The sequence below is a fragment of the Mixophyes fleayi genome, chromosome 8 (genome assembly GCF_038048845.1).
Source record: "Mixophyes fleayi isolate aMixFle1 chromosome 8, aMixFle1.hap1, whole genome shotgun sequence".
NCBI lineage: Eukaryota > Metazoa > Chordata > Amphibia > Anura > Limnodynastidae > Mixophyes > Mixophyes fleayi.
Window position 1 is genome coordinate 44,909,571 of NC_134409.1, and position 144,179 is coordinate 45,053,749.

Sequence of the window (144,179 nt, forward strand, 5' to 3'; positions counted from 1 at the left end):
ATAACCTGCAGCCCGCTGACCATTGTAGCATCTCCTAGTGCTCTCTCCTGCTGTGTGCAGAACATCTCCTCCATTCCAGTTGCAATAACCTGCAGCCCGCAGACCATTACAGCACCTCCTAGTTCTCTCTCCTGCTGTCCACAGAACACCTCCACCAGTCCAGTGATAATAGCCTGCAGTCCGTAGACCATCGCAGCACCTTCTAGTTCTCTCTCCTGATGTCCGCAGAACATCTCCACCATTCCAATGGTAATAACCTGCAGCCCGCAGACCATTGCAGCACCTCCTAGTCCTCTCTCCTGCTGTCCCCAAACATCTCCACCATTCCAGTGATAATAGCCTGCGGTCCGCAGACCATCGCTTCACCTTTCAGCTCTCTGTCCTACAGACCGCAGACCATCTTCCCTGTGTAGCTGAACCTCCATTGATTCTGCCATACTCTCTCAAAGGCCGTGACCTGCGTAGCGTAAGCCGGTAAAAACCATACCCTTTTGCGGGGGTCCCTGGAGAAGACCAGCCGCTGTGTTAGACTCCGCGCCTCTGGTGAGTAACAGCTATTGGCAGGATCAGGGTTTGAGATTACTAGTTACCCGTGACACCTTGCTGAGAAGGTGAGATTAGGCATGGCAGGAAAGTTTCTACTCTGCTTGCCTTATTTTGGTGAGGACTTTAAAGCCCTAATGGAGAAAGGTCATCTGCCTATATGTGTGGTCTTTTCCTGGTTTGTGGAGCACAAAAATTCTGCATTACCCCCTTGAGATGCTAACCCTATGGGACAGAACAGCTAACGCTGTTATCACTAGATTGATTTAGCTTTTCTGCAAGCACCTCCAATGGGTGGAGGAAATGTATCTTACGAAATATCCACAACGTAATGCGTCAATAAAATGATTAACGGTTGATATTCTTTAACTTAGATCACCTCTCTTTCCCCTCTTAACATAAACCTAAAATAACTGACAGCAAACTTGAATTTGTGGCAAAATTCAAGGAGTTTGTTTTGGCAAATCATATGGTGGAGGTGAAAACATCAGGCAGTGCGGCAAGGCCCACCGGATATGCCAACGTGGGTCAACTTCCTGTTTAGATATCAACATCGTGGGTATCAGCTTTTACCCAAATGCACATATCTGCCTTACAATTATTCTGAACAATACAGATCCCACAACTCCTCTGGGCTGAAAGAATCGCAACCACAAACCGACCCACAAGGTGGTACTTGCACCGAAACTATAGCCGATTCTTTGAAGGAAAATGACTGGACTAAGTTTTCTGTCCGTGCCTAGTTCCTCAAGGATCTATGCCCACCACCATACCTAAAGCTACACTTACTAAACTCCTCTATAATCCACCCCATAAAAAATAAACAATTTAGACCCCCATCATTAAAGGAACCCCACCCAACCCATAAATGCGAGCACAATGGCATTTAAATCAAGGATGTTCAACCAGTCAACCACCAAAAGAGTGTGGGAGAAGGTGGCACCCAAATCCTGTCCACCTGAAGTAACTGCTCACTACACTTTTCTAACCATGCCTAACGGGAAAAGACCTCCATATACCCCCAGAGACCTACATCGGACCGGCAGAGGATCAAGTCAGGTCATAAGGAAAGTATCCATGCCAGGTTGGATCCAAACAGAGAGGTATCATGGTATGTCAGAGCCGAGAAGCCCCCACACAGCACCAGATTAGAGTGGCACAAAGTGGAGAACAGTAGGACATGGCCCAAATGGAGACAGCAAGGAAAATCAGGCAGGCAAAGGAAGAGAAAAGGGGAAGAGAAAGTAAAGAAGAACACATTGTAGCACCAACAGTCAATCAGGCCCACTTGTAGAGTAAAAAATCCCTCTTCTTCTAAAATCAACAAGCAACCAAAGCCCTGGCAGCAAGGAAATAACATAAACTCAGGATAGCAGAGAAGCTGAACATATACATCAAGCAATCGACTACCACCAGTCCAACTGTTGGCTGTAGTGAAATGCAGGGCCACCTACAGCTGCAGACGTGTCCGCACCAATCCAAAAATAAATGCATTCCACACAATGCATCAGCCATATCCAGTAAGCCCAGTGTTCACTGAAAAGCAATCGTAAACAGATATGTCCTAAGGGCGTGATGGGGAGGACCCATCACAATGCACAAACCATGCTAGTGAACATAGTGACCATTTGCCCCTGGCCTGGCAGATCAGGCAGGGGAGCGCATAACTTGCAGACTATGGGGGATAGCCGTTGCGCAACAATTAAACGCATAGCAAACATGACAGAGGACGGAGCTAACCTAAAATAAAAATCCCATCAATTCACTTGGCCAGTAGGCATCAAAATTAATGTACCAAATCGATGCTAAACATTACACAGTTAAACGCATCAGACGCCACCCCTGCAAGCCACTAGCAGGTCCCTCAGTGCAGTGGGCTAAATTGTGCCCCCTGATCAGGGAGCATTAGGCGCCCAGTTACCTAGCAAAACCTGGAAGCTAAAATCAAAATAACAAGCACAACCAGCGAGTGCAGCAAGCTAGTCTTCAGGGGAAAAGATGCACTCTGCTCAGTAAAGGCTCGCACCATGCCCAGGGTAAGACACAGAAAAAGTCCTGCCCGCAATGCAACCCAGGTGCCCCCATGTCAACCATCACACAATGGGGATAAAGGCCCAGCAGGACAATATTGTAATTCCACCTGAACTAACCCACCAGGCCCCAGTTGGCGCTATCAACTGCCGGCAAAATAGGTCCTAGCATGACTGCTCCCACTGCTTCCATACAACCAAAACAGAGTACCATAGAAGGAGAAACCTCACTATGCCGGAGGAGTTTAGAACTGAAAATTGACCTGTTGTTAGACTAAGCTGCCAACTACAAAACCAGTTACTTGCGTAGTTATCCGGGTGCTCTCCTAGGAGTATCTGGGGAAAACTTAATGAGGAAGAAAGTATAACCGCCGAAAGAGGCTCTCCATGGTTCAGTATTTTAATACCCTATAACAGGATTAGCTCATGAATCTACTGTAAGCCCAAGTCAAGGGCTATTAACTATAAAAAGAGAAAAAGGTGGGCAAATTATAAAATAAGAAAGGCAGAGTGTCTCAGGGATAGTTATTGTGACCAGCCTCGGACTGACCTGCCAGGGAGCCGGGCTATCCACCAGTAGGTCCCGCCGCATTGAAGCTCTGCCCCCTCTGTTGTTAGAGCGGAGATTCAATGCGGCTTACTCCCGACGGTGACACTTCGGTTAAACACACTACCGGGCAAGTGCAGAGAGCCGCGTCTGGGCTCTCTGCACTTGCGCAGCAGTGTGTTTTCAGTTTGAGCAGGGGAATGAAGAGACGGTGACGCCCAGCCATGGAGGAGGAGTTCCTGTTATCCAGCCGCCCAAAGGAGCAAGAAGGAAGGACGCCGGAGCTTTGCACAAGAAAGTGCGCACCCAGCCAGCCTGAGGGATATGGGGAGAGGCATGAAGGGGCCATGTCAGCATGGCAGGGTGTGAAGGGGGACCAGGTCAGCATAGCAGAGTGTGAAGTGGGGCTAGATCAGCATGGCAGAATGTGAAGGGGGGCCAGGTCAGCATGGCAAAATGTGAAGGGGGGCCAGGTCAGCATGGCAGAGTGTGAAGGGTGGCCAGGTCAGCATGGCAGAGTGTGATGGGGGGCCAGGTCAGCATGGCACAGGGTGATGAAGGGGGGGAGCAAAAACAGTATGGCACAGGGTGATGAAGGGGGGCCAGGAGAAGGGGGGAGCAAAAGCAGCATGGTTGGCGCAGTGTGATTATAAGGAGGTACAGCATGGTGATTAAGGCGCACTGTAATGTGTGTGTGTGATGGCACAGCGGGTTTGTGGCACTGCAATGTGTGTGTGGCTGTTGGTGGCTAAATAATGGGTGCTATTTTCTTTGTAGGGTGAAAGTGGGCCAATTTAATTTTATAATGGGGACTAATAATTTAAGATGGGGAGTTTAGGGGGCTATTAATTGAATGTGGGGCTGAGTTTGAGGAGCATGAGGTCTATTTATTAAATGTGAATATGAATTATTTAATGGCAGTGACGGTTGCGGGAAATAGGTATATTTATTATATGAAAATGTGATTAATTTATTGCAGGGGCTGTCTGGAGGAGGGGAAATAGGTTTATTAAATGGGAATACTTTAATGTTGGGGCTGGAGGAAGGGCAAATGTCAAGCAATACCCAGTCTCAAACCAAGGGTTAGAGTCTGGCTCTCTGCTCGCAACCTTCCATGAAATTTTCCCCTTGCTACATTGGTCCTTTTCCCATAGAGCGAGTCATCAACCCAGTAGTTTGCAAACTCAGATTTCCTCCATATCTATGAATCCCAAATTCCTTCCACATATCCTTGTTGAAACCTTTGGTCCTAAATAGATTTCATTCTGCACTCCCTAAGACTCCTAAAATCTTAACGAGGAGTCAAGTATGAGGTGGAAAGGATACTCAATTCACGGATTCGTCATGGTCATCTTCAGTACCTTATTGATTGGAGGGGTTACAGCCCAGAAGAATGAGCCTGGATTAAAGCCACTGATGTACGACTCGCATATGCTCCACGCTTGGTCCGTATCTTCCATGCAAAATACCCTTTGAAGCACAAGAAGTGTCCAGGGTCCACACTCAAAAGGGGGGTACTGTCACACACCAGGCTCTCAGGTTCTGTCACTTACCTCTTTGCTGCCTTGCCAAGTTGTCGATGCAATCCTAAGGCTCTGCTGGTTTCAGACCTCTCTGTAAGATGCTGTCCAGTCTGCCTCCACTCCAGAGATCCCTCCAAAACAGAGTATGGGTGTGGCCATCTTGGATTCGGTCACATGGTTCCTCTCAGCCAATCAGGTAATAACAGCCTCCATTACAGATTCCCTCCAAAACCAGTCCATGGGAACTGCCATCTTGGATATAGTCACCTGATCCATCTCAGCAACTCAGAGTGCTGTTTCTGCCCAGCTGATTGCAGTCTCCAATCAGGAATCAACAACAACTATAAAAGGACTTCTTGGAGCCTTTACCTGTTCAACGTTGTATTTCAGACGCCAACCTGGTTCCCAGCAGTTTGCAGTCTTGCTATCTATTTCGCTACAGTCTTGCCATTTATCCAGCTCTGATAGTGCAGTCTGCATTCTGGCTCCAGTCTGATTCCAGCAATCTGGTTCCATCCACTCTGGTTCCATTCTGGTTACAGCAATCAACTTCCAGCATTCCGGTCACAGTATTCCGGTTCCATTCCAGTTACAGCAATCCTCTTCCAGCATTCCGGTTCTATTCCGGTTACAGCAATCCTCTTCCAGTATTCTGGTTACAGCTTTACAGTCTCAGCATTCCGGTTCCAGCAATCCTGTTTCAGCATTCCAATTCCAGTCCGGTCCAGCAATCCAGTTCCTGTTTGCTCTCCCCTGCTAGTGTAATCACCATCTGCACCAGTCCATTAACTACATGCAGAGAAACATTATCAGGCCACTCAACTTTGTCAATGTAGTCACCAGTCTAGCTCCAGAGACACAACCCAATCTGGGTACAGACAGATCCTCAGGCATGACATCTGCTTTGCTCTGCTCTGCTTCTGCAAGTGCAGGGTGCTCACTCCTTTAGACAATTTTCTTGAACAAGGGTGCTTAGGTCTTTGTTAGAGGTCTCAGTTGTACTGTTGCTGTCCTGACAGTATGGGCCTGATTAGGCAGATTACTCTATATAGAAGGAGCCTGTTCTGTCTTCCTCAAAGTGCTAATGCTGCAGGAGTTGTGATTACAATCATGAGTCACCACGTGGAGGCCCTGCTATCAGTTTGAGTGTGATCCATGGATAAGGGGAGGTGGAGAATTGCCGTGATGTTTGGGGGCTCCAAGTGCTGTTCTGAAGATCTGTCTATCTTCTCAGCAGGTTTGGTAGGTACAGACAATTGAAGGTTGTAGATTTTATTGAAGCACTTGGGAGCACAAAGAAGATGTAGCCATTAGCTGGTTCTGACTACCAGATGTCCCTACTGGTGTCTTTTTAATGCATCCATAATCAAATGTATGATGGAAGACAGATATAAATTGCCAATATAGTAGTGAGCAAATTTATTGCTCTACCTGGTGAGCAGATCGGTGAGGATTCTGCTGTTCCTATAGATTACAATCTTGTTGCAATTTTTAGACTACTTGCATTCTTAAATTGTTACAACAGATATTGGTTTGTAAGCTAGATATTGAAATGAGTTAACAGAACTAAAAATTCATCCCGCTTGACTGATTAGTCCCTGTGGCCTTTTGACCATCTTCTGACTCTTGCTACTGTGTTTGGCTCCAAACCCTGGCTACTAAACATTTGGGCTCTGATTCAAATCGGAACACAACTTTCACGCAAGTTGCAGTTTAAGAAATCTCAAGATGTGCTTCAATTTGGATCTGGGTGTAAGTACATTTGCCTTCACAGTACTGGCCTTATTTTAACTGACAGAACAGAGAGCATATTTGTAATATAAGGTTACATCAGAGCGCATACAAAAAATAATTATATTTATCATTAATAAAAATGTGGACAATTAAAAAAACTATATATATTTTTTTTTTTTTTTAGAATTTCCTTTTTTACATTAAATACATATGTGTTCTTAATGTGTACTGTACATACAATGCGTTTTATGGTCTATCACACATGCATACAAATGTTCTGTGCTACCTAGTGGTACACAAAGGTGTACTTTTTCAAACAAAGACTAGATCTGTCAGTCATCACTATCGACACTTACACCTGCCCTGTAGCTGGTATAAATAAACGGGTGAAACAAGCATACTTAAGAGAAACCCAGGACTTGATTTTGCCACACCTGTGCTGGTCCCTTTCCACCCCTGTCCCATAAATCGTAGGCAATTGTGTCATTTGCATTCGGACATGAATTGCATGCAACTAAGCTCATTGGCATAAGGTTGATTTCTATGCATGTACAGCAAAATACGGCACATAAATGGACTAGTGTTCCCTATTTACACTTTGCCTACACTTGTGAGTTCCGTCAACCTCTATTACAAGTGGCAAGGCAACAGTTCTGATATTTGATGATCCCATTCGAGTGGTTTTACAGGACCTGGGTGGATTCTAGATTTTATCCTCCACTATCCATCTGGCTTAAGAGTACCTAGTGACTAAGAGGGACTGACCTGTACCATTAGTGCATTCAATGGTACTTTGTTGTTTGCCTCCTGCCCTCCTCAAGGTGTAGGTAGTATCTCACAAGTAGATGGGTATATGGGAAAAAAAATATATATCAATAATTTATTTATCTAACACCACAATAAACTGGAATTAAACAGTTTAATCATACTGGGCTCAGATATAATAAACAGGAGAAATACACATTTTAGAGAAACTTTACATGTGTCCTGGTACTTTTAATGACTGTCCACTGTGAAGGTCTAATTTACTTCAGTCTTACTGCCAATATAACAGTTTTCAACCTATATCAACTCACTTTTGAGTAGCACACATCAGTGCAAGAACCTGCAGGCCAGCATGTATCGTGCATGCTTCTGGATCAGTCAGTTTGCATAGTCTTTCCTTGTTTACAGACAAATAGGGACCCTAATCCCTACCCAGCAAGCACACATTTCCTTTGGTTTTTATATCCTCCCCAATTCCCATGTTTTTGCTGTCTGGGTATGAGTCAGTGGTGGGCTGGGTCTAAAAATATTGGTTGCCAGGAGACAAAGGGGGCCCACCCATAACTATAAAGCTATCATTTCATTTTTATAAGAAATAAATAAAAAAATTTAAAAATACGTAAGTGGGAAAAAAGGTACAATTAATTATTTTGTAAAATGTATATTTTTTAGTAATTACAGTATACATATATTGTACATATTACTGGCAGTATACAGTAGATACTAAATGTAAATACAGAGTGTTACAAGTTAATTTTTTTTTACTACATTTTAAATAAATGGTGGATATTTTTAACTAGTTTGCTTATACTGAACATTTTACACAATAACAGGTAGCTCAAAAGCTTATTTTATGCAATCCACTATATTAAGAGAAATCGTTTGAATTCACTAAATGATTGTGCGAATCTGTCAATAATTACTTCTGCATCCAATTCATCTAAGAATTCATTTTCAATTGATAGCAACATGTATGATTCCAAGTTCTCCTCAGACAGTGAATTTCTAAGTCTTGTCTTTATGATCTTTATCTTTGAAAATGTCCTTTCACATTGGATTTGAGTAACTGATAGTCAGGCGCGGGCTGGGAGAGGGTAGCCCGGGGGGCAGACAGGCGGCCGCATCACATGACAGGGGATGCGGCCGCGTCATTGGTGATGCGGCCGCCTGTGCGCTGACGCGGTCGCATCTGATGTCATCAGATGCGGCCGCGGGGGGAAATTATGTATTTTGCATGGGGGGGGGCGGCCGGCCTACCCCCCGGCCCTAATAGCCGTCTGACCCAGAGGCGCCCCTGCTGATAGTGTGCAGATGACTTTATAAAGTTCATACAGGATATCATTTGCCTTGTCATGAAGTCGGTTGGATGCCAGAATTTTTATTACACATGACGGGCATGTGCTACAAATTTTACACTTGTTGCAACTGGAATCCAAATTCTTACCATCATTAAGCAATAGCTTTAATACATCAAAGTTCAAAACAATAGAAAACAATTCCAATATTACTTGATCTTCGCTTATTTGTAGAGACGGCTTAATAATACCTTACAATGCTTCATCTTCATCTTTTGCATACAGATGACACTGTGACAGAACTCCATAAAGATTTTATTTGTAATTTGATTCAATTTATATTAACCCACAATTATTTTAAGTTTTTAGATCAATTTTATCTCCAAATCTGTGGAACTGCGATGGAGACCATCTTTGACCCTAGCTTCGCAAATCTTTTCATGGGAAGCTGGGAGGAACAATATATCTATCACTGTGAGAAATATTCTGAAAACATCACACTGTATAAAAGATACATAGATGACATAATCATGGTCTGGGAAGATGATGTTGAATCTTTAAAAGAGTTTCTACGTTATATAGAGATCAATGAATATAATTTACATAGGTCTTATTTACAGCACTGACTCTCTTTACCACTCTGTGCGCCAAGGGGACCACTCACTACTATACCAACATTTGTTAAATAACCAAACATTTTTCTGCTATTGAGAAAATATAAATGGTAGTTAGTTCTAGAGCAAATGAATATCAGCAGTTGTTTATGATGATGATAAGCACAAAGTCAACACTCAGAATATAGACAATGATGTCATTGTGATTACTGATTGTTACAGAAATACAGGCCAGATTTCACACTGTCAGAAAATATGTGTATGACCTGCAGTGATGTTTCCCTCCAATCTAAGCCATACTTGCCAACTTTGGTGAGCTGGGATCTAGGAGATCAGGGGGGATATGTGTGGGGCTGCGGCCCTGAGAATTGCATCATTTGGCCCCTTCCCCTAAACGACATGACCCCAGTTGTCCTCTTATATTTCCCAAACCACTCCTTTCCTCCCCCAATTTTTGAATGTTCAAGCACAGGTTTTCTTCAGTGCCCTATGCCTCCATTGTCCAACCCGTTATCCCTACCCCTCACCTTTATATATTTACTGGTCTGACTGCACGTTTTCCTTTGCTCTTTTACCCCATATCTGGTTTCTCATCCCCCCCCCCCACATCCCAAATGAAAGTTAATGCAGCAATAGGAGACTTTTTTTTGTGAGAGGTGGTCATGTGTTGAGGCATCATATGATTGATTTTCAGTATTCTCATTCATATTGACCCAACGGTGTTATATCTTACAGTTGAGGGCTTAGATTTATTTACAGAACAGTTGTATCGAGGTTAGTAGTGTATTAAGAGAAAGAGGATGAAGCAGTTGCAGGTGGGAAACCATGGCAGTCAGTGGTCATTAGTGGAAGAAAAAAAAACAAAAAAAAAAAAAGGGGCATTTATGGAGCACTCCTTCGAAATGTGAATGTGGTTGTGAAACCACCCTTGCAGGGCATCCAGCGCTGAGCCATCGTGAGGATTCTGCACTACCTGGTAGCACCAAACACTTGAGGGTTTGTCTGGAGCTGAGTCTTTATTTGTGCTTTCTGGCCCACCATTTCAGAGATAATTAATACTGACCCCTTTCACCAAATAGTTTACTGGTCTTCATTTTATTATTTGAGCTAAGGTTGTGGGTGTGGAGTCATATGCAGAGGAGATCATAAACGGCCAGGCAGCCTATATTTCAAAATTCTGATGCTAATTGGATCTAGATTAATTTATATCATTAACATACAGAAATTAATAGATAAATGGGAAAAGTGGTTTGAAGTACAAAAGGCTGTAAGTTAATCAGTAAAAATACTACAGTTTTCTGGGCTTGCTACATTTATAAATAAATGAAACAGTCCATTTTGTCACAGAGAAGGTTATTTATTTGTCTTAGCAACTCTATATATACTAAAAAAAACAACAACAGAGTTTAGCAATGCATGCAATGAGTAATATAGGAGATTTGCATTTCTTAAGTAACCCAATAGATAAACCCTCAAAAAGGTACTCAGATACCTACAGAACCTTCCGCTGGTATATATGTGGCACCAATGTGACCATGTGACCCTGTGACATGATTGTTTATTGTATTCCCCCCCCATTAATCTAGACTTGACCAGTATATTAACATCTTTGGACGGTCTTTCCCAGCTGTCAGCTCCATGTTTCTTACTTGTGCATGGCCTAATCATGCCATATAAATAATAGATTTGGCAGACCAGGGTGGCCCCTTTCTCCAGTTTGGAGTTTCAATGTTTCCTTTATATCTTGGTTCAGCAATTCCAGATAAAACTAAGGAATATTTCCATCCTAATGATTTCCCAGATTTATTTAATGCAACAATATGTGCTAGCCACAAGGCAGTTATATGAGGCTCTTTGATCTCTATTTCATCTTGAAGAACCGAACATAAATTGGCAAACATTGATAAGCTTACAGCACTGCAGAATCAGTGGCGCTATATAAATAAATGGTGATGATGACGATAAGCTACAGCAGGAGCTGCAGAACCTTTAGAATCAACATAAACAATCAATCTGAAAATAGTCTGACTGGAGGCTCTAAATATTGTATTCCCTGACCATATTCACGACAGCCCTTTTACGCTAACTAAAAAAAAAACAGCACAATGTTTGCAAGGAAATTGTTGCATCATTTCTAAAGGGGACATATGCTTATGATATCTGGGACCAATCTAGCTGTTTGACAATGAACCTCTCTGCAATATTGGATTTACTCCACACGTTTGTAAACCCATATATTATGTCTCTAGACACTTCCCTCAAAAGAACAATGAATCTCGCACTTGAAACGATCTATCAGAGGGTCTTCCATAATTGAAAAATCCCCTATGGAACAGATAATGGTCAGCATTCTTTAAGGATGGCTATTCATAATTTTGTTTAACCACACATTGCAATGATCCTGAAACTTGCCTCTGATCCAGCTCATCCTCCCCCCCCCCCTTCCTCCCACTGCCCTCACATAGAAAAATAACATCACCCATTGTTCAATTGGAAAGGTTGGATATTAAAGGAAACTTTGTTAAATCAAGCTACATTATTTATATATATATATCATACTTGCCTACTTTCAGGCAGGGAAGTCCGGGAGATCCCAGACAGGGGGCGTGACTAGAGGGCGGGAGGAGGCGGGGCGAGGTCAATCGTGTCATTTTGCCCTATCCCCTCGCAACAGAAACGGCGTTTTGTCGTGGGGGCAGGGCCAAAATCGCACGATTCTTTTGGCCAGGGAATTGCAGGATACTTAACCGCTCTCCCGAGAGAAGGACCCGGATTTCGGGAGTATCCCGGACATTTCCGGGAGAGTTGGCAAGTATGATATGATATCTCTCTCTTTCTATATCTATCTCTATTTATTTATATATTTACCAAAAGGTCTATCAAGACACATGATGTTTGCACTTGATTGAACCTTTGGCAAAAGCTATCCATGAACATCATTTGTTTCAGGCCATTTTAAAAAAAAACATTTTAATTCCATGCACAAAACCAATAAACTTTACTTACCCTTTTAAAGTACTAAATATTTTTGCAGTGTTTGGGTCTTACCATATTCCACATAGATTTTTGCCCTCACCGTAAAATCCATTTCTCTGAATGCATTTGGGGGACACTGCTTGCCATGGGGTGTAGAGGGAGCTGTGTTGGGAGTAAAGCGCTAAAAACACGAACTGCTGGTCTCGCCTGCACCCTCCCCTCTATGACCCCTGTACGGAGGTACTGCAGTTTTTACCTAACAAAGCCCTAAGGATAGGACTAAAGTAACACTCAAACAAGAACCATGCAACCAAGACTATCAGAAAATAAGGATGGGAGCACAGCGTCCCCCAAATGGATTCAGAAAAATGGATATTACAATGAGTACAAAAATACAAAACCTTTCTGGTGTCTTTGGAAACAAAGATGTTGAACCTGTAGAATCTGGTGAATGTGTGGACTGAAGACCAGGTAGCTGCCTGATGCAACTGTTTGACCGACGCTCCATTCCGCTCCACCCAGGAGGGGGCGGTACAAATCTTCTACAGCTTGCAGTAGTCTTGTCAGAAACTGGAGATCCCTCTAAGAGATAAGCCTGATGGTTGCCTTAATCTACCTGGTAACAGTCTGTGGTGTTGCCGGCCCTCTTTTCTTGTGTGCGTTGTATAGGACAAGGAGACAAATCAGTTTTATGGAGAGACACCTCAAGGCCCTAACCACATCCAATAGCAGGCGAGAGTTTTGACCTCCGGATTGCAAATCCCAGACTAACGCAGGGATAACAGTACCCTGGTTGATATAAAATGTTATCACCACCTTGGACTGCAAAAAAAGCCCTGGTGCACAGAACAGCTCTGTCAGGGTAAAAAAACAAGAAAGGGCGAAATATAGGGCAGCCAATTCACACAATTGACTTTCAGGTAAGAAATCTTAAATCAACAGGATCCAGGGATTTGAAAGGTGACTTATGTATTGCAAAAACAACCAAGTTCAGGTGCCACGGTGCTACAGGCAGAAAAAAAGGTGGTTGCACATAAAGAACCCCCTGAAGAAATGTCTGGGCCTCAGGCAAAAGTGCCAGTCGTCTTTGGGAAAAAGATGTACAAAGCCAAGAACTGAACCTTGAGTGAGGCCAATGTCAGTCCCCTGTCCAGACCATCTTGTAGAAAGGACAAGAAACGAGCCAGTCGGAAAGAGGTGGGATCACCACGCCTTTCACACCAGTCTATGTAGGTCTTCTAGACCTGGTGATAATTTTTGGAAGACACCGATATCCTGGCCCAAATAATTGTCTGTTTGACCATCTCTAATAGAACCTTTTTATAGGGAATCATGGCCTCAACCGCCAGGTTGTCAAACTGGCTGTGGTGGAAAAACAGACAATGGCTTATAACAGGCCTGTCCAACTTGCAGCCCTCCAGATGTTATGAAACTACAAGCCCCAGCATGCTTTGCCGGTAGACAACCAGTTGATAGCTGGAAGGCCATGCTGGGACTTGTAGTTTCACAACACCTGGAGGGCTGCAGGTTGGACAGGCCTGGCTTAGAAGATAGAACTACCTCTCAGTCTATCGACATGCTGAGATCGGCGTACTACTACCTTCTCGGGCAGTCCGGTGCCAGAAGACTTTCCTTCTTGGCCTTTTTCAGCACTTGAGGGAACATGGGAATCGGAAGAAAAAGATATACTAGCTGCTATCGCCAAGGAATTGTCATGGGATCCACTAGAGTTGCACGTGGATCTCTGGTTCTGGCACAAAGCCGAGCCACTTTGTGATTCAGCCAAGAGGCCATCATGTCGACCTCCAGCTGTCTCCACCTTTCCACAATCATGTCGAATACCTACGGATGGAGGGACCATTCCCCGGGATGAAAGTCATGGCGACCCAAGAAGTCTGATTCCCAAATGTCCACCCCTGGGATGAAAAGAGCAGAGATTGACTGGACTTGATGTTCCACTCAGTGCATGATCCTGTCGGCCTCCTTCATAGCTTGGGGACTTCTGGTTTCCCATTGCTGATTTATATATGACACAGCCGTGGTTTTGTTGTTCAGGATTCAAATGGGCTTGTTCCGGAGATGAAATTGAGCCTGCACTGGAGCATTGTAAATTGCTTGTAGCTCAAAGATGTTGATGAGTAAATCTGCCTCCTTCTGGGACCAAAGTCCCTGAAGATGGAGGTTCAGCGACACCACATCCCATCCCTACAAGCTGGCACCTTTGTTTACCATCATCCAGTCCCACACTGAGAAGGGACACCCTGAATGAGATTCCCCGCATTCAGCCACCACGAGACCCTGATGATTCGTTGGTAAGATGGAAAAACTGCGCCATCAATTGAGAATTGGACCTTGACCACCTGGCGAGGATCTCATTCTGGAAAGTCCAGGAGTGGAAGCGAGCAAACTGCACCACTTTGAAACTAGACACCATCCTCTCCATTAGTTTCATGCATTGGTGGATGGAAATGTGCCGAGACACAAGGCCGTCACCCGTTTGCGGTAAAAACAGTGACACCTGGTGTCGAATAGGAGACCCAGAAAAAACATGCGCTGTGCAGGGACAAGACTTGACATTTTCTGATTTATGTCCCACCCGTGCGACTGCAACGGTTTCGCTGTCAATCGCAAGTGGGACTGAAAAAGACGGGCAGATGACCTTTGATAAAAGGTCATCTAGGTATGGTATTACAGTAACCCCTTTTGTTTGTAAGAGCACAGCCATGACTGTCATCACCTTTGTAAATATCATTGGAGCTGTGACCAAAGGGTAGATCTCTTGCCGGTCCGTTGGAAACGGGGAGGGGAGGGTGCTGCAGACTCCCTCCTGTGCGACTACAGCTCTGTGCCCACGGTCTATTGACTGATCCTAAGTAGGGAACCTAAAGCCCTAATGGCACAGAGAGGAGAAATGTAGCCTCTGCTGCTCGTTACTAGGAGAGGACTGCCGGCAAATGGTACAGGTAAGCGAGACCAGCTTCTTCTTACCTTCGCAGGGACCCAGAGTAAATAGCGCTGACAGGCTATTCACCCCTCTGGGTCTTAGGTCTGTAACTAAAGGAAAATGAAAATCAAAAAGTGAAAATCGTAACACTAATACAAGTATAGGCAAGAGCCTTTTACCAACATGACCCATCTCCTAGGCACTTAAGAAAAACTGAGGCTACAGGAGAGGAGGGGCATAGTAGTGGAGGGAAAAACAAGCCTAAGTGCCTAAACTCCTAGTCCCGCCTTCTATACCCCAATGTCTCGCAGTGTCCCCCAATGGTAGGAAAGATAAATATTTACTTCATAGTACATTGACACAAAAGGTGGTAAATGGGTGAAAATCTGAGCACAGTGACACAAGTGAGGAAATGTACTCGAGAGAATAATAGAGTACACAGTAACAGCAATCATGGCAAAACAGCATAAAAGCAGTGTCACAATACCCTCAAAAGACTAGTGAGGGAATGGCAGGCTTCTCTGACAGAAAACCAGCCAAGGAGGGAGGTGTTAACATCTGAAGAAGCACTTCCTCCTCTATTTCCAACCCCAACAAAGGCGGCTCCTTGCTCTGTAATAGTCCTTAGTGGGAGCGGTTAGCACCACAGTCCCCTACCAGGCCATCTTCCGCCAGCTACCTAACTCTCCACCATCTGCTGTCCTCTCAAGTCGGCTTCTCTGCTTGTAGAATCACCATCTGGTAGCCGGAGGAGAATGCAGCTAGCCCTGTCTCAGCTGCACTGGGGGAGGCTGGGGCTGCATGTTGTGGCTCTAGGCATGGTACAATGCTGTCCTGGTGCCGCTGCTGAGCCCCTGGCTGCTGTACTGCAGCCCACCAAGTGACCCTTTTTCAGAAGCCCATCGTTTGAAAGGGGGCGGTGACATGAAAGTGAGGTTGGCGCCATCCCTGCTCTCGTCCATGGTGTGCTCACAGAGAACACCGCCATTAAAAATAAGAAAAAGTTAAAGAAACAATAAAAAGTGCCCTACTCCATGGGCACCAATTAAAAAATTGTAAGACCTCCATACAGGGAGCAGGTCATACAAGTTGCGAGTGATTTTAATGCCTTTCTCCCAGCACAACGCCCTCTATACCCCATGGGAAGCTGTGTCTCACAAATGGCTATTAAAGAGAAAAGCCAATGTTTGCTTCTAATGGCACCACATATATTTGTAGGTTAAATTTGCCTATATGTATTAATCTTTGGAATTATTAGAATGATCCAGAAGTGTGAGTTCATGGTTAGACAGGGTGACCACTACAGAACACTCCTTGACATGATTTAGAAAAAAATAAATGAAAACAAATAGGGATTTGATGCATCATGCTGGGATGGGGTAAAAGGTGAGTGGCATTTTCTTAAATGTGACAGATACATCATCATTTATTTATACAGTGCCAGCAATTCCACAGCTCTGTCAAGAGAATATTTGTCATTCACGTTCGTTCCTGCCCCCTTGGAGCTTAGTCGAAATTCCCTAACACACACACACAGTAGTGTTAATTTTGTCAGCAGCCAGTTAACCTACCAGTATGTTGTTGGGAGTGTGGGAGGAAGCCGGAGCATTCACAGGAAACACACGCAAACCACGGGAAAAACATGCAAACTCCACACAGACAAGGCCATGTTCAGGAATCATGTTCAGATACACTATTACCTGTACACACTGTTTATTACAGCCATTCCTTAACCTTGATGTTACTTAAGCCTTTGAATTATGATGTTCTATTGGTGGAAAAGTCATGGGTATTTAACAGACTCTGATCTATGGAATGGTTCTAATGTCCCCCAATGTCACTTGCAGCAATTGAGTCCCATTGCAAGCCTAAGTAATGCATAGATTTCCATGTTACGCTCTTATTTACCATTTATGAATGTCTGGGAAAATGTCTCCAGATACATTGTGATTGAAGAAACCTTCTACAAAGCTCTCAAAAGATGATACTTGAGCCCTGTTGGGTTAATAAATTCTACCAACCCACTGTGATTTAGTAGGCGCTTGTGTTAGGAGACCTGCAACATATCTGGTGAATTTTTGGAAAAAAAACAGAGGCTCTTACATAAAATAAACTTGGTATTTCAATTACCTCATAGACAGCCAATACCACCTTAGCTACCCAATAAACCCACAAGAAACGTGATCAAATCTGAATCTTACTATTCCCAAAAACCAATGACAATATGAGAAGATTGTTTCTATAATTAAAGACAAGAAGCTGTTGTATATGGGATCTTTAGCGACACATAACTAGTTTGTCTCCTTAATCTAATAGCTCCTATCTGCCCCATGGGTTGGAGTAAAAAACATTTACTCTTGTATTTTGCTTTAGGGAAGTGTTGCCATGTTTTCCTCTTTAATCCTGTGTGTACTGCATTTCTCCCCTATTTTATTCTGACAAATTGTACTACTGTAGTCCACAACCTTGTAATTGATTGTTTTATTCCTACAAACGATAGGTACATAAAGATTAGTGTTTGCGTGTACGTGCGCTTATTACAAATTTTTTTTTACTAACCAAATTTTTGCTATTATGTGTATTAACAGACATCTAAATATATGGTGGAGCATGTAAATACCAGATCCAGACCATCATGATCATGTCATTAGAATTTTTATCCCGTCACAGAGGACTTATAATGATATATGGGAGAAAGTGCCATGCAATGTAGATGAAAGGTTGGTGGCGTACAAAATATTGCACAGGTCATGATGTAGGACTTACGTCAATGGCCGGGACGAAAAAGAGAAGTTCAAAACAGACATCATTTATTTAGAGAATACTTTATTAGTTCCTGTAATCAAACCCGGATAGTGTAAATAAAGACCTTACATAGTTTCATACAATGCATTTCTCTTTTTCTCTTAACAGAACAGGGCTAAGGTTGGCTGTCAATTCTGTACAATGCCAAAAAGATGAGTGGAAGTCATATGTTGCCCCCATTTATTTGCAAAAAGATGACATCACAGCTAAAAAGAAAAAAAAAAGTAAATATATATATATTTATATTTAAAAAACAAACAAAAAATACAACTAAACTGCAGCTTTTTCTCTGTCTGCGCCTATTCTGTACAGCAAGTCAAGTGAAGATATGAAAAACATCTGGGTAGTTATTTTAAATGTAAATGTGGCTTTTATTTAACGTACGAATTAGAACAGGCATTTCAATACTAAATGGAATATCACCTGTGCCAGGATAAGTCAGACTCCACTTTTTTGTATTTTAGAAACCTACTGCCGATAAAGTTGTTTGATGGAATTACAAGCTTTAATGATTGACCCACAAATATTTTCTTATAGTGCTCCATGTATCTGCATCCATTACAACCTACCTAAGCAGATCTCTTTTACCATCTCCACAGTGCCCCCTCTTTGTTAGATGTTTCAATAATTCTCAGAAATTTTAGGGGAAAAAAAAAAAAAAGTCACCCTTTATTGGACAAAACAGGTGTTTAAGTTTAATGACAACAGCCCTACCACAACAAAGCTGCATTTACAAGATATCTTCAGATTGTAAAGGTACAGTATAGTGATGTGAAGGTGTTGAAATATTTTAAGACAGCAGCAACATTGGCATAGTTTAAATTGTTTACAAATAAAACAAAAAACAAAATAAAAATGCAGGTAGGAAGGGAAACAAACTCAAGCAGCAGCTAGGTCACTGTCTATGAAACTACATAGTGGACCATACGTCTGTATGTTTGTTGGTTTGTTTAAACTGAGAATGCCTTATAAAAAAAAAAAAACAAAAAAAAAAAAAAAAACAGTATGAGCTCAATTGCTTAATGCCTTCATTTCACGTGCAACCTGTAACACTTATGCTCCTTCTTGAGTCTGGTCCGTGTGATTCTGTACATTAATTGCTTGAGAACATCTTGAGAGAATGAATGTCTAGTAATCTAGGGCCCAACACACACACACACACACTGGAAAGCCATATACAGGGAGACCAAACACAGCGGGTGAGACGAAGCCAACAGTGTAACCCTAAACAAGACCATAAAGCGTGTTTGGGTATACATATATCAACATGTTGCACTTGAACTCACCCTGCTTTAGCATGGCTATGACAATAATAACCTTGCAGGGTAGTGTTTCTAATTAACCATTCAGAGTAAAGCCTTCCCAGGTGGTACACAGTCCCTTACACAGAAATCTGAAAGCCTGCATTTAGGCTGCACTCTCTAAACAGTCACAGACAAACAGAGTAAAAACTAGAAGATTCCAAAGAACTCTAAACAAAAATGTCCTTTGCCTTTCACACCTTGAAATGCTGAAAGGATAGCCACAGCAGACACTGTGCCGTTCACATAATAGCTAACTAAACTCTGCTATTCCAATTTCCTACTTTTAGATCAGCTGTTGCGTCTTTCAGTAAACATAAAAAACCTCATTATCAATACACCTCAGTGTAGTGCTTAGAACAGAACCTTCCCCGGGTGTCTCTAGGATTTGGTGTCTTCAGTTTTGATGGCTTGAGGTTTAATTGGTCCAGTTCTGATGGGTTTAGTGGAGGTCGGCACTGAAGCCAATGAAGCTGGGTTCTCTTCTATCTTCTCTTGAGACACCATGGAAGGATCCAACATGGCATCTGAAGGCTTTGGAGGGCCCGGTGTGGTTTTTTGAGGTTTGGGCATCACAGGTTTGCTCTGCTGATGTTGTTGCTGCTGCTCGAAGAAGCGGTGTGTTGACTGTAAAACCTCTGCTCTCTGTTTTGCCTTAAAGGAAAAAAAAAGAAAGAAAAAACCGTGTTCCATAAATGAAGATGTGCCAAGTTGTGCACACATTTGCCTTTGTTTCATTATACATCATACTGCAACTCTGGAAATGAAAATATGATTTTGCCATTTTTAAATATTGTATTTATTTTTCTTTAAAAATTAAACTGTCTTATATACATTATAAGTGGCATTTTATTATGCTGCGCACTAATTACCGGGACACCTAAATAGAACTGAACATTTATAATTAAACATGTTGCATTTACTATGTAATAAATCTGTTTAGTTTCTGCTGTGTTTTAATAACTGTACGTTTCAATTAGGATTTCATTTAGTCTGTACAATGAAAGAAAACGTGTACCTGTCATGCAGTTCTAAAAAAAAAAAAAAATCTAAGTATGCATGAATAATAAAATGGCACTTACACTCAACTGCTTATACCAAAGATGTGCCCTATTTATCACTAGGGTTTAGTTTTGTTCGATCTTCTCTCTATAAATGTTCAGTAAAACAAACAATTTATTATGCATACAGAACCTTACTTTTACTGCATGATTGCATTTTTCATTACAAGTTGCAGATGCTGTTTACTTAAGGTATTTTGCTCCATTGACATCAACAGAACCATGCCACCTACCAGGCAAGAATGCCAAATTGCTGTGCCAATTTTTTGGCAACTACTGATGATTGAATAAAACATTGCATATGGTTAACACTTGAATATAGGGATCATTTAATGCAAGTAAGCCATACTGACCTTCAGATCTTGCTCTGCCTTTATAGCAGCATTAACTCGCACCCCAGAAGGAGGCATAGGAGGGGCACGTGAGACATGATGAAGTCGCGGATGGTTCATTAAGCCTGTTGGCATCTGTGGGGGCAGTTGACTGGTCATTGGTAACGGTGGGCGTTGGACTGAAGGCTGGAAGGTATTTGGGTGTGGTCCTCTGACCAATGGGGAAACCAGATTAGGCTGTGAAAGTATCTGATGGAAAGAAAAAAAAATGTTTAATTTTTTTTAAAAAAAATTATGCATTTCCGTCTCCTACCTTGACCTTTCTATGATGCCCATCAAACAATTACAAAAGGAATAGTCTTAACTAAGTGATTTAACAACAATGTTTCATAAGCATTTTACAATGCCATACCAATTTTATAATTGTTTTTTTTCTAGATTTCTAAACGTCTTACAAATAATATTTTAAGGGAGAACAAGCAAAACAGAAGTTCTCCAAAACAAAAAAAAAAACCTTTAACCCTTGCTAGCCGACCGTGAGGGTTCCACCTCTGGGTTGCCCTTTACCACTAGTGTATATTTGGGTATAGATAACTGCAGCTGTTCATTGTTACTGGATTACATTACTTCTGCACAAATCCACATACATTTTGCAGACATTCTCTCCATTTGGGAATGTACCAAATTTCCAGTTTGCTTACAGACTTTTTTCCCAAGAACCAAGTGTCAATGTAGATACATTGTCTTGTGTTCAGACAATTTAGAACAGGGGTCAGGGAACTTTTTTACCTTTTACCCCCAAATATATTTAAATACGCCAATGTTACCCCCTTGATTTGAAAGGAAGGAAATTATATATTATTAATTATTGGAATTCAACATTTTATTGAATCTGTTCAAAATTTCTTTGAAAGCTTCAACTTCAAAACTTCAGGTTTTGGAGAAATTATGTTGTTTCATTTTTGATATGAGAGCATCAATATTGGGGCATTTTGATGTCAGAGCAATTTGGATACAGTCTTCAGCGTCCAATCGATTTCTCTGCTTTGTTTTTATGTTCGTTAGAGTGGAAAATCCTTGTTCGCAAAGGTAGGTTGTTGCAAAAGGCAGCAACTTTTTGACTGCCTCCTCATGTGCAATTTTGAATGTCTTTGCAGCTGTTGACATCCAAAAATATGACAGATCTGCTTTGTTTTCAAATGCAATACGTGCTTCATTATTGCATCGAAGCTCAAGAAGTGCCTCTGCCAACCCTTGAAGCTCTTCTGGTACAACAGCAATTTCACATTTAAAGGGGTCTACAATCCAACTCACAGCATGTGAATCGGCAGCATTGCCCCCAGGAATTTCATTTTTACCCCATTTGGGGTAATTTACCCCTGTTCCCTGACCACTGATTTAGAAGGATAAAAATTTCAACTCCTCCCCATCCTCTCATTTAAACATCTAGCCAATAAGTACCTTAATCTTATGATCACCTCACAAAATGGCCAGAACGTGTAATTATGTTAGTTAGGACAGGAATGAATATAACACTAGTTGTCCTAATATAAAGAGAGGGAAATGCAGCCATACACACACACACACAGCCCCAGAAGGCATACTTGCCAACTCTCCCAGAAGAAAAAAAAAAAAAAAAAAAAGAACCAAGATCAGGTCCCACGGTGCTACAGGCGGAATGTCCGGGAGACTCCCGGAATGTCTGGGAGAGCAGGCAAGTATCCCGCATACTGCAACATACTTGTCAAAATAACGCCATTTTGACCATCCCCCCGCGACAAAATAATGGTTTGTCTCAGGGATGGGGCCAAAATGGCCACACCGCGCCCCCTCCGCCATCCAACCACACTGCCTGCCCGGGATCTCACAGAATTCCCTTTTCAAAGGTTGGCAAGTATGCCCAGAAGGTACACAGGAACAAGATTTATTCTTTAATCTTACATTTTAGAACCATTACCTGAGGAGGGAACTGCGGCGAAGGAAAGGGAGGTTGACCCATTCTTACATTGGCTGCTGTTGATGTAAACTGATGCTTCTGGTAAATCAAGCTGTTCATTTTACTTGATTGGCTATTGGGGCTGGTTGAATTGGCCCTAGAGGTACAAAAACAAACAAAAAAAACCACACACATAAATCAGTCTGCAGATTAAACGTGAAGCACAGATTTGCACCTATTACCTGAAGTTACATAACAGGTAGGTGGAATTAAGCCATAAAATCTATCCAGTTCATGGCAGATTTAATAATATCTATGTTTAACTAAATGCCCATTACTTGATGTGTTTTGGCCACTAGGGGGTAGATTCAGGAGAATTAAAGTGGACCTGTCATATTAATTTTTTTAATAAGTATTCCCTTTCATATGTAAAGTAAATAACAGCATTAAAAAAAAATCAGTATAGCCAGATCCAGAACAGAAAGACATCAGCTTATTCAATCTTGGCAATTTCTCTCCATAACCATTAAAAACTAGACCGCAGTGTTGCTACCAATGACTTTATATCTGTTGTCATAAGGTAGAAAAAGCAGTGTACATGCTCTAATAACTACACCAAACATGGTCTGACTTACCTAATTATGGAGTATGTCAGCCAGTGCAATATTGAAGACACAAGTGCTAGTTCAATGGTTATTAGCAAATCAGTGCATACACTGCTAACCGTGAATAGACGCGAGACCCATATGATTTCAGCACACAGTGGGAGACAGCCCCCCAGACAATTACTCTAAGGTCATAAATATCTGCTTATTAACATAGAGCTTGCAGGATGAATTGAAGCATAAAGAAATGCTTGAATGATTAAAGAAATGTAGTGGTGACAGGTTATTTTTAACCTTAAATTGTGGTTCAATAGCAGCTTCTGAAGGCAATGGCATCAAATACTATGACTAGTAAATATCCTTTATGCATTTGTTCCATATTCTTAACAGTAATGCCCTAAAATACTCAACTTCCGCCCGCCCACCACTTATGCCACCTACATTGAAGTATGTGGAATTATTTTATTTTACCAAAATCAATCAATAACTTAGGCTGCAGTGTTAATAGGTGGTGTTTTGTCTTCGAGACAAAAAATACCCAAGATGTTGTTTTATTGCACTGTGTGACCAAGTTCTAACAAACTTATCACAGATAGTAATTTTCAGTAATAGTTTCTAAGCACTCAATTTTTTTTTTTTTAACAAGGTTAAAAACTTTATTTAACTGACACTTTAGTTTTAAACTAACTCTGAAGGTTGTATGCAGCAGAAGTGTATACTTACCGGAAAGGACTCGAAGTAGGTGTGGTGCTTCTCCCACCTACTGGTGGTGTACCAGGCTTTATGTGGTCCAATCCACTGCCATAAGGCTTAAGGTCAATATCAGTCATCTAGACAGAGAGACATCACATAATATGACTTTATTCACATGCATAAAAAAAATACAATTTATGATTTCCCAGCATGACAATACATTGCATCAAGAGTATTACAATGCTTGTACACATAACCGTAAGTGGTTATATCAGGTTCTAACTGCTGTGACTTTAGATTTCTTGGGTCATTTTAAACAGGTTCTTGGTTGCAAAACTATGCTTTAACAGGTTGGGAAAAGAGGATTTATGAAAGAGAAATATGCGTTAATTTTTTTTATAAGGCACAAGGTCTTCTGTGGTGCAATTAGAAATGATAATCTCTAGGGCAGATACCACAGGAAGTGTATAGAAGCTTTTGCAATACAAACGCTTTATAAAGAAGAAAAACAAGGTTTGTGTAGTGAAGTAAGCGGGATTTGTTAGAGTAAAGTCAGATGAAGTCAGTGTTAAATGAGAGCAGATAAAAAAAAAAAACAACACAATGAACTGAAATGCCCAAAGCACACAATAGAACAAAAAACAAATAAAGTAATGAAAGGGGATACAGGTACTATGGAATAAAGCTGCTCATCCTGACTGCTAAACACTAGAGTTAAATAATAGACTCTTCTCCATATGCAATGCCACCAATATTTTACATTATACTTTACAAAAAGTCAAAATCAAGCCTTTTAGGGAATTCCCACCAAATATAGTCAAATAAAATAATTACAATTGTCACCTTGCCAGGCGCAGTGATCATTCCATGCTGATTGCCTGAAGGGATCAGGCCCCGATAAGCCTGGTTCACTTGGCCTGCCCTAGAGAGATTCTGGTGTTGAGCTTGAGGTGCCAAAGTTTGAGATAAAGCAATTAGGGGCTGCCCCCCAGTAGAACCAAAGTTGGGCAAGGACAGCTGTGATCCTTGTAAAGGTAACGTCATCTGGAAATACAAGGTTAAAACAACCTCAACAACACACAACCACCATTCAAGAAAAAACCCAAAACCAAAAACAATGAATGTCTATATTATAAACTGACTGTAGGAAATGTGAAATTTACAATAGTTAACAGATAAGCTTAGGGGCAGAATTATAAACACACATATACATATACAATATCTTTGAATATTGTGTCCTCCAGTAGAACATGGCATAAAATGTGAACTATGCTTACAGTTTTCAATTAAATATTCCATGGCAGCCAATGAAATGGGTAGGTTCCATTTCCAATTTAGGTGGAGACAGGTTTCACAGATTGCTGCGAGGATCAAATTCACATACTCCATGCGAAAATATCTAGTGTGAACAAACTTCTTGAGCCTTCTAAGCATCATCACTGAATTGATACAAATGTTCCACTCTCTAAGTTAGACTGACAATTTTCCACGTGTCCATTTCTTAGATGTTCTCTCATAACCTGATGTACAGGTAAAACTCTACCCTTTTTATTCCGAACTTTAAAAAGGGATTTGAGTCTCTATAGCAGTTGATTTCTTATCCATACCCATAGATTTGTATGTGTTTAAGTTAAATCTCCATTGTCTTAAACAAACATTTCAGGTGTATCTGTAAGCTCTTTGAGTGTTACTATAGGAATCTACTAAATTCCATGAGGAAATTACATTCTAATAAAGAGTATTTTTTTTTATTTTATTTTTTTAAATACATGCTTGTCCTAGACCTTGCTCTCATTAACCATTGTATAGCACACAGGTCCTTCCTTAGTCACAAAAGATTCTCTCATCCAGGATATAAGCTCACTAAACAGCTCAGATGGTTGAGAACTGCATGTTGTACAAAAGACCCGTTCAGACTTAATTGTTAAAAGGTTATCACAGACTAAGCTGTAGTAGCTTGCTGTCCTCCTTCCTCCTTCCACGGGCTCTACAAGAGTATTGGAGTGAGAGGACATTATTAACTATATGCATCTTGGCACCCTGTGACCGGTGACATGACGCACTCACAGACCACTAGAGTGGGAAATCTGTGCCATAATTTAATCTCCTACACTAAATTTGCTCCTGTAGGTACCAGACTGATATTGAACTCCCTAGGTAGCCTGCCCAGTCCTAGTCTTACACCATCGGATGGTGCATCACTGGAAGCCAAGAGAAGTTAAGCCACTGCACTACAGAAAACAAAACACTACCTGGCCTACCCATCACTACAGGCAGGAAAAGACATAGGGGAAGAGAAGGGCTGCCTTATATACCCTTCTGAGAGCATTTTGTAACCTTACAGAAATGGAATTTGCTGAATCAATTTATAGGTTCACAGCAGGTGTGGGTGGGGTTATCCAGAAACGAAAAAATAAAGAAAAAAATAGTTAATTGTGCTGATGGATGTTGCTTTATTTTTTCAGCATTTTCTAACCTGTCTACTTAAACTGGAGATTCTGCCCATCGTATTGGCTGTCAGAGTATTGAAGAGGAAAACGTAATTTACCCCTTTACTTTAATAAATATACAATCCATTACAAATTTTCACAGTGCAAAGGAATAATTCATAAATAATGAAGAATTGAAAGGTATAAAATGCTTCCTTTACCATTGTGTTACCATATATACTAGATGTTAATTTTGAAAAACAGCATTCATTAGTGAAGTGAAAAAGAATGTTCAGCGCTCCCTATTAAAAATATCAGTGGGTAAGCAGCCACCTGGGAGTAGGGGGATATAGGGATAGCTCGGCCCTATTGGAATATAAAATTGGTATAACTCCCTGGCGCTTGATCAGAGGGGATAGCGGGTAATTGACCCTTGACAATTACCCGCTATCCCCTCTGATCAAGCGCCAGGGAGTTATACCAATTTTATATTCATTAGTGAAGTGCATGCTTCAATTAGTGGAGGATAGACACTTCTAGAAAAACAGATTACCTTTAAATACGGTTTGTGAACATTTGTACAAGGGCATTACAATATACAAGTTCATCATATATGAAAGTTTCTGCAAAATAAAAAACGAAAAACAAGAAAGAATGTGCACTAAGCAGATTGCCAAGTCATGCCTATAATCACCTGCTGGAGAGCTGTAGGTGACTGAGCAGTGTTGTAAAAGCTCGTTTGACTGGGTTGCTGTCCAGAATAAAGATTTGAAGGTTGACCCAATCCCTGCCGTGTCTGTAAGGGGAAAGACTGAGAATGAGTTATACCTTCTAAAATTACGATTAACCTGTGGCTATAGTACATCAGTCTTCAAACATTCAACCATATTACAACAAATTTCTTACCTGCAGAATATGTGTATCGATCAGTTGTGATGCCCCCAAACCAGACTGGCCGAGTTGGTGTTCATATAATATAGGAATAGGCTGTGTATTGGTTGTCTGTTGATATGCCAGACTAGATTGAGCTTTAGCTAGCTCTTGGTGTTGTACGCCTGGGAAATTATGTAAGGCTGCTCCAGACAAAACAACTGGAGAAGGCTGAGACAAGCTGCTCTGTAGATATGCTTGCTGGGACCTGTAAAAAGATTAAAACGCAAAAAGAGAGGATTGGTATATAGTGATAAAACACGCAAAAGATCTGTCATGTAAATGGCCTCCTTGGTAGTAAACACTCAAAGAACATAGATGCCTTTATGAATAAAGGAAGTAGGGCGGAACTTTAAAAATCTCACTAATCTTACTTTTTGCAGCTAAGTTGTTTCTCTATCACTTCATATAAGGAGCAGAAAAAGACTTCTACTACTACTGATAAGACTCAAAAAGGAAGAAATCTGTTCATGATGCAAGTTTACTTTTGTTAAAACTGTAGTGTTTCTTTGAAATGGGAAGCTCTTTTAATGAAACTGGTCGTCTCTTTCCGACATATATTAAAATTGTAAACAAGACTTAGTCACATTTTTATTCTTGGTCTTAGACTCATTGTTAAGAAAGTTTCATAATGTTATTGCACCCAACGTTTCAATCAGTGGCATTAATTTAAAAATAGAAATCGCAAAGTGAGCCATATTACAATGGGTTTCTCGAAGTAAAACAGTATTTACTTACCTGTAAGGTTGCAGAGAAGATGTAAACAATTCTTGGGCTTGGGATACAGCAGGAGCAGGTGCTAAACCAAGTTGTGCCTGATGTTGCCCTTGCAGAGGAGCATAGATGGGGATAGGGATCTTTGGGGGAAAAAAAAATAAAAATGAAGTGGAGTGTGGATTACGCTCGACCATATTAACACTGTATACTGAGCGGGTTCATTTCTCGTAACACAATAGGGACAAGAGGCACAAGGGGAAGAGTTTTATGGACTAGAGAACAATTACTTTTAACATTTAAAAACTGAAGAAATCAACTTAGACACTTGATGCCTGCCACACATGTGCAACAATCACAGAGACAGACAGGACAATAAAAATTAAAAGGACACTAAACATTTATGTAACACTGACCTATATAAATCAAGCCACTAATTTTAAGTTACTGTAGTCAGAAACAAGGATTAATGATCAATTTAAACTAGTAATAGAGAAAGAAAGGTGAACCAGACAAATAAGCAATGTATTATAACTGACCTGGGAGAGACCTGGTTGGAACCCTTGCTGTTGGGTTAGGGTTGGGGGTGCTAATCGTGCATGCTGTGTATTAAATAAGTGACTCGTATCCATATAGAATGCAGGAATCTGTGCTGTCGGCCCTGAGCCACAGGAAATAAACATTTTAGAAGCTGCTAGAAATAAGAAAAACATAGGCAGCTTTCAAGTCGATTCCTCAAAAGAAAAACCACATGTCATTGTTGTATCTTAAACTAAATTTATTTTTCCTAAAAGCACATTATTAAATATTTGTCACTAATATAGTACTACTTATCATAAGTGTTACATTTTTTTCCTAGGCAGAAACAAAAATACACTGATATTTGTTCCAAAATGCAACATCTATTTTTAATCGTACTTTCAGTTGTAAAGCTATATTGTTCAGAAAGGATGAAATGTTGTGTGTTAAAGTCAGATCATACCTCCTGCGGACTGGGAAACGTAGACCTGTGGACTTTGCTGCTGGGTCATCAGTGAGGGCATGCAGCTGAGCTGAGAGAAATGACTAGCAGAGGGCATGCTGTTGCTGCTCTGAAGCTGCTGTGGCTTCACTTTACAGATATTGGGAGGATCTGAAGTTGTTGTAGTTTTTGTACTGAGTGAGGAGGTGGTGTATGTTCCAGCACCTAGACAGGCAGAGAATACACATGTTAGAGAGATCAAATTTATGCACTGCATATACTTCACTAAACAGTGTAAAAACACACCTTAGTGACAATTTACAATTACCTGATAAAGAAGTTGTTGGTGTTACCGAAGCCACTGGGATGGGAGGCATAGATGCACTGGAGAAAGAGTTATACGGCACACTGTTTGGAGGAGGGGGACCTGCGCTATTCCCATTAGCAGATACACCAATTCCGCTGCTGGTATTAGAGGGAGCTCCTACTGCTGATGTACTGGTGGGAGGGGTCGCAGAGGTGATCGGAGATCCTTTATCGGCGACACTTGGAGAGTTTTCCCATGCCTTGCGAGCAGACTCCATCTAGTGTAAAGTAAAGTTTCTCAATTAATAAGCATAACTTACTCCCCATAAGCTTAACCAAATGAAGGGGGCTTCATTTTTAGACTATTCAATAGTGTTTTGGTAAATGACCACAACAATACTATTTATATAAAAAATTTCATAGTTAAATCTAATCTTACTGTTAAAGCAATCAGCACATTGTATTGTTTAAATTAAAACTAAATTATAACAACAATATCAAACTGCTATGACTGATTTTTAAACTTCTGTTAAATCCTTTTCCCTGGGACTGGAATGCTGGAGTAGAGACAGAGAGCTGGATTTTGGACACTTTAAATTTAGTTTTAAAAGTCTAACTCCTTCCTCTTTATACCCCTGTAGTCTGCAGGGAACTTCTGTCAAGGAGAGGCGTCTTCCACATCCAAGTGATAAATCCTGGCCAAAACTGGATTTCTAGCCTTAAGCATGGTCTGAACCATGGCGTCAAAGACCGTAAAGTTCCAAGAAACATTGTTTCAACAGCTAAACAGTTAAAGTCAGCTGAACCAAGTCCCTGAATTAACAAGATGTCATATCTGTGCACCACGACCTTCCCGGTCATACCAGAGTTACCAGAATGTTACAGATACCTCCTATGGAGATGCAGATGGCCACATGCAAAAAAATTAATTAAAAAAAACCCAAAAATAAAACCAACGAACCTTGAAGCTCCCTGCATCTACGGCGTAGAGGAAGGAAGTGATTTTTAGAGCAAGATTTAAAGTGCACAAACCCACTGTTTTAGTGTAACCCAGAGGATGAAAGAGAAAAGGGGGAAGGAGAAAAGAAAAGAAAAAAAAAAAAAGAAGAGAAGTCTGGACCCACTAAATATGGTCTAGTAAATCCTATGTCCTAGTGACTGTGTACATTCACTACAACACTGCACTCCAAATAAAAGCTACCATAGATGCCAATGAAATGTTGCCTCTGGTGGCCAAATTATGATAGATGGTGGGATGCTAGCTTAGGATAATGTTGGTATTAATGTTTTTTCGAATATTTGAGAAACTCTGTAGGACATGGGATTACTTTTTTTGTGTGTGCAAAATACAAAACTTAATCCCAGCTAGAGAGTCATGTGGAGAAATTCAATTCCCTGCGTTGCTCTTTAGGGTGCGCATCATTACCATTAGTATGGTAATTTTAACAGATTCTGCTCGGGGCTCAGGGAGCTGCAAGCAAAAAATCAGCGTTGAAATTATTATACTAACGGTATTGATGCGCACCCCTCGTTGTTCTAAAGAGCCACGTGGGGAAATGAATCTCCCCCCACATTGCTCATACTAAGATGTACGCCCAAGAGCTGATTTGGGGCACTGCGTATAAAAATCAATTTGTTCCTACCTTTGCAGGACTTCAAAGTAGATATATGCTCTACCACCACTGGTTCAATACTATAAATGTAGTACATACCTTAAGAGTGAGGTCAACAGTAGCAGGAGATACTGGAGTGAGGCCTGAACCCTGTTGGAGAGTCTCCCTCCGAGAAAGAGGAAGCGTGTGTGGAAGGGGTACCTGAAATACAGGTTACATACATTATGCATGTGACTATTTTCCTGCTGGAAAATGAGAAGTTATAAACATGCTTAACAGTAGTAAACGCACAATTGCAATTTTCATGATTAATTGTCGAAATTGTTTGGAGGAACAGAGGCCCATTTGAGGAATTAAAATCTAGTAGTTAAAAATAAATAAATAAATAAAGGAGACGCTTACATTAGGTACCAAAGTAGACTCCATTTTAGAGCTGCCTGATGATACAGTGTTTGGAAGGGCGTTGGATGGGCTGGTGTAATCCGTAACTGACTCCTTTGGAGATACACAAAATAAAATAAATATTTTACATTAATCAGATTATCATATATTAACAGCAATGACAGTCTACTCAATGAAGGAGGGGCAGATGTATATTTCTGCAAACAAATTATCATGTGTTCAGTACCTTAGTGCTGGTTCCAAACTCTGGTGCTGACACAGACAGTATACTGGTGATTTCAGTGGTCACTTCTGTTATAACTTTACTTTCTTTTGAAGGAACCGGTTCTGGCGTCCGAACTGTAGTCGGGATTTGTTTTTCCTGGGTCTCTGGTTCAGACTGCTGTTGCACCTCTTTCACTTTACGGTTCTTAAGTGATCGTTCCTTGCCGATGGGTCCTGGCTTATATTCTTTACTCTGAATTACATTAAGATCCTGGATCTGGAAAATTAACAAATCCTCACATTTATTACCAACATAGAAAACCAAACAATTAAAGTTAACAACTGAACAAAATTAACCCACTACTTAGACAACAATGTAGTTGATTAGTTTTACAAAAACAAAACACTAAATAAGTGAGCAGTTACGCTCTCCAACCCAGTTATCACACTGTCTTAGCAATGAAACCCATCAATGAAAACATTAGTAACAGTTTCAATTTCTGTTCTTCCAAAGAGTCTTATCAAATATAGACTTTCAAACAATTTTGCACATGTATGCTGCACTGCTGCAGAAAGGGGGTATGGCACAAACATCAGAAAAAGAAATGCAGCTTTAGAGGCAATTCCAAGTATCCATACAAATGGCATAAACATACCATAAGACATAACAATTCACCAAAGACCAGTTTGTCTTTTAGGCTTACCAGTGTCTAAAGGAATATTTATATTTAACAATATAGTATACAAACTACATTGAGTAAGCTGATTGATGCCGTCGTTGGAATTGTCTATTACCATACTAATTTAAGTCAATCAGATAAGACCCTTGCTAGAGTTTCCACAGACTCTGAATTTCTTTGACAAACAAAATCTGGTATTAAAAATTTGTATTTAAAAAACATATCAAACGAAGCATACCTACTTATTTAATTACAATGGACATAGGCTTTATTCTTAAAGAAATGCAGTACGACTGCAATCTTCTGTAAATAGTCTATAAAACTGCAATGTCGCTAATGCTTCAAAATAAATTTGAAAAGGACCAACAAACAACTGTGGTCTTTCATACTGTAACTGGTAATATTGTGCCACCTTGTGGCTGCCTCAAATATATATGACTCAACACAGCCTTAAAGAAATGAAAGCCCAGAATTCAGATTGTAATCACTGACATCCAACAAATAAACCATATTCAACCATATGTAGTTCCGAAACTTTTTGCAGAAGAGACCGAGAAAAACAATTTTCCCTGTAAGAAACTTTAAATCTACAGACTCCAAAGGTTCAAATTTATGATGTTGTAAAGCTGTCAGGACCAAATTCAAGTCCCAAAGAGCTATCTGGGGAATGTATGAAGGCAGCGCATGCAGCGCTCCCTGCAAAAGTACCAGTCTACTTTTAAAGGAAGTTGGCTGTTCTGACAGGACAGAGATCTGCAACTTTAAAAGTGAAGTCTCAAGCTCCTGTGAAGACCCTCCGTTACAATAATAAAAGCTGGGTAATTCAAAAGAAAGAGGAAGAAAAACATTTCGTCCAGCACCAACATAAGAGGATTTTTGTACGCACTGTAAAATCCATTTCTCTTAATCCATTTGGGGGACACTGCTTACCATAGGGTATAGAGGGCACTGTGCTTGGAGTAAGGCACTAAAAATAAATCCTCCTCACAAAAAAAAGAAAACTAAAAAACAATTCGAATAAACATACAACCTAATATCAAACACGTATGGTCCGGACCATCACAAACGCATCCATAGTTGGTCTGATACTTAACAAACTTTGCCTTTATTGATCCTTGAGGAAGCCCACACCGGCGAAACACGTAGGATCCTACCACCATTTTTATCCACATTTATGCAGACATTCTTACTAGAATATATTGCGACTAATAAACAGTGATACACTGTTTGTTGCTAAGTATCAGACCAACGCGCACGCACACACCTGACGAACCAAGTAGCGCATGGAAAGACCTGCGAGAGGAGAGGGCTGGGCACAAGTGCTTTGCAGTTTACAATCAATCTGAAAAACTGAATGAACGGAGGTAAGGACTCCGGTTAGACTTTATTCCTCCGCATTATATCATTCTGTGTATACTCTTTCGGAATACCCCTGCCCTTATCTGGTGCTTGATTTTCCAGACTATCTAGCATTTGTTTATATGTTGCCATCATTTGTAAACTTTGTATCTGGGGCCAAAGTGGTCCAGGACTTGTGCAGAAGCGCAGATTTCCCACTTTGTTGTTTAACAGTTTGTCTGGCTTGCTCCCTCCTCTCTATGGGCCCTGTACGGAGGTTGTTCAGTTTTTTATACTGACAAAGCCCTAAGGATAGGGCAAGAGTTGCAATCAAATAAGAACCATGCAACCAAAAACAACAGAACATAATGGTGGGAGTGCAGTGTCCCCCAAATGGATTCAGAGAAATGGATTTTACTGTGAGTATAAAAATCTTTTTTTTATTTATTCCATGCTTACCATGAAGACATTCCAAAGCTTCCCGTAGTGATGGGTACGTTCAAATACTGCTGCTTGCAAAACCTAACAGTGTAAATTGGCGTGTTTGGAAAGACGTTGAACCTGTAAAATCAGGTGAAGGTTTGGACGGAAGACCAGGTTGCTATCAGACAACAGTTCAACTGAAGTTCCATTCCACGGATGGTAGCCTTGATCCACCTTACATCCAACAAGAGAAGAGAGTCTACTCTTCCTGATGTCAAGTCCTGGCCAAAGGCATGGATAACAATATCCTGATTGAGATTAAATTTGGGCAACACCTTGGGCTGGAAACAAGCCCTGGTGCACAGAACAGGCCCGTCAAAGTGAAACACAAGACCCCTGTGGAGGCGACCCTGTGAAAAGGACAAGACAAAAGGAAGAGGTGGGAGCATGTCACTTTTCACACCAGCCTATGCAAGTCCTCCAGACTCTGTGATAATTTTTGGAAGAGGCCGGTTTCATGACCCGGTAATGGTCTGGTTGATCTTTTCAGATAGACCCTTTTTACAGAGAATCACAGCCTTAACTGCCAAGCCGTCAAAGCCAGATGTGCTAGGTCCTGGTGGAAAAATGGGCCCTGGCTCAGAGGATCATCAAGTCATCATGGCAATTCTGCCGTTATGCTTAGAAAATTGGCATACCATGATCTTCTCGGCCAGTCTGGTGCCACCAGAGTTACTGGGAGCCTCTCCCTCTTGGCCTTCCTCAGCACCCAAGATAACATGGGGATAGAAAGGAAAAGATATACTAGCTGGTACCGCCAGGGGGCAGTCATGTCATCCACTAGAGATGCCTGCAGATCCCTGGTTCTGACACAATACCAAGTTACTTCATGGCTCAGCCAAGAGGTCATCAAGTCGACCTCCGGCTGTCCCTACTTCTTCACAAGTTGGTGGAACGCCTCTGGATGGAAAAACTATTCCCTGGGATGAATAGCAAGACTCAAGATGTCTGCTTCCCAATTGTCCACCCCTGGATAAAAACAGCAGAGATCACCAGGACAGGATGTTCCACCCAACGCATGATCTTGGTCGCTTCCAAAATAGCTAGGGGACTGCTGGCCTTCTCAGAGCGATTTATATACGCCATAGTCGTATTGGATTTGGATGGGCCAGTTCCACAAGAGGAACTGAGCCTGCACCAGAAAACTGCTTGCAGTAACTTTGCTTCCTCCCAGGACCAAAGCCTCTTAAGACAGAGACTGTCACGGCACCCTATCCCTGCAGGCTGGCATCCATGGTCATGATGATCTAGTCCCACACATCCATGGTCATGATGATCTAGTCCCACACAGAGAAGAGACACCCCTGATTGAGATTTCTCGCCTTCAATTACCTGTCCATGCCTCCTGTGGTGGCTGATGAGTTTCATAAAATGTACCGCCAACTGAAGATTGGATCTCAAACACAAGGCAAGGATCTCGTTTTGGAATGTTCGGGAATGGAAGCGAGCAAACTGCATCGCTTTGAAACAAGACACCATCCTCCCTGTAAGTTTCATGCGATGGAGGATGGAGACCTGTCTGAGAGATAAGGCCCTCACCCGTTTCTGAATGGCCAGAATCTTTTCCTCTGGTAGAATCACACTGACACCTGGTGTCGGAGAGACCCAGGAAAACCATGCACTAGGCCGGGACAAGACTGGACTTTTTCTGATATATGACCCATCCCTGCGATTCTAACATTTCCACTGGCAATTGCGTCAGGGGAATAGGGGCAGAGTATGCCTTTATCAAAATGTTGTCTAGGTAATCATGGAACAGATGGACTCCATCCTGACTCTGACCACCCTCTAGTGCAAGTTGAGGGACTTCAGGTTCAGAATGCGTCGGAAGGACAAATTTGGTTTTTGCACAAGAAATAGGTTTTGAGTAGTACCATAAACCTTGTTGCTCCTTCGGGACCGGGGCAATCAGCCCTGACGACAACAGGAACCAAATGGAAAAGGGAAGACCCTTGGTGAGACTGTTGACTCTTAGATGAAAGAGAGTAATGATCCTGTGGAGGAGCATGATGAGCTGGCTGAATAAGCAGGGGTCTGACCCTTTCCATTTCACATTTGGAACTCCCCTGTGAAGGTGGCGACGATTTTCCCCAGGACCTTCACTCATAATATAATTGACTCCCTCTTGAGAGAAAAGAGACCTTAATAAACTCCTTGCCCTACAGAGACTATCCTCCAGAAAGAACAATTGTTGGGCAGGTAAAAGATTTATTTTCTGGTAGTTTATTATCCACCCATGGGACACTAGTGTCTGGGATGTCACCGGCATCTGTGATTGGAGGCGGGACAAAGATATCCCCTTGATTAGCAGGTTGACCAGGTAAGTAACAACAGTCACCCCCTTAGATCTTAGAAGCACAGCCATAACCTTTGTAAATACCCTCTGTGACATTACCAGGCCAAAGGGTCTAGCCCAAGATGGATAATGGTAAGATTTGAGAGTGAACCCGATTGGGCACAGATTGTCTTCCCAGATCGAGACATGAAAGTATGCATCTTTGATGTCCATGGAAGCTAAAAACTTGTGTTGCTTAGGCAGTTTATGACAAACATTAAAGACTCAATCTAGAACCTGTCCGCCCAAAGCTGGGTGTTCAGGATTTCATGTTCAAGATGGTCCGATACATTCATCTGCATTAATTCATGCTACTATAGGCAGCTCTGTGAAGAAGCACCCATACTCCTTTCCTTGGGCACTTACTTAAAAGTGTGGCTCCTGAGGGGAGGGGATATAGAGGGGAGGGGGGGGGGGGCCTTTTGAATTTGTGCAGAAATAATTCCTGGAATAGTCTCCATTCTCTAAGGTTGTTGTGTCCCCCAAATGGATGTTGAAAGTATTCCAGGTAAACACATTATTGTATAATATCCCCAAACTACAAGCACTGCAGAAGTCTGGAAACCAGCTAAAATGGTCACTCCTTTGACAATCCATAACATTTTCTTGTTGCTGGAGAATTGTGTATCAGAAGTAAAGAATGGAGCATCTGACCAGTGTTCTCAGATCAGAGCATAGTGAGGTGTCAGGACCATTGGTACTCAAAATCCTCCTGTGACAAATACCTCCTTTATAAGTACAAACAATTTGGTTTGAGACAATTAGCTGATCCATTGTGTAGGCAGTTAAGCTGTAAAAAGCCACAACACATTAAATTTAGGTGTTGTGCTAAAGACTTCAATTGGCAGAGCTCTTTACTGCCTAATACAATCAATTTATCCAGCCTTGACCTAAGTTAAAGGACGAAATGTATCCTATGTACAACTGTACCCAATCAATCATGGCAAAAGAGAGAAAATACATTTCTGCACGTCTGTTATGGCCATTCCACGTTACAGCAGAGTTCAGAAGTTAATATAGAGGTGCTTTCAAATTAAAATATTTTTACCCATGTAAAAACATTTCACCCTACACATTTTATCCATTTGTGCCATTAATTGAGTCTTGAAACATAATTAAGACATCAAAAAACAAGTGGCTAGTTTTATATTTACATGCCCATCATCGTCAGACCTAAACATTATTGTAAATATAATTTTTTGACAAGATTGTTTTGCCCTACTTACAGAAAAAGAGAAAGAAAAGATTTTGCTTAAGGCAAAGAACACTAATAAAATTACCTTTTGGGTCTTAATTGGGCCAGCTCGTGGCTGCTTTTGTCTCTGCTCTTTTGGTTCAGGAAGGGACTCTGATGTCTTCTCGGATAGAGATGGAGAACCTTCATTGTCACTGCTGCTGGACGCTGGGGCCCCAAACTGAATAGCTTCCCTTGTCAAGTCTAAAGCAACATCTTGACCATTTTTAGCCATCTAAACCAGAAAGATATTCTTGAATGACAGCAAAGTATAGTAAATCTATGTAAAATGTAACTAGGAGACAATGCAGCGTAGCAAATTCTGAATAGTACCTCGGAACTGCTTGCTGGCACAAATCCTGTGAGAGGTTTATTCCAGGCGCTGGAAGATGGTGGCTGAGGAGGATTTATAGGACCCACTGATAGGGGAGGAAAAGAACCAAAAAAACCAAGAGGAATGGTTATTTAAACAGATTATTTAAACAGATCACATCTCAAATACATTCAGACAAAATGAGAATCTATTCCATTCTCCAGCTGTACAAGATGATGATGATATTAATAATAATAATAATATTATTTATTATTATTATTATTATGTATAGGCTTCCCACTTCCACCTCCATTTGATCATTATACAAACACTGTGTACTTACATTTCTTAGACAGGTCATTCAGGACACTTGGAGCGGACATCTTGTTTTCCCACAGTTCAGTTCCCAGAGAGTTGGGTGACTGAGATGGAGGCTGGGCTTTTACAGGCCCAGGGAACTCAGAGCCGTTTGTGGATGGCTGTGATTGAACAGGTGCTGGAGGATGACTTGAAGGTATTGTTCCAGGTACCGTCTGGGTCATACCCTGTTGAGCAGCTAACCCAGAAGACTGGGCCTGTAATGCTGCCGCTTGCTGCTGCTGTTTCTTCACAAATCGGGGTGGAAGTTTGGAATTTTGACCTCGTCCTTTCTCACCAGAACCTTTTTTGTTCCACACCTAAACATTTAACAAGAAAAAAAATTAATAAATATTAACATAATGTGATACAAAAATTTCTTTCATCCTATCTGAGGGGACACTGCTACCATGGGTTGTGGAGGGGAGCGTGGGAGTTGGCACTTAACTAGTTAACTTGTTTAATGTATGCATGCTGACAGACCCCTCCCCTTTACAATACACTGTAGCTCCCTAGTTTAGACTTAGTGCCCAATGGAGTTGGGATTACTTTTTTGTGCTAGTAGTTTTTTTCAATTTTCCCTTTATTTTTTTAGGGTACTATTTTTATTTTATATTGGATCTGAGGAGTGTGTTCTACACACTCCTATGGGGCAGCGGCACTACTCTGTCTGGTCAGAGCCGAACGGCTCTCACCGACAGAGCTGGCAGTGTTTTTAACAGCGTGACAGGCAGCTTAATCAAGCCGCTGTCACACTGACAGCCTCCCGAAAACCGGCGCTTCCTTTACAGGCATAGAGTGCCAGTACTTGGAGCGGAAGAATCCTCTAAATATCAGGGCATTGACGATCTAGTTGTAGCAGTAAGGCAAGCATTGGACCTTACGGATTTGGATGAACCAAAATCTTCGGATCAGGGTTTTTAAAAAATAAATAAAAATGAGAAGACGCACTATCCGTTTTCCACAGTTAGTAGAATTAAGAGACATAGCAGAAGCAGCCTGGAAACAACCAGAACGGAAGTTTACGATTCCAAGGAGATTCCTTACCCTGTACCAGCTACAGGAAGAGGACCTGGCCCGCAGGAAACAGATACCAAAGGTTGACACTCCGGTAGCTCGCCACACTACGCTTCCGGTGCTGGGTACAGCAGCCCTGCAAGACGCCATGGACCGCAAGGTCGAGGCTCAGTTAAAATCAATCTTTGTTGCGGCAGGTACCTCTTTCAGACCCATGTTTTCATCGGTGTGGGTTGCCAGAGCGATGGAAGCATGGGCAAATCAGTTGGCCGAGGGACTGCAGGATTCAGAATTGCTTCCCCTTGAGTTGCATCTAAAAGGAAGCATCTGGATACTTCTATGAGGCGGCCTAAAATGCAGCCTATTTCCTCCTCTATATAGGTTTCCGCGGTGACAGCGAAAAGGACCCTATGGCTGAGGTCCTGGGACGCGGATACAAAATCTAAAAAAAAAACAAAAACCACTTGAAACGTTACCTTATTCAGGCACAAGTTTGCTTGGCCCTGAATTGGACAATATGATTTGCCAGGCCAGTGAACATTTCTAAGTCTAAGCCTCCTCGATTTGGCTCCAGTCACTGATCCGGAGATGGGGTCTCCCGTACCTGGACCTCATGACGTCAAAGCACAACAGGAAGGTCCCAAGTTTCTGCGCAAGGGCAAGGGATCCCCTGACAGTAGCCGTAGACATCATGACAATGCCCTGGGACTTCCGGTTGGGATATCCGTTTCCCCTATACCCATGATTCACCTTGTTCTCAGACGAGTAAGGCAGACATCATTTCGACCAAGGGCCATTCCGACATCAGGACTTGCCTCGGCTAACTTTAACGGCATTGCTGTTGAAGCCAGCCTTTGATGGTCTAGAGAATTCTCTCCTAGAGTCGTGAACACGTTGTTACGAGCTCGTAAGCCAGTTTTGACTTGTATCTACCACCGCATCTGGGGCACTTATATCAGATGGTGTGAGAATCGGCCTTGTCATACATCGTCCTTTCGACTTTCCCGGTTCCTGGCATTCTTATTCTTCCAGGATGGCCTGGATGCAGGTCTCAGGTTGGGCTCCTTAAATAGTGCAAATATCAGCCCGTTTCTACAAGGAGTCTTGCATATCCAGCCACCTTATGCCCCGCCTACGGCACCATGGGATCTCAACCTTGTGCTCGATATGCTTAAGGGGCCTCCCTTTGAAACATTACATTCAGCAAATCTAAGGTTCTTAGGGGCATATTCAATTAGCTTTTGGATTCGCGGTAACGCGCGTTGCCGCGAAAAGTGCGCGTTCTTGCGGGTATTACGGCACCGCATTAACGCGGATTTTCGTTCGCAACCCTATGGGCTGCGAACGAAAATCCACGTTATTGCGGTACCGTGTATTACGTTTCGCGGCTGTTCCGGCGCGTTACCGCGAATCCAAAAGCTAATTGAATATGCCCCACAATGTGGAAAGTAGTGTTCCTTCTGGCAATTGCATCGTCTCGCAGTGTCAGAGTTAGGAGCCCTTTCTTGTCGTGAGCCATATTTGTTTTTTCACGAGATCAGAGCGGTTCTACGGACTATTCCTTCTTTCGTTTCGGCTTTTCACATGAACCAAGAAGATTGTAGTTCCAGTGTTTCAGGTGGTGGCATCGGCTTTCGACCACAATTCCATGGAGAATTTAGATGTTGTCAGGGCTCTACGAACTTATGTAAGGAGGACCTCCCACATTCACACCGATTCTTTATTTATCCTTTTTGATTCACATAAAAAAAAAAAAAAAAAAAAAAGGAGAATGGCCAGCATAGAAGCAATCCATTGCAAGATGGATTACTGCAAACATTAGACAGGCATACATCAGTGCTAACCGGCCTGTGCCATGTCGACTTACTGCCCATTCCACCCGTTCGGTGGGGGCGTCTTGGGCAGCAAGAAATGGGGCCTCAGCGGACCAACTTTGCAAAGTAGCCACCTAGTCCTCGGTCCATACTTTTACAAAATTTTATCAATTCAATGTCTGTCTTCAGACACCAATTTTGGCTGTAGTGCTCTACGTGCTGGGCTTTCAGAGCAGTCCCACCCTTAGGGAGGCTGCTTTAGAAAGTCCCCATGGTAGCAGTGTCCCCCAGATAGGATGAAAGAGAAAAGAGGATTTTTTTTATACTTACGATAAATCCGTTTCTCTAATTCCATCTGGGGGACACTACGCTCTCCCTCTGCTCTTCTGCTGTATGTTCTTTGGTTGTTTGACCTATCTTCCTTGGGGCTTTATAATTAAACTGAGAAGCTACAGGGGATTGTACAGGGGACGTCTGTCAGCATGCATACATTAAACAAGTTAACTAGTTAAGTGCCAACTCCCACTCTTCCCTCCACAACCCATGGTAGCAGGGTCCCCCAGATGGAATCAGAGAAACGGGTATATTGTAAGTATAAAAAAATCCTCTTATTCACAACAGTGCATAGCATGAAGACTAATCATACAACAGGTTGTATTATTGATAAAGTGCCCGAGAAATTGAACTTATATACTGGTGTTCAGCTATGAGGATGCTTTACATTATACCTGTACCGTTTGCTCTTCTTTCTTTCGACGCTCTTCATCCTGTAATCGCTTCTGCTGCTTTTTAGAGACTACTTCTGTGAAACCATCATTGAGGTTTGACTGAGAGTCTTCTAATGTTGTTACTTCGGGATGATCATCTATAATCACAACACCTAAAGTGGAAAATAAACGTTTAGTTATTGAAGCATCTATAAAGAAAAAAAGAGTAGTAATATAGGATTTAAACATTTCAGTACTACAGGAGGCGCACAAAGATATGTATTTCAACACAAAATACAGCTGAAAGAGGTCTTTGGGCGACAACTCTGCCTGTACAGTAACCAATACACACCGGGTCGGACTGGGCCATCTCCCAGTAAGCCCCGACCCGGACCGCTCCCCTCTTCGTTGGTGGGGGTAGCAGGTAACTTTAAAAAAAAACAAAAAAAAAAACCTCATGTGACCGCGGCGCTCCTCGACTCCTCTCTGCTCCATTCGCACTGGACGTCACGCCCGACGTTCAGTGAGGAGCGGCGCAGAGAGGAGTCGGCAAGAAGAGAGAAGAAACAAGCCAATAGAAAAGGGAAAAGGCAGCACGACAGCGTGTGAGAAGGGGGTACAAGGCAGCATGGCAGAGTGTGAAGAGGGAACAAGGCAGCATGGCACATTATGATAAAGGGGGGCCAGGAGAAGGGGAGAGCAAGAGCATCATGGAGGGCGCAGCCTCATCATAAGGAGGCACAGCATGGTGATGAAGGGCACAGTAATGTGTGTGATGGCACAGCGGGCTTGTGGCAATGTAATGTGTGTGGTAGGTGGTGGCTAACTAATGGGTGCTATTTTGTTTGTGGGGTGAATGGTGGCCAAATTTAATTTTAAAGTGGGCACTATTAATTTAAGATGGGGTGGTTTGGGCACTATTTATTGAATGTGGGGCTGAGTTTGAGGAGCATGAGGTCTATTTATTAAACGTTAATATAAATTATTTAATGGCAACGACGGTTGCGGGAAATAGGTATATTTATTATACGTAAATACTATTAATTTATTGCTGGGGCTGTCTGAAGGGAGAGAAATAGGTTTATATATTAAATGGAAATACTATTACTTTAATGTTGGTGCTGGAGGAAGGCCTAAGTATTAATTGTGGGTCCTATTGATTTAACGCCGGGGCTGGTTGGAGAAAAAAAAATGGGCAATTTTGAAAATTCCAAATAGGGCCCCCAACGTTCCAGGATCCAGACAAGCCGCAACTAAAGAAACCAGCAGCCACAGGTGGTAAAAGTGACAAGAACAGGTAGGACAGTCTGTCAAATGTCTAGTGGGACAATCCCGATTTTTGGCGACTATTCTGCCCAAACTAAGGGGCAGGTCAAGACTGTATTCTTTATATACACACTGCATTCTTTATATACTACACTATAGTGCAGGCCTGTCCAACCTGCGGCCCTCCAGGTGTTGTGAAACTACAAGTCCCAGCATGCCCTTCCAGCTATCGACTGGTTGTCTACCGGCAAAGCATGCTGGGGCTTGTAGTTTCACAACACCTGGTGGGCCGCAGGTTGGACAGGCCTGCTATAGTGCTTGCTGTCCTTCGTGGGCTGACCACCCCCCCCCCCTCTAGTGTCTGGTCTCGCCTGTTTGATGGCTGGCCACACCACCTCTGGTGGGCCTCTAGCCTTGCAGTCCCCCGGTGGGCCCTTCATGCCCCAATCCGACACTGAATACACATACAATGAAGCTACACCAAAAAATAAAAATATCTGTTCCACATGGCCCACCACTTAGAACATAGATTATATGAACATAAATAATTTTCACAACTGAATGAAATGGCACAAATAAAGATACAGGCACTTTTATATGCAATTTAATGCATGTACAAATTGCATATTATTTGGGTATATAAAATCGAACAAGGAAAAGAAGTAGGTTTTAAGTAATGTAGCCAAAAGTAACATACTTGCATAGTTGTTCAGATCAAACTGTGACAAGGCATCCACCTTCTCTTTGGGCTTCTTTACCATCAGTTTAGGTTCTTCTTTCTTCTTGCCTAAAGAATTATTGACCCCTTTTGGTGGTGCAGAGGTACATCCGTCTTCAGAGTGAGGGCGATAAGGGTGGTAGTGGTGATGGTGAGCATTGCTGCCGCCTCCAGATGAATCTGCTGCATTCATCCCTGGAGTCAGGTCATCTATTGGCCTAGTGGTTCCATATTTAAAAACATATCAACCACACAGAAAAAAATCAAAAACTTTTTTTCTGTAAATTTGTATAGAATCTATAACTAAATGCATAGCTTCAACAGGGGTAGTACCTATTAACAGTACTGACTACCCCGACACAGAACAGAACGAATGAGGACTACACAGACCTGTGAAAAACCTACTTACCGGAATGCAGATGACTTCACATCACGACTCCGTTTTGGCGGCTGCCGAAAATGACGTCATGGGCAAACGCGACTTGGCTTAAAGCGGCGATGGACGGACTCGCCTGTCATTTATGTAATGTAAGTACTCTTTTAGGGGTTAGGGGTGTTAGGGATATTAATAATACTATCCCCAACACCCCTAAAAAAGTACTTACATTGCATAAATGACAGGCGGGTCCGTCCATCACCGCTTTAAGCCAAGTCGCGTTTGCTCATGACGTCATTTTCGGCAGCCGCCAAAACAGGGAGTCGTGATGTGAAGTCATCTGCATTCCGGTAAGTAGGTTTTTCACAGGTCGGTGTAGTCTTCATTCGGAGTCCTCATGTCGTTCTGTTCTGTGTCGGGGTAGTCAGTATCGTGAAACTTACCAACACCGGCTTCAACATGGTATAAAACACCTAACATATACTATAAAACAATGGTGGTTAATGCCCATCATAGCCAATAAGAACATGAGTTTGTAGCATTTGTCTTACCCTCTTTTTCCCCTCTGCAATGAAGTGCCACTTCGTCTTTCAGCCCTGGGTCCAGAGTAGTGTCTGCTTGGTTTGGGAGCTCCAGTATTTCCACGGCGATTTTGACGATCCATACCAGGTCTCTGACTAGAGAAACTTCTTTTGGCACTCTCTCTTTTGGGTGGTGACTGAGCTAAACCATCAGTTGCTTTGCTGGTGGCAGTCGATTGGATATTAGCTGATGTGGCTGCTTTTCTCTCATCCCTTTCCCTTCGCTCATTAAAGTCGCTACTTTCAGAGGCTGTTTCCCATTCCTCGTTGGCCTGGTCAGATGAGTTATGATTCGACAAATCTGGGGTTTTGTTACCTGAAAAATCTGAAGGGAGTTCATGAACATTGTTTGAAGCGGTCGCTACTTGACTAGAAGATCCGGGAACTTCTACAGGTTTGCCAGCATCTTCTCTCTCTCTCTCTTTTAAACGTCTGAACCTTGGAGGCTTATCCTGTCTGGGTGGTCGGGTAGGCCTTTGCCGCCTTGGTCTGTCCCTTGAAGGATCAAATTTGTGCTCAAATTTAATAGGTGGTCTCTTATCCCCTGAGGGTAATGAGTGCTCCCGATGCCTGTATTCCCCTTCATCCATTCGTGGAGGTGGTGGCAGTCTTGAATCGTGCTGCCTAGGAATCCACTGATTGTCCCTATAATTAGGTCTTCGTGGTGGAGGGGGACGTGTTGGTCGAATGCCCGGCTCCCTACCCCCACGTCGAAAACTTCCAGCTCCTCTGCCTCTACGGGAAGGTTCACCTTTTGGCAAGAAGCCAGGCTTTGTTCGGGAGTCCTCTTCCCTAGAGAAGTGTCTTTCCGTCACTCTCATCTCCGATCTTGAGGTTCCAGCTTCAGACTTCAAGGTCGAAACGGATTTGGGGGCCCTTTTGACTTCAGTACGCTCATCTCTACGAGGTTTACTTTTACTGGAAGTCTCCTTATCTGACAGAGGGGTGTCACTTGCACTTTCACGACCTTCACTATCAGAATCCGTTTCAGAACCACGTTGTCTGCGTCTCTTTGGCATGACCTCAAAATCGGAGCTCTCACTACGTGTTTCACTTTCATCCCTGCGCCTAATGGCCCCAGGGGGAAGTTGCTCAGAACGGGGTTTTGTGTCCCTGTAATGTGGGTAGTCCCGGCTTTGGCCTCTGCTTCCCCGTCCCCTACCTCCATAGGAACCCCTGTAGCTTCTTCCTCTGGAGTAATATTCACCCCGCCCTCGACCTCTATAGCCCTGATCGGGAAACCAGTCTCTGTCTCTAGCTTCCTTCCTGTTGTAAGCCCTTGGTGGCAGAACAGGTTCTCTTCGATGTGGTACTGTAGAAGGTGGGGGCTGTGAAACTAATGGAGGCTTTGAATCTAGTTTGGGCTTATCAGAGGGAAGGTCCTTGCTATCCTTACTAACCACTCTAACAATCTTTTCCTCCTTAATTGATTGACTGGCTGGAGTTGGCTGAGCAACAGGTTTGGGTACTGGATCAGAAGAAGTCTTTTCTAATAACTTTTCTGAATGCAAAATATTAGAATTTGACACTTTAGGGAGAACAGCAGATTCAGGGGATGACTTCTCTTGCTCTGCTTTATTGCCTATTGGAAGTGGACTGGGCGTTTGTTGAGCTGGTAGCAGTTTACGGTCAACTTTATCTTGTTTCACAGGTTTCTCATGACCAAGCTTCTCCTCTTCCTTTTCTTTCCTTAGTTCACGCTCCTCTTTCATGTCACGAAGTATGGGTTTTTTAATAGGGCCAGATCTTCTTACTGGTCTGTCTATGCAATCCTCCCTATTTCTAGATCCGGGTCTGGGGCCCCATCTTGTTTCAGATTTGGGTTTGAAAGGCTTTTCTATTTTTGTTATCTCGGGTGCCTTTGAACTTTGAAAACTCTCTTTTCTGTGTTTTTCCTCTACAATTTCTTTTGCAAGCTCAGGTGGCCTTATGGAAACTTTGGAGTTCATCTGTACAGTTTCCACCCTCCTCTCTTCCTGTTTCAGTGTATGTGCAGACTCACTGGATAAACTTCTGGTCAAAACAGGTTGGATATCAATGTGCTTGGCTTCTTCCACAGAGGCTTGTTTCTCTGATTGATCAATTCCTGTGTCCTTTTCTCCAGCTTGAGGTAGCTGAACAGGTTCTGGATGTCTCATAGAAGCACTGTGAAGATCCGGCTCTCGTGGTCTTGAGAAGAAATCAGATTTGTGCTGGGGTTCAAATGGATTATGGTCTATTGGATAGGTTTCAGATATTACATCATGATCCACAGATGTTTCAGTCCTAATTAAAAAAACATTAAACATTTATACTGAAATGGTTTATATAATAAGAAAGAACATAGAAGTTAACAGATTTACAGAACGACATAAAACAAATTAACCCCTTCATAGCTGGAGGGTCAGTTTTAGGTTTGGAGGAGTGTCCATTTTGTTAAGAATTACCTTATTGCTTACTACAATAATTTTTATATTGTTTTTCAACAGACTATTGAAACAAAACAAGTTAATTGTGTGGAACTACAGCTTAAGTGAACAATGTATTCTGAACCGCTCATTACATTTTGTCATATTTGGTATGGACTTTGACTGCTGCAAATTGCAAAAAGATATCAGAAATGTAATCCGATTGCTTTTCTGGTCACTGCAATATTAATAGGAGTAGTTTCTTTAACATTTGAATCAAAATCAGTGATCGGGTTGTAAATGCAAGCTGTATATTTTGAGGTTCACAAGTTTGTTTTTTAATGTGATTTCATTATTCTTATTTTTAACTTTGGGAAATCCTGGTTTGCTTGAGGACATCTTTTTCCCCCAGCAATAAAGCATTCAGTGTAAACTAGATATAAGAGCTGCTTCTATTAGGACACCTATTTCCTGGCTTTAAAAAGAGCAGTGTAGGGTAAAAGGGTCACAAGTGAGCAAGTGTTTGCAATAAAATATCTGATGTAACGTTCCTTGTCAGAGTAACATTTTTGCCAACACTATACAATGCACAACATCAGCCTTTGGCACAAAATTTTACCTGTACTCCTCGGGCTCTTCTGGTTCTTTTGCAGAGGAAGAAACCTGTGTGGTGTCTTGGTGTGGGTAAGGTTCAGCTCCCCACATCATACGAGGCTCAGAAATTGGAACACCATGGTCTCTCACAGATCGAGCCATGTGTTCATATGGTTCAGGTGCAGTTGTTGAAGCTTCCATTTGTTCCCGTCTCATTAGAGGCTTGGGTGGTATCATTCCTGTGCAAAGAAATTCCATATTGATTTATTTTGTACTAAATACGTAGAGTGCGTTCCAGTTACGTACTTAAGACAATGTGAAAATGAGTGACTAAAGATTTGAAGGCTGTGGGAGTCCAGGTTATAAACACTATCTGATAACCCATCGCATTATTAGCATTTACCCTACCCACACCAACGCATCCTTAAATAGTCTCAGTATGTACTCTGACTCACACTGCTTCCTCGTTTCGCCTGTGCCCTCTCCCAATTAAAATGTAAGCTCCCGCATCAGCATGACCCCCGCTGCCCTTTTCAGGTCTGCATTTATTTTGTCCACCTTATGACCATTTTATGTATGTCCTATTTTTCTCAATGTCCAGTGCTGCGGCGCCTTACAACGATAATAGTAATAAGGATACAATTCACAGAATACAAACAGTAACGCATATCATACCAGGATGCATCGGTGGCATATCCATGGCAGGCCTTCCAGACATCATTCTAGGATCCATGTAAGGTTGCATCATTAGCCAGCGAGGGTCGAAGGCCATGGAAGCCAAATGCTGAGGGTGTGGTCCTAAGGGCTGGTAAAGTGGCCTGTGCTGGGGTGGAGGCACAGGACTGCTTGAAGGTTGTGACTGAGCTGGCTGAGAGAGTACACCTTGCTGCTGTTGCTGCCACTGCTGTTGTTTCATCTGCTCCTAAAAATAGACAAGTTAATTGATAAACATCCATTATTGCTGCTTTTTGATACTGATTGCTAAATAGTCTACATATGTTAAACATGCACATAAATGTACCTGCTGTCTTTGAAACCTTGGAGGCAATGATTTCTGGAATTGCTTGGAGTATCCAGAAGAAACTGGAGGACGCGGTTGTGTTCCAGTTTCAGATTCGCTCTCAAGTTGTACTATAGGCGCTGGTGCCGGGGAGGGGGCAGGTGGAAGTGTAGTTACAGGGGAGCGGACTGAAGGTGGTTCAAGAACTGGTGTTGGCAGCTGGACAGGTACTGCTGGAGGAGAGCTCTCTCTGTCACTTGAGATGCTATCCTTCCTGGCAAATGGTGCTTCTTCTACCACTATGAAAAAAAGAAAAAAGAGAGTAAAGAAATATAACATGGGAAACCAATATAACAATGGTAATCTATTTAGGAGATCCACCCCAGTGCTGTTTAGATTAATAGTGATAATAGGAAAAGTGATAGGGCCTGCGCTCGGCTCTATATATCGATTTCCCAGCAGTTTCCCAAAAAACTATTTGGAAAGTGGGAGAAGCAGCAGTTCGATATACTTAGAGAGAATCTTAATGATAAATAGCAGATAAGAAATTCGAAATAAATGACTAATGGTAAAAAAGTTTAAAATGTTAAGACATGTTTGGCCATTAAAAAGAACACATTGTTTTTTTTTGTACAATGCTAAAAAATTACTAACCTACAGGTAATGTTGATTAGACGATTGCTTAATATAAATGGAATATACAGACTGATTTATTTTCTGTACTTCTTTTTAAATCCCATTATCGGAGACTGCAGGGCAGAGGTGCCCAAGTTCGGTCCTCAAGAGCTATCAACATTTCATGTTTTCTGGACTTCCTTAATGATGCACAGGTGAGTTAATCTATTTGTGGAAACAGGTGGAATAATTGCGGAGCCGACCAGGCAGAAATTTTGAAAACATGACCTGGTAGCAACTTGAGGACTAGGTTTGTTTCAGCCCCTAGGAGACAGAGTACTGGAGAAAAACAAACAAACATAAAAAATAAAAAAAAACTCATCCTCCAACCTCATTCCCATGTCCCTCCACAGTTTACAACAAGCCCAGCATGGAGACCAAAAAAAAAAAAAGTAAGAGTAAGTGGATGGGTTGGAGTGTCACCTTTGCCCCAAGACATACTAACAAGAAACATTAACTACTACGGTTGATTGTGATGTCAGCAAAGAGATGACGGATAATCCCGATATAGAATAGGTCTGCAGGATTGTGGGAGCAGGAAATAGCCCACTTAAAAGGACAAACAGAGTGTGAAATTAAAAACTCTTCCCTTCTGGACAGAGAGCTGTAGGCGCCATACCACTTAGCAGCAGGAAAGTGGAATCACAATGATAGCAAAACTGACAAAAACTCCTTAACCAAATCCTGAACACCTTGGTTCCTTACCGACTCGTTCCAATCACCCAACTGGGTAGAGTCTGAATCCTCAATCACTTCCCCCTCTTACTTCACTACACTTACTTCAGAAGACCCCTCTGAATCTGACCAAAAAAAAAAAAAAAAAAAAAAAAAAAAAAAAGAGTATTTTTGTCGCTTGGTTTTAGGTGTCACAATACTTGGAGGGTCTAACAACCTATTCAAGCGGTCCAATCTCTTTCCCAGGTAAGCTGGCTCCGCCTGGGCCGACCGAGGGGTAATAGAAGCAGTCCAAGACATATCCCCTTCAGTAATCTGTGAAACAGCCGTCACATTGTTTGCTGAGGTAGATGGGGGAAGACCCCATAGGGACCCCTACCACTATAACCGCGGTCTCAGTCTGTCTGTTAATAAGCTTGGCTAACATAGATGCAGACTGTGCCAGCTAGGAAACCCATGCAGGCTCCTCCACTGTCACTGCAGAAACCCCCACTTCACACTGCGCACACACAGCCCCCTGGTCCTGCTGACTCACGGGAAGTTTGGCAGCACATTTAGAGCAAGCATAAATCTTTACTTTAGTACTTTTACCCTTATCAGACAGAATGACAATTTTTTTAAACAAACACACAGTCACCACACAGAGAGAAAGACTTGTATTACTTGCTTGTACCTGGCCAATGCCCACAAACAGTAAAAGAACTACTTTATGTGTCCCAATTATGAAACTGTGATGTCTGACTACTCGCTTAGAGAGTTTTATCAAAGAAATCTAAGTGTTTAAACTGAGAACAACAATTTCCTATAAAAAGAATATGCGGAATGTTTCAAACAATAAACCCCCTTAGCTGAAGGATGGTCAATTGCAGAGGGGGAGGGAGTCAGCCATAGCAGAATATAAAATTCAACAGACTGTCCCCAGTCTCTGTCAAGATACACTGTGCACTGCAGAGTACTGACGCGAATCCTTCTCGCTCTGGAAGGTAAAGTGTTGGGGGAGCCTATCAAGAGGCCTCACCCCCACACAGTCAGACAGTAATCTCCCTTCAGGTCTCCATCCGATGTACATAGTATCTCTTTCTCAGTGCTCTTATCGGATCTGCTCCTTCCAACCTATCCTTCTGACTGCGGAGATACAAGCCCCCCTCTTTTGCCAGTGGCAGCGCGGACCTGATGGGAGGAAACTGTTACAACCTGTAATCCTGCGGCTGTCAGAGCATTAAGGGATGGGCACAACCCAAACTAACAAGGAATTTCAGACTCATTGAAGTCACAGTATGTGTGCGTGTGTGAAAAACGTTGGAGGTTATTGCCCACACCTGCCAGGACTAGTCAGACTGGTGGTCAGTGGTCCAACACACACTTCTGGCTGTAGTGCGCACATAGTGTCTTTTGTAATAGGAGAAAAATAATAGGACTCCAAGAGCCGGATGGCAAGTAAAAACAGTCGGGTGGAGCACCTGGGAAAAAGGTGCTGGGGAGATCACTGGGTAATATTTTGGTTATACAAACTTATTTGTAATATAATGGACTCTTTAGTGGCATGGTTTGTACAAATCGTGGCTATATAAAAGCACTACGTCCATAAATTCACGATTGAGTTTAGAGAAACATCAACTTATTTCTGAAACAAAAACAAATGGCCATGCTTATAAAATTTACATAGTGAACTTCATTTGCAATAGATATACCCACCAGATGTTACTGTGAGACCTTTGTTTTTAAAGGTTTAAAGAAATATGCAAGATAGGAACAATATTCCCTTGAAAAACACATAAGTAAGCATATCTGCTTGCCTTAAAAGAATAGGTCAACCTCCTTTGACTTTAAAACATCTGTGGCAAATACACTCTTGAGTAAACTACCTAATGATTACCATAAGTTTACAATGTCCCCTCTTTTTACTTGTGAAAGCTGCATGGCTAGTCAATCCCAAGGGAAAAGATACCTTAACTAGGAAAGTTGCTAATTTGCAAAGCAGACCAGCCTTATGCTCATCTCAGACACTAGTCACAAAAGGGAGACTAAAAAAAACAAAAAAACAAAAAAACATTACACTCTGCAAGATACTAAGTCAAACACATTTAGATACCTGCATGTATCAATTACAAAATCAGAGGGAAAGCAACCTTCTACAGATAAGAGCAAAAGTATTAGTGTCTGAAGAACTTCTCATTCATTTCTACAGAAAAAGGCAAACAAACAAAAAAACCACAAGACAGACAGAAGACAATACCTAAATCTGAATCCCTGTCTTCCACAACACCCGTGCTTTCATTCTCATCTGGAAGTTCTATTTCTGGCTGAGAGAGTACTTCTACTTTTCCTTCCTGCTGCTCAGGAGACTCTGGCCTCTCTGGTTCTTTTTCTTTCACAGGCTGTTCAACCTCAGGGACCTTCTCTTCTTGCAGAGGAGGTTCTTGAGGAGGGTCTTCTATTACAGTCTTCTCCTCATTTGTCTTATCTGCTGTTGGCTTTTCAGAAGAGGCAGGTAATACTGTAGGAGCAAACTTCTCATTCAAACGCTTTAACTTTTCCGCACATGCAGCTTTCCTCTGTTCTTCCATTCGCCTTTCTTCTTCTTCACGTCTTTTGCGGGCTCGTTCCACAGCAGCAGAGACCTCTGCCTGTTGTCTACGCCTTTGCTTCCACATCTCATCCTCACTGGGACGTGATTGCAAAGGTGCCGGTCTAGTTGGGGCCCCTGGGTGGCCTTGAGAAGGGTGCTGAAAATATATAAAACCAAATATTAGGTTCAGATGTGATTTCTTTGTTTATTGTATTAAATATATTTTTCCTTTACAAAACAATAAGTTTGTTCTTTAAATCTACCATTGCATTTTATATATGTCAACATTGGACTATAATTTACACTTTATAGGTAGGCAGATGCACTTATACAAGTCAAAAATTGGGCTCTGCAGCTAGATTTATGTCGCTACCAACATAATAAAAACTACATAATACCCTTCTGTGATATGTTAATCTACTTCAATAAAAACCTTTCATTTAATTATTTATTTATTTTTAAAAGTTAAACAGCAGTACACGTTGATACACTATAAAACTCAACATAAATACAAAACAAAAAGTTTGCGAATCCAAAACGGACGAGTATGACTTACATAACCTAAAAGCTTGTAAAAAAAATAAATAAATAAAAAACACACACCATAAACCCATTTTTCCCCCATACGATTGCTCTAATGAAGTTATACAGATACATTTTAATGCCGATTTAACTTTTATGTGCCTTCCTTGCAAGAACTGCTGCCTTGTCACTAGTGCCTTGAAAACCGCTCTGAGTTTCAGCACACCAATCAGGAGCTTGGACTCTGGAAGAGTCCAAGAACTCTGGAGCACAGCCTCCCATTCCCAAAGACCGACATCCATAATCACCAATGTCCAGTCTCAGTGCAGCTCCACAGTCACCAGCAGGGGGAGCAATAAACACACCTCTGGAGACACTCTGAAAGTATGTCAAGTCAAAAGATGGAAAGATAGGGATACTGGTTTCACTTCAAAATCAACTTTATTTTGAATGCTCCCAAATGGAGCTGTGCAAATTGCATTGCCTTGAAATAGAAACCATATTTCACAGGACCTTCATATACAGGTGATCCGACACCTGTCCACCTAAATTTTTGCCAGTCACCACTCTCTGTACTCCAGTGTTCCAATGTCCCCCGTTAGGATACATGAGAAATCATACTAAAAATCAAGAGTAATTTTTTGCCACGATAGAAAACCCAAGTCTGCAGATGGACTACTATTTTCCACATTTACAAGCTCCCATGTGTTCAGGCTCATAGGAGCGAAAGGTGAAAAGTTCCAAGGGTTTAGACAAACCATCTCACCACACAAAGCTTTCTACAAAAAAAGAAGAAGACCTTAGGATTATTAGAGTGCAGCTTCTCTCTTTTTCACAGTACATTTTCCTCCCCACTTACCTGCTTTAAGCCAGCATTAAGTGCTCTAGAATGGCAACAAATCAGTCATATATAAAATATATGGGGGGTAGAGAAGAGGTAAGAGCACTATCCAGTAGACTGATTGGTGTATTGGGCACAGTACTTATTGGATCCTCATTGAGCAAAACAGTTTGTTAACTTTGTCTAATTTTAAAAAAAATTAGACAATGTTTAGAAAAACAGACATTTGGCAAATTTGGAATGTTCCTTTAAATTTTAAGTGCCTGACCATACCGCTCATTAATGGTAATCTTAAAAATAGAATGGCAATAATGACTGTTTGAAGAATATTTAATCAGAAATATTTATTAAAAGTAAACGAATATTTTACAGATCATCTCACCACAATCACTAACTGGGTTCACTAAAATAAGTTTAAAAATCATACCTGTTGAGGAGCATTCTTTGTTTGCAATAGAGAAGGGATAGTTTTATCAAGTGATAAAAGGGGTGGAGGCATCTGGCGTCTCTCCTATTACAATGCAGAAATAGAATAAAAATTTAAAATCATGATTAAATGGTCACACAATATAAATCAGAGTCTGGAATTTTGAAAGAGTCTGTGGGCACGATAAGAAATGCTTGTAACGGAGGTTGGGATATCTATCAAGTTAAGCACATTCCAATACAACAGAACAAAATGTCAAACCAATGACTAGATGCCAATAGCAGCCACTTAGCAGAAAAAAAAACTGTAAAAAGGACAAAACTTGAACTAAATAAATAAAAAAAAAAAAAAAAACGACAAGAAAAGATTTTTATACTTATAATAAATCCGTTTCTCCGATTCCATCTGGGGGATACTGCTACCATGGGGTTGGGAGAGTGGAGGTGGAGTTGGCATTTAAGAGGTTAGCTTTGTTAATGTATAAATGCTGACAAACCCCGCCCCTCTGCAACCCCCTGTAGCCTCGTCAGTCCAAGCATAAAGCCCCAAGGAATGGGAGACAGCCCACCAGAGATCACACAGCAGAAGGAATCAGAGAAACAGATTTATCCTACGTATAAAAATCCTCTTTTCTTTTTCATCCTATCTGGGGGACACTGCTACCATGGGGACTTTCTAAAGCAGCCCCCTTAAGGGAGGGACCTGTCTGACAGCCCGGTACGTAGAGTACGACTGCCAAACGCAGAGTTTGCTGGCGCAAATACGTTCAATTGATAACATTTGGTAAACGTATGGACCGATGACCACGTGGTTGCTCTGCACAACTGGTCAGCTGAGGCCCCATTTCCTGCAGCCCAGGATACCCCCACTGAACGGGTAGAATGGGCTACAATACGATCTGGCACAGGTCTGTTAGCCCTGACATAAGCCTGTTTAATAGTAGAAGTTAGCCACCTAGCAATCGATTGCTTAAAGGCTGGTCCATCCTCGTTTTGAGAAATGAAACAAAACAAATAAAGAATCTGTGCAGCAAATCATGTATGTCCTCTTGACATAAATTCTTAGAGTCCTGACCACATCCAGAACGGTGGTAATTGGTATCCCGATGCTGGGGATACAGACACCCAATACCACTACAAAAGGCGCTGCATTGTGACAATTAATGTCACAATGCAGCGCCGGCATCCAGCCTCTTCAGATTTTACAGCAGTCGTAGAGCAGTGCCTCCGGGGATGTCCTGCGTCGGGGAGAAGGTAAGTATGTTTTAATAAGTTCGTTCAATACCCGCTTCAGTCTTCTTTTGTAGTGGTATTGGGTGTCGGCATCCCCAATATCGGGAAACCGTACCCAACCTATCCAGAGACTCCTTGGAACCTGTCCTTGAAGACTGTGGGCCACTCTTAAAAACCGGAACCACTATTTCTTGGTTCACATGAAAGCTGGACACCACCTTTGGCATGAAAGCGGGAACTGTTCTGAGAACCACCGCATCATTGTGAAAGGTAAGATATGGTTCACGACATGAGAGTGCACACAATTCTGAAACTTTACGAACTGATGCAATAGCTAGTAGAAATACGACCTTCATAGTCAAGAACATTAATTCTGTGGTGTGTTCGAATGGAGGCCCTTGAAGCATATTTAGCACCATATTAAGATCCAAGGGGTACGTTGGAGGAACATAAGGAGGCTGGATATGTAGGACTCCATGCAAAAAGGTCCCTACATCTGGCATGTCTGCCAGTCGCAGGAGGAAATATACCGAAAGGGCAGAGATCGGTACTTTCAAAGAGCCTAGATGAAGGCCTGCCTCCAAGCCATCCTGGAGAAAAGCCATAACCCTTGGAAGACGAAAAGGCAGCCATGTGGCATGTTTGGTTTTCACACCATCTGATGTAGGTTTTCCAGATGCAGTGGTAAATATGTGCCGAAACTGGTTTTCTAGCCCCCAGGAGGGTGTTCACTACTTGTGGAGAGAACCCTCTGGACCTCCACAGGCTGGCCTCAACATCCATGCCGTTAAATTGAGCCGAGGCAATTCCCGATGTGTGAATGGTCCTTGCGGAAAGTCTTCTAGATGAGGTAATTTCAAACCCTGACCTACCGCTAGCACCAGAATTTCTGCGTACCAAACTTGCCTTGGCACAGCGGGAGTCACTAGAATGACTGGGCACCCCTTGTTTAACTCGAAGAACTTTGGGAATCATAGGGATGGGAGGAAACGGGTATCACAACCTTAAGTCCCCTGGCCTCGTCATTCCGTCAATGAGACCAAAGGGTCTCTTGCTCAAGAGCAAAACTGAGGCACCTTTCTGTTGTGACGTGATGCCATTAAGTCCGGCATCCCCCAAAGTAGGACCAGATACTGAAAGACCTCCGGATGGAGCAACCATTCTCCCGGCAATATTGCATGTCAGCTGAGAAAGTCTGCCTCCCAGTTTTGGATTCCTGGGATAAAGATTGCTGTTATAGCCGAGACGTGGCACTCTGCCCAGGTCAATATCTGAGCAGTCACCCTCATTGCCCTAAAGCTCCTGGTGCCCCCGTCTGTTGACATAAGACACTGCCGTCACATTGTCGGGCTGCAGACAGACTGGATGTCCGTGAAGAATTGTCTGGGCGCTCTGTAACGTCATTAGCATGGCGTTTAGCTCCAGAATGTTGATGGGGAGTAAAGCATCCCAAAAGGTCCAGTGAACCTGCAGCCGTAACTGAAGAACCACAGCCCCCCAAATCCTGTCAGACTGGCGTCTGTGGTTACTAAGATCCAGGACCATGGGGCAAAGGACCTCTCCCCACTGTCAGATTGTCCACCATTTGAGGGAAGCCTTTGCCTCTGGAGACAATTGTACCAGCCGTCTCTCCAACTTCAGATGGGATCCGGACCATTTTTTTTTTAAAAAAGGTCCCATTGTAAGCAGCGCGAGTGCAGCCGAGCATAAGGAATGGTCTCAAAAGTCGATACCATCTTTCCTAACAGATGCAGGCACAAATGGACCGATGGTCTGCTGCAGGTCATAACCCGAACAGTCAGGTTCCTCAGTGATTGAGATTTGTCTTCAGACGATCCCTCCAATCAGAGAGGTTCAGAAGGGGGTTAGTAGATCGGTGTCTCTTATTTTTTTGGTAAGGGCGCATCCAAGCCCATCAAGTCCTAACTAGGGAAGCCTGTTCTCCTGTAGGAGGTTCTTGTGAGGCAAGGACAGATGGAGCTCCAGCTTGTCCTAATTCAGTGGACTCTGCGGTTCCCGTAGTCCCGCCTATCACTAGGGGGTCAATAGCTACTTAGGTAGAGGGGAAAACTGCCGTAACCACTGGAAACACTGTTGGTTTAGATAGCAGCTTAATAAATGTCTCAACCCCGTGTCAGGGCATTAGCCCGTGCTGGCATTTCCACCAGTAGCGGTGCACTAGCCTACATGGCTAGGGTACCCCTGCTGCAGTCAGCACAAAGCGCCCCCGGGTTCTGTAGTCCCATTGGTAACTTATAGCTGTTCCAAGTATAAAGATAATATTTTGCCCGAGGTGCCTTTCCCTTATCAGATATTTTTTTTTTTAAAGGTAATAGTATAACAGTAACAGAATGAAATACAGGCAATCAGTCACAAGCAAACAGAAAGATACTAACTAATCTATGACAGAGTCAAAAGTTAGCATCTCTTGCAAAGGCTATGTGTTATGCAATTAGTATTCTATATTAAAAAAATGCTATTGCAACAACAACTTTATTTCAATATACCTCTATCTATAATATAGAGATATAATAAAAGTGGTACTTAGCCTTCCAATCAGGCTAAGATTCTTATAGAGCAGGAGAGGTCTGTCAGCAATTCAGTGTCCCAGAGAATGTCTGCAGCTCTTTCCCGGGCAGTGTTTGGCACCCTTGGAAGAGCCCACTTGCTTCAGACTGCAGGGGGTGGAACTCTCTTCTTCGTATCCTCCAACTGCAATTTTTCCTGCTGCTCACAAAGTGATCTGTCACATCTATATTTTGCAGCAGTCGCTGATAGAAAATTCCTGGTGGCCGTTTTTTCAGGAGAAACAAGTGCTTCCCTCCTTTTCTGAGGAGGGGACTTGGTGTGTTCCAATATGGTGTCTGTATAGTTAACAGAGCACACTGCTACAAAATTGAGCTAAATATTAGAAAAAATTAATATGTCTTCCTGTAACCTAAAGTAAGCCCAACTCCCTTGGGCACTTAATAAAGACTGAAGAGGCTACAGGGGGTTGCAGAGGGGAGAGGTTTGTCAGCATTGATGCATTAAGTTAACCTGTTAAATGCCAACGCCACCTGCATTCTCACAATCCATGGTAGCAGTGCCCCCCAGATAGGATGAAAGTGAAAATAAAATTAGAAATTACACCCCTATCAAAGTACAGCTGGCAGATGAAAAGTAGAGCACATCAGAAGCTGCATTGTGGTTCTGGAAGGATAGAGCGGCAGGAGCTTCACATGGGGAAGTGTGTGGTTTGGGGAACTAAGTGGGGTTTGATCTGCCTGAAATGACCTTTGATTGAATGGCGATCCAGGGATTGATGTGGGAAAGTGCAAGTATTGCATTCTTGGGTTGTAGTGCAGGAGCAATATTTTTCCTCCTATATCCGACTTTGCACACTGTGGTCAGTGTTAGACATTATCTCACTCCTTCTCAAAGCATGTCTCTTCTGATTTGCTCTAACTTTTTATCTACATTCTGAGAGATATTTGCATATCTCACTTGTTCAAAATCCTATATGATAACCAGGTGCACAGAGAGCCATCTGTGGATGATCTGTTCTGACATAACCAGTAAGGTATTTCAGACAATAAAAGAAGGGCAGCATAATGTGGTTCCTGCTTGTCTGCAACATGTCCCTCCCCCTTATTCAGTTTAGCTCCATTTTAAACACAAGACAGAATAAAATGAGAGATAGCATTTGAAACATTTATACTGCTAAGAACCAAATATATATTGACATTTTGGATAAATATTGGTCTGTTATAGGGTACATGATCACCGCATAAATAGAAAAAAAAAAAAGAATAAAGAACAAACCCAACCTGTGAGTCAAGAGGTGGACCTTTACCAAGAAGAGACTTTTGTACCGATGTTACGTTTGGTGCTTGGGAAGTAGTGGTGTTTGGCCGTTCTTCCGGTTCCTTGCAAACCTCTGAATTTTCATTCGGTTTTACTTGGATTTGCTCATTTTTTGAGATCCGATCGTCCCTATGTAGATGAAAGGATAGTATAACATTTTAACATTTAGACATTAAAGATCTCAATAGGAATTTCTCACATTTATATTTCTGTTCAGGAATGTACCAAAAATACTTCCAATGCAATATTATATATAAAACATTCAATGTATTGTTAAGTAAAGTACTATATTACAGGGTAGCGATAATGGCATAAAATCATACTAACCCCATTTCTAAATTTGCCTTTTATTTCCATAATTGAAGTTTTGTGATATGAACGTATACATCGATCAGCCACAACATTAAAACCAGACAAGTGAAGTGAATAACATTAATTATCTCATTACAATGGCACCTGTCAATGGGTGGGATATACTGGGCATCAAGTGGACAGTCCGTTCTTGAAGTTGATGTGTTGGAAGCAGGAAAAAAATAATAAGCGTAAGGATCTGGAGAAACTTTGACAAGGGTCAAATTGTCTGGCTATGATAGAAAGGTGTCAGAACACATAATGCATCGCAGTTTGCTACGTATGGGTCTCCGTAGCTGCAGATGGGTCAGAGTGCCCAATGGGCATGTGAGCATGGAAAAAGGTGGCCTGGTCTGATGGATCAAGTTTTCTTTTACATTATGTGGATGGTTGGGTGAGAGAGTTGCTTACCTGGGGAAGAGATGGCACGAGGATGCACTAAGGAAAGGCAAGCCGGCGGAGGCAATGTGATGCTCTGGGCATTTGAGAAACCTTGGGTTCTGCAATTCATGCGGATGTTACTTTGACTCGATCAAGACCCAGAGGAGTGAATAAGACTGCAGCTCTGTTCACTCTAGGTCCTGACGCAGGCAAGATGCATCCTAGTCTCCCTTTCCTGGCACCTCTGCTGGCAGTCTCCCCTAAAAATTGCTTGTCTGCCTTTGGCAGCAGCTACAAGGGGCACATTATTATTTTATCGGCCCTATGTACGGCCTCATGCCCATTTTTTTTATAGGGGGTCGGGAGTGAAGCTCTATCAGCCTCTCCTCCCTGCCCGCCAGTTTATCTCCGCCCCTAGACACGAGCAGCGGGGGAACGTAAACAACAATCACGCTCATTAGGAGGCGATTCCGTTGTAAACAGGAGTACACGCAGCCTGCGCAATTATTCTTCTTGCGTGGGGACTCTAAAAACTACAGCCATAGATGGTGCTGGTGATGCACGCTGACTGCCAAACAAAGGCATCAGCGTTCCATGGAGGCAGCCATATTGAGGGAGGTCTGTAGGAAGGACGGTTTCTCTACTTCCTGCCACGGAAGTTGCCATCTTTCATTGCTGGAACACAGAGATCTCGTGCTGCATGCTGCTCCTCTGCTGGTATCGTTGCACTCTTATTGTAATTTTTTTTTTTTTTACAAACAATTGTATTACTTTACTAGACTGTTTACACAATCAGGACTATTGTTCATTGTCTTGGGATTGATGTATTTACAAGGATTTACCTGGTATCGAGACCTGGTAACATACGTTTCCTTTGTAGTCAGACTCTAGTTCTCAGACTTTTCTAAACGTTAAGAATACAGTTTTTACGGTGTATATTCCATTTAATTTGTATAAATTTTAAATATGTCCGAGAAGGGGACTTCCAAAAACAAAGGATCCTCTGCTATGTCTGCACTGCATTATACCTGTGCCAAATGTAATGCTAAATTATCTGTTGGACAGCCTAAATATTGTTTTCAAGGCAACGGTATTTTCCGATGGCAGTGGCCTCTATAAGCAGGATAATGCTCCCTGCCACACTGCAAAAATTGTTTAGGAATGGTTTGAGGAACATGACAAAGTTCAAGGTGTTGCCTTCAAATTCTCCAGATCTTAATCTGATCGAGCATCTGTGGGATGTGCTGGAAAAACAAGTCTGAGCCATAGGGAATCCATATCGCAGGTTAAAGGACTTCAAGAATCTGCTGCTAACATCTTGGTGTCAAATACAACAGGACACCTTCAGAAGTCCTGAGAAGACCATGTCTCAAAGTTTTACAGCTGTTTTGGCTGCAGGAGGGGGACCTACAGAATATTATGGTGGTGGCTTTAATGTTGTGGCTGATCTGTAAGTTTTCCATGCACAAAAGAGCTTACAATCTAAGAGGTGTGGGGTACACTTTATGCATAAGTTATAAGTGTTCATGGACACAGCACAGTGCAAGGTCCAGGTAACATACAGTTGATATAATTTATAGGTCCTGTATAAACTTCACCAGAGTAAGAAAATTAGAGGTGAATCCAAGATGGACAAAACTGACTTAGAGACAACATTTCAGTGCCATTTTCTGTCATGCTACGTTTTAGGTCTGCACAAAAGCATGGCCACTATTCAATCCCCATAAGACCAACACAACAAGCTTTAGTAATTTGTTCTTAGCAACATTTAGGTTTACAATCTACCTTATGAATGATTAAGGTTCTCACTGGTAAAACAGATAAAAGTACTGGAATAAGTAGAACCATGTTCTATGTGAGCAGACACTCCTAATATTCGATCTTGCTGTCATATGACCAAAAAAAACCAACGAAACAAAAAAAGCTATGGGAAGCAATATGCAGCTTCAAAAATATGCATTCCTACCGCAGAAGAAGTTCACAAATGCATTGCAACTGTTTAAACAACAATTGAATTAGTATAAACAAGAGTGTTGTGGAACAATTACATAAAGCATGAGAAACAGAGGAAAATCTCAGTTTCCAAGAACAGGGAAGGAGGGAGAAAGTCCTTGAGAGTTTCCACATTACAAGCTAACTTAACAATTCATTAAAACTGCAAGTATGGGCAGGTGGGGGAGGAAAGCAGAGATTTACTAGAAAGGCTTTCATTTTTAATTATATTCATTTTGTTAACTTATGAACCTGGTAGACATTTATTTCAAGTGTAGGTAGTATGTGCCTTTTCATAAAAAGATACCCTGTAATACTGTCTAGTTACAAAGTAGAATATTAAAAGCTTTGGAATGGAAAGGTGTGAGTAAAGTACTGCAAGAAAAAGAAAAAAAAACACTATTCAGGACAGAAAGAAAATTAAACTAAAGATTCAGCACTTATGTTCATAATCTGAAGTAACAAAATACTGGGAAAACACTGTTAAATAGTAAAACAAATATTTGAATTATAAAAAAAAAAAAGTAGAGAGAGGAAATATACAAATTAAAATCCATTGAAAAAATACAAGATACATAAACCTACATAACCTCTTCATATATAGATTATAAAGCTTCACAGGTGGTACACCATGGGTTTCGAATTAGATGCTACATATAAAAAGGAGTTATGGTAGATTACCAGCTTTCCATCTTCTCTTTCTTAGGTGAATGCTCGTCATCATCGCTGAAGTTTAACTGCTCAGTGTAATCTACTTCACTTTGTTCACCTACAAGAGGGGAAAAGAATATATAAATAAAAATTTCTTTTGTGCAGCAGTCCAAACAAGCAGCTAAATACTCTTCCAATAAGGATCCATGTGCAGATCAGGCGTTCCAATCCCAAATTACAAAAGCAGGCTGGGCACACAAGAGAACAGCACTAAGGGGGCTCAAAGGCAACAACATTTAGAAACAGGGTCAAGTGCCAGACCAACAAAGCGAATGAGAAGGGTGGCCAAATGCCTGCTTCTATTAAACATCTAGAGAGCAGGTAGACTAATTGGAATGGAGCACACAAGCGCATCAATGAAAAACAGAAATTTCTTATTACTTGTTATATATGGTTATATTGACATTTTTATTTGTAAAATTTGAAAAGTGGAGATGTTGCCTATAGCAACCAGATTCTAGCTAGCATTTTGTAGAATGTACTAAAGAAATGATAGCTAGAATCTGATTGGTTTTTCAAACCCGCCAGAAAACGCTCCGCTTGATACATTTACCCCCTGGTCTTCACCTCTAACACCTGTGAATTAATGGACTGATCTACTCTACATGTGGGTGGTATTTAATATGGTTAGTAATTTCCTTGTAATATATTGTCTTGACAAAAGGGGAACCACGGGCACTCCTGAAATTAAGATTTTATTTTTTTTATTAGAAATCCAGTGCACCAAGTCAACATTTCTTGCAACAATGTCACCTTAAAATGAATTGGGAAACAAAACTGGATTTATATACTTACATAACATCCTTTTCTATTAATCCATTTGGGGGGGGGGGGGGGGGCACCAGGGACAGTGGGGCAGAGTGTAGGGGGACAGAACTTTTACACTTGACCCTAGCTCCTCACCCTCAATACCCCTTTTTAGTTAGGCCTCAGTTTATGTTAAACAATGCCCCACAGAAAAGAAGATAGAGAAACGACAGAAAAAGGGGAAAAACCAATATCCTCCTGGGGGTGGACTGATCGGAACGCCTTCTTTCTTCACCTTCTTTAAGACCCTCGGGAGCATGGCTACTGGAGGCAACAGGTAAACCAGGTGGAACCGCAGTGAATAGACATGGCGTCTACCAAGAAAGTCAGAGGATCTCTTGCACTGGAGCAGAAGAGCTCGACTTAGTGGTTCAACAGAGACACCATCATGTCGACGTCTGGTTGACCCCATCTGCTCACCAACTTGTGAAACTTCCGGGTGAAGAGACCCTTCACGGGATGACCGGGTGTGCCGATTTAATTCAACTTAATTTTAATCACGATTTTTATTTTTTATTTTAAATCATTGATTTAAATACCCATTAAAAAAATCCAAGGTTTTAACAAGCTTTTAATGGTAATTGACATACTGTGCAATATGGACCATAGTTCTCTGACCTTTGATTAGCTGTTCTACTAATAAAAGGTCTGTAGGGCTAGTGCTTGCTGACCTTATTTAATTATGACTCATGTTATACAAAGAGGCACAGGTAACAGATAAGTCCAGACAAGAAACAGATAATTCCAGAATCCAGAGAGAAAGACCAAACACTACACCAGTATTTCAAGTTCAGAGAGAAAGGACAGTTGAAAAAAAGTAACTTATCACTGTTACAAATTGCAAAAGTCATGGCCGGCAGAAAGAAAGATCCTGTATGGATTTATTTTACTAAAGAGAAAACTGAATCGGGAAAAGGAGTTAAAGCCCAATGTAAAAAACTGTGGTTAAAAAAACGATGGGGTTGGTTGCCAGAATGAAAAAAAAAAAAAAAAAACACTTCCAAAACATTCACTCTGGGCCATGGGGCCCAAGATGAAGAAGTAGAACTAGTCCATCATGGAAAACAACAAAGCTGTAAAGCTTGTGTTTCATTTTAAGGCATTCAATAAACCTAATGTGTAGGCTCATTCAGATTTACAAATCAGACAAGGCAATTTCCAACTATTGTAACTTAACATCACTGCTGTTTCTTTCCTTTTGCAGTTTGTGTTATGATTAGTGTGTAGTAAGCTGTGCCATGTCATGATTGGCGACACTGTCAAGTCATTTAAATTGAATATATTAATAGATCTTTGCATTAATGTTTTTACTTGATCGTTTCTTTAAAAATCCCCCAAAAATCAGATTTAAAAAAATAAAATAAAAAAAAATCATAATTTTTCCACATTCTGCCGGATGAAGAGTCTACCTGCTCAGAAAGTCTACCTCCCAATTTTCTAACTGTGGGATGAAAACCGCCATGGTGGCCCAAACATGAATTTCATCCCACTGAAAGATCGTGTCTCTCGCATGGCTAATGGACCTCTGGCACTGCCCTGGTGATTTAAGTATGCCACCGCAGTGGAGTTGTCCGACTATCTTCACCGCCCTGCAGCAAACATTCCACACCAATTAGCGCACGGAACATTGCTCGCAGTCCCAACACATTGGAAGAATCAAAACTGTGAATCAGTGTTCAAAGTCCCTAAAACCGGGCGTGAAGACAGAGCACCCCAACCCTGAAGGCTGACATCTGCTGTCACCAAAGTTAAATCCCAGATCGAGAAGGGCAACCCCTACAGAGATTGCCCTGCAGCAGTCACCAAAGAAGCGACTGACGCATCAGAGTAAAGAAAAGGTAATTTGAGATTCAGAACCTGCCAGAATGAGCAGTAGGGCTTTGAAACAAGAAACAGGTTGGAATAAAATCCCAAATTTGAGATTCTGGAACTTGAATAACCACCACGAAAGGAACTCTGTTTTGACGGCCAACAAACCATCTGAAAGCCGTTCAGGCAAGCACTCCACAGCCTTGTTCACTCAAGCAGATGCCAGATGCCAAGGAGGTCCTTAAAGAGGTACCGCTTGACACAAAAATGGACCATAAGGTTGAGGGTGTGCTTAAGAGTGGCCATTGGAAGCGCTTCCCATTTAGAAATAATCTCAGGGGGAAAAGGATAACAAGACAGGATGCAGCAGACAGGACACCTGGAACTTCAGATACAGCGATGACCGGGCCTCACCAAACAAATCCTCCGACTGGGAGGAAGAGGGAAAAGAAAAGGAACTTTTCAACCAACATGCAAACAAAGGAGGCTCTGCAGTCTCAGGGACTGCCATCCCCAAAATGTATAGAAACCAGCGCACAGCCTATATCAAACCCTCCCAGTCTGAGGGAACTCAACAACCATTTCGCCCTCCTCCTGGGAAGAAGAGTCAGCACTCATTTCCCGGCTGGTGTGCCACCACCTGCCTCAGCTTATGTAAGGACATTAGCGCAGTGGATTTAAACATCCTCTCTAAAGAGGAGGAAACCGAAATCAAACCCTGTACTAAAGCAGCTAGAACTCTGACCCAGGCCAGTTCCTCTGAGACTACAACCACAGGTCCAGCAGAACCCTCTCCCAGTGAAACATGAATGGGATCCGTCAGACTCCCCACAGAAACAGGGGAAACCTGGGAAGGTCTGCCCACTGGTTGGGAATGGACCAACCGGGCAATCTCAGCCACAGATCACCTAATGACCTTGTTCAGGGCTGTCAGGTTCTCTAAACCAAAACCCCTTGGCTCACACGGCATTCAGTTCAGACTCGCAGGCTGCAAAAAAAGTGTCTGGGCTTGTCCAGAAGGTAATTTAGCTTTGTATCCAGTACAGGTAAACTTAGTCATAGAAGCCACCCCAATAAACTGAGGCCTAAATGGAAAGCAGTAAAGAAGAGGATGAGCTAGGGTCAAGTGTAAAAAGTGCCCAAACGCCTAACCCCCTACACTATACCCCAATGGATACAGGAGAAAGAGGATTTTTATACTTATGATAAATCCTTTTCTCTGAGCCCACTGGAAACCTTGGGGAAAAAGGAATGAGGGCCCTTTAAATTTCTGCACTGGTCTGGATCAAAGCGAGCTTTAGAGGGTTTACTTTTTGATGGGGTTACTCCGTTTGGATCAGAGTTAGAAAAGGTCATTCAAGTGGCCACATAGCAGTGCTTTACCTATGGATTCCAACAGACCACTTCAGGGACGTTTTGGCCTTTTCGTTGCCCGGGGCCAAGGTACTCCACCCAGAGGCTAATCCTCTGTCCCCAGGGGAGCATATAGCAGAGGTAGGGGCGCTGTTGGACGAGGAACCTCGAGACCGGGTGACAAGACCGCTGCGTGACAGTCTTTTCCCAGGGGTTTCTGTGGTCGGGGCACATCTTAATTTGCAGACCCAGTAGTGGACATATACCCCAATGTCTCACAGTGTCCCCCAATTGGATGATAGAGAAAAGAACTTCCTCTCAAAATAAGAAACTATTAATACAAGTTATGCAAAATACAAACACATTATGCTTCAAATCACTAGTGGCAATTGTGTAAACATTAAAATTCTCAGTTAATGAAGTTGTAACTAAGGGACTATAAGAATTAAATTGTGCAGTAAAGTAGGCCAAAGAGGAGAATCAAAGCTCACATAGCATTTGTTGATCCCTATAGAGAGAAGTGTGCAGTGCGCTTGGACCATTTGTCAAAGCTATTGAAAGTATCTGTTCCATCATCCACCCCCAAAAAAATTTGTGCACACTACACCATTGTGTTACGGAGATCAATGATCTTTATGTGCTTTTCTGGCAACCTGTCAAAAAGATACCGGGGAAATCACAATGCGACCATATCGATAGTTATATCCAGTTTTGTGAGGCGGCACGAAATGGCCCGAAATGTGCTGTTTGTACATGACGCATAAGCAAATTGCTTACAGATCAATGCCAAATGCCTGTAACCCCCTCAGTGGACAGGTCTAGGCTATCTTTGGAACTGAGATTTACTGGGTACCTGGAGAAAAGGAAGTAGAAAGCAAAAAAATATTCACCTGCCCAGCCTTCGTCTGTTTCAGTGTCCAGGATATCCAGCTCTTTGAGTTCGTTCGCACTAATGATGGAGGGGCGTTCGACACCTTCAGCAGCCCATGCCTGTGGTGGTCTTCTGGGAAGTCTAAGTGTAACATAAAATCATTAAGACAGTACATTATTTAAATGTCGCCAAGAGAAACATTTTATATCTATAAAAGCAGACAGGTGGTTCACATGCAGAACAAATATGTACGATAGGCCAACCCCTTTTGATATCTTATTAGAATGGGATGCCAATTGATATTTATTTTTACATTAAAAATAACAATGTTTCTATGAATTGTTACCTGTTCTCTGCTGGTGTAGGATAACGTGTTGGCCCCTGCATTGGGGGGAATGGAAGTCGTGGATAAGAAGGGAACATCTGAGGACACAGAACAAAAACAAGACATATAAAAACCATGAAAGGGTAAATGAGAGAGATATATATATATATATATAGCATTTGAGGTCTGGACACCAATCAGACCAATACAGCAGACATGTCTGGTTGAGGTCACAATTCCCCCTAGAAATACACACATTCTGCTCTAACCATATCACAATCTTCTGCCAACTTTTGTAATAAAAATACACTGCACTGTGCCCGCCTTGGATCGCAACTAAAGCCAAAAAGACTACTCCAAACTAAAATACATTGATGAGCAGCAGAGTTTATTGGACAGATTCATTTCAATGGATGGATACTATAGAATTCATTTAGTATATATACCTGCACACACTGCCAGTTATCAACCAAGCACATTTTTTACCAGTCTTAATTTGCATTTAATGGGTTTCAAATCACATGCTGATCACTATTGACAGGCAATTGGGATCCCCATGCTTTGATTTATAGCCAATTTGGTGTAGAATGGCGAAACTGCCCATCATAACCTCTGTATGCATCCTTCACTAGCTTTGCTGCAAGCCAGTTTATTGTTCTTTAATGACTACTTATCCCTCCTTAAAATGTTATGTTCATATTGGGTTATATAGACACCAATGTACTTTATATGGAGAATCACATGTCTTCTGCCGTAATATTTATACGACAAGCCAATTTTCACTACGTAAGAGACTACAATGCTGGTTACAAAAATATTCTCAGTATGGCTCTTACATTTGCCATACAACCTATACAGTTATTCCGTCACAGATGAACAATCTGCTTGGCACATATATGATACATATTTCAAACAAAAGCATGCAGGTTTGCGGGTGGGGTTTTCATGCCGCTTACGTTTCCAGCAAATTGAGGCATCATGCCTCTGTATTGAGGAGGCAGGCCAGGTTGCTGTCCATTCAATTTGAGTTGAGTGGTTGCGCCAAGACCAGCTCGTTTATCCCCAATCTTGCTCTGGTCTGTAGCACCAGGGAGAGCGGGACTAGAAGCTCCATCCTCTCCAAGTGAAGCAGCGTTTTCTTGGTCAGAAGGTGCAAGCGGTGTGCCAAGGTTTCTTCCTCCACCTTCCCGCCAACTAGCCACATCAGCTATGTAAGAATGATAACAAAAATTAGAGCTCCAGATATTTTCAAATAAACACATTTCCAAATTGCAAAGCAAAATATCCTACTTCGAAGACAAACAAAGGTCTATTCGCCCAAACAAATAAATCAATGAGGCATGTATATATTTATAGAATACATTTTTCAGAATTTGTGAGCATTTTTGAACACTGGTGTATAAGAAAACATGCTGTGACCCAATGCAAACAGACTCTAGCTATCATTTTTTAATTTTTAAGTACAGTCTAGAAAGGAAAAGCAAGAGTTTGATTGGCTATGGTCGGTACTCTTTTCCTGTGTACTGTTTCCTAAACACCCGGTACAAAATATCAAACTTGTAATAAGGCTAGGGAAACACATGGGGATTTTCAGTGGTTACGAGAGAAATGGATATGTAATAAGTCAAAACAAGAATATATTTTTGAACAAAAAACAAAATCAGCAAGTGTCGAAATCCAAGACCCAAGTTTCATGCTCCTTGTGCCACCTCAGTTTGTTTTCCTTTCTTATACCAAGGAATACACTGAGTGCAAACACTATTATTTTGCACTCAACCTCTGGGAATAGCCCTTCCTTATTTAATTTTTTAAACATTGCATATTACAGCATCTAAATATGCATTACTTTGTGGGCGTAAACTAGGTCCAGGTCCATAATTATCATCCGTAGCATCTTTCTCTTTTACTTTTTCCTGGTCCCCAGCTGCCTGCAGACTGGGGAATTCTTGTTGGAAATAGCGGTTCACCTGAACACCTGGAAAGAAAATACAATCCATGTTAACAATCTATACACCTGTCTATTTTCAGAGAATTGCACAAGCAAGCAATTCATAATACAATAAATTAAGTTAGCAAACTGCACAAACAAGTTAAATGGACTAAAACAGGAGACTATATAGGGTACTCAAAGGCCTCTCTGCTGCCATAGGGTGACCAAAAACCTCCAGCAGTTCCAATATAGGATATTGTACTGCTTTTATTAATGGAATTAACAAATATGTTTCGTCATTCCACAGAAGAACATTTTGGGCAGTGCATCACAAATCCATATATTTAGAAAATTATCCAACTATGAATGGTGCTTCTTTCCAACTAGTGTATTGTAAGCAAAGAGTATATATTTACTGGCATCTCTCTTATGGAAGAGGAACTTGTACAACATCTCACTGTATTGATGTTCAGTTGCTGCTCAGCTATCTTCACTGCTACATCCTTCCTGCACATCACCGCTCTATACTTTCCTTACTGGTGTCCGGAAGATGTGACTGGCAGGAGTGGATCTAGAAATATTCTGAACTAATACAATAACACAGGAATTTTCCACTAACTGTAAATAAATCAACTCTCTTGCCTCCCATTTTAGAAGATTAAAATTCGACTCCCATTATTCAAAAAGAAAAAGGTAGGACCTCACAATTTTGGGAAATGAGATCCTTTTTACAGGGTGGAAAACTGTATTTTCAAACTAAACTTTCTGTTATATGGCCCAAGTGAGCAAAACCTAATGGAAATCATTTGCTACTTACAAAGAGGATACAAAAAGGCATTTGGCAGAAGATTACATTTAAATGGTCAATTTTGAATGCCAAAATGTAAATTAAACCTTATTTCCAAAGTATTTCATCATAAAAATGGTATTCTTAACCACAAAAAGCGAGACGAAACCAAAAGGGGGAGAAAATAAAATAAAAATTATTTTACACCACTTCTGCAAATATCCCTTATTGCCCCCAAATATATCAAATAATGGACAAGTGCTAAGAGTGCGACTGCTTTAAACTGGTCTCAGACATGATGTTGAAAACCCGTCTTACCATCTCCTTGCCCACCTGGCTTGGTACTGGCCCATGATTTGGCAACAGCAGGAACCTCTGGTGTAGGGGGAACGACTGGCTTTGGAGGTGGAGGTGGCGGCACTTCTGGTGTTCTAGAGAAAAACAAAAAACAATCCTTTACTAATCTACTAAAACATACTATATTATCAATTTTCAAAGATTAGAGGGTTGAAAGTAAACCAAGTTTTAAACAACCAACAAATGTTTGCGATACTGTAAGCACTTGTTGTATAACTATGTTACTACTATTCCAACTTACTTTTCCTCTTCACACTGATCTGATTTGGATGCCCAGCCTGTTCCATCTTTGGGCACAATGTTGACATTGGGGTCATTGCCTTTATTTTCTGCTTTTAGACTGGGCAAATTTGCAGGTGGGGGCATCCGTCTTGACACAGCAACTTTACCCAGGCTTTGAAGTCCATGGCGTGCAGCAACTTTAAAAATAAAGCATAAACGCAGAAAGACATATGAACTGAAGGTTTTAAAAGGCAAGTATGCTAGTTTTAAAATGGGACTTACGAATATGGAAAACCCTCATTTACGTAGTAGTACAAATTCACTCCATCATCATCAACATTTATTTATATAGCGCCAGCAGATTTTGTAGCGCTTTACAATTGAGAACAAACAGTAATAATACAAACAGAGAGGTAAGAGGGCCCTGCTCGCAAGCTTACAATCTACGGGACAATGGTTTCATAAACAAGGGTATGTGCTACATCATGTTGAATATCTGTCCAGCTAGAATGCAAAGATTATACAGTAGTTAGTGGGCTCTATGCTCAGTCACACAACTATGTTGGTCAAAGGGTTGTTGTCTTGTGTCAGCTGTGTAGCAGGTGGTAATAGGGTAACCTAGGGAGATTAAGAGGGGTAAAGGAATATTATAAGCGTGTCTGAAGAGGTGGGTTTTTAGAGAACGCTTGAAGGTTTGAAGACTAGAGGAAAGTCTTGTGGTGCTAGGGGGGAGTGAATTCCATAAAGTGGGTGCAGCCTGACAAAAGTCCTGTAACCGAGAATGGGAGGAAGTGATGAGAGTGGAAGAGAGGCGCAGATCTTGTGCAGAGCGAAAGAGTTGGGAGATATTTTGAGACAAGTGAGGAGATGTAGGTCAGTGCAATTTTGTTGATGGCCTTGTATGCGAGTAGAAGAATTTTATATTGGATTTGTGGAAAAACAGGAGTAGAGACTGACAGAGTGAATCAGCAGATGAAAAACGATTTGCAAGGAAAATCAATCTATCTGCTGCATACAAAATAGATTGTAGGGGCTTGAGTCTGATTTAGGGAAGACCAGTAAAAAGGGAATTACAATAGTTGATGCGGGAGATGGAGTGCATGAATTAAAGTTTTTGCAGTGACTTATGTGAGATTATATATATATATATATATATATATATATATATATATATATATATATATATATATATATATATATATATATATATATATATATATATATATATACACACACACACACACACACATATTCTGGAAATGTTTTTTAGATGTATGCAGCATGATGTATATACAGAGTTGATGTGGGGGAAAAAGAATAGTTGCGAGTCAAGAATTACACCTAGGCAGAGAGTTTGCGGGGTGGAATTTATGGTCATGTCAACAGAAATAGAAATGTCAGGCAGGGAGCTTCTATTGTTGGGTGGGAATGAGACATGTGATTTTGCTAAGCTGACGCCATCTTGTTGTCTTATAGTCATTTTGTTCTGTTATAGCTTAAATGCAATTAGATGAACCTGTTTTGTAGGAGTAATTCATTATTTGCAAGGCTAAGCTTATAACCTTGGACATACCAGACAGGAGATAAGCCAGCACCCCCTTTTCCCCTGGGGAGTTCTAGTGTGGATTATGAGAGAATATACTAACATCTGTGTGAAGGGAACATGAGTGGTTAAAACCTTTTGGGGCGTAGTTTTCTGTAATACGTGATTTTTGCTATATAGATAGGAACTTGTAACTAATAAAGCAGAGTTTATTGTACACTCAAACCATGCAGTGTATTTAATTCTCTCCAGCTGATGAGCTCATAACTGATAAACTGACACTTACAGGTGAACAATCTGATTTAGATTCGACAGGAATATTATTAATTCTGTTTTTGAAAGATTCAGTTTGAGTTGGCGAGAGGACATCCAAGATGAAATGGCAGAAAGACAGTCAGTGACGCGAGACAACACATATGGTGCAAGATCAGGAGAGGATATATAAATTTGTTTATCATCCACATAGAGATGATACTGAAATCCAAAGGAGCTTATTAGTTTTCCAAGAGAAGTGGCGTAGATAGAGAATAGCAGAGGACCTAGGACTGAGCCATGTGGTGCTCCAACTGATAAAGGAAGCTGAGTGGAGGTTGTTCCAGAGAAATGAACACTGAAAAAGCAATTAGAGGTGTAGGATGAGAACCAGGATAGGACAGTGCCTTGAAAACCTAGGGATTGTAGCCTCTGTATGAGGAAAGAGTGGTCAACAATGTTGAATGCAGCAGAGAGATCCAGGAGAATTAGAAGAGAATAATAAACTTTAGTTTTAGCTTTGATCAGATCATTCACGACCTTGGTCAGCGCTGTCTCCGTGGAGTATTGAGAGCGAAAGCCTGATTGAAGAGGATCCAATAGGTTGTTTTCAGAAAGGAAACGTGCGAGGAGAGTGTAGGCAATTCTCCCGAGAAGTTTGGAGGGACATGGGAGCTGAGAGATGGGGCGGTAATTTGAGAGAGTTTGGGTAAGAATTTAGCTTTTTTAGAATAAGAGTAATCACTGCATGCTTGAATAGTGATGGAAAGATACCAGTAGAGAGAGAGAGATAGATTACAGATGTTCGTTAGAGGTGGAATGAGCACACAAGACAAAGACCAACCAATTTGTGAGGGTATGTGATCAACAGGACAGGAGGTAGAGTAGGAAGATCAAGAGAGAGTAGAAACTTCCTCTTCATTTGTGAGATCAAATGAAGAGTGAGTGTCAGAGGATGTTGGGAAGAAATTGAGCCTATTGATAAGATCAGACTCAAAATCGTATCATCTCCCTCGACTAACAATCTTGTCCTTGAAATAGGAAGCAAGATCCTGGGCATTGATGAAAGTTGGAGGGCTTGGGGTGGGAGGATTGAGAAGAGATTTAAATGTGTTAAAAAGGTGTTTGGGGTTAGAAGCCTGAGCATAGATGAGAGATTGGAAGTAGGCTTGTTTAGCAGTGTCTAGAGCATTTCGATAGGAGTGGTCGATAGCAGTATATGCGCTGAAATCATTAGAGGTACAAGATTTACGCCAATGATGTTCAACTTTACGAGAGTGTTTTTGTAGATTTCGTGTTACTTTAATGTGCCATGGTTGACAACGAAGTCTATGCAGAGTATGAAGAGTCGCTGCAGCCACTTGATCAAGGGCAGTTTCTAGGGAATGGTGATAATGAGGAACTGCCATATCAGGGGGAGGGGGGAGATTGTAGAAATTGGGAAGAGAAGGTGTTGGAGAGATGTAGAAAACTGTTGAAAATCAATAGAGTTAATATTCCTGCAGGTGTAAGGAGGCTTGGATGAGTTTGACAGCAGGAAGGTTAAAGAACTAGGAGTGAACGAGTAACTAATAACGTGAAGATCAGTCCCCTTAAACCATTAATAAACTATTCAATGATACCTTATCACTAAAGTCCATACACCATTCAAACCGATACACTTTGGGGGGGCCACACAGCCAGCTCTTTAATCTTCAAATGAGCAACACATTAGCCTTAATATAAGTAATAAGTTAATACAATGCATTTAAAGAAAGAAAGACGCCTATCTATCTATAATAACGCCTGACAATAAAGCAGGAAGGAGCTTGGGGCTGCAAGCAAAGGCTCGGAGGGACGTATGTTGCACATCACTACCCTAAATGCAATGCTTATAGGACACGGGAATTCATAGCTGCAGAGTAAGTATCAGCAAGTGTGTTCAATTACTTTCAGAAGGAGATTATATTGTTCCTTTATAAAGAGACCTCACAGTGAGTATTATTCAGTTCTAAGAGTCATATTAACGTCTTAATGGTTGGGGGGTATGAGCTTGCCAAATGAGAATAACTTATTTGTTAGGGTATCAAAATTATATACAGATTTTATTTGTGACAAAATAATAAATAATTTTAGACTTATACTGAATACATTAAGATGAAGAGTAAAATACAAACCCACAAAATACTAATCACTATACAAATTTTTAAGCGATTTGTGCACCCCCTTTCTTCCGTTGGATACCAAATATATGTAATTTTCATTATCTTCGGAAAAGTTAAAAAGGTGCCAGAATTAAGATTTGTTTTTATTTTTATTTTATTAGTGTATATTCTAGCGAGTATTAACACACCTTGGGGACACTACAATTAGGTTATTATTTTTATACCACTTTTATTTTTGTTTGTTCTAACTGAAGCAGTGATAACAACTCCAGCTACTGCTGAAACCAAAACCATAACCAAAAAAATGCAAACAGACAGGAACCTAACAAAACTAATCTTGGTAGTTTAGACACAAATTGTCCTCCTCCTTGCAAGGGTCTTAGTAGCCATGTAATCACTAAAGAAAGAACCACACTACTTATGTACAATTCAGCCATGACCCATTAATATCAGTTCTTGGCCATACCTCTGTGGTCATTGACAAGAGTCCTTTAAGAGGCTTGTGATTTATTTTGAAAAACAAAACAAAAAAATATATAAAAAGACCACTTGGGAGTACTCGCTCCACAACAGTGGAGAGCACGGTGGGCAGCATAGTGGCTTAGTGGTTAGCACTTCTACCTCACAGCACTGGGGTCATGAGTTCAATTATAGACCATGGCCTTATCTTTGTGGAGTTTGTATGTTCTTCCCGTGTTTGCGTGGGTTTCCTCCGGGTGCTCTGGTTTTCTCCCACACTCCAAAAACATACTAGCAAGTTAATTGGCTGCTATCAAATTGACCTTGGTCTCTCTTTTTCGCTCTGTGTATGTTGGGGACATTAGTTTGTAAGCTCCAATGGGCCAGGGACTGAATGAGTTCTGTACAGCGCTGCGGAAATAGTGGCGCTATAATTAACTGGTGATGATGATAACAGTGCGCTCCTTACTGATCTGAGCATATTGGAGAGGGCCAGACAGCGGAAAAACCAGCACAACTCTTCAAGTCATTTTCATTTGGGTACGTATGAATTTCATGAAAACGCACTAAAAATAAGACTGCTAAAACATGATGACTTTGAAATTGTATAGTGGGGGGGGGGGGGGGGGGGACGAAAAACCATGCACTTTCACAGAAAAGGGTGGTAAAGCATGGAATCATTTCCAAGCAGATACGGAGTATTAATAATGGATGTTTAAAAAAATAACACATTGACCCCAGTATAAATTAAAAATAAATAAATAAAAATAAATAAAAATCTATCAACTCAAAATGAGAGTATATAAAAATAAAAAGAAAACCATCAGTGAAACAGACATTACAAAGGCTCTACTAAATAGACCAATTGGTTCTTTTAAATGCAGAAAGGTCTACTCTCACACATTATTGAATGTTAACCCATCCTTTACAAAGCAGATGGACCGGTGTCTCTAAAGGGTGAAATAGCCAAAGTACACAAGCCATTTGCTGAAAATTAACTTCTAAAACTGGAAAAATATTAAACTGCATAACAGAACAGGCATCATTTAGAGACAGAGAGAGAACTTGTGTTGTGTTCCATATCAATGACTTCCCATGAGTGATGCTTGCACCTCTGAGTATCTGGCAAAGCTTAGCAACACGCCACAAGTGAGCAGCTGGATTCTCTTTGTTTTAAACAAGAAGTGTTTCTTAAGATATGTGTCCACATATAGTTTTCATAAACATCCGAATATCAAGTATTACTTGATTAAAAAGTAACAAAAAACAAAATGGCTAGAAACAATACCTTGTTACAGGGAATGCTACACATGAAATACATGATTTGAAAATAATGTAGCTCCAACTAGTTAATACATTTTGCTGTGGATGCTATAAGACTATTCTTGTTTTGCAAATATCAATTGTACAGTGAAGGATATTTACAAGCATGTAAAGGTACAACTTGGATGTGGGAACTTCATTTAATATAGCGGCACATTTCTACACCAATTGGATACTAGATACTCATTTCTGCTGGGCTACCCTGCTTCATCCTCTACATCTTAGTGTATGGACTCTCCCTCGCCACATTCCTCCTCTCAATATAGATAGGACAGAGTGATAACTGCTACTTACCAGTAGTTTTCTGAGTTTCTAGCGATTTTCCCTTGTATGTGTTAAATAGGCTGAGAGTTGCATACTTTTTCCCATCCTTTGCTTTTGTGCTCTGGCCTGACTTCTCCGACATGTCGAAGGAAATTCATCGAGTCTGGTACAATCTCTGCCTCACTTTTGGGCCCAGTTCTCTCCTGATATCCAGAAACAAAGATGATCATACATTACATTTAGAAACCAACACTTTTGAAATACAGTAACCATACGGACAGGTTCATGACACAAGATATGTGAAGGAAGCATATGATTCACAGTAAAGGCCTGGTCATTATGCCTAAACTAAAAAAAAAGTCAGCAACACAATTTAACATGGAACCTAACCAGGTCACATATAAGCAAGAGCGTCAATGTTGTTGAAGAACATGCTCATGAAACAAAGCTGCCATAAAAATAAAGAATCCTTGTTTTCCCATGAGCGTCAGAAAGAAACACACTACAGAGAGCAAGGACAAAAGTTGTACCTTGTTACCTAACTTTTAAATACCATGTTAGCTGTGCCCGTTGAAGCTTTTACACAGACTTTGTGACCAATTCTATTTTGGATTTAGCAGTCAATATATCATGCTCCGGTATAAAAAGCCCACATGGTACAACATTTGGTAAAAACTGAACCACCAAAATCTCAAATATGCACGACCAGGTTTATAGGCAAGTACTAGTGTGAACTGCACAAAAAGAGGGGATATAAAAAAATAAAAAAATCAGATGTCTTAATATCACACCCTTCTCTCAAAAGGATAACGTCACCCAAAACTTAAAAGTTTTGGCGGGACGTAGATGAGAACATAAGAACACTAATTTTAATTGCAGTGGATGTGGCCAAGCGCGTTTTAAAAGCCCATCAACTATTAAACTTCCCATACACGCAAATTAAAAGGTCCACAAGGAAGGGGCCTGGACACCTGCTTGACCTGTTTTAAGCAAGGAAAGGGCAAAGGAGTGTGGCACAGAAGTGTAACAGCCATCAAAGACCCCAGCAAACAGCGCATTAACAGTAAGTAAATTTCTGTGTTGTATCACTGAACTCCACTTAAAGAACTCCACTCAAAATTAAAAAAAGAAAAGTTTTAACATTTGACTTTAATCAATTTCAAAACCTACTAGCCGATTTACAGAGCATGGAATGGCTTGAAAGAAAAGAAAAATGGATTTAGGTGGTACATATTTACTGCAAGGTAGTCGATTTATATACAAATGGAGACTTTGTGAATGCTGCATATCTGGCAAACCAAATCGAACCATATCAAGTAGGTGCTTACAGCATACAAAAGTGTTCATGGACAAAATAAAGGAAGGATATAGCATATGCTGAATTCTTAGTGTGTCTAGAGTTCAGCCTGAATACTACCATGTACTATCAATGTGTTGGTAAACCTGCATTCACAAAGCATTAAACATGTTAAAGAATGGGCATAGCATGGGTACATAAAATGCACCGGCATGCTCTCCCCATTTCATTTCTTGACAGGTTAATGTAGGAGAGAGATATGCATTGAGAATTAACTTCAATAAAGACATAGGTGCAATCATTAGTCTTGGTAAGACAGGCACGTGCATCTTATTAGAGTCTCCCCCAAAGAAATCAATTATCTCTATACGAGCATCCATCGCTCCTCCATTCACACATCACGTGTGCGAGCATAGCCTAAATCATAATGTAACATAACTGCCCTGTGTGGTACATCCCATTTTATACTTACAAAAGCGGAACTACCATCGTACAAATTATGTACTATGTAACTAAAACCCTAGGAAACAAAGGCGGCATAGAGAAAATTAGAAACCGACAAAAAACACAAATGGACAGCCAAATAACCTTAAAATGAAGTGGTCATGTTAGGGATAATTAGTTGTTCAAATAATGTAGAGATAAAGTAATAATACAAAAAAGAAGATTTTTACTCACCACAAAATCGATTTCTCTTACTCCATTGGGAGACACATTGGGGTATAGTAGGTGGGATTAGGAGACTAGGCACTTATCAACTTGTTTGATCTTCATATTCCTCCCCTAATATGCCCCACCTCTCCTGTAGAAACCTCAGTTTTGACAAACCAAGCATATGAGGAAGGGGAGCCTTATAGTGGAAAACATACACCACAAAATTCCCCCAATTGAGGAAGAGAAATCGATTTTACTGTGAGTAAAAATATTCTTTTCTCTTTCCTACCAATAGGGGACACTGCGAGACATTTGGGACATACCAAAGCCGGCCCGAAGGGACTGACTCTTCTCCAGATTTTGTTTGGATAACCACCATGCCAGGGAGAGGCGAGTGGGTTTCAAGAGGCGGATGATCTGCGTGTCTAAATGCTCCTGGAAACCCGACTATTTGCGAAGAATCTCGTGTTGAAGAGGGCAAGAGTGGAATTGTGCGAAAGGCACTGCCTCGAACACAGATACCATCGTTCCCAGGAGTTTCATACAGCTAATGCGAGATACCTCTCTCTGCACAAGGAGGGGCTTGGTTTTGCGCAAGAGAGAGAGAGGACCTTGTTTTATGGTAAATATACTCTATGGGTCACTGTGTCTAACATGAGACCCAGGATGCGCATTCGCTGTACCAGAATGAGAGAGGATTTGGGTAAATTCAGAATTCACCCATGAGCTTCCAGAAACTGCATTGTAATCTGGATATAATGAGTTAAGAGCAATGCCGATGGTGCCTTCAGAAGGAGATCGTCCAGATAGGGAACTATTGTGTCTTCCTTCTGTTGCAGCATCCCCGCCATGATTTTGGTGAACACTCGGGGAGCGGTCACTAGACTGAAGGGTAGGGCCCTGAACTGAAAGTGGGAGTTTCCTACCACAAAGTGGAGAAGACAATGGTGTCTTCTCCATATAGGAACATGCAGGTAGGCATCTTTGATGTCTATGGAGGATAGGAACTCTCCTTGCTCCATTCCAGCGATGACAGTCCAAAGGGACTCTATTCAAAACTTTTGAGTTTTTACTTGCTTATTCAGAGACTGCAGATTTAAAGTTGGACGTAATGATCCGTCCTGTTTTGGCACCAGGAAAAGACTGGAATAAGACCCCTGACCTCTTTCCTGCAATGGGACGGGAAAAATAACCCCATCTGTCAGCAAATTCTGGATTGCCTCCTGAAGTGCCTTGCGCCTGAGGGGACATAGGGGGACTGATGTGGTGAAGAACCTTCGTAGCAGGAATAGGACCAGGTCCATGACATAACCCCGGGATACAATTTCTTGTGTCCAAACGTCCGTGGTGGATGTCCACCACTGACCCTGGAAAGAAAGAAGGCGTGCCCCCACCACAGAATCCCCTGGGAAAAGACTGTAAAGCTGCTAGCTCATCATCCAGTCTTTAGGTTCCTCGCCTAACAGCGCCCCTATCTCTCTCATACGCTCCCCTAGGGGCAGAGAACTGGCCTCTCGACAAGGTATCCCGGCCTGGTGCGAAAGAACCGAAAAGTCCTTGTCGCGGTCTATTGGAACCCATGGGAAGAACGTTGCTCTTTACTCCTGTGGCCACCTGAATGACCTTTTCTAACGCTAACCCAAACAAAGTAACCCCATCAAATGTCAAGGCCTCTAGAGCTTGCTTTGAATCAGTGTCCGCTGGCCAAGAACGTAGCCATAAGGTAGGACGAGCTGCTATAATAAGAACCGAGAATCTAGAATTAATGGAAACAGCATCCATGGCTGCCTGGCCCACATAATCAGAAGTCTCCTGGATATTCTCGGCCAAAGAGAGAAGTTCCGCACCTGAAACGTTATCTTAAATGTCTCTAACTAACTGTTCAGCCCATTTTTTAATAGCCTTGTTAGCCTACGCCATTGCCATAGTGGGTCTAAACTGCATCACGCAATATAAGCTGAGCGGAGGGCCTGATCGCACTTTTTATCCGTGGGGCCCCTCAGCGACACCCGCTACTGAGTGGGAATCGCCGAAGAGGAGGACAAATGCGCTACAGGAGTGTGTACTCTAGGGGAGACCTCCCATTTAACGGAGTCCTCTGCTGGGAGAGGGTGCAGCGTCTTGAATCATTTCTATATATCACAATTAGAATACAACAAAACCAGTAGAGGAGAGGCAAAGCAGAGGAACAGCTTGATGATCTCCACGTTTCAGAATCCAAAGATAGGCGCCTCCGCGCCAGGAAGTATAGGAAGGAAAGGGGCCTACCTTCCGACAGACCTCCCTAAATATGGCTGCCTCCATGAAATGCCAGCACGCTTAGAATAATGTGCCCAGGTAGCGTGTGGAGCTTTATAGTAAACGGATTGCCTCCTGAGGAGAGCGATTGTTACTTTATCCCCCCTGCTTTTCGTAGTCTAGGGGAGGGGCGACTTGCTAGTCCCTCCTTCACAAATAAGAATCTCTGCCTGCGGTCGAGTGACCGTTCCTAAATGGGGAACCTAAAGCCTCCGCTGCACATTTCGAAGGGAGGACTGCCAGCAACAAGGCACAAGTAAGTGAGCCAAGCTGCTGCTAACCTTCGCAGGGACCCAGAGTGAATAGAACCGTCAGGCTATTCAACCGTCTGGGTCTTATAATAATACGTTACAAGAAAAACGTGATAATCTAATACCAACACCAGTATAGGCAGACGTCTATAACAACGTGACCTATCTCCTAGGCACTTTAAAAAAAACTGAGGAGAGGAGGGGTATAGTAAGGGAGGAATATGAAGATCAAACAAGTTGATAAGTGCCTAGACTCCTAGTCCCACCTACTATACCCCAATGTCTCGCAGTGCCCCCCAATGGTAGGAAAGAGAAATGTCTCTTTACTATGCTCTATTTGCTAGGAAGAGCACAGAGTCATCCTGCATTCTGCTCTAGTTTCACAGCATCTTAAAGGTAACTTTCATCTTCATTAATTATAATTTAGCGAATTCAGTCAACTGTTTACAAATACCTGCTAGGATTAACAGGAAAAAAAATTAAACCTGCCTAATATGTACAGTGGGAGATATATTTATATTCTGTCCCTGTGGATAGGTCTTTAGCCAGGAATGTTTCCAGGGAAACCACTATGTATACAAATTATAACCTGCAGTAAAGAAAGAAAAGTACCAAATTACAACAGTATTATATGCTAAAATCAGACCAAAATAAAATGCTTTAAAAGTACATGTCCCCACAAAGGGAACAGTTTTTACATATTTCTCGAACATACACTATGAAAGGGGGGATGAGAGCACTAATAAAAATGGTTGCACCACCATGCCACCCATTAATCTTTTACATACAATGAATTGTATATATCAAGCATTCTTGTCACATCCAGGGGGCGGGCATCAATGTGGTCATCAACCTTGCTAACTTTAATTTTACATATCTGGACGTATGGCCAGAAGCTTTTGCCCCGAGCAGTTATTTTGGCTTGCGTACATGCACCTTTACATGTGCCCATCAGCAATATAGATCAGTAGTAAATTAGTGTATACTAGCAAATGCATTAATGCTCGCACAGCTTACAGTAAAAAGCTGCATTAAGAAACCCAGTGCATTCACTTGGATATATATTTATGTATAACCACTCTCTCATAAGGCAAATACATCATGGTGAACAAGCACTATGTATCTACCGTCGTAGTACAATCAAATTTGCTAATCAAATTTTAAGTATGAAAAATTAGTAACTGTAAAACAATGAGCAGAATTTGTTCAACTCCCAGAAGAGAACTGTAATTTAATATTTATTCTATGGTAAGATGTGCTTGGTGCATATTATAGATTATATGTCATTTACTCCTACAATGCCCTACCCTATTAGAAAGTGTGTACAAAATATTAAATCAACTTATTAGTTGGAAAGAAAGGGAAAAAAAAGTTTGCGAAAATAACCTCTTTAAATGGCATGGTGATCCATGTTTTGGAGTACAACTCATAGGTTAAGAATCTTCAGGACTAAACTGAAGGGAACAAGAGGACTCCTGTACCTAGGAAACTGTGGGCAAATAGATATCACATTTAGTTTGGCTACTCTGGTGTTCAGTAAAGCAGAGTACACACTACAGAAAATTACGGCTGGTGCTATTTCTGTAACGATTTTACCAACAAATCAAGGTCCCGTTGAGCATGCAGATTTAGGTGTACACACCTACACGACTTATCTTCAGATCTGTGCTCATCATCTCCCATAACCATCTGCTAAAAAATAAATAAATGTGACTTTGCACACTCTATAGAGCTCGGCCAGCAGTGTAGGCCAAGAGGGCATATACACTTCCACATTTGCCCATTGGTAGTCATTTTTAGTCAGTTTAGAAAATCAAACAATATGATGTGCTTTGTACCATGTGATTGGCCAGATAATTGGTTGAAAAACCTATAGTGTGTACAGAGCTTAATTCACTATGGATACAATAGATCACACAATTAAGCACTTAACAGGCCAAATGTATATAAACATATTAAAATATAAAGAGAACAGGTCGTTATCAAGAAATCACCATGTTCATAACATTGTACATACACACCTGTTATTTCAATATTTACTACCATTTGAATGTATTTAATATACATTTAAATTCAGCCTTTTTAATTGCAGAAATCTGTGTTAACTAACTACAGTACACCCACCCAACTTTGTATCAGTTTACTTGCATGGACTTGTGTCTGACGAGGAGTGATTTTCCCCCTGAAATGTAGGATTGTATCAACTTCTGCACTAGACCAAAGGCTGTATGCCTTAAACAGTAAAATATTAAGCAGGTAAAACAATACAAGTATCTATACACTTTGAAACTTTGCAAATTGGCGAAGCTTCTGCTATTGGAATTATTTATCGAATATATAAAAAAAGCAAAATAATTGTATTCTCCTCTATCAAAATGTATGTTCAGCAGCTTGCACAAAACCTCATATTTCCTTTCTCTCAAGAGCCTTAGCGCAGTGGTTATTCAGGATGCCAGAAAATGCCCAGGCAGTGAACGGTGAGTGTTTACAGCTAAGCATCTCATAGAGCAGTGGACTACAGACCTGTGATGTCACCACTTGGCCAAGATTTGGTACCAGCACAGAAACACTACTGGGACTGGAAAACACTTTGGAAACAGACAAAGATTATCCAAAAGTGGACAAGGATATCCACTGAATTTCAGAATGCACTAAAATCAGTCCAAAGTTAAAGACCTGTTGCCCCAATCAAGACTCGAGAAGTAAAAATTTAAAAGCACAATAACTTGTGAAAAGAGCAGCAGTAATCTCATTTGGTAGAATGATTGTTATTTTCATATCATGTCAGAATACCAATTAAACACACAGATGTGGACAAATTTATTGGTATCCTTCTAGCTCACTGAAACAATGCTTCATTCCTCCTGAAAAGTGATGAAATTAACAGCTATTGTCTCATGTACACCTGCATTCCTTTGGTATGTCATAGAATAAAGCAAAGAATCAGTGAAGAGAGATAAATGATTGTTTGTTCTCCAAAGATATTCTAAAATGGTCTGGACAGGTTTGTTGCTCCCGTTAGAAAAGATAATAATTTGATTATATTGATATTTCAAAATAATTGCTTTCTTGAATTAGCATCACACATCTTCAATCTTCTAATCAGTCATTCGACCTATTTAAATGGCTGAAACTATCACTCAACTGTTCGGTATCATCATTGTCTGAGGAGACCAGATATAAAATTAAATAGACAAGCATGTTAAAGGTAAAGGCTATAAGACCATCGGCAAGCAGCTTAATGTTCCTGCGATTACAGATGTAAATATTAAGAATTGTAAAGTCTATGGGACTGTAACCACACTCGACATGGCTACAAGTGGAAAGCTGAACTCCAAGGTCAAGAAACATCAGTGTCTGATCGCACCATTTGATGCCTTTTGAGCGACAGTGGCTCCATGGAAACCAAGGAGGACTCCACTTTTGAAAGAACATAAAAAGAGCCAGACTGGAATTTGCCAAAATGCATATTTATAAGTCACAATGCTTCTGGGAGAATGACCTTTAGACAAATATGTCAAAACTGGAGCCTTTCAGCTCTATGCTCACATAAGAAAAAATGAACACCATACCTACCGTGAAACATGGAGGAGGCTCAGTTACGTTTTGGGGCTGCTTGGCTGCATCTGGCACGAGGTGCCTTGAATCTGTGCATGGCACAATGAAATCAAGACTATCCATGTATTCTGGAGCGGAACATACTGCTCAGTGTCAGAAAGCTCTGTCTCAGTCGCTGGTCATGGGTCCTCCAACAGGAGAATGAGCCAAAACACATAGCTGAAAGCACCCAAGAATGGATAAGAACAAAACATTGGTCTATACTGAAGTGGCCTTCTATGAGCTCTTGCCCATTTTTCCTGCTTCCAACACATCTTCAAGAACTGAATGTTTATTTGTTGTCCGATATATCCCACTTACTGACAAATGCTATTGTAACGAGATAATCAATGTTACTTGCTTCAGAGGTTTTAATGTTGTGGCTGATCTGTGTATGTACACAGTACACACAGCCAAAAGCATGTGGACACCTTTTCTATTGATGTTATGTTTGTCATGGCAGAGCCGCATGCGACTGGAATAATATCAGTATGTAAATAGTGTAAATGAGAATAAAAAAGGAGTCACAGACCGAGTATTAGACAGTGGAAGGAGCAGGGTCCAAAACTACGGAGTACTGATGCAAGGTCTGCAAATCCGCATCAGGTGTAAAAGGTGCTTTTGACAGCACAAAGATAATACATTCGACTTTTTCAAAACACACATCAGTGTTGTCTATGCCCATAGTCCATAAACGGGAAGTTCACAGAGGAAAGACATCATCCAAACCACTGCCTGTATCAATCAGACAACCGGAGTAGTAGGACCATATAGTAGGAGAGGGGATCAAAGTGCTGGAGCATTTAGGGAACTGGCCGGACCAGTTTAGCATCACACCAAAAGGTAAGAATAACTTTGTATTTTTTCATATCAGTAATTTATCTTTAAATAATGTATACACTCTAAGAACCTTATTTTAATGTTCACATTTCAAACTTTCAGATAGCAGTAGTGAAATCAGGCAAGTAATGTTCCTATTCCTGCAGTACAAGTCAGCTTGGTAATTGTTATATTTTGTTTATAACACAGCTGCACAAATCATATGAATTTTACTACGAAATTCTAAAGTTTTGGGGTAATTCTATAGAACTCCATGGGCACACTGCTTTGACACATTGCTTTTGCAACTCTAAACAGGCTAAGGGCACACAAGATCGTTTTCATCAGTTTTTGTGTAATTGAATTCTATTTTACAGCATCAAAAATAAAAAAGTTAAAAGAAAACCCAAGCTAATAAAATCCTAAAATGGAGAGAAAACAACAAAGAAAAAAAAACACACCACTAAAATCACCGGAACAAAAGACAAAAAAAAACCCTTGAGTGTCAAGCCAAGAATGAATTATAACAATTCTGATGTAGAACACACTGTTAACACAAAGATTCACCTGCAGGTTGGGAAAGTTGGACTGTAGAGAAATTACCCTGTGTGTATTACAGGTGAATATGGGTACAACGTAGATTTTAGCCAATTTGGGCAGATATTAGCATGTTGTTGGTTGACATCTTAATATTTTGTACTTTGCTTTATTTAAAGTGCATATCTCTGTAAGAACAGTAGCAGCATACTGCGGGTTGGCCTGGGCTATGATATGACCAGCTTAAGTTGGTTGCAGGCTTATTTCTACCGGACATCAATTGCTACTAATGGTATAATTTATTAACTTAAATCAGTGACAGATCAGAAACAAGAGTAATGTCAAAAGGGAAAGTTACGTTTTTAAAGTTCCAATGTTGTTGGGAGAATGATACAGCTGAATAAGAGACCCTAATGTTCCCAACAGAAAATAAACAATTTTAGAATGGATGTAAATGCCACAGCTAGCTCATCATGAATTACCAATGCATAACAATCAAATGTATATACAAGCCGTCCATACATGGAGTTTCACAATGGTTTCAGTTTCACTTATATTGTTTATTGCAAAAACCAGATATTATAAATATGACCGTCTATACACAGACGAGAGTAAAGATGATTAAACACTGTATACTAAACCTGAAGAAAAGAGGCAACAAATCTATTCAGCAGATAAACACACTAGTACCATAGACACTTTGTTTAGCTGACTGAAAACACTATATATATATATATATATATATATATATATATATATATATATATATATATATACATACACATACACACACACACACACACATGTTAAGCTACACTGTATAAAAACGCATAAAAGCTAGGTATCCTCCAACTATGAAGTTATACTTATATAATATATTTAATAGGTGTGCAGTAAAAATGTTTCTCCATTCAATTGAAAAGCTCTGGGTTAAATGATGCATAGGAAGTCACAAAGTATAACTATTGGTTTATACCACAAAGGGAGGTAGGGGGTAGCTTTGATTAGCTCACTTCCTGATTTCATTGTGAAGATAACAAGCTGAAACCTTTTGTTTATGGATAGTATCAACTCCCAAGGAGGCCATTCTAGGACAAAGATGAAGCAGTTTTAGCCCATCTGGTGGTCTTATGGTTCCATTTTCTATCACACATATAACATTTGAGACAAGAGATTTATAATTAATTACTCTATGAAGAAAATAAATGGGGACTATGTTTTACCAGATTTATGGAAAACCCCAATTAGATTTAAATGCATATGTACAGACACATAAAACAATTCATTGGAAGTCAAATATTTTTTTGCTTTTGTTTTATACAAATTACATAGTAAACAATGAATTAATCTCATCACTAATTTTTAACCCTGGCAAAAACAAGCTGTACACACACTAATGGGAGTACTGAAACATTACATTAATTTAATAAACACCCATCAATACAGAGGGTGATTTAAGGTAAATACAAAACAACTAAAATAAAATGGATTTAAACCATGTTTGCAAGTTAAACACATAATATCTCCATAAAAACGCTTAATTAAACACGTCCCCAGTCTACGTTACTATTCATTCCATTAGCCAAACCTCTATTGGAAACCCATATAGCTGATGTAAAAACTGAGCATGTATCTTTCATCGTATTAACAATACTCAATGGAGGATAGAGGACACGGGAGGCTGCACCTCGCACACAATACAGTACCAGGATTTATTTCACAGATGCCTTCTACTACGTTGCAAAAATAATCTTTTTCTTAATAAAATCCCATTTATGCTACAAATGCGACCAGATCCTTCTTCCATGTACGAATTCGAGATGATGGAGATACTCTCATCCCACATCCACGCGATGCTTAGGAATCATCTCACAAACCTTAGGCTTAAAATGTAAACGCAATGAGCCTCATCATTCATTCTCCATCAGTATAACCAGAGCAAATCCAGAAGCCTAAACCCCAATGATAAAATTGGGCCAGGATCTGGGGAGCATGAGGCCTGTGCGCCATCCGCCACCACACCAAGAAAAGATCCGGGGAAAGAACACTTCCATCAGGGGGCTGAACCTTCATAGGTATAAAAATTAAATCTCACCTGGGGGTGGGGGGGGGTTACAGCGTCTTCACCACGGGGAATGGGGGCTGTGCGGTCCGTTCCCGGCAGCGGAGTGAATGGCGGTGATACTGGCGCGGTGATGGCTAGATCCCCTTCATCGAAAGGACCTTCTGACATCACCAGGTCACATGACTGCTGTAGTCACATGGTACACGGTGGAGGCGGGCTGCTGCTGCAAATGTTCCTGTGTAGCTACAGAGAGTAATGGAGAATCAGGTAGAGCAATATTCTAGGAACAAATTCCAATATTGCTACTGAATATATAAAAAAAAATGTTTTCCCTGAGCTGCTTTTCAGGCATTAATTAATCTCTGGGATGAGTCTTGAAACTGGACACATTGAAGTGTATTATCTAGTTTACAGGCCAGCAATTTGAATATTCCAACATTGTGAATGAGTATTCCCAAAGTTGTATTGCACTGTATTTCTTATGTTTTTTTTAGTGATAATACTTAATGAGATATACTTAATCTGGGCAGTGATTAATTCTAATAATTGTGCTTTGGGTTTGCTGTAGTGCTCATCAATTCCACAGTGGGCCATGTACCAACTATGGAGGGAGGCAAATCTACTTAACACTTTAAGTTTGTAGTGCTTCAATAGCAATACAATAAAGGCTGGGGGAGGGGGGCAAGTTTAACAAGTGCTTTGAGAGCCTTGAGGGTTTTTTACAGAATGGTCATATGTGAATATTGCTTATTTTAGATGCTAACCAAATAGTATATGTAGGCCTTGTATAGTTCTCTATGGTAACAGACCCTTTATATTTCTTTACTTGACAGGTAAAGTCCAACAGCAAAACAAATATGTATTGGGGAAAAATAAGTGCTATGGGGTAAATTCACATTCTAAAAATGTATGACTGGAGGAATCAAATGTAAAGGGTGTAAGTCAATATATGCATTGCGGTTAATAATGAGTAACATTAGATGTTCACAGAAACAAGGACTCCCATGCTTTGGAGAAATAAAAATGACTGTGGCAACAGTCATGTTTGTAAGGTGAAAACTCAGTAGAGAGAAATGTAAGGAAATCTTATCCTGTTAGCACTTAATAGATAATGCAATATTCTCAATTGTATTTCATTTCATTCAAAGGATGCAGACAGATATTGCATAACAAAGGTTTGCCATCCACAGCCGTAATGAGCTTTTTGTGATTTCTACTTTCCTGTAGCTCACTGTATGACATGTTTAATAGTCTGCAAACATAGATGTGACCTTTCCATGAAAACCTTTCACCAATCTGGTTCATTTTAATTAAAATGAAAACACACCACTTTCTTAGAGTTTGGGGATATGCCCTATGGTTTATTTTGCAAGTGTAACCGCTACCTATTAGCATTTGTTATGTAAACAAACTAGTGTAGTATACACAGCGGCTGCTATTTAGTCCCTGTATGGGCGGTCCCTCCACTATCATCTTGTTGGGGGGCCATCATAGATAAAGGAATTACTACATCTGAAAATGGCAGGAGAGGAAAGTGCTATACACACTTTACTAGAGGGTCTATTTGACACATCTAACCCTCCGTGAAAAAAAACAAAGCAAGACAATTTAGTCTTTCATTTTGTGTGGAGATTAACTTGGGAGACCATCAGAGTATACACAATTTAGGAAGTGGAAACCACTTTATCCTGTCAACACAGAACCAGCCTGGTCATGTATTTTTGGGTTTAAATGTCATTGTAATTTATTTTTATGTTTTGTCTTACTGATTCTGAGTAACAAAGTGTCACACTTTAGAAAAAGAAGTATGTAAATCCATGTCAACTCTTAAGCTGGGTACACACTACAGAAATTTCGACTAACTTTTCATGCCGAGCGATTTTACATGCGATCGATGGTCCGATCGCTTGGTCCATGGACTGCATACACACTAGCCTTGTTTAGGACGATAAAGGGAAGAGCGGACGTCCCTTTAGCGACTTTTTACAGCCATGTTGTCGTGAGCAATGACTGTAATTTCGTACTCACTGTTGTGGATTGGTCGGAAGTTTATACACACTACACAACGGAAACGAGATTGAAACGAAAATATTAAACGGTACGACCAACCAAATGAGGCGACAATCGTCCATTTGGGCAGACTTTCGACCATCGTGTCACTGCACACACTGACCCGACTTTTGAACGAGCGGTCGTATGTCGGCTGTTTCAGCCGATTATTGGACGAAAACAGTGAAGTGTGTACCCAGCTTTACAAAGCTGTGATTTTAGAGACAACAGCAACTGAAGCAGTCATTCAGCTGCAGAAATCTTCAGTCTTTTCAAAATTGCTGCAATAAGAATAGCCTCTGTACTCTCTATCATTATCTGCCTTACTCTTGCTGAAATCACCTTGTCTTCCTATTATATTATGTATTCACTACAAAAGTATTTAGTGATTTCCAAACCTTTTCCACTTTTTAGATCTAAGCTTACAATCTCACTACATCCCAACTCTCTGCTCTGACCAATCTTCCTTCTCTTCCTAGGTTACCACAGCTCTTAGGACTACAACCCTTCTCGTATGCTGCCCACTGCTCCTGGAACTCTTCAACTGAATGTCTAACAAGAATTCTCTTCCTAGCTTCAAGACCCTGCTGAAAGCTTACCTGTTTCAGAAAACATTCAAATAGTGCTTGTGACTTCTGGATGGGCATATCTCTGACTTGACTTCTCCCACAGCAGCACTCCATACGGCGGAAGGACACGTTATGGAGTTTTCTAATGTGGTTTTGCTCCCTTAAGATATCTGTTCATCAAATGATATTACGAAAGTTTGATAATGCCAGAAACAGTGGTGAACATACTGATTAATGAAATGCTAAGAGGGATAGTATGTTATCACCTAAACAGACATTAACAGAGTATGCTGTGTGTTGTCATGTTTGTAATATCTAGTACTTGAATATTTTATAACCTGCACACACGAATATGTGATATAAACAATACATGCTGTACTTAAAGCAGCTTTTTAGTTTTCTCATATTTTTTTCTCAACTTTAAATTCAGTTTACAAATATGCTATCAAGTATTTGTGTGCTATATGAAAAAACAGGCAGTATTTAACTTATGTGCAAAACAGAATACTAATTTTCACCCCTTGCATTGTAACATGGTTTTGTCCAGGAGACTGAAATAAGAAGTTTCTCAAGTTAAGATCCTTAATGAATCAGGCCCGATGTCAATTATTGTGGGGCATTGCCTTAACCAATGTGCACTCTCTTGCAAATGGTTTAAGTTTTAATAGCGTAGCATTTTGAACAAACCGAGAAGAGAAGCCATTTTTTGAAATGCATGGATGAGGAACACATTATTAAGTTGTTCTCATATTAAATTTAAATTAAAAAACCCAAAAAATATAAAAAAAAAAAGTATCACAACTTATTGCCTCTACAAGCTCAACTGGCCTAAATAAGAAATGAGAGTGTGATCTCTATAGAAAGTGTCGTCATTTCACTTGGCTTAAAAAAAGGTGATAAATGTGGTAAAATGAAAAAAATTAATTGTACTGCACTCGATGCACAGACATTAAGCTAAAATGCATTTATTGCATGGCAAAAGAAGCAATTATCACCTGTGGTATCAGTGAAGGTTACACACTTGTGATTTCTGACTGCTGCAGACTGCATTCATTTTACATGATAATGTTGGATGTGAAATACATGGTACCTATAACATTATTTGATTCTTAAATATGGTGAAATCTATAATTCAGTTGAAAATTACTGTGACTTGATGGGTTTACTGTCAGTAACTGACTGTTACAGACCATTTCTACTAGTTTACCTTGCCACTAGACACTCGCCGAATGCTAACTCCGCAGTAGTTTTATGAGGATAGTGCTGCCACTACCAGTCTCCTTCACTGGCACCCGGAACCGCCTACTTCTGAGTAGCTGGCAAAGCTCCTGCAGCGCCTCTTTGCTGTGGGCTTGCTGCTACCTACTGACCACTTACTGTTCAGGACTGCTGGGTAGCGTTGACATAGAGATGCTGGGTTCAACACAGGACAGCCGGGAAACAGAATAGACTGTAAGCTCTTATCTATTGGTCACAGTATACAGCAGGTAATAGGCGGAAGGCAGAATCTTAAGGCAGTGATGTTTATTGCTCAAAGGATCATTATACACTAGTTAAAGGTACTAGTTATCATCCAGAAGTTATTATTTATTTATAAAGTCTCACTGCTGCCGTAGCTCCGGATACAGAAGCAAGAAACAATTAGATGAGGTAATACATATAAGTAGCGCAGATAAGTGTGAGTAATGCTATGGGGATTCAAACAGTGCAGCAAAAGACGTGACGTACGAGGGAGTCAGACAGTAGACAGACGGGGGACAATAGGTAGAGAGGACCCTGGCTGCGAGAGTTTGCGTTCTAGAGGGAGGGGAGGTGAAAGACGGTAGAATCAACTGGGAGAAAATGGAGGTGGCTCGTGAGGAAAAGGAGGTGATGGATAGAATGGTTAGTAGGTGGTAGGATGGGCTAGCTTGAAAAGGTGAGTTTTGAGTGAGCGTTTGAAGGTTGGGGGAGAGTCGAGTTGGGAGTTCCAAAGATTAGAGTCAGTAAGGCAGAAGTCTTGGAGGTGAGCATGGGTGGAGGTAATGAGAGATTAATTTAGGCAGAGGTTAGAGTCAGACCGGAGTGGCCGGGTAGTTATTACCACGGCACAAGGTCAGAAATATAAGGGAGAGAAGTGTTGATAAGGAGCTTGAACTGAATTCTGAAATGGATAGAGAGCCAATGAAGGGATTTATGCAGAGAAGCAGAAGAAATGTGAGCGTCGGGAACGCCGGTGAGAAGGAGGTTGCAATAGTCCAGACAAGAAATGATGAGAGAATGGAACAGGTTTTTGGTTGGTTCCTGAGAGAGGAAAGGATGGATTTTTGTGATGTTATGGAGGAGGAATTGGCAGGGTTTGGTGAGGGACTGGATATAAGGGTTAAAGCAGTGGGTTTGGGTCACAGGAGAAAGAGTGGTGTCAAACAAGTGGGAGATATTGGGAGGGATAGCCAGATGTCACGAAAGCCAGATAAAGGGAATGGTCTTGACCTCAGCTCAAGTGACAGTTTACCCCTGAGAGGTGCGGAGTCTAACGGAGGAGAGGTATTCACCATGGATTCCCGCAAGGGAATATGATCTTAGCTGCTCTCAACCGCAGGTCGCTGTCCTGTAGGGGGCGCAGAGCAGATAACACGCGGAACCACCAAGCAACTGTAAGACAGAAGGGAAGTAGTAGTGAAGAGATGAGCTGCAGAGAGCTGGAGCACTGAGATCCACACAGGTGTATAACTCTGGAACTGCACCGATGATGAGCGATGCTCTGCAGTGATAATGCCGAGAAGCGATGAGCTACACAGGTAATGCTGGGAAGCGATGAGCTGCACAGGTATTGCTGGGAAGCGATGAGCTGCACAGGTATTGCTGGGAAGCGATCAACTGCACAGGTATTGCTGAGAAGTGATGAGCTGCACAGGTAGTGCTAAGAACCAGAGAGCTGCTCAGGTGTTTGCTGAGAAGCGATGAGCTGCCCAGTTATTGCTGGGAAGTGGTGAGCTGCACCTGTAGCGCTTGGAAGCGATGAGCCGCACAGGTGTTTGCTGAGAAGCGGTGAGCTGCACAGGTGTTTGCTGAGAAGCGGTGAGCTGCACAGGTGTTTGCTGAGAAGCGGTGAGCTGCGCTATCCACAATGTCAAGAACAACGGGAGTAGCTGAACAGGAGTCAGAGGAGATGCTTCCTGTCAGGTAGGAACAGGGGCGGATCTAGATAATTGGTGTACCGGGGGCGATTTAGGCCCCGCCCCCTTTCTGCCTTCTGAGGGTGCCGGCGGCTGCACACTATGTGCAGGTCCGTTCTGCAGTGACAGTGTGCTGCCTGAATGCTCTGATTGTGTTTAAAACACAATCAGAGCAGCCGGGCAGCACACTGTCAATGCTGAACGGACCTGCACAGTGTGCAGCCGTCGGCAGCAAGCCCCTGTTAGGGGGGGCGATTGCCCTGATCGCCCCCCCTCCCTGGATCCGCCAGGTAGGAAGACCTGATGATCTGACACACATTTAACAGGAGGGTCCTTGTAAAGGGAATTGGCTGCAGATGATCCTGTCGCCACTGAACAGAGGTTTGAAAGTTCCCGGGGTAGTGCATGCGCAGACCACTAGGCAAGATCGCGTCCGATAAGAGAGGAACGCCAGGCTGAACAGCAGATAGCGGTAACCAAGGGAAACCAATGAACCACAGGGAACAAAACTGGTGCGATGCGTGATACAAGATTGGTGGGAGGAAAGATGATGAGCTCGGATTTGGTTACAGCAGAGAGACGGCTAGATACCTGGGTTAGGGAGGTGGGAGAGAGATCAGGGGAAGATATATAGATTTGCATGTCATCAGCATAGAGGTAGTATTTGAGGCCAAATGATTGAATGAGTTCAACAAAAGAGGTGGAGTAGGGAGAGAAGAGCAGAGGGCCAAAGACAAAGGGCCTGATTCATTAAGGATTTTAAATGAAGAGGTATCTTATTTCAGTCTCCTGGACAAAACCATATTACAATGCAAGGGGTGCAAACTAGTGTTCTGTTTTGCACATAAGTTAAATACTGACTGTTTTTTCATGTAACACACAAATATTATCTTTACATTTCAGTGTACAAATAAGCTGTTCTCCAATTGTTCAAGTCTAGTGTCATTTTTCCTTTACTATATAAAACAGTATATGCACTTGTAGCAAATACACACTGACTGGCACAGCCTCTGTCTGTTCAATAAGTGAGTAAACCCCCACTAATAGTACATTAATAAGCAAACTATAAATTAAATATCAAATAACAAAGATCATTAATCTATATTAATTAAGCTATATTAAATCTAATAAACTTGTAAGCAGTGCTCGAAGTGGGTGGTATATGCCGGTATATACCGGCACTTCTCCGCCCCACTTCTTCATCCTTGCCTGCGGTAAGCGGGTCAGGCAAGGACAGTGTCGAAGTCAGCAAATTGGATAAAGTCATTTCAATTAAAGTCTAGCAAACTTGGTTGTCTTTGTCTGAAAAGATGCGTACGGTACGCATCGACGTACAAGGGCATGCTACGGCGTGAAAGGGCGTACGCATCCACTACACGTGGCAGCAACAGTAATCGGTCTTTTACCGTACATTCGCACAAACACGCATACTTATAAAATAGTACACATTAATGGTAGTTGCAACACATAGTCAGTTATGTCGAAATATAGTAGTATTTATATGTTATATCAGAGTTACATGCATATTAGTGAAATACACAGAACGGGTTAAAGGAATAACATCATGAGTGGTATCATAATGAACCTTGTTACATATCCTACTGTTTGATGCGCTCTGCGAGGGAATCGCAGAGTGCATACGCAAGTTATGAATGATAGGGAATTATGAACTACTTAAGACTAAGGAATTCTGGCGGGAAGAGCAGAGCATACCCCCTGCAGAGATGACCCCCTCCTTTGGATTCCTTAGGATGAACCAGCCAATGATTGACGACCCCTTGGACATTCCTGAGATCCGGACCAATAGATGCAAGCCATACCATCTTCATTGTATTACTGTACTTGATTGTGTATATAAGCAGCAGCTTGTGATCCAGAGTGCAGACTTCTTGTCCCCAGACTTCAGGATTGAATGACTGCACTGGATCCAGAGCGCCTGCGTTAAGTAACGGCTGTATTTACTATTACATCGCTTGAGCATATTTTTTTCCACTTATTGCGAATAAATCTTTGTGCGTTGGAAACACAAATCGAGGTTCGACAATCGTTATTGGTTAGCGACAATACGCACATTACAATTTGGGGGCTCGTGAGCTTTGGAGGTTTCGTTGCCGATGATACGCAAGACCAACGGATTTCGGTTCCTAAACAAAGGGTGGAGACGCGTCATAAACGGGTAAGAACGCATTGTGTTCAAAACCTGAATTTTACTCTGTGTTGTGAAACCGAATGTCCGTTTTGCATTATCTAGGGCACGCTAACTAGAACCTAGGGACAAAAGAGAAAACTGTTTCTTTTTTCTGTCATTGTGCGTTTTAACTGTATTGCATTGTTTAGCGTATGTGTACTTCCTGCTGTGCGTACGCGAACTTCCGGTAAACTTGCCACGTGGTTAAACAATCGTTTTGATAGTTATTATACATGCATAGTATAATTACTTGTGAAAGCCTCTGAGACATTATTACTATTGTTGGGAACTTTTGATTTTCTGCGCAGAAAAGGTGTATAGTGTGTGATGTTGTAACGTAGATACACTGTTTTATTGTTGAGGTGCTCAGTTGCTGTCTGACGAGGCGGATTGCCCAACTGAAGGACGGTATACAGGGCAGGTATACCGAATGCGAAAACTGGGTTTTCGCAAAGCGCTACCAATAGATCGCAAGGTTTGCTAATAATTAGTATTGGTAGGCAGTGCGATCCGGTCGCACCGTTAGTGCGAATTGGTGAAGCAGCTAGGAGGAATTATACTGGAAAGGCAGGTTGATTGTATCGACTTTGCGCTCCCAGCGATAATAAACTCAGCAGATTTTGTGGTTTAGCCAGGGTATCGAGGAGCTGATAGCCCTTGGGGCCCACAGTGATATTTCTGTATTAGGGATCCTCGCCAGGGGCGAGAAAAGCGAGTGAACGCGGCTAAAGGAAATACGTTCACCGAGGATTATAGATCTCTAGCGGTGAGTATAGCAACAGAGTTGAAATTATTAGGTGGAAAGAACAGAGCATTGCGGTGTGTCTGTATTTCACATTTGACCGGAAGGAACAGAGCATTGCGGTGTGTCTGTGTTCCGGGTAGAAGGTATATTGTTCAACATGGGTGCTAAGCATACGCTAGAGATGGACAGTGTACTGCCTAAGGAAGGCCCTATTGGTTCAGCGAGGTTTCTCATGTGTAAGAAGTATGGTGCATATGCAACTGTGTATTGTGACACGTGGGTCGGGATGACCAAAGCTTGTGATAGGCCTTTCCCAACAATAGGGAGTTTTAATGCAGAGGTACTGAATACTGTAAAAGATAGAATATGGTTGATCAAGTCAACGAAAAAGAGAAATAGACATAATGATTGTTTAAAATTGTGGCAAATGGAAGGTAACACGTGGCAGAGCAGCGAATACAAACCGGAAATAGGCGTGGCGAAAAGCGCGCGCAAGGTGGATGTAACCATTGAGAAGCGTGGCGAACTCAGCGCAAGCGCGCCCCCGCCACCTTATGTGGCGGGAGGGGTAAGTACAGCCGTTGTTAAAACTGAAAATAGAAAAATTACTAAGTTGTACCCTGTTTTAAATCAGTTTCAATCAAGTGTATCTGAAAACGAAGATGAACCCACTGTGATTTCGGCCATTGCCCATGCTGTTAATGTACTAGAGGCTCAGCGCAAGTATGAGAAAATGGCTGAGATAGGTGAGAGTAGCGTAATCACTAGGAGTGAAAGTGTTCTAAATCTAGGGCCTGTAAATCCTGTAGCGTCCCCTGAAGTTAGTGTACCAGAGGGTGTGTTCCCGGTCCGCACAATATCAGTTCCCAATGGGAAACCAGATAAGGATGGTATAGTTCCTTTAAGAAATGTTACAATGCATTGTCCCTGGACTAGATCAGAATTACGTTCCATTATGACTGAATTCCCAGATCCTAGAAAAGAGTTAGCTAAATGTCAGAAATTTGTTAAAGACTTAGGGAATGCTCATGAACCAACCAGTAAGGATTGGCGGGTAGTGTTGAGGGCGTGTCTTCCTCCCAATACTAACATACAAAAATTTATTAGAGATTGTTTGTTGGAGGAAGATGACACCCTGACTGATGAGATTAACCAACGGAATATAGAACAAATTGTCAAACACTTAGCCATCTGTTTTCCAGTAGTAGTAAATTGGAGTAAGATTTTCACCATCAAACAAAAAGATAGTGAAACTGCCTCAGATTACTTTGCTAGAGCTATAACAGCGATTGCACGATTTACTGGGATATCCAACATAAGTGAGGACCCACATCACAGAGAGGTAGCTGTAGGGGTACTGATGGATGGCCTTAGGGAAAATTTAAAGACGAGAGTACAAACCACATTACCTAATTGGAGAGGCGTCACGGTAGACTTCCTTAGGGAGTCTGCTGTGGAGCATGACAAGAACCTTTTTAGAAAAAGGGAAGAGAAAAGTGATAGGTTAATGACGGTAAGTATACAGGCTCTAGAAGGGGTGCATACACGACCACCAGCATACAACCCATATAACAGGAAACCTAAAGTGATCAGGTGTTTCAACTGTAACGAGGAAGGACATTACGTTAGAGATTGTAATAAAGAAAGACTCAATACACATAAGGGTGGGTCACATAGATATCCTCCAAGAAAGGATTCACATAGACTAGAAGACTCACATCTACCCGCGCATATTACGGCAGCAAATGCTGCGCGGGAAATCACTAGTCAGCGCTAGGGGTCAGGTCATACCTGTAGTCTACAGCCAGTGAGGTTAACTGAGAGTCAGAGTGAAGAACCAACAATGATAGTTGACATAGCTGGCAGGAAACAAACTTTTCTTGTAGATACAGGGGCGGCCCGATCTGTGATAACCTCTCCTTTCAATCTACAGGTGACCAGCAAAACTATTCCAGCTATGGGGGTGACGGGAAAAGTGTTACATTATCCTCTAACTAAACCCGCCGAAGTTACTATCGGGCCTCTGCATACTAAGCATTCGTTTCTCTTGGCTGCAGCGGCTCCTACTAACTTGCTAGGGAGAGACTTGTTATGTAAAATGGGATGTGTCATATACTGTACTTCAGATGGTGTGTTCCTAGATATACCCGAGAAGGTTGCACATGAGGTACAGGACATATTGGACACCCCTCCAAGGTTAATGTTACACTCTCCTGATATAGAACAAAGTCCATCCCAAGTAAAGGGGATGTTGCTGGAAATACCAGGTTCCCTATGGACCAGAGATGGACAGGACACTGGACTGATGGCAAACGTAGCCCCTGTCATGGTCAATCTAAAAAGTGGTAGGATAGCTCCAAAAATCCCACAGTATCCATTAAAACCGGAGGTGGAACTAGGGGTATATCCTGTTATTGAGAGGCTGTTACAACAAGGGATTTTAATTCGTACAGCCAGTACAGCAAATAGTCCCATTTTCCCTGTGAAGAAGAGTGGGGGGAGGGGCTATAGATTAGTCCAGGACTTAAGGGGAATTAACAAAGTTGTTGAGAGCCAATTCCCCGTAGTGCCGAATCCAGCTGTCATCCTCATGCAGATTCCACCGTCTGCCAGTCATTTTACTGTCATTGATCTATGTTCTGCTTTCTTTTCAGTCCCTCTTCACCCTGACTGCCAATACCTTTTTGCATTCTCCTACAGGGGAGTGCAATACACATGGACCAGACTACCCCAGGGGTTCATTGACAGCCCCAGTATTTTCTCCCAAGCCTTACATGACTGTTTGCAATCCTTTCAACCCCACAATGGGTCTGTTCTAATTCAATATGTGGACGATTTGTTGTTGTGCTCTGATTCTTTTATGTCATGTTTACATGATACTAAATTGTTGTTGCTTCATCTTTCACAAACAGGGCACAAGGTGGCAAAGGATAAATTACAGCCATGTCAGACTAAGGTCAAATACTTAGGACACTGCCTCACTAAGGGGCTAAGACACCTGACAACCGACAGAATTGAGGCCATACAACACATGACCCTGCCGCAGAGCCAGAAGCAGATTCGTACTTTCTTGGGGATGTGTGGATACTGTAGGTCCTGGATCCCAGGTTTTTCTATTCTGGCATTACCATTGCAGGAGCTAGTCTCTTCCTCAAAACCAGAACGTGTCATACACACAGAAGAGTCGGAGCAAGCGTTCTTTAATCTTAAAGATAGTCTGACAAGAGCACCTGCATTGGGAATACCTGATTATGAAAAGCCTTTTGAGCTATTTTGTACAGAAGCTGATGGCTGTGCAGCAGGTGTCCTCACACAGAAACATGGTGACGCTAGCAGACCGGTAGCATACTACAGTGCACAATTAGACAATGTGGCAAGGTCACTCCCAACATGTCTCAGAAGTGTAGCAGCAACGGCCCTTCTAGTAAGTAAGAGCGAGGATGTAGTATTAGGACATAATTCAACCATCTATACACCCCATGCTGTATCAGCTCTGTTAAATTCAGCCCAAACCAGACATGTTTCTTCAGCTAGATTCACAAAGTGGGAACTAGCCCTGATGGCACCCTCAAACATCACCATCAAACGATGTAGCACCCTAAATCCAGCTACATACCTTCCGTATGTGTCTCAAGAGACACAAAGGGTGGGAGGTGAGGAGACCCTGGTTGATGATGAGTTAGGCAAGAATACTGACACGCATGACTGTATGGAACACCTGAATCAGACCTTTACTGCAAGGCCCGACATATGTGACACCCCCTTAGAAAATGTAGATTTTACGTTTTATACAGACGGAAGTTGCCATAGACAGACAGAGACAGGAGAGCTATGTACTGGTTACGCTGTTGTAGACGATCAGGATGTGGTAGAAGCTGAACCCCTTGGTCCACCTCACTCAGCCCAGGTGGCGGAACTAGTAGCACTAAGGAGAGCGTGTGAATTGGCAGAGGGTAAATCAGCCAACATATATACTGACTCTAGGTACGCCTTCGGGGTAGTGCATGATTTTGGGGCCCTTTGGCGTCTTAGAAACTTTACGACAGCAGCAGGTACACCAGTGGCACACTCACAACACATAAAAGGACTTCTGACAGCGATACAGTTACCCAGAACAGTAGCCGTCATAAAGTGCAAAGCCCATACCTTTGAAGAAGACCCAGTGTCATTGGGCAACAACAGGGCAGACGAAGCTGCTAAATGGGCAGCAGGGCAACCTATGACTGTATCGACCGAGACTATGATGGTTTTTCAGACATTAGACACGCAGAAATTAATTGAAATGCAAGATTTGTGTTCCCTGCAGGAGAAGGCGGTCTGGAAGGCGAAGGGATGTGGTCAAGAGTCCTCAGGACTCTGGAGGGATGGACAAGGTAAGCCTGTAGCTCCCCGAACATACTATCCAAGCCTGGCTGAAGCAGCACACGGCCTGACTCACCTGGGTAAAGAAGGTATGTGCAAACTGGTGAGAGCATACTGGTGTGCTCCCGGATTTTCCTCTCAAGCTGGTAAGAAAGCAATGTCATGTCTTACTTGTTTGAGGAAAAATGTTGGGAAAACTATTCCAACTGAGCCATCCCACATCCCTCCTACAGACGGACCTTTTCAGGTAATACAAATTGACTATATCCAACTACCATCGTGCAGGAATCTGAAGTATGTGTTAGTGTGTATTGATGTGTTTTCCGGTTGGGTAGAAGCATATCCGGCAGCCACTAATACTGCTGTGTTCACTGCAAAGAAAATTGTACAAGACTTTGTGTGTAGGTTCGGTATCCCTAGAATCATTGAAAGTGATAGGGGTACCCATTTTACTGGTGATGTCTTCCAAAATATGTGTAAACTCATGGGAATCAGTAGCAGACTTCACACCCCTTACCGACCACAAGCCAGTGGTAAGGTGGAGAGAGTAAACGGTACTATCAAGAACAAACTAGGTAAGATAATGGCTGAAACTGGGTTGGCATGGCCTGAGGCTTTGCCGTTGGTCCTCCACAGCATTCGAACCACTCCTAGACCTCCTCTTAATCTGTCCCCCTTTGAGATACTGTTCGGACGACAACCTCATTTGATCGTGAGTCCACAAGACGACTTAAAGTGTAATAATGAAGTGACTGTACAATATCTTATAAGAATGAGTAGACAGCTGAAACAACAACAACAAAAACTAAAAATGCTGTCACCTGGTATGCCAGAAACGAACTGTCATGATGTTGAACCTGGAGACTATGTTATGATCCGCAATTTCTTACGTTCAGGTTGTTTAACAGACCGTTGGGAAGGCCCGTACCAAGTGCTGCTGACCAGTACTACATCACTGAAGGTTGCAGAGAGAGACACTTGGGTCCATTCCACCCACTGCAGGAGAGTCCATAATCCGGAGAAAGTGCAAGACAAGACTCAGACCGACGACATAGAGCTGTCACTTGTGAGCCTGTTCCGGGAGACCTAAAGCCTGCAGTTAAGACACCTGAACCAGAGACGTTGCCTCAGAACTATCTTTCCAGCGATGGAGTGGCGGTTTTTGTTTTTCTTTTGTTCCAGGATTTTCCTTGTTTTTACTTTTTCTAGGACATTCTATTTTTGTGAAGGAGAATGGAGGATGGAGGAGAGTTCTGGGAGTGATACGGATGAAATGGAGGCCGAAGAAAAGTTAATAGGATATCCTGAGCAGCCCATTATCAAACTTGGTCCAGGGGTTATGAAAAGGTCTGCTAGCTCAGGAACTCGGAGGCAGTGTGAGGGGCTATTGTCTGATGAGTATTGTATCTGCAAGTTCTGCAACTCCCTAGTTGACGAGAGATGCATCCAACGATGCCAGTCCCCCAGTACTCTGATATAGGTGGGCATCCATTGGAGGATTATCACTCCCTGGTGGGTAAGGTGCTAAACCAAACTGAGTGTTGGGTGTGCTCTCACGTGCCTCAAGGGCAGCATAACATAGGACTAGTGCCATTCCCGCTAAACATATCCGAAGTACTCGAATTAAGGGGTGGGAGGCCCATAGAAGGGAGGTACAATAACACTAGGTCCCCTAGTCTGACGCTTCGACAATACTCCATAGGCAGATCGTTGCTGTGCCTAAACATATCTCATGCAAAGCGCCTGGAGAATTGGGAGGCTGACCTATCAGATCAGACAATGGCTCGCCACACTCATTTTAGAGAGAGACCCACAAGGTCACTACTAGGCAGGAATGCTGATGGAAGTCACAAGTTAGGGCGTATAACCAAACATAAGAAGGTATCTATTGGAAAAGTCTCTACAGATAAATGTGAAAATATCATTAATGCCGACACGTGTCTAGAGCAGATGGAGACACTAGGCATGGGTAGTTTTATCAAAACTCTGTGTGATATAATTCATGGGCATACTGTTCCTTATGTTCTCCCTGATGATGTGTATTTTGTTTGTGGGAGGAAAGCTTATTCCTGGGTGACTCCGAGTTCCAAGGGCTTGTGTTTCTTAGCTAAACTGGTTCCTGAAATCATGACTATTACTCATGAAGAAATGGTAGATATTCACAAGACTACATCACCACCATACATACACACACAGTATGAACACCGTGGCAAAAGAAATATGATTCCTGGTGAGGAACCCATAGCTACAAAATTGATTAGTGAAACTGCTGGTTTCCAAGTTATGGTTGCTCTAGATCTCACCAGGACCGCTCGGGGAACATTAAACTTTAAATATATCCAAGACCTAGCTAAATTAATAGATAATATCACCGAGATGTATGATGACACTTTCAGGTATACTGGAAGGGAGCTGCAAGCGTACAAGAAGGAGTTGGTGCAACATAGACTGGTACTAAATTATCTCACCTCTATTACTGGTGGGTACTGTGTGACACTGGCCACCCAGTTCGGTGTCAAATGTTGCACGTACATTACTAATAATACGGAAGACCCTAAAGAGGTTATAGACCGGAAGATGGATGAAATTTTGCAGCTGAAATGGGAATTTCGAAAGAGCCATAATTCTTCGTTGTATGAGGTCGGGGAAAAGGTGGCGGGTTGGTTCTCATGGTTGAACCCAGCAAAATGGTTCTCCGGTCTGGGGGAGTGGGTACAGGAAATGATTGCGAGTGTAGGTAAGCTCCTTCTCCTTATACTGGGTGTCATCTTAGCAATTGGTTTAGTTGTCAAATGTGTTCCTACTGTGTTGAAGTGTGGAAAACGGTCTCATAAGAGTAACACTGAGAAAGAGACTGAAAGGGTGGTACCAGATACCGAGATCATGGTCTGTGAAGAAGTATTGTATAATCCTGAACTTGAAACGGTGATGGGGTGATAGTTTATTACACTATCAAAGGGTGGAACTGTCGAAGTCAGCAAATTGGATAAAGTCATTTCAATTAAAGTCTAGCAAACTTGGTTGTCTTTGTCTGAAAAGATGCGTACGGTACGCATCGACGTACAAGGGCACGCTATGGCGTGAAAGGGCGTACGCATCCACTACACGTGGCAGCAACAGTAATCGGTCTTTTACCGTACATTCGCACAAACACGCATACTTATAAAATAGTACACATTAATGGTAGTTGCAACACATAGTCAGTTATGTCGAAATATAGTAGTATTTATATGTTATATCAGAGTTACATGCATATTAGTGAAATACACAGAACGGGTTAAAGGAATAACATCATGAGTGGTATCATAATGAACCTTGTTACATATCCTACTGTTTGATGCGCTCTGCGAGGGAATCGCAGAGTGCATACGCAAGTTATGAATGATAGGGAATTATGAACTACTTAAGACTAAGGAATTCTGGCGGGAAGAGCAGAGCATACCCCCTGCAGAGATGACCCCCTCCTTTGGATTCCTTAGGATGAACCAGCCAATGATTGACGACCCCTTGGACATTCCTGAGACCCGGACCAATAGATGCAAGCCATACCATCTTCATTGTATTACTGTACTTGATTGTGTATATAAGCAGCAGCTTGTGATCCAGAGTGCAGACTTCTTGTCCCCAGACTTCAGGATTGAATGACTGCACTGGATCCAGAGCGCCTGCGTTAAGTAACGGCTGTATTTACTATTACATCGCTTGAGCATATTTTTTTCCACTTATTGCGAATAAATCTTTGTGCGTTGGAAACACAAATCGAGGTTCGACAATCGTTATTGGTTAGCGACAATACGCACATTACAACAGTGTCATGCCTGAGAGACACTCTGATCCGGTTGCCATCCCCGCTTGTGCTGCATCTGGCAGCTCTTCTGGTTCCTCTCTGCTCGATTCTGACTGTCGGGACGTGATGACGTCACGCCGGACAGTCAGTGAGACTGGAGCAGTGAGTAGAGAGGAGCCAGAAGAGCTGTCGGATGCAGCACAGAAGAAAAGAACACAGAAGGCAGAGAAGAAAAGGAGGAGAATAAGACAGAAGTAAGAAGGTCATAGAAAGGTAAGTATAGAACGAAGGTGGACATGAATGTAGACGCTGTGTGATAAAGGTGGCTGCAGTGTGATTTTGGAGGGACAAAAGTGAATTAACTAGTAAAAGGGAATGATAGGAGCAGGAACAGGGATAAATAGGATGAAGGAGTAAGGGAGGAGCGAGACAAGCAAGATGTGAGGCACAGGGTAAAGCAGGTAGGGAGTAAGACACCCGCATTGAAGATAAGGGCACATAGGAACAGAGAAAGGAAACTGATAAGGAAAAGGTAAGGGATAACCTGGACGATATAAGGGAGACATTTTGGAATGTTGTATTATAATATTATAGAGATATGAGGGAAAATGTAAGTACACAAAGGAGACAGAAGGGAGATGTGGAGGGACACAGAGTAAAGGTAATTGGACACAGGAGAGGTGGGGAACACAGACTGGATAGCCTTGCATCATTTATTAAAATTTCACCTGGGACAGCGCTTCCAATAGGAATTTGTCCCAGAGATGATTGTACTTACTTTAATACTGTGGTAGTCTCTCTCTCCCCTCATCATCATCAACATTTATATAAATTTTCCTTCAGCCCTACAACCGGTGAAGAAGTTCGCTCCCTTATTCTTTCCTCTCCACCCTCTACCTGCCCTCTCGATCCCATCCCTTCCCACCTCCTTCGCTCTCTCTCTCCAACGGCCTGCTCTTACCTAGCACACCTTTTCAACCTATCACTCTCCTCTGGTGTAGTACCTTCCTCTTTTAAACATGCTCTTATCTCTTGTGGTGGCCAAGAACTGATGGGACTTCCTTCCCTTACCTTGTCCTCCAGACACGAGTCAGGTTCTTTTTTGGTCGGACATCCGGTGGTCAGGAGATAAATACTTCAATGAAAGGGACAAGGATTGGTCAAATAACTTGGGTTTATTAATAATGCGGTAAAGATAATTTTAGTAAGCAACCGCGCCACTGACCCCTTCAACTCAATGGTAATGACAAAATATTAATTTGATCAACATAGAGCACAATAGCATTTAACATATAATAATAAAACAATTTTCAGGTAAATCACTTAACATTAATATTCAACTAAAACATTTGGTGCACCAATATTATCCCTGGTAACGTTATCATATTTTACACTCAGTCCTGGGTTGAACTGTGCACAGGAATTTAGTAGAAGTGCTGCACGTGGTTGGGGCCCATAAATTACTTTTTCACGCCAAATAAACTGATGATCTTTTGTATTGCACAGTCTCTTTTGTGTGTATTCACAGACCTCTCTATTTTCTCTCCTCTCACACTGTTCTCAGTACATAGCTCAGTCTGTTTAGTGTGATGTCACAGATCTCTATACTGCTTATTTGTTTTCAGTACTTTCCTTTTTACTCATACCTCTCTTTGGCTCACTTCTTATCTTCTTCTCTTCTTACACTTCACTTTTAATCTGCTTATATATCACTTTGTCCGATTTTCATTCTGTCCCTATTTTTCTCTCTCAGTCTATGCAGACACAGGGATCTCTCTCCCTCAGAAGTCTAGAACTTTCCTCTTCCCACTGCCTTCTGGGAGTTCACAGTTATTACCAAAGTTAGTGGACTTGTTGCTATGCCACACACTCCTCCTTCCTGTTACTCCCGGCAACCACCAACCACTCCTAACTGTCACTTCTCCCTAAAGAAAATATTTTTTTTATTTTTTTTAAATCTTTATAAACACTTTTAACAATTAACAAATTAAATTAACAAATTAAAAACATATAGATACACCCCAGGGTACTCAGATTTTGGGGCACCACACTCTCCTATCCTCAAAAAACCCAATCTTCACCCCACCTCTCTTGCTAATTATCGCCCTATCTCTCTTCTCCCCTATGCCTCCAAATTACTTGAGCGGATTGTCTGCAGCCGCCTAACCAGGTACCTCACGGACAATTCCCTCCTCAACCCTCTCCAATCTGGCTACCGCCCGCTCCATTCTACCAAAACTGCCCTGGCCAAGGTTACTAATGATCTCCTTACAGCCAAATCCAAGGGTCACTTCTCCGTACTCATCCTCCTTGACCTCTCTGCAGCCTTTGACACCGTGGACCACCCCCTCCTGCTGCAAACTCTTCTCTCTCTCGGCCTCTCTGGTTCTGTCCATGCCTTGTTCGCCTCATACCTCGCTAATCGCTCCTTCTCTGTATCCACGTCTGGTTCTTCCTCCTCCCCCTACCCTCTCCCCGTAGGAGTCCCGCAGGGCTCTGTTCTTGGCCCTCTACTCTTTTCCCTCTACACTTCCTCCCTTGGTGCTCTCATCTCCTCCTTCAGTCTTCAGTATCACCTTTATGCTGATGACATTCAACTCTATATCTCCTCTCCTGATCTTTCCTCCACCCTCCTCGCTCGGGTATCAGACTGCCTCTCCGCCATCTCTTCCTGGATGTCCGAGCGCTTTCTCAAAATCAATATCTCTAAAACTGAACTCATTGTCTTTCCTCCGCCCAGACTCCTATCCCACCATGACCTCTCTTTTGTCGTCAATAACACCACCATCTGCTCTGTCACCCAACTTTGCTGCTTGGGTGTCACCCTCGACTCCTCTCTCTTTTTTGCACCCACATTCACTCCCTTGCCCAAGCTTGTCGCTTCCAACTACGCAACATCGCCCGCATCCGTCCTTTTCTCTCTCAGGATGCCACCAAAACTATCATCCATGCACTCATCATCTCCCGATTATTGTAACCTCCTCCTCACTGGCCTCCCCCACTCCCGTCTCTCCCCCCTCCGCTCTATACTCAATGCGGCTGCAAGACTCATCTTCCTCTCACGCTGCTCCTCCTCTGCCTCCCCTCTCTGCCTTGCCTTGCACTGGCTCCTCTTCCCCTACAGAATCCTTTTCAAACTCCTCACCACCACTTACAAGGCTCTCTCCAACTCTACTGCCCCTTATATCTCTAACCTACTCTCCATTCACACTCCTGCCCGCTCCCTGCTCTCAGCCAACGACTGCCGCCTCTCCTCCACTCTTATCACCTCTTCCCACTCTAGAATCCAAGACTTTTCCCATGCAGCCTTCTCTGGAACGACCTCCCCCGTTCCATACGTCTCTCTCCTACTCTGTGCTCCTTCAAACGTGCACTCAAAACTCACCTCTTCCTCAAAGCCTACCAACCATCTACTTAACCCCATCTCCTCCCTTTTGCTCGTCCTCCCTTCTCTCCTCTTGCCTCAACTGGCTCCTCTTGTGCCTGGTCTGTTTACCCTCACTTAGGATGTAAGCTCGTATGAGCAGGGCTCCCTCCCCTCCTGTCTCCATACCTGTTCTTCCGCTCCGTCTTTACTGCATATAACTGGCCGGAGTTTCTGAAGTATTGGTACTTTTTGTTCATTGTTCTGCTTGGTTTCACCCTGTATAGTCTACTGTTAGTACTGTGTGCGGCGCTGCGGATACCTTGTGGCACCTAACAAATAAATGATAATAATAATAATAATAATATAGAGCCAGCAGATTCCGTAGTGCTTTACAATTAGGAGCAAACAATAATAAAGCAATACTGGGTAATACATACGTAGAGGAAAGAAGGCCCTGCTCGCAAGCTTACAATCTATGGGACAATGGTTTGATACACAAAGGTAAGTGCTACATCATACTGAATATCTGTCCAGCTAGAAAGCAAAGGTTACAATTTAGTGAGCTATATGCTCAGTCACACTACTATGTTGGTCAGAGGGTTGTTGTCTTGTGTTAGCTGTGTAGAGGGTGGTGATAGGGTAACCTAGGTAGATTAAGAGGGTGGTAGAAGAATATTATAAGCTTGTCTGAAGAGGTGGGTTTTCAGAGAACGCTTGAAGGTTTGAAGACTAGAGGAAAGTCTTAGTGTGTGAGGGAGGGAATTCCATAAAGTGGGTGCAGCCCGAAAAAAGTCCTCCCTAATCCCTTCCAGTTACTATTGCAAAGTGGCTTTTGTGACAGTAAGCACAGTGGAGAGCAGAAAGGCTGCGGTTAGTGATCTGAAGATCCCTCTACCTCAATGATCTCCCTATAGGAAATGGCTAACAATGGTGTTAGCCAACGAGTTCAAGCTTCGAAAAGATATTTTTTGTTTTTGGAGCTTGTTAAATAGCCCTGGACCGCAGTCCCCATTGAAAATTATGGGGACTGCAGTAAAATGCGGAAATTAGCCTAATGCAGGAGATATTTTTGTATTTTATTGAGGTGTTTCAATCAGACCCTTTGCCAGAGGTGTATAAACTCAAGCTCCTAGCCATGCAGTCTCCATTTGCAAACATTTGTGATACAAAATGGGTCATTCTGAAAAGCTCAAATGTGGTACTGTGATAGGATGCCACCTTTGCAATAAGACGGTTCGTAAAATTCCATCCCTCCTTGATATTCCACAGTCAACTGTAAGTGATATTAGAAAGTGAAAGTGTTTGATGTTTTGCAATGATTGCTAAGGCGCATGGTGCGTAAAAGTCGCCAACGCTCTGCTAATTGCATAGCTGAAGAGTTTTGAACTGGCATTAATGTAAGCAGAAACACAAAAACTGTGGGGCTGGAGCTTAATGGAATGTGTTTCCATGGCCGAGCATCTGCATGCAAGCCTCACATCACCAAGACGAATGCCAAGCATCTAAGGGAATAGCGTAAAGCACACCGACACTGGACTGTGAAGCAGTGAAAACGTGTTCTGTGGTGTGACGAATCGTGCTTCTCTGGCAGTCAGATGGGCGAGTCTGGGTTTGGCAGATACCGGAAGAACATTACCTGCCTGACTGCATTATGCCAACTGGGGAGTTTGGTGGAGGAGGGATAATGGTCTGGGGCTGTTTTTTAGGGTTTGGGCTAGGCCCCTTATCTCCAGTGAAGGACATTCTTAATGCTACCAAGTCATTTTGGACAACGATATGCTTCCAACTTTGTGGCAACAGTTTGGGGAAGGCCCATTTCTATTCCAACATGTCTGTGCCCCAGTGCACAAAGCAAGGACTATAAAGACATGGTTTGAGTTCAGTGTGGAAGAACTTGACTGGCCAGCACAGAGCCCTGACCTCAACCCCATCAAGCAACTTTGGGATGAACTGGAACGGAAATTGTGAGCCAGCTGCTAGTCGCGGCGGCCGCGGGCACCGCCGCGACTCTGTCTGTAGTCCTCTGGGCGTCCCGGCCGTCACTATGACGACCGGGACGTCACTTCCTGTAGCTTCGTCCCGGTTGCCTGGGCAACAACCGGGACGCTGGGGAGCTTCTGGCACCGCGCCCGGCTGTTTGACACAAGGGACAAGGGACTTCAGGGCCAGCCAATCAAGGTTGACTAGGAAGAATGGTTACTGCTGGCACTCTGCTATTCCCATTGGCTGCAGGCTCTGCATGTTCATCAGTCTGCAGCTGAGGACACATTCTGGTCTGTGTCCTGATTGGCCATCTCTACTATTTAAGGCAGTGAGGACTGGGCCTCACTGCCGGTTATAGCGTCCTGTTTACAGCTCTGCTGCCTGCTTGTTCTCTCTGTGCTTGGTGCTAAACCTGTGATAGATTTCCCGTGTATGACCCTCGCTTGTTCCTGGACCTTGAACTTACGCTTCAGACCCTGACCATTTGCCTGAAAACCGGATTTTGCTCCTTCGCCTGTGCCCCTGACCTTTCGTCTGTCCCTGGATTCCGAACTTGTGCTTGTGACCTCTGACCTTGGTTTACCCTGCCGGTACCCCACGCTGCTGTCCGCCAATCACTCTATCCCTGGGTTCTCCTTAGATTCTCGACCCTCTGTCAACCTGCGGCCAAGTCTGTCCCCACCACTAGGGGCTCCAGCGAACACCAGGCTTTCGTAGTAGACTCCGAGTTTTATTGTACTGGCTGGGGGGTTCCTAACACCAGCCCTTCTCGTCCAACATCAGTGCCTGACCTAATAAATGCTCTATAGAATGAATGGACACACATTCCCTCAGAAACACTTCAACATCTTGTGGAAAGCCTGCCAAGACGAGTGGAACCTGTTATTGCTGCAAAGGGGGGACCACTTCCATATTAAAGTATACGTTTTTGAAGACGATGTCATTACAGTCCCTGTTGGTGTAATGGGCAAGCGTCCAAATATTTTTGTCCATCAATAATATGCTATTGTTACATAGCTAATTAATTTAAAAAGGCTGTACCCACATGGTTTATGGCTTAATAAATAGGCCCATTTTGTTTAAAATTTTAGAAGGCAATGGTGGGATGGAGCTTACAAGAAACTATTCATAATTTTATTTAATGAGTTTAGCAGCTTGAAAGTACATTAACAGCAGATATGAACAAGCACTCTGGTTTACAAATCAGGGAGACCTTTGTAATAAATTTGCAGAGTGGCGCTATTCTAAGCATAGGATAACACTGCCACTTCATATTTATCTTCTCTTTACTTAAAGAATAGATAATACTTACTAAAAATAAAAAAAAAGCACACAACTACCATGGTAAGTGCCAAAATTACAATGTAATTCCATTGTAAATTTGAAATTTATAATGGTAGTTACAGGATTAACATGATAAACAACCAATTACTGTGATTGTCCGTGGTAATTTGGTCGTTTTATCATTGGGTTTTGTTTTTTTTATTCGTAAGGACATGACCACAAACCCAGAAAATATACCATGCAATTGATTGTTTTTCCAACCCTGTTTCACTTTGCTCCCCTGAGAGTTTTTTTACACCTGTGCCTAAATGGTCAACCTGCCTTGGCGTGTGGAAGGGACTGCTACAACAAATATTAGACAATTTCTTACTTTGTCATATAACTATGTCAGACCTTGACTAAAAAACATATACCTTTTTACACTCCCTCTTGCAGAACTTTGCTTGGGCCTATCCCCAGTTCTCCAATGCCAGCAGGGCTGCCAACAGAAATACAAGTCCCCAGTTTCCTTTCTTTAGCCTCACCAGGTTGGTGACTCCTCACACTTCAAGCAGGTCCAGGCCCCAGTACTTATACCTGCCTGTCCCCCCCCCCACCCTTCCTTCTGCCTTTCAGATTAACCTCTATTCTCCAAGGTCCTTAAAACTCATTTCTTTATTTTAATGCCTAGCAGTCCTCCTCCTAACTCCATTGTTTTGGCTTTCACCTCCACTCACCCTCTCGGTACCACAATATTTGTGTCTTCCCTTTCCCTTTAGAATGTAAGCTCTCACGAGCAGGGTCCTCTTGCCTTATGTTCTCCTTCTACTATTTCATTAACCTCTGTGCCTACTTCTTTTGTTCTGTTTTGAGCTCAGGACTACTTCACATTGAACATTACCATCACTCTTATTTACTATCCCGTAAAAATATTGATCTGCATTACCATGTGATCTGTATATTTTTTGTTTACTCAGTATGTCTGGTCTTTGTATGTTGTTTTTCATGTACTATGTGTTCTGTAATGTTATGGATATTTGCTGTCTGTTTATGTCATGTACAGAGCTGTGGATATTTTGTGGCACCTTTATAAGTAAAATATTATAACTGTCACTCACCGGACCGTGAGTGCCTCTGCTCTGGTGCGTGGTTCCCTGTCATTCCTGCCAGCACCTGTGCTGAACCGCGGCCGCCCGCCATCCTCTCGCATTGCGCATGTGCAGGATCCCTGAACTACTAACACCTTGCTTTTAAACCTAATTGGTGGATCAATCACCTTACCCTACTTAAGGCACCTGTGGCCTTAGGTTCATTGCCTGATCTTGATTCTCACTCCCTGTGAGTCTCTGAAGGTGTTCCTGTGTTTAGCTCGTGTCTTCAGTTCCAGCTGATTCCCTGCTCTACTCCTCAAACGGTTCCCATACCGCTACAGACTGAATGCTCTCCAGCTCGTGTCTTCAGTTCTCCAGCTGATTACCTGCTCCGCTTTCTCGAGTTACACATTGTTGCTACAGACTATTTGTTGTGCCTGCATATCTGTGTTGGACAAGCCTTCTCACCACAGCGGTGGTACAACTTGCTACACGCAGACCACCGACTACCCCGCTACCTACCAGCACCAGTACAAGTCTCCTCATCACTACAGTGGTACAACTTGCTCTGCAAGTCACTGACTCATCACATCTATAGCTGCAAGTCACTGACTCATCACATCTATAGCTGCAAGTCACTGACTCATCACATCTATAGCTGCAAGTCGCTGACTTCCTCACTCATCTCCTATCTACCTGCTGTTCCTTACACTCCAACCATTCACCTCACTGCTCAGAGGTTCGTGGTGTACCTCCGCCCCTCTGGCAGCATTACATCTGGTGGAACCTGGGTAGAAACTCCTAGTGCCCGTGACAATAACAATAATATTTGAAAGTAGTCAAATAAATTGTAGGAAATTCTTGGGCTTTACTAACTTTGGGGTCAATTATGGAAGGTGTATTTTTGTATAATAAAACTTGTTTAGGTAGACTTAGAAATAAAAATGTTGTTCCCATTTAAACTGAAAACATTGGTCTCTTTGGGAAGGAGTGATAAAGCTCTGGTCTTGTAATGGTTAAATATGTTAAGTGAGGAATAACAGTGATTACCTAGTATTCACAACACAACCATCGTAGGTGATGAACATCCCTTTCACACTGGACTCTGTTCAGCTCCTGAAATAATATACCAGCACATCTTGTGGACCGGGACATTTGGCATTTGTCTAATTAGAAGTAGAGATGTTCACTGACTCCCACGTTTTGGTTTTGGATCTGGATTAACTTTGTGTTTTGGTTTTGGCAAAACCGCCCTTGCATGTATTGGTTTTTGATCCCTATTTTTTCTAAAGTCCCTATTTTTTTTATAAATTACTTAATTTTGCTTCCCCCCCTACATTATTATTAACCTCAATAACACTAATTTCAAGTAATTTGCAGTCAATTTTGACCAACTCACAGGTCACAATATTATTTTCATACACTTTCAAACAAAGACTGCGGTAGTTCTTGCCAGTGATAAGAAGAAGGCCACCTCTTTTATATGTTGAATTATTTTTACACAAATCCTAACAACAGTTGTCTAGCCAATTGTAGCATTGTAAAGCCACAGTCAGTAGAGGTAGGGACCTTAACCATCTAGGAACCTCATCCATGTTACGCCATTTGAAGCGAGTTCATGGAAAGCTTTTGTGAAAATCAGGAACTTATGCTAAAAAATTACAACAAGCAGTACAGCTTCAGTGACCTCCCTTTTCTCAGCTAGATCCCAGCACCTGCAATCTACACCCCCAACACCTTCATCATCAATATCCTCACAAGTGACTGGAGTTAGTCCTGCATCCAAGGTTCTAAGACAAGATGACTCCTCTCCTATCCAAGACTCCTCAGAAGAATCCTTGAGCTGTTCCTGCTGCTGGGGGTGGATCTTCAACCCAGAAGCAGACCAGGAAGACTACTAGTAGTTTACAACAATTGACTGTTAAACAATCCTTTGCAAGAGGAAGCAAGTATGAAAGCTGTCACCCAGTCGCAAAGCGGATCACAGACGCCATGGCGACTATGCTAGTATTAGATGTGAGTCCAATATCCACTATTAATGCAGCTAGTTTTAGACAGTTACTTGAGGTCTTCTGTACCCGTTACAAAATTCCATTACAATGCCATTTTACTAGAAAAGCTTTTCCTCACCTCTACCAAAAGGTTCGTAAAAATTTAATTATTTGGCTACAAAATGCCATTCTACCCACTGTACACTTAACCATAGATATGTGGACAAGAGTAACTGGGCAATCTAAAAATTATATTATTGTGACAACCCACTGGGTTGGTGATTCGGGTTCACCAGCAGGGACAGCAGCAACATGTACCCAAGAGCGTCACATTTTTCAGAAGCAGGCTACCCTGTGTATCCTCTGCTTCAGTCAGAGGCATATTATTATTATTATTATCATAGATTTGTAAGGCTCTACAGTGCCGTACAGTAGGGAAGACATATGTAAAACAAGAACAGACATGGCAGACAAAATGAATGGAGACAGGAAAACAAAGGGTATGGAGGACCCTGCTCATTAGAGAGCTTGCATTCTAAAGGGAAGAGGGCACAGCTGAAACAAGAGGAGCGAGTGTGGGTCACAGTGGAGATTGGGATAGTTGTGAGGGTGCACTCGTGTGAGTAATGTTATCGAGGATAAGGAAACCTAAAAAAGAGATGGGTTTTCAAAGAGCATCTAAAGATTTGAAGGCTGTGGGAAAGTCTGATTGAGCGTAGTAGGGAATTCCATAAGTGGGGAGCAGCATCGGAGAAGTCTTGAAGGCGGGAGTGAGAGGTGGTTATCAGAGATGAGACAAGGCGCAGGTCAGAGGTAATACTGCTGCCAACCTGTTTGAAAACTAAGGGATGTCATGGCAACATGGCTTATCCTGCTTGGACTCTCCTGAGGATATGTGATTTCTGATAACGCCACACACCAATATTGTTAGAGCATTACAGCGTGGGGAATTCCATCACATTCCCTGTTTTGCTCACACAATCAACTTGGTGGCACATAACTTTTTAAGAAATGACAATGACATACAGGAGATGCTGTCTGTGTCCCGAAATATATAGGGTCTTTTTCGGGATTCTGCAACAGCATGTAGGAGAATGCAGCAGATGCAAGAAGACTAGAATTTGAGAGGGAATGTACTTTAGTCAAGCACAGTGTAGAATACTTTCCATGTTGTGCAAGGTGCTGAAACCACTCGAAGTAGTCACCTGTGAAGAGAGTGCAGACACTGTTAGCTTGAGTCAAGAGATTCCCCAAATTAGACTTTTTGAATAGCAGCAACAGAAATTGAAGGAGGAAATTAAATAAAACAATTCCGCTAATTATGTTGAACTTGTAGATTAAGTACTTTATTCGGTTTGCCAGGATCCAAAAGGTATCAACATCTTGAAATCAGATCATTACATTTTGGCAACTGTGCTTGATCCTAGGTTTAAGAGCTATATCTTCTCTTTCTTTCCAACTGACCCAGATCTCAAGAGATGCAGTGAGCTCCTGGTCGGCAAGCTGACAGCTCAAGTGGTACATGACACAATGACGTCTCCTCCTTCAGTTTCTCTGGAAATTGCTGCTGTCCCAAGACACCCAGTGATAATGCAGATGAGTATGCACAACATTTTGACATTTGGTCTGGTCTAAAAAAATTGCCTAAAAATCGTGGCAGCTCTTCCATAAAATGAACTACAAATTCTGTGAGGAAGGCCATTACTTGCAATTACATCAAAGTGCACAGACTTCTGTGATGGTGGATTCCAGCGGGGATGAATTAGTATTGTTTGAGGATGATGTAAACACTGATGAGGGTGAACATGATGACAGTGTAGATTTCAGATGTTGAGATCTAGCTGAGAGAAGGGACCTAGCTGATGCTGGTATGCTTGGTAATATTTTGGGTAGAATGGCATGTTGGCAATTTTATGTTTCTCGACGGTAAACCTTCACTTTTATTAGAGAGGTTTTTTTTGTTTACAAAGGTACAAGCTTTTTATTTACATTTTTGTTTCCCTAACTTAAAACCACTATGCACTTGAACATAGGCTTTAGCACATGAGGTATCATGACTAAGACTGGAGAATGACAAGAACAATGCCACCCCTTCTGTTTCTGTATGAGCTATGGTACAGTAAAATGTAACTGCAGATTTAGACCAAGACTGCCAGCCTTATTATTTCTATTTCAGCAATGACAATTAGCAATGGAGCAATGGAGCTCTCCTCTTTGTGTGTTACCTATATAACACAGTACAATGCGACTGTAGATTTAGAAGACCAAGCCTGCCAGCCCTATTATTTCTATTTCAGCAATGACAATTAGCAATGGAGCTCTCCTCTTTGTGTGTTACCTATATAACACATTATTTGACTGCAGAATTAGAAGACCAAGCCTGTCAGACCTATTAATTCTATTTCAGCAATGACAATTAACAATGGAGCAATGGAGCTCTCCTGAATGTCATTGGAGACTTTGATGAACACTGCTACCCCTCCTTTTTCTATTCTACATATGACGCTGTCTAACTGTACTACTTTCTGCCAAGAATTGTGCTATCCCTTCTGTGTCCCTGTGAAAGGGCGGCACTTATATAATCCAAAACTCACAAGATCCGACCACGTAACAATGACGTTTTGCCCCGTTTACAATTCCAAGGGCACGTGAAAGTACCGAGCCGACTCGGTTTGGTACTCTGATATGTTAGGTTTAGGTGTGTTCGGTTCTCGGGGAACCTAGCCCGAGCATCTCTAATCCTGACAATAATAAGGCCAGTTTCAAGTTGCTCCAGCCATCATCCCTGTGGGTACATGTTTAAAAGGCATGATTGGAGAGCTAGGCTTGGCAAGACATGTCGTCTGGGACTTGATATCGAGTATTGTAGATACTTAGTCCCGGAATGACAGCTCTCAATAGATTTGGGGAGGGGGGGGGGGGTGTGATGCTTAGATGAAAACACTAGAGTTATTGGCCTGGCTGCAGACAGAACTGTAGAATAATGGTGTATACTGCAGTTTTATAAGCAACCACAGGGTGGCAGCAGATGACTTTTTAATGATAGACGGATAGAAGGAATAATTGGAGCATGGGAAAATGAGCAGACTATTCAGCACTAAAGTTGGGGAGTGGAGTTGTTTAGTGTCCAACTGCGGAACAAATACCTGCTTCTGCCATATTAGGTGTGTGGCACTCAATATGGTGGTAATGTGGGACCAATGCAAGTCTGCTGCAGGAATAGGCCACAATCTTCCCTGGGGACCACTCACATCATGTGATGATCAGTCCAGTCCAGAGCTAGCTGGGTGGAGAGGAGATCCTATTGTAGGTGGCAGGAGCATCACTATGTGGCAGCATAATGTGGCTGTCATGAGCCGCGGCGGTACACCGCATCCTGGCGTGATCTAGCAGCCGGGCGCCTGCATTGGTTACAATGCACTGTTATTTTTCCTTGAGCTTATCTTTGTGGCATAGAGTAGAAGGGTGTAGGTACATCCTCCAACACTAGGGGGAGCTCTCCTATGATTTTAATTGGTTCAATTATATATTTATACATGTTCCTGGTTTATGTTATTATCTATGCCAGTTCTAAGCTAGTAAATTTATTAGCAGCCTCCTGAGGCTGATTGTCAGCCCTGTCCTCCTCTTTTCTGCTTGGCCCATCAAAGTATTTAAGGCAGGGAGGGCTTGACCTCACTGCCAGTTATAGCTTCCAGTTCCCTGTCTGCTAACCTGCTCCTGTGCTGTTTGGTGTATACCTTCTGGATTGAACTTCTGTGTATGACCCCTGCCTATACTTTGGACCTTGCCTGTGACCCTGATTCATTTGCCTGTACCTTGGACCCCACTGTATTGCCTGTGACCCTGACCTTTGGCGTGTTACCTGATTATTCTGCTTGCTTGTGACCACTGACCGTTGCTTTCGTCTGAACATCCGCTGCCATCTATGCTACCTCCTGGCCTGCCACTACGGTTTTGTATTACAAATTTACAGTACATCTGGAGTTAAGACCTGGGGGCATCTGAGTACCGATGAGCATATAAAGCTCTATGGGAAAGGCGGCTGCTAAAGGTGAAGACCTTTGCCAACTAGTTCTGTGAGTTTGCGAACAGACCGTCAGCGTAACATTATAACCAGCCCATATACCTGGGATTTACTTCCATGGATCCTACTCCTCCTTCCCTTGCACAAGTGCTGGAAAATCAACTGCAGGCTCAATTTCAGATTGTTCAAGACATTTCTACCAGATTGTCTGTTCAGGTACAAGCCTCCAGGATTACCTCTTCTCAGGAGGTTGAAGTTCAAGAACCTAAGCTTCATCTGCCAAACAGATTTTATGGCAACCGAAGGGATTTCCACAACTTTAGGGAATGTTGCAAATTATATTTCAAGCTACGTCCTCTGTCTTCCGGTTCAGAACAGCAGCATTTAGATTGTGCTCTGACAGTTCGGAATTGTTATCTGTAGATTCCTTTTTTCAAGCCTTGGGTCTCATGTATGATGAGCCTGACAAAGTTGCTACTGCAGAGTCTAAACATAGATCTTTGAAACAGAGACGTTGTTCTGCTGAAGAATATTGTACTGAATTTCGCAGGTGGGCCTCAGATTGCAAATGGACTATTCCAGCTCTCTGCAGTCAGTTTCGTTTGGGCTTTACATTTGAAGTGAATAAAGTACTTGATCTACAAGTCTGACATACTTAGCGTAATTGCTTTGTTTCATCTCCTCCTTCAGATTTTCAATCTGCTTTTCCAAAAGTCTAATTAAGGGAATCACTTGACTCAAGCTAGCAGTGTCTGAACTCACTTTACAGGTGACTACTTCGAATGGTTTCAGCACCTTGCACAACACAGAAAGTATTTTCCACTGCGCTTTACTAAAATACATCCCCCCTCCTTTCCCAATGTCATGGCTTGTGGAGTAAGCCTGGATTGCTTTTCGCTGTTCCTCAAACCGCAGAAGCATATACAAGGTCACCACCTTTTCTTCAGTTGGTGGCAGGGCAAATTAAATTGCTTTTGCAGCTGCTGCAATCTCTAACACGGTGTTACCGAATGCCGGATATGTCCAGATATTTTACGGGCCACAGACAGCATCTCCTGCACGTCCCTGTCATTTTTTTAAAAGTTCTGCACCACCAAGTTTATTGTGTGAACAAAACAGGGAATGTGATGGAATTCACCCAGTTCTCACAATATTGGTGGCGTTATCAGAAATTACATATCCTGAGGAGAGTCCAAGCGGGATAAGCCATGTTGCAATAATATCCCTTTGTTTTTGTAACAGATTGTCAGCTGTATGCCTCTTAGTGAAGCCGGTGATACACAGAGTAGCCCGCCTTTGACAAATGTGACATACTTGGGTGCATGGGTAAATGCTGCTGCTGTTCCTGCTGGTGAAGGCGAACCACCAACCCATTGGGCTGTCACAGTCATATCATCTTTAGTTTGCCCAGTTCCGCTTGTCCACATATCTGTGGTTAAGTGTACAGTGGGTAGAATGGCATTTTGTAGCCCAATAATTCCATTTTACGAACCTTCTGGTAGAGGTGAGGAATAGCTTTTCTACTAAAATTGTGTCGTGAAGGAATTTGGTAATGGGGACACAAGACCTCAAGTAACTGTCTAAAACCAGCTGCATTAATAGTGGATATTAGACGCAGATCTAATACTAGCATAGTCGCCATGGCGCCTGTGATCCACTTTGCAACTGGGTGACATACTTGCTTCCTCTTGCAAAGGATTGTTTAACGGTCAGTTGTTGTAAACTACTAGTAGTCTTCTTCTTGGTCTGTTTCTGGGATGAAGATTCACCCCCAGCAGCAGCAGCAGCAGCAGTGGGACTAAACTTCAAGAATTCTTATGAGGAATCCAGGATAGTGAAGGAGTAATCTAGCCTTACCACTTGGATGGAGGACTAACTCCAATCGCTACTGAGGATATTGATGAGAACGGTGTTGTGGGTGTAGATTGCAGGCGTCGGGATGTAGTTGAGAGAAGGGTCCTAGATGATGATGGACTGCTTGTTGTTATTTTTTTACCATAACTTTCTGATGTTCCCAATACCTTGCCATGAACTCGCTTCAAATGGCGTAACATGGATGAGGTTCCTAGATGGTTAAGGTCCCTACCTCGACTGATTGTGGCTTTATATACGCTACAAATGGCTAGACAACTGTTGGCAGGAATTGGGTAAAAATAATTCCACACATAAGAAGTGGATTTTTTGGTCTTATGTCTAGGTATGAAAATTGCCTTCTTCTTATCACGTGCCAGAACTGCTTCCACCAGTGCAGGACTTACACAAACAACATCATCCTCATCAACATCCTCATTAGCGCCGTCGTAGGCTACACAAATGTCCCCCTCATCCTGTTGCAATTCCATAGTGGCATCCTCAATTGGTGTATCACCGGCTACACTGGGGCTGTTCAGGCACACATCTGCAGAAATGCTGAAAGGGGCCTTCTATATAGGTACACAGAATGGTCACGATTACACATAGCACTCGTGGATAGACTCTCCTCAGGGATTTGTGTCATTTCTGAATCTGAACATTCTGAACATTTCTTCTAATGCCTTACTGTTTTCTTCCAGCTCGGCTTTTACACGTAAAAGTATTTGGACACCACTTTTGGAGTCCGAATGAGAAGGTCTTGCTTGGTCACGACTGACTTTACAAGAAGATGCCTCAGTGACAGTTGCCGAACTCGCACTCGTAGAGAAAGGCGAAGGCCTCATTCTTTCTTTGCCACTGCGTGTGTAGAATGGCATGTTGGCAATTTTTTTTTTCTGCAGATAACTTGCCTGGATTACAGGTCTTTTTTTCTTGACCGAGGTAAAGGTGTGACGTAGAGGGATTACTATCATTATGATTGGTGCCAGTAGCTGCTTGGTGCTCCTGCTCTTCTGTGTACTGCTGTGAATCCATTTTGATAATACTTTGACTTCAAATTGTGAAGAAATGCCTGCCAGGCCTAGTATTTGTATTTCAGCAATGACAATTAGAAATGGAGCAATGGAGCACTCCTCTTTGTTTGTAACCTATATAACACAGTACAATTTGACTGCTAATTCAGAAGAAAAGCCTGCAAGGCAGAGTATTTTTATTTCAGCAATGCCACTTAGCAATGGAGCACTCCTCTTTGTGTGTAACCTATATAACACCGTACAATTTGACTGCATATTCAGAAGAAAAGCCTGCCAGGCCTAGTATTTGTATTTCAGCAATGAGAATTAGCAATGGAGTTGTCCTCTTTGTGTTTTACCTATATAACATAGTAGAATGTGACTGCAAAATTACACCAAGCCTGCCAGCACTAGGATTTGTATTTCAGTAATGACAATTAGCAATGGAGCTCTCCTCTATGTGTGTTACCTATCTAACACAGTAGAATGTGACAGCAAAATTACACCAAGCCTGCCAGCACTAGGATTTGTATTTCAGCAATGACAATTAGCAATGGAGCAATGGAGCTCTCCTGAATGTCACTGTAGACATTGTTGAACACTGCTACCCCCTCCTCTTTCTATTCTATGTTTTGCCTTGTTTTCAATTCTGAAAAAGCGCGAAAGTACCGAGACGGAAATCCAAGTACCGAGCCAGCTCGGCTCGGTACTTGGATTTCCTCAGTTTGGGTGTGTGTGGTTCTCAGGGAATCGAGCCTGAGCATCTCTACTTAAAACTCAATGTATCGCCAATGATTGCTTTTCCTTTTCATAGTCAGTTCCCTAATAGACTGATATGCATGGAAACATAATGGCAGATCTAGTGTATTATTGTTTTTTTTTAAATGCATCGTTGTTTACTAGATAAAATGCTCACATATAAAAAAACAAACAAATCCAACAACATAAGTGCAAGTCTATCTACTAGAAGAGTCACAGTGAACAGCAAATTGATGAATTCCCTGCGGTATTTGAAGTCACCTGCTCCAGATGTATTGAACTTTTTCAAGGTGAAGAAGATAAGTGTTTGTGAATATAATGTATAACATCAATTGTTCATCTGGTATTATCAAGTGTCTACTTAGATGAAACAAAGCCCACTTGGGGCTAGATTTACTAAATTGCGGGTTTGGAAAAGTGGAGGTGTTGCCTATAGCAACCAATCAGATTCTAGCTATCATTTATTTAGTGCATTCTATAAAATGACAACTAGAATCTGATTGGTTGCTATAGGCAACATCTCCACTTTTTCAAACCCGCAGTTTAATAAATATACCCCTTGGTCTGGTTGAATTAAGCTGGGCAACAAAGGATTCAGCCTGTTAGCTAAGATTTTAATAAAAATATATTATAGTCATTATTTAGTAGGGAGATTGCATAGTAAATAGAGCACGCCGGAGGGTCTTTCCCGGTTCCAGAATAACTATTCATTTTGCTCTAGTTGTGTTTTGGTGTTCTGTTAGAAGGCTTTTCAATTTGGGATACTGTTAAAAACTGTCTTCATGTGGTAGATTATATTTGGTGCAAAGGTCTTATTAAAATAAGGCATACTGATCAGGGCCTGGAGCTTTAGAATTGTTTTTTAGATTTTATAGTATATCCTCCTCCATGTTGTCTCTACTTAGCTTGTATGTGGTGGTGGAATCAATTTTGACCACCTTACTTGAAGACTGGTATTCTCAGATAACTGGAAGAGAATTATCTCCCATTGAATCACTATTATGTATATTGTATAAATACAGATAATGGGCTTTATGTAATGTAAACTGTACACAATTTACAACATAAGCATAAATTGCGTCCGTTTAAACTATGTGATTTACTTGGTATTCAGAGCCACACAAATGTTAAGATACGTGCGACTTGTGAATAGTGTGCGTGTGTATAGTACTCGAAATGCCCGCAATTTAGTAAAATATACTTAAAGTGTATAATACATTAAAAGTATATCATAAGCATTTAAAATATGCTATGGGCTGTATGCTTGAGATATAAACACATTTAAAAAAAGGTTAGTATTGACAAAATCAGGCAGATGAAAAGTGTGAGGTCCTCCTGAAATTGCCAAAACAGCACCAGGCTATGCCAGCCAGGAGTTGAATTCCCTAGGGGAGATCAGACCTCCAGAAAAATGCACCCCCACAGTAGATACCAGCTGATAGCACTAGGGCTCCCCCCACACCTTTGGTTTGGTGGGTGCGGGGTAATTAAGTAAAAGAAAGAGTTAAGTCGTCATTTTGTCCACAGTGCACAACAGGTCAATGCATGCCTAGGCCACCTTTAAGTATTTGAAAATGCTGGAACTTTTGGTACTAGAAGTGCATGCATACCCACAGGGCATGCAGCACTTGAGGAACCACAAGTACCATCATGCCCAGGCATCCATGGCCCATTAGGACCTGTAGAGCATCAGAGAAAAATGTAAATAAAACACACATCGATTTAATAAATACATAAAATTGAAATAAAACAGTCCTTGATAACCCTTTTTTTGTTTCCTCACCTAATCAGAAGGTTGGCACTGAGACCGTTGGCATCTTCATCTGTAAATAGAATGCTTGTTCTGTCCTCATTATAACTTTCCTTTGGCCTGAGTATAATCAGACAGACAGCAAAGCCACTCCTACTTTAATAATCCAGTCTAGATGTGAAAATCTGAAGAATGTTTTTTATTTAAGTAGTAAAGTACATGGTAGATCAAGTGATAAAACTAATACAGAAATGATAGAATGCTATCACAATTTATACAGACATAATGCAATGCAAACAAAACATAGCTTAAATATATAACTTAACAGAATATCTTACCATTGATACTGTGCTAAAAGGAGGATTTATACTGCACCTCTTACTTCTTAGGATTTAATATCTAAAATGGAGACCTCCTGTCATTACCCATTGTGCATTGGAAACTAACTACGGAGGCCCTAAGAGTTCAGTTTAAGCTGATACTAGGGCTGCCACTAGATGGAATTTACACAGAACTAATGCATATGTAAAGCAACAATTCTGAAGGCATAACAATGGCAATGTGGCCTACTTTATGTGGGCAAAACATCTAGGACCCTTATAAAATGGGTATCTGAACATCTTGAACAAATTGGGAAAGAAGCACATTCTGTTTCCTCTCATTGGAAAACTGTTCATAATTTGTTCATCAAAAGTATTATACATTTTTGGGTCCAAGAATTAATCCCCATTTGGCAATATAGAAACTTAGAGAAAAGATTAGTTATATCAGAAATGACATGGATATATATCCTAGATACTCTCAACCCTAATGGTTTGAATGTGGATTTCGAACTGAAATGGTTTCTCGATTGATTACTCATTCATTTGTTTTTCTCCCTTTTTCCCCCTTCCCTTTCTTAGTTCTCTTTTTCTTTCTTCTGGGAATATATTCCATCAGTGCTCCATCAACTATTTATATGGTTCAATATCAAGTATGACATCAGTTCTACATTTAAAGATGTATTTATTATCCTTGCAAATACTTCATTAAAGCACTTTTTTTTATTTACATGCATATTCATTGTATTTAACCCTAATCCTTATTGATTGTATATGATCTGATGTATGTAACATTGTAATTGGATACGTTGCTAAAATCCTATATTTGATTATTGTAAATAGCTGATTGTGTCACTTTGGTGGGTAATAGAGTAAACTTAGTTCCATATATTAATAAGGAGGAAGAGCTAATTCCTTATTATAGATCCTGCAAGTTTTATATTTATTATCGTCTTTAACATTAACTTTAAAATGTAGTACTAAACCTGATTAAAACATGCATATAATCAGTTAGCGCCGAAGAACAAGCACTCAGAATGAGGCTTGGTAGTGAAACCGGAAGTAAAGGCGGAACGCAAGTCGCGTCCACCATTTTCCGCAATTTGTTTTGAAAGATTCCCATAACAAGGCTTCACATACAATCAGAAGTGGCTATGGAACGCATGCGTCGTTCCCCGATTTCTATAACTGTTATTACCTGGAGCCAATTGAAATCTTATTAGATCTTATTAAAGTTCACCGAATCCGAGAAAGGATTATTAATATTACCATCATTATATTATCTTCCCGATTATCATTAAGGTTGGACTTTTGTCTTTGCACACAAGGATCCCCTTGATAAGAACATGGAATATGCATATCAAAAGTGTAAATACATATTATTAAAAGAGCATAGATAAGTTTCGTTTATATTAGGGTATGATTTAGGATGTTTTACTTATTTTATATATATCATGATTTTTTGACCTATGAACTTGTTACATGAGAACTCCTGAATAAAAGGGAGTCAGTATTAAAAAGCCCCATCCTTGAAAAAGACCTATTTGTAAGGTTGAACATTAAAGGGGCTGTGAATTCTGGAACAAAGGGAGACTTTGTATTACCATCAAGATTTCTACTGCCACCAAGATTTTGGAGAACACTTTATTAACATCATGCTCATTTCTGTTTCCATCTGGTAGGAACCCTTATATACTATCATGTTCCAGCTTTCCAATTTTTAACATTTTATGTATATTTTTTATATATGCAGATGTAATGTGCAATAAATATTTTTTAAGATAAAAACGGTATCACACTAGCTCCGTTTTTCTTTTTTTTCCTTTTAGTACTTTTTGCACGCTCACACTGAGATTTATTTGAGAAGACCATGTAATATCATCAGAGATACCAAGTACTTTGATACAACGGCTTTTTCATCTTTCTTTCTAGTAAGTGTTGTCACAAAAGGGGATCTGAATGGTGAAGGAAGAATTAATTCCACACATTTTGGTCATCTTATATATTTATTGAAGGTGATTTTACAGCTAACTGTCTAGCAAGTGGAATTTCATAGGAAAGACACCACGGTAGAATACATTTTTGGATTGATTCACAAAAAGAACCATCATTTGCATCACTTTTATTATGAATAGATGTTTTTTACGGTTAAACAATATCACACACACTAAGTTTGGTTTATAATTTCTTTCTTACATGTCATACATAATTTTGAATAATCGATACTAAGTAGATACCACAAAGCAGTGATAAAAGGATCTACACTTCAGTCAAATATAAGTATTTATTTTTGTTATTTATCACATTATTTGCAGTTTTTGCACTTTTGAGTTTCTATGTGAATACAGGTAGTAGCACTTTGATATCCATGTTATCATGAGAATATTTGTGTGAGACAGTTGCAATTATTATTAGTGCGGTACAGCACTTTGAATACATTTTTTTATATTTTCCAATATAACGTGGAGCAAATTTACAGGAGGGGACCTGAAGACGAAGATTCTGAGTAGACAATCATGCTTTGTCCCTTGGAGAAAGTTAAGGAGTAGGATGTCTTCTCTTGTCAAAGAATCTTTTGCCTCAAGTAGATGCTTGGGTCAACTTCTGCATATCTTGAGACCAGCGCAAGGAGAACATTTGGAGAAAGTCCACCGCAGGACCTCCAGATGCCAGTAAATTAGACAACGGGGAAGTTTAGGATAAAACCCCTGGAGAGCAAAGAAAGGGGAAATTGAGGTAGACTCATGACACTGATTGTTATGGGCGAATTCTGCCCAAGGTAACAAATCATCCCAATTTTCCGGCTTGGCGGAAATGTAACATCTAAGGAATTTCTCAAGCTCTTGGTTAGATCTCTCCGTTAGCCCATTGGACTGGGAGTGATAAGCAGACAAGAAATTTAACTTGATTCCACAATTATGGCCAAAGGCTCTCCAAAATCTGGACACACACTGAGATCCTCGGTCTGAAACTATATCTTCCGTGCAACCATGTAGGTGAAAAATTTATTTTATGAAATGTTGAGCCAGGGTAAAAGTGGACTTCTCTGGAAAGACAGTCTGTAATTAACCAAACAACCGAACACCCTTTGGAGGGCAGTAAGTCTGTGATGAAATCCATCAAATTCTTAAGTCTTCTTAATGCCAGCGTGCCCAGTAAATAGAAAAGAGTGAGCCCATTTGAGAAGTTTGGTTCGAAGGAGGGATGGAATTAAGCTTTTTCTATGAGGAACCCTCAAGTCAGAAGGTGTGGTTTTGGCCACAATACACTCAGGATCTAAAATAAATCTCTCTTTACACAAAACCTCCAAATCAGTCCAATGGAGCGAGACGGAGCATCAGCCTTTCTGTTTTTAGAGCCCAGCCTGAAAGTGATAATGATATTAAACCTGGAGAAAAATAAGGACCATCTTGCTTACTGAGGATTCAGACAGGATTCAGATTGTAAATATAGGATATTCTTATGATCAGTGTAGATAGTCATGGGAAACTGGGTCCCTTCCAACAGATATCTCCATTCTTCCAAAGCGAATTTAATAACAAGAAGTTCTTTATCCCCTATGCCATAGTTTCTCACAGCCGAGGTAAGTTTCCAAGCAAGGAGTCATCACGGACAAATTTTCCCTGAGGAAGCTCTCTGGGACAAGACGGCCCCAACTCCAAAAGATGAAACATCTACCTCTAAAAAGAAAGGAAGATTGGAATTTGGTTGCTGGAGGATAGGTGCAGACACCAACACCCTTTTAAGCAGATTAAAGGCCTCTACTGCATCAGGTGGGCAAAGCTTGGAATTGTCTGATTTCTTAGTCAGGACGGTAATAAGAGCAACAAGGGAGGAGAAACCCTTGACGAGCTGCCAAAAATAATTGGAGAAACCCAGAAAACGCTGCACAGCTTTGAGCCCAATAGGTTGGAGCCTATCCAGGATGGCTTTAAGTTTCTCAGGATCCATTTGGAGGCCAGAGCCTGACAACGCATAACCAAGGAAGAGAGAATGGTCCTTCTCGATTGTGCATTTTTCCAGTTTACAATATGATGTTGTCGAAGTTGTGTAAGGACTAAGGACACATATCTCTGATGGGAGGAGAGATCAGGAGAAAATATATGGATGTATTCCAAATAAATTACTGCAAAGTGGTAAAGAATATCTTGGAAAATTTCATTAATGAAGTCTTGGAACACTGCAGGGGCATTGCACAACCCAAAGGGCATAACTGAGTAATCAAAATGGCCGTACCGAGAGTTGAAGGTCAACTTCCATTTGTCACCCTTCTTGATGGAAGCCAAATTATATGTGCCTCTGAGGTCCAATTTAATAAAAACTGAAGCCCCTCTGATGCGGTTAAATAATTCAGCAATTAAAGGTATGGGATACCTGTTTTTTACAATAATTGCATTAAGGCACCGATAATTAATACATAGGCAGAAACTGCCATCCTTCTTTTTAACAAAAAGAAGCCAGCCCCATTGGGGAAGGAGGATCTTCTGATGAAGCCACACTTCAAATTCTCTTCTATATAAGAAGACATGGCCTGCTACTCAGGAAAGGATAAAGTATAAACCTGGCGACAAGTCCGCATCTTATTGGGCTTCAGCTCAATGTAGTTTGGAGGCATCCTGCTTGCAGAACTGCAGAGGCGTACTAGTTAGGAAGGCCTGGAAGCTCCTTGGAAATAAGAGATGGTTCCTTCCTCGGGGGTTGCACCCTCAAACAACATTGGGAGTGACAGTTCACCTTAATGTTAAAATTAGAGTCGGATGGAGAGGAAGCAACCACACCTAACCCAGCCTCTCCAGAGCCAGTTAGCCTTTGCTGTTTCCCAGACACTTTCCTAAAATATGATCCGATTCAGACACAATACAAACAAAATAAATTTTTTATTTATTTTTAAATCGTCTCTCCTTTTCTTCCGGAGACAGACAAGATTGCATTGGTTCCTCTGAAGAAATAACAGGATTTTGACAATGGGGAGCCAAATGAGAACCGGCCTGGTGAGAGAGCTCTTTTTAATGATTCCGCTCCCTGAAGCGAATATCAATCTGAATGCAAAGAGGAATGAGGGCATCCAAGGGAGCAGGCAGTTCACAGGCAGCTAATTCATCTTTAATTCGTTCAGAGAGACCTTGCCAGAATGTAGCCACAAGGGCTTCATTGTTCCACAGAGACTCTGAAGCCAGGGTACAGAACTGAATGGCGTACTGCCAGGGCTGCCAAGAGGAATTCAGGGCCTCGGTACAACAAATTCATGGGGCTCTCCTTATAGTCGAGTATGCTAAAAAAAATTGCGCCACCGTGAAGTGAAAATTTTTCGGTGGTGTGGTCATGCATTTGGGGGCGTGGCAAATGCGCCATTGGGGCGTGGCTAACACATCAAAATCACTAGGCTCTTAATTCGCCGGAGCGTGACATATGTCCAAGCACTCCTGACTTTCAGGACATCTAGCACCACAGTGTAGTATAGAAAGAATGCAGTGTGTACACAAAGAGTTCAGTTTTGGCCTGCACCTTACATTGGGCACAACACTCACCAAAAATTGCCATTGTCCCTACTAGAATCACAACATTTCACATACTGTCCTGCTCTCTCCTACCTGTTCTTCTCACTTTCACCACCTGTGGCTGCATGTTTCTTTAGTTGCGGCTTGTCTGGATCCTGGAATGCTGGGGGCCCTATTTGGAAAAAAATGGCTACACTTATATAATTCCAAACAACCCTGGCGTTAAATCAATACCACCCACAATTAATAATTAGGCCTTCCTCCAGCTCCAATATTACAATAATGTGCCCCTTCATCATCGCCATGCCTTATGATCACAGTGCGCCCTCCATGCTGCTTTTGCCCCCTTCACCTGGCTCCCCTTCATCACTATACTATACTGCTCCCCCCCTTTTTCAATCCCACTGTGCCATGTCCCCTCTGTTTTTTAACCCCTCTGTGCCATGCTGCCGCCCCCCGTTTTTTAACCCCTCTGTGTCATGCTGTCCCCCGTTTTTTAACCCCTCTGTGCCATGCTGCCGCCCCCCGTTTTTTAACCCCTCTGTGTCATGCTGTCCCCCGTTTTTTAACCCCTCTGTGCCATGCCCCCCCTCATTTTTTAACCCCTCTGTGTCATGCTGCCACCCCTGTTTTTTAACCCCTCCGTGCCCCCTGCCCCGTTTTCCTCCCTTCACTTACCTTTTCTTCACTCTTCTTTCTTGGTCTTCTCTGCTCCTCTGTGCTCCATTCTGACTGAATGCTGGGCGTGACATGATGACGTCACACCCGGCATTCAGTATGAATGGAGCACAGAGCATCAGAGAGGAGGGACGCTGGCGCCGCGATCATGTGAGTATGGTTAATTTTTTTTAAATACCCTGCCCCCCCCCACCAACGACCAAGCCCACCTGAAAAAAAAAAATCGTCGGCGCAAGGGCCCGGGCCGGGCCCCCTGACATGCCCGGGCCTGGGTAATTAGTACCCGCCCCCCCCCCCTCTCGGCAGCCCTGCGTACTGCCCAAAGGTAACGTTCCTTGGCGAAGGCGCAATAAGCCAGAAGGTGCACTGGAATCCTGACCTAGTTCATTAAACATTTTTTTGAATGTTTACAAAAATTTAGAGCTATTTTGCAACAAAGGATCGTTGCGATCCCAAAGCCTGTCTGGACAATAGAGATATAAGATGCGCCACCTTAATATAGAAAAGAGAACTCAAAATCACCACCTAGCGGTCACGTGACCACAGTAATGAATCAGAGCCGCTCGCCCAGAAGTCAGATGGCACAAGCGTCATCAGAGAACAGGACCTAGAGCGAGGAAGAGGTAAGTGCGTCCACACATTGGCACAATAGTAATCCACCTTGTCTTCATCTTCCACATCTCACTCTGGGAATGAAGTTAGGGCATGAAACTGGCCTTAATTAAAGTTACAGGTATAGCACCCTGTGAAGATACCGGGTTTATCTGGCCCAGTGCTACCCAGTACCTTCTAGGATTCGTATGGTCACTCAGGCAAAATGCAGTTATAAACATACAACAGTATATTTATTGTCATACAAATCACACTACAATATTATGTACACACAGTAAATAAATGCCAGGCTGATTTACCACATCATCTGTCCCTTACCCCAATAACTTAAGGAGATATAGTCACCTGCTGTCCAGACTTCATGACCCATGGATCCCTCTCAGCTGCATATATAGACTTGAGTTAGAAAACGACAATTCAAAACTCCATCTTGCACCTTCCTGAATGAAATCCAAGCATGAACACCCCTCCCCCCTGGAGTTGTTCCTTATATATCACAGGTCTAATTTCCACAGTCTTTCCCCTCCCTGGACAAACCCCTGCATCTATTCTACTTCCCCATTGGCCAGTGCAGGACTAGGGGGTTTGGACAGGGCAGTGGAGATGAGATGTCCTTTCACAGAAGCCCCCTGCTGGGATGCAGACAGAACGTCTGGACTAGTCCTAAGGAGAACAATTGATGCTTAATTGGCTTCCCCTACTTCCAAGGATAAGGTAGCAGTGAGCCCCTCCTAAAATTAACCCCTTACACTACTTTGTGATGTCACAGGGTCCCCAGCTGTTCCATGCTTCCTGTAGAGGAAGGAGGGGGGAGAATGAATGCAGCTCAAGCCCTCTCACCTGTATCCTAGACACCACCTGATCTTTACCCATAACCCTCCTGGCTTCAGTTTAAGGACAATGAATAACATTACTTCAAGTCATCAATATATAATACAAAATATACATATTTAAATTGAATTACAATGTCCCCTTAACCACATGTAATTGGACAATGCAGTTGTAGTCTGATGGGCTGGGGAAACAAAAGAAGGGCTATACAAAGTATTTGCTATAATTCACATATCATACTCGTTTTGTCACATTCCTCCCCTACTTTTTTAGCCCTTGTTTCCCAGTGGCTCCCTAGCCCCAAGTAATCATTTCTTCCAAGTCCAAAGTTTCTGGCCTGCTGTGGTTTCTCCTGGGTCTGATGGCAAGGTAGACAGCAGTACACAGTTCCTCAATCTCCCACCAGGGTCCCATGGCTGCAGGCATATCTTCCCACTCAGCTGGAGTGGGGGTTTATGCTGCCCTGTGTCATAAGATGAGACAACAATAAAACTGGGCCACTCCTGTGCACACATCCATGGTAGGAGAGTTGTAGTCCAACATCCCTTGTGTGCCTTATCCACCCTTAATTGCCCAACTGCAAATAGTCCCTTGGCCTGTCCTCTGTTTCTGGAGACCATGCTCCCCTCCCCCACATATTCAAGTGAAAACTGCCAAGTGGCAGGCAAACTTTCTGGCTCCTTGTCCGTTTGTTTCTGGCAAAGATCCAATCCCCCCTCCCCCAAACACTCAAGGGACAACTGCCCAGTGGCAGGCAAGCGTGGGGGCTCCATTAATTCTTTGCTTATGGGGAATCCTCTGTCCCCCTCCCAAACCACATGTGGGTGCCCCTGTAAGTATGTTTGTGTGCATCTCCCCTCCCCTGCTACCACATCCAACTGTTGCACTACTTCCCTCGCCTCTGGCGCATCGGGGTAGTGTGAATCCTCATTGGACACAGACTTGTCCTCCTGGCAGCAAAGCAAAGTGGATGGTCCAGTGCAGGCCTCTGGTATTGGGTCCTGGATTCCCAGATTTGGAGCCGGAGTGCGATGCATCAAAGCTGGTGGGGCTGGTGAATCTTGCTGTACTGGTGCCCTCTCAGACACCCACTCAGTCAACATCTCCTCATCTGCCAATTCTGCATAGGGGAAGGCATAAGTGTAATTTTCCCAGGGCCCCATGGTAGTGGCCTCTGACATGACAATTCCTTTATCCTCTCCCATTAATTCTGTCCTACAGTCTGTAAACATGATTTCTGCTGAGATCATATGTTGCGCAAGTTTATGATTCTCTTCTGTCACAATTGGGTAAAGCTGTACATCACTTGCCCCGGAGAGCACACATGCGGTATCCTGCGTTACTTCATTAAACAAATTCTTTTCAGGCACAACAGGGATGGATAACTGGTCTTTTCTGTAATTCTGTTCTAACTCAGACACAGTCTCAGGTTCCAATAACACTGGCAAATTATCAGAAGATGCTACTACATGGTACTTACTTGGTAGCTCTTTTCCATCCAAGTCACCAAATGGGAGAATTTCTCCTAATCCTTTCTGAGTAGTCAGAGGTACAACATCCTCACCAAGCAGTTCTTCTCCAGTCTCCCCCAAGATAGTAACTTGGGCAACTGTATTTAATCCACTGGGATGGACCTCCCCCTGATTAACAGACTGAGCAGCCATCTTTTTAGAGTGTGATAAAAGATATTCCAATTGGCATTTTTCAGTATTCACTCGATAACACTGATCCTCCCACATTTCAGTGTCCGTAAATCCTTGCCGCCATACCTCATCCTCTGCTTCTTCAAAACTCTGTTGCAGACATTGCATTTGTTCCCAGAGAGGTATGTGGGGACCTAAAGTGAGCATCCATTTTCTATAAACACTAAAGGCATTGACGGGATTCTCCTGATCTTTTAACAAACGTTTCAGGATATCCATGTGTGTGCTGTACAGGTAAGGTACACCCCGGATCTGGCATTCCACTATCAGCTCCTCCATACTCATTGTCTCTAGTGGATCTGTAGAATCTGCTAATGGGACAGATTCTATTAATACATTTGCAGGGGATTCATCAGGCATGTCCCTGTGCTGTAATAGTCCATTTACGTCTTGTTTGTACTGCTGATTATTGTTGTATCTGGATTCTCCCTTGGCCAGATTCTGCATAGTACAAATAACTTCATGTGTAAAATCATCCCATGCTGGTTCATCCTGAAAATTACAGGCACTTGCCTCCTCTTTCAACATTAGGAACACATCCAACAGGTTCTCCAATTTCTCCTGTAGACTGGCTCTTTCCCACATAATAATCTTTGGGCACTCCTCATCCCAATAATCCAAAATGTGCTGCATTGTGGTGGGGTGGTGCAACACATCCATATCCCCATCCTGCAGACACTCCCACAGTCCTTCATCCCAGTACACCTTTCTCCTGGTTGTACTGGACTGCTTCATCCCTTCCTTTGGGAACTTTTTCAACACTGGGCTGTGATCTGCTCTCTTGTTCCTAGAGCTCACACCCATTTTACTTCCAGGGATCACCTCACTGTGATTTCCTCTCTTTGAGACACGGTTCCATCTTCCGCTCTCCTCTGGCGGGGTGCGCTTCCCCTTATCAAATCGGCACTTAGACGGCATCTTCCCTCGCCTAAAGCCCACAACGCTTTTCGTGACACTTTCTACCTTAAAGCCTTTAGGAGTAAGTTCAGGATAATGTGGTAACTGGTTTCTAGTGCTAACTGCTTTGCAGAGCCCTGGAATGTATCACGATACAGTTCCCCTGCAGCTCTACCCAGATAGGACCTGGGACTGAGTGACCCCACTGCTTGCCACCAAAAATGTGAAGATACCGGGTTTATATGGCCCAGTGCTACCCAGTACCTTCTAGGATTCGTATGGTCACTCAGGCAAAATGCAGTTATAAACATACAACAGTATATTTATTGTCATACAAATCACACTACAATATTATGTACACACAGTAAATAAATGCCAGGCTGATTTACCACATCATCTGTCCCTTACCCCAATAACTTAAGGAGATATAGTCACCTGCTGTCCAGACTTCATGACCCATGGATCCCTCTCAGCTGCATATATAGACTTGAGTTAGAAAACGACAATTCAAAACTCCATCTTGCACCTTCCTGAATGAAATCCAAGCATGAACACCCCTCCCCCCTGGAGTTGTTCCTTATATATCACAGGTCTAATTTCCACAGTCTTTCCCCTCCCTGGACAAACCCCTGCATCTATTCTACTTCCCCATTGGCCAGTGCAGGACTAGGGGGTTTGGACAGGGCAGTGGAGATGAGATGTCCTTTCACAGAAGCCCCCTGCTGGGATGCAGACAGAACGTCTGGACTAGTCCTAAGGAGAACAATTGATGCTTAATTGGCTTCCCCTACTTCCAAGGATAAGGTAGCAGTGAGCCCCTCCTAAAATTAACCCCTTACACTACTTTGTGATGTCACAGGGTCCCCAGCTGTTCCATGCTTCCTGTAGAGGAAGGAGGGGGGAGAATGAATGCAGCTCAAGCCCTCTCACCTGTATCCTAGACACCACCTGATCTTTACCCATAACCCTCCTGGCTTCAGTTTAAGGACAATGAATAACATTACTTCAAGTCATCAATATATAATACAAAATATACATATTTAAATTGAATTACAATGTCCCCTTAACCACATGTAATTGGACAATGCAGTTGTAGTCTGATGGGCTGGGGAAACAAAAGAAGGGCTATACAAAGTATTTGCTATAATTCACATATCATACTCGTTTTGTCACACACCCCTTTAACCTGTGCTATGTCCAATACTCCACCATGCTATACTGATGAGCAGTAACCATGAGTGGGAGAGAAATAAAAAATGGGTGGCGCCATCAGGTTGGCAGGGGAACAAAGTAAAATTGATGTCCTAGCTATGGGCATATCAAAGGGAGCCCCTCTCTAAAATGACTAATAGTGCATAATACATAATACTGGCAGCAAGTCGGTTGAATAGCCAGAATGACCCTCAAATATCCTCACTGACAGCTCCTTAAATGAAATTACAAGTGGCTATTTACAAGCAACAGTGGCCACATTATCTGACCCATAGGAATATTACCACAGAGCGCATAATTCTGGTCATGAGGAATAGTAAGAGAAAGTATCCCCAAAACTACTGTAGTACACATATAAGAAGCTACTCATAGATCCACACATATTTATTTGTACAAAAGACAGTAACATTTAATCTCACTAACCAGTTTTGTTATCTTAAACCAGTTATTGTAAAATGTATTTTCCACCACAAGAGGTCCTTATAACTCTAAAAACCAAATCAGAGTTTTCCTCTTTCATTGCAATACGTGTTCCTACAATATGTGACAAGCTACATACAAGAGCCGGCAGACACCCACACCCACAACATACCATATCTATCTATCTATCTATCTATCTATCTATCTATCTATCTATCTATCTATCTATCTATCTATCTATCTAACGCACACACATATAAAGATAGATGGATAGATACAGTGGTTGAAGTGGAAATTTGGAAGTGGTGGTATGAAAAACATAAGTGAATGGAATTCAAGTTTTACAACAAAAGCAGTATCAGAATTAATGGTATGGCATACCACCATATACCAGCCCACTTCAACCACTGTATATCATATTTGCCAACCTGTAAAGACTGGCCTCTGGGAGTTTCGGAGTAGAGGTGGGAGTGAGGGGGCGGGGCTCTGAGAATGTGATGTAATGACGCAAATGCATCATTTTAACACGGGAGGGGCGGGCCAAAATCATGCGATTCCAGGAGAATCGCATCATGGAGGCTTTTAATCTGCCAACTACACTAGGAAGTGGGCAGATGTGGGAGAATTGCCTGCTCTCCCGGGAGTCTGTGAGACCTACCCGAAATTCGGGAGTCTCCCTGACATTGCAGGAGAGTTGGCAAGTATGCTGTATATATGTGTGTGTTTGCGTTTGTGTGTGTGTATGTTATAAGTACTTACTGCTGCTTGCCTATGCTTCAATCCACCAATCTCCTTTTCTGGACAGCTATTTCTTTGAGTCTGAGTCATCAGATCCCTAAAGGTGCAAACACTTAAAAACCGGAGCTATATATTTTACTGTTACCATAGATATATGTTAATCATACAGGCACCGCTGTAAAAATGGAACAGCACCACTCTATCATATAATGAACAAGTACCACAGAGTGCTTATGTGCATGTATATATATATATATATATATATATATATATATATATATGTATATGCATATATATGTTATATATATATATATATATATATATATATATATATATATATATATATATATATGTATATATATATATATATGTGTGTATAATATATACACACATACACCGATCAGCCACAACATTAAAACCACATACATAATATTGTGTTGGTCCCCGTTGTGCCGCTAAAATTGCTATGAACCATTAAGGCATGGACTCCACAATACCAAAATATTAGAAGGTGAAAGAAGATAAGCGAATATATGCATGGTTATCTGATAATGAGAACGGACGCCAATGGTCAGCCCCTAGGAAGTTTAGACGTCCGATACTTGTTAGATCCTTTATTGATCTTGAGTCACATACATCTTTTAGTGACTCTGATCAGTCACTGTCTAGTAATATTGTCCCATTTTCCTCTGCAAAAAGCGATATTGGTACTAGAAATGGGCGGGCTCGGTTTCCTTGAAACCGAACCCGCCCGAACTTCAGGGATCTGAGTACCACGCCGAGTCGGCTCGGTACTCTCGCACCTATTCGGATTCCAAAACGAGCCAAAACGTCATTGTGACGTTGTCGGATCTCGCGAGTATTAGAATGAATAAATAGCTGCCTCCATGGCGATCTAGCGCCATTTCAGAGAGGAACAGAGAAGTGTTAGGTTGCAGGAATAGAGCAGTATAGAGGAGGCATTTTACACTACAAATTGTTTGGGGTGTCATATCCCCCCGTCCAAAAAACGTGTATTTGCTGAGTGCTGAAATTGTAAGATAGCACTGTATATTTCTGAATTTGCACTACAAAGTGTTTGGGGTGTTATATCCCCCCGTCCAAAAAAAACTGTATTTGCTGAGTGCTGAAATTGTAAGATAGCACTGTATATTTCTGAATTTCCACTACAAAGTGTTTGGGGTGTAATATCCCCATGTCCAAAAAACCTGTATTTGTTGAGTGCTGAAATTGTAAGATAGCTCTGTATATTTCTGAATTTCCACTACAAAGTGTTTGGGGTGTAATATCCCCCCGTCCAAAAAACCTGTATTTGTTGAGTGCTGAAATTGTAAGATAGCACTGTATATTTCTGAGTTTGCACTACAAAGTGTTTGGGGTGTCATATCCCCCCGTCCAAAAAACCTGTATTTGCTGAGTGCTGAAATTGTAAGATAGCACTGTATATTTCTTAATTTTCACTACAAAGTGTTTGGGGTAAAAAGAAAACTGAGAGTTGCGCAGAAGTACCTAATTAAACATTTAATAAAAATTAAAATAAACAAAATAAAAATCTCAAAAACAATAAACCACAATAAATATGGCATGAAATATAAGCCTGTATATGCACTTATCCTTAAAAGACCGGAGTAAGGAGCTCCAATATCAGCTCAAATAGAGAATACATCGCATAACTACGATTGCAAACATATGTATACACGCAGATGGATACAACTTATAGAACTATATAACACCAGCTGGTAATGGTTTGTTTGAAAAATCAAACTTTATCTATTATTTTGATAAAGTCTTTTTAAGACTAAACGCGTCAAGGAATATCGCTCTTACATGCTGTAAGGCAGAGGCTTTGTTATCTGTGGCTGGGGAGGCTTAAGCAGTCAATCGCTCCTCGTGGTTATCTGTTTGTGGAGGGAAAAAATCTGCGGTCATCTGCGGTCAGAGAGGCGCTTCATAGGACATTGCAAATACTCTCACAGATAAGCCTGCTTTATTTTTATATAATATACGGGCATTTCATTGTCATATATGGATATGCTTTTATTAAAATGTGTTTTTTATAAGGAAGTCCATTTGTATGCTATAAACACACTACACTATTGTTTTCTATTTCTATTGAGTTCCAGTTTGGATTCCAAAGAATTGAAAGTCCAATCTATATAAGAAGGAATTTGGGATTCAGGAGGGATAGTCTCCCAGATAAGCAAATTTATTATTTCTACTTGGTACGAGGCCAATTTAAATTGTATGGTCACTGGTTTTATATTGATGGTATCACACTGTGTTTGGCGCTTCTCTTTCTTTTTTATCTATCTAGGCTGTACATCTGCAAGTTGATGTAAAAAGCGAAGCAGCCTACTGTATGTGATCTATAATATTTTGCACACGGTTTTATCACGTGACAGTTTGGTGTTACACTAAGCGCCGTTGTCTTTTTCACTATTCCATATATATATATATATACACATCATCATCACCATTTATTTATATAGCGCCACTAATTCCGTAGCGCTGTACAGAGAACTCACTCAATTCATTCCCTGATCCATTGGAGCTTACAGTCTAAATTGCCTAACATACACACACAGACAGACAGACAGACACACAGACTAGGGTCACTTTGATAGCAGCCAATTAACCTACCAGTATGTTTTTGGAGTGTGGGAGGAAACCGGAGCACCCAGAGAAAACCAACGCAAACTCAGGGAGAACATACAAACTCCTCACAGATAAGGCCATGGTCGGGAACTGAACTCATGACCCCAGTGCTGTAAGGCAGAAGTGCTAACCACTAAGCCACAGTGCTGCATATGTGTATATATGTATATATATATATATATATATATATATGCATGCCCACCTCACTCAAAGTCCAGTGGCCATTTTTAAATACATGGTTTCAACCAGTTCAAACGACTCCACTTTCTATGCATAAACTTCTTACAATGTAGTCACCATCCAAAATGGCTGACTTGCCATGCTTTGTTATAAACACATGTAGGCCCACAAGGCCTCACTTACTAAACAATGTGAAGTCAGTACAGACCCATTACTCTTTACAAGCAGTATTTAGCCAATCCACCACAAATAGCTCTCTATTCAGTCGTTAACACACAATGTCCACTGGCCAATTTTAACACATGGTAATTCACATAAAGCACCAATGTTTCCAGGACCAAAACTTAACCAACAAAGAACCATGCATAGCACAAACGTCTCCATGACCAAAGCCTAACCAATCGATCCCAAGCACAACAGGAATTCAAACTATGTATAACACAAATGCTTTCATTTATCCCAACCAGGCATGCATTTATGTCACACTTTCATTCTCACTTAAACTTTCACTTACAACATTCATTCTCACGTTACAACATTCATGTATCCATATTCACTCACCTTTTACTACATTCAGGCTCCATCATTCACACTAGTTAGGGCCTATGTAGGCCTGTTCACCTAGGAGCTGCATGACCTATAAGTCTGGAAATCCAGCATGAAGTGAGGGAGATAACTTTTTCCTTGTCCATTGTAAACCCCTCTTGTGGTTGGATTCTTGAAGCTGGCTACAGTCTTTCATATGCTAATTACTGACCAACTGTATTCAAAACCTGTTTATCTGGTTTTTACAAGCAGGCCAAATGTTTGCAATGGGGGAAGAAGGCTGGTTCCTAGTCAGTGTGCTAATTCAATTGTAGCTGACTCTGTTATATTATAAAATGAAACATAAATAATAGATTATTTATGTACTCTTTATCAGTATGTATGTGTGTATAGATATATAGATATATATATATATATATTATATATATATATCTCAAAAGTTAAAAGACAACAGCGCTCAGTGTAACATAAAAAAAATCAAGTGAACAAAAGAACAAACGTGCTCAAAATAATTTATAATCACATACAGTAGGCTGCTTCACTTCAGTAACATCCAATTGCAGATGTAAAGCCTAAATGTACAAAAAGAAGAAGAGAGCGCCAAACATAGTGTGATACTGTTAATTATAAGCAAACAGAATTCCAAGTATTCAAATTGGCCTCGTACCAAATATAAATAATATGATAGCTTATCTCTTGGATATCCCACTGCAATCCAGATCTACTCCCTAGGTGAATTACACCTCCAATTTCATAGGTTCCATACTAGGACTCAAAGGAAAATAGCAAAAAATAGTGTAGTGCGTTCATAACAAACAGGTACTTCTCACGAAATAGAATCAGGCTTTAATAACAATGTATCCATAAAAGACAATAAAAATACCCGTACGTCAAAAACAAATACAGCAAGCTTATCTGTTACTTAGAATCCTCAGATGTCCCGGGAGAGAGCTCTCTGGCCACAGATAATGAAACACCTTTCCTCCACCAACTAGGAAAACACAGATGCCGCTGCTCCCTTGACGCATTTCGTCTATTATAGACTTTATCAAAAGGGTATGTGCATCGTAGTACAAAGTCCTCCGTTTTATAGTTCCCATCTCCAATCACTAAGAAGTACCAATTAGAAGAAACAACCTTGACCGAATAACGGGCTGTATTGCCATCCTTTCATTTCCGCCCATATCCATCTGTGTCACTTCCGCTTATTGCGACACGTTACTTCCGTTCATTCCGATAACGAATGGTTTGAATATATCGTATAAGCCCATTAAACACACTAAATAAGCCTTTATAGTTTGAGCAAAAACCACAAAAGCTTTACGGTAAAAAAGCATTATAATACAAAAAGATCCTATAATCAGAAGTGGGCAGTGGGTCACTAACATGCTTCCGCCCATACTATGATCACTTACGATATCCAACTATGAATGAAAGTGCAATACAGTCTTAATCTGAATATATACTATTGTGAATGTCAAAAATGACATCATCAAGCTGTAGATGCTGGATTATCATACATTAGAGATAGTATTAGACACCATCATATTATAACACCCATAATGCAGTAATTTAGTACTCTAATCTAGACATATAGATACAAGCTAACAGGAACAAATATTCCATATCAAAGAATAAGAGTACAATCCTAATCTATATAATAAAGCACTAACATCATTAGTATGAAAAATAACAACCTCAGGTTGTAAGTTCTGTATTATGATCATTAGATTTCACAACATATATTGCTACTCTAATCTAAACATAGAACTACTATCTAGCATTGATATCACATATTACATAAAAAGGAGTAAGAGAAAAAAGGAAAAAATAAGTTAGTACAAGCATTAAATAAAAGGTGCTATTTCAAAAGCCTCATTGAGGCCCAAAGGTGCAAGTGTACCTAATTTAAAAATTCAGAACATTTCCCTACAAGCTAATTTATTAGCAAGATCCTCCACCCCTTGGACCTTACACACAATATACTCTATACCTTTAAATCTTAATAGACTAGGATCTCCATTATGGAATATTGAGAAATTATTGGAGTCTGTATGGATCTCTGATTTACTCTTAATTGCCTGTACATGTTCCTGAATACGTATTTTTAACATTCTCTTAGTTTTTCCGACATATTTATGGCATGAACATTCCAATGTGTATATCACCGAAGTGGTTTGACAGCTAATTCTCCCTTTGATCTTAAATTCCTTCGTATTTGTGGAATCAGAAAACACTCTACTACAAGGATCAAACCATTTACATACATTACATTTGGAACATCTCCCAAAACCATTATTAAAATTTGACAGAAAAGTCCGCCTACTCTCCAATTTTATTTGATTCTTCAGCAGGCTTGGTGCCAGGAGGGCCTTCAAATCCTTTGTTTTCCTAAATACAATATCTGGTTTATCTGCTACTTCAGTACCCAAAATAGGATCCATTTTGATAATATACCAATTTGATGACGCGGCCGCATCACGTGTCATGTGATGCGGCCACTTGTGCGCTGTTGCGTCCGCATCTGATATCATCAAATGCGGCCGCAGTTAAAAATCAGGAAACATTGTATCGGGGGGGTGGCCGGCCGGCCTCCCGGCCGGCCCTAGAGGCGAAGGGTCTGAGCGGCCCGGGGGTCCGATGCCCCCCTGCCCCCCGGCCCAGCCCGCCCCTGTGTACAGCAGAGATTAATCCACACGAACGTTTGGACAATATAACATGAGCCTTGAAGTTGAAAAACAAGAAATTCAACATAAAAATAGTACTCACTAGGTAAATCAGGCGAAGATGAAACGGTACGAGTTTACTATGAATTACTTAGTTATTATTAATTGAGCGTTCAACACAAACATTTGCGAAATGTCTTTGCAGAGAATTGCTTTATAAGTCCATGGTCTTCAGGATGTAATTTTCTATACACATGAGTGAAAGCCAGTTCAAACGCTGCTTTCCGATTGTGCTGCAAAGCTGAATTTTTATTTTGACAAAAACAACGTACATATACTAATTTTTCAGTATAGTAAGTACATATACCTTGTTTTTGTCACTGTCAAGATATGTATTCTCAACAGCAAGATTGCATGCACAGATAACAGCTGATACTGAGGTGATTAGTCCACCTAAATGTTTTAATAAAGAGGGTTTCAATGTTCTGAATAAATCTACTGGAATAATATACTGAAATGTTGGCAAGCCTATGGGGCTACTCTTAGGGGTGTAGGAACTGGGAGGGGGGTGGGAGTTGCCCCACCCCATGATTTCTGTTGGGTGGGCAAAGACTGTGCCCC

The 144,179-nt window shown here is 41.8% G+C and overlaps 1 protein-coding gene and 1 long non-coding RNA gene across 9 annotated transcripts; one reads left to right on the forward strand and one right to left on the reverse strand.

Moving 5' to 3' along the window:
* Positions 1 to 17,780: 17,780 nt before the first annotated feature.
* PRRC2C (proline rich coiled-coil 2C) lies at positions 17,781 to 88,788 on the reverse strand. 8 transcript variants are annotated; one of them, XM_075182472.1, is made up of 36 exons: positions 88,680 to 88,788; positions 77,162 to 77,334; positions 71,166 to 71,343; positions 70,886 to 70,998; positions 69,697 to 69,825; positions 68,807 to 69,057; positions 67,872 to 67,948; positions 67,545 to 67,666; positions 62,656 to 62,743; positions 59,214 to 59,379; positions 54,173 to 54,256; positions 52,050 to 52,539; positions 48,485 to 48,762; positions 48,139 to 48,385; positions 47,489 to 47,702; positions 44,453 to 46,747; positions 43,505 to 43,743; positions 41,563 to 41,714; positions 37,990 to 38,323; positions 37,667 to 37,752; positions 37,380 to 37,568; positions 31,286 to 31,540; positions 31,060 to 31,152; positions 30,757 to 30,858; positions 29,067 to 29,322; positions 28,760 to 28,963; positions 28,317 to 28,471; positions 27,802 to 27,920; positions 27,040 to 27,271; positions 26,828 to 26,929; positions 24,539 to 24,748; positions 23,735 to 23,841; positions 22,428 to 22,563; positions 20,492 to 20,719; positions 20,160 to 20,226; positions 19,630 to 19,731 (listed from the first exon to the last, which is right to left on the reverse strand). In XM_075182472.1, the coding sequence occupies exons 2-35, from the start codon at positions 77,271 to 77,273 to the stop codon at positions 20,188 to 20,190; spliced, it is 8,082 nt and encodes a 2,693-aa protein (XP_075038573.1). In that variant the 5' UTR covers positions 77,274 to 77,334; positions 88,680 to 88,788; the 3' UTR covers positions 19,630 to 19,731; positions 20,160 to 20,187. The 8 variants fall into 8 exon arrangements, with proteins under 8 accessions (XP_075038570.1, XP_075038568.1, XP_075038572.1 ...); XM_075182469.1 differs by lacking the exon at positions 20,160 to 20,226 and having other exon boundaries at positions 17,781 to 19,731; positions 70,901 to 70,998; XM_075182467.1 differs by lacking the exon at positions 20,160 to 20,226 and having other exon boundaries at positions 17,781 to 19,731; positions 41,569 to 41,714.
* Positions 88,789 to 88,817: 29 nt separating this feature from the next.
* Positions 88,818 to 91,654, forward strand: LOC142099231 (uncharacterized). Its single transcript, XR_012678493.1, has 2 exons — positions 88,818 to 88,916; positions 91,178 to 91,654. It is a non-coding gene; the product is annotated as an uncharacterized LOC142099231 (long non-coding RNA).
* The last annotated feature ends 52,525 nt before the right edge of the window (positions 91,655 to 144,179 follow it).

What these genes read in the sequence shown, in the direction of transcription:
- PRRC2C (XM_075182465.1), bottom strand. Translation starts at nt 77,273, where the DNA reads ATGTCGGAGAAGTCAGGCCAGAGCACAAAAGCAAAGGATGGGAAAAAG. An exon ending in AAAGAGAAGATGGAAAGCTG is followed by an intron (nt 59,380 to 62,655) that starts GTAATCTACCAT and finishes TCATCTACATAG; the next exon opens with GGACGATCGGATCTCAAAAA. An exon ending in AGTCTACTTTGGTACCTAAT is followed by an intron (nt 30,859 to 31,059) that starts GTAAGCGTCTCC and finishes CCTGTATTTCAG; the next exon opens with GTACCCCTTCCACACACGCT.